At 38.8% G+C, this 112,413-nt stretch overlaps 4 protein-coding genes and 2 non-coding genes across 8 annotated transcripts; 1 reads left to right on the forward strand and 5 right to left on the reverse strand.

Moving 5' to 3' along the window:
* Positions 1 to 800: 800 nt before the first annotated feature.
* Positions 801 to 37,134, reverse strand: ERLIN1 (ER lipid raft associated 1). Of its 2 annotated transcripts, none has more exons than XM_068548367.1 (12): positions 37,031 to 37,134; positions 36,588 to 36,711; positions 34,469 to 34,550; positions 29,924 to 29,970; positions 28,482 to 28,543; positions 24,982 to 25,107; positions 22,794 to 22,867; positions 14,998 to 15,056; positions 13,002 to 13,093; positions 5,491 to 5,580; positions 4,526 to 4,605; positions 801 to 3,097 (listed from the first exon to the last, which is right to left on the reverse strand). In XM_068548367.1, the coding sequence occupies exons 2-12, from the start codon at positions 36,698 to 36,700 to the stop codon at positions 2,876 to 2,878; spliced, it is 1,047 nt and encodes a 348-aa protein (XP_068404468.1). In that variant the 5' UTR covers positions 36,701 to 36,711; positions 37,031 to 37,134; the 3' UTR covers positions 801 to 2,875. The 2 variants fall into 2 exon arrangements, with proteins under 2 accessions (XP_068404468.1, XP_068404466.1); XM_068548365.1 differs by having other exon boundaries at positions 36,973 to 37,080.
* Positions 37,135 to 39,113: 1,979 nt separating this feature from the next.
* Positions 39,114 to 73,087, reverse strand: CHUK (component of inhibitor of nuclear factor kappa B kinase complex). 2 transcript variants are annotated; one of them, XM_068548364.1, is made up of 21 exons: positions 72,927 to 73,087; positions 68,685 to 68,779; positions 66,444 to 66,558; positions 65,722 to 65,791; positions 64,784 to 64,872; positions 63,521 to 63,610; positions 63,256 to 63,380; positions 62,960 to 63,067; positions 62,216 to 62,351; positions 57,857 to 58,051; positions 56,761 to 56,863; positions 54,022 to 54,145; positions 53,478 to 53,629; positions 51,696 to 51,757; positions 50,605 to 50,714; positions 49,889 to 49,938; positions 44,339 to 44,435; positions 43,899 to 44,046; positions 43,233 to 43,346; positions 41,102 to 41,201; positions 39,114 to 40,352 (listed from the first exon to the last, which is right to left on the reverse strand). In XM_068548364.1, exons 1-20 carry the CDS (start codon positions 73,029 to 73,031, stop codon positions 41,133 to 41,135), a joined length of 2,157 nt encoding a protein of 718 aa, XP_068404465.1. In that variant the 5' UTR covers positions 73,032 to 73,087; the 3' UTR covers positions 39,114 to 40,352; positions 41,102 to 41,132. The 2 variants fall into 2 exon arrangements, with proteins under 2 accessions (XP_068404465.1, XP_068404464.1); XM_068548363.1 differs by having other exon boundaries at positions 43,216 to 43,346.
* Positions 73,088 to 75,516: 2,429 nt separating this feature from the next.
* Positions 75,517 to 100,768, reverse strand: CWF19L1 (CWF19 like cell cycle control factor 1). The gene is made up of 14 exons (XM_068548368.1): positions 100,683 to 100,768; positions 97,750 to 97,834; positions 96,450 to 96,528; positions 95,725 to 95,826; positions 94,082 to 94,296; positions 92,031 to 92,149; positions 89,654 to 89,738; positions 87,876 to 88,016; positions 86,852 to 86,966; positions 86,014 to 86,093; positions 81,058 to 81,267; positions 79,344 to 79,463; positions 78,799 to 78,896; positions 75,517 to 75,950 (listed from the first exon to the last, which is right to left on the reverse strand). The coding sequence occupies exons 1-14, from the start codon at positions 100,703 to 100,705 to the stop codon at positions 75,806 to 75,808; spliced, it is 1,617 nt and encodes a 538-aa protein (XP_068404469.1). The 5' UTR covers positions 100,706 to 100,768; the 3' UTR covers positions 75,517 to 75,805.
* Positions 76,684 to 76,818, forward strand: LOC137767926 (small nucleolar RNA SNORA70). Its single transcript, XR_011074613.1, has one exon. It is a non-coding gene; the product is annotated as a small nucleolar RNA SNORA70 (small nucleolar RNA).
* Positions 79,657 to 79,804, reverse strand: LOC137767939 (small nucleolar RNA SNORA12). Its single transcript, XR_011074625.1, has one exon. It is a non-coding gene; the product is annotated as a small nucleolar RNA SNORA12 (small nucleolar RNA).
* A 3,111-nt stretch (positions 100,769 to 103,879) lies between the features above and the next one.
* Positions 103,880 to 111,049, reverse strand: BLOC1S2 (biogenesis of lysosomal organelles complex 1 subunit 2). The gene is made up of 5 exons (XM_068549013.1): positions 110,762 to 111,049; positions 110,272 to 110,388; positions 106,837 to 106,956; positions 106,035 to 106,139; positions 103,880 to 104,700 (listed from the first exon to the last, which is right to left on the reverse strand). Exons 1-5 carry the CDS (start codon positions 110,856 to 110,858, stop codon positions 104,669 to 104,671), a joined length of 471 nt encoding a protein of 156 aa, XP_068405114.1. The 5' UTR covers positions 110,859 to 111,049; the 3' UTR covers positions 103,880 to 104,668.
* Between the last annotated feature and the right edge of the window lie 1,364 nt (positions 111,050 to 112,413).

Raw genomic sequence — 112,413 nt, forward strand, 5'->3', positions numbered from 1 at the left:
ACAGAGAGAAGGCACATTCAAGGACCTGGGCTGGAGAGGTCAGTGTGTACATACTTGGGACTTAATCCTAAAGCAATCAGAAGCCACAACATCTAATTCACAAAATTCCTTCCCCACAGCAAGAGGCAGAAATCACTTAATTCTAAATCACTTCATTTTAAGACGTACCAAAAGCCTACAGGATAATTAGTTTGAATTAAATTTCCCTGGTTTGTAGCCACAGATGTAGGATACTATGGGGTTGGATCCCACAGGAACCCGAGTAAAAGGGCTGCTTTCCCCAGAACTCCCAATTATCAAGCCCTGATGTCCCAACAGCACTGTGAAATTGTCCCCAGGAGGGAATGTTGAGAGCTGGGCAGAGCAGGTCCAACCCTGGCTCCTGGGTTAACATCTGAATTAGTGAGGTTAATTATATCATACCAATGCCAGTTATAATTTATACAGCTTGTCTTTTCTCCACCTCAGGATAATGTCCCCTCCCCTCCTCAGTGTAAGTATTTCAGCTCTCAGGCAGTCTCCGAGGGGCACGATGCTCAATCCTCCCTCTTCCCTCCTCTGCTGCTGGCTGCATCCCACAAGGAATCAAAACACCCCTTGTTAAATTCCGTGAGTCAGGAAAGCATGGAAACCCTGCTTTCAAAATTCTTACACGAGGCTTCTGGGAAGAGTGAAAGGAGAGCGTCTATAGTTAAGTTAAACTAGTGAATAAACTGGCTCCCGAGCTGAAATGGGCAGGACAGCCTGAGGAGCAGGTTAAGCAACAGAGAAAGGAGACATATGGGAAAAACACAAATCACTGATAGTAAAATAATTTTATTTAGTTTCTTTTTTAAAAAAGGTAGCATTTCACATATAAATTTAGACTTCAAGATTACCAAAAGGAACATCCCTGAAGGGGGGCGCGGTGGGGGGGGCAGACTTTGAGCCCCAGTGAGCACAGGGAAGCACATTCCATGGAGAGTTTAAGCAAAAGTCCTTTCTTGAGAACTTCACAGTGCTACTTCCCTGTTCCTCAACTCTGCCACCAGAGCCTGTGGTTTGTAAGAAAACCCATATTCATCACTTTGGGGCAACAGTTTTTAGCTCATGGGAATAGGAAACATCTCTAGGAATGAAAGCACAAAGGTCAATGATCCAGATTTCCCACAACAATCATTATTTATATGCAGCAACAATATATGACAGGTAAAGAGTTTATTATATAGTTCCAAAAATCTTTTAAAAAGGGCTAGAGAACACAAAATTCATTCATAAAGAGAATGTATATAATTAAATGAGCAAAAACAAAAAAATTATTCTTTCCATATTACAAATGCCTTTATAGGATAAGGCCCCAGGAAAAGACCTCAAATCTGGGACTCCTTTCCTGTATTAAGTGTCTGGCACAACCCAGAAGCTGTCATGAGACTGACAGTTCGCTTAAAGGTTTCTGGAAGTGGTCCCATGACTTTTCTGTCTGGCTTGAACACAGTGTACACAAATGGTGTCTTAAACTGTGTAAACTCAGGCCTAACTACAGGGCACACTGATTCAAGAAAGTTAATCTTAAGATTAAAAAAACGTCCAGATGAAACAGATCTCCCATAGCCACAGGCTAACTCTGTCATCCTCTCATGTAAGTTTAAATCCACTGGCTGCCTAGGAAGTCAGTGGAATAATCCTGATCTCCTAGTTGAGGTGAAAGCTGCGGAACAACTTAGATTTCAGCATCTCAGGGCCAGGAGGGAAGGAGACAAAGATGACCAAGGGTGCTTTCTAGGTTACTCCCTTGATCCACCCGGTGGGCTCCTGATCAGTGTTGAGAAGGAGAACCCGTGGGCCAGTAACCATGGCAGCCCCAGGATCTGACCTTTAGGCAGAGGTACCGGGGCAAATGAATGTACCCCAAATCCAGTTTTAAAAATAAAAACTTCCTGCAGTTATGATACAATACTGTGCAGTGAACAGCTAGGAACTGGATGCTGCTTCTATTTCTGGTTAAAGTCCTGTTCCACTCTTGGCCAGAGCTGAGAGGTGACATAGAAGGAGTTGTCTGAGCCTAAAAACCAGGCACCTTAGTCACACATGGCCTGGGCAGTGACATAGACAGCCATCACCCAATGGAGGGGTATGCACGACCCCCAGAGCTTTGGTTCAAAGCAAAGGTTTCATCTCACCCAAAACTTCAAACTAAGCTCTATCTCTGAGCCTACTAAAGCAATAAACTAATGATTAGGAATCTCTATGAAGAATCTCTGATTGGGTGGCAAGGTGCATGTCCCAGCAGGCCACCATCTTGACTCTATGAAAACAAAAAGGTGCAAATCGTATCAAGTAAATAGTTGCTCAAGTGGAAGATCATTTCCTGGGGAACTTCAGCGGACTAGATGCTAATCACATGGATGAATGCTGGGACTGCACCCCAAAGAGACAGCCTGGGTCCTGGCATAATCAGTCTTCTTTACACTTACCACATCCTGGCCGCCTTCTCTCTGACCTCCTATCTCTTGAATGACTGAGCACACATTTCCCCGGGGACCAATGTAAACATTATCCAATAAATCTCAGCTAAGAAAAACACAGCTTGTTAAATATTTAGTGTTTAACATTCCAGTGCAGGCAGTATGTTAGCATCAGACTTCCCCTCATTCATGAGTACCAGTTTAGAAAGGAACACACACAGGATATTTGATAAAACTGCACCTGAAAAGACCATCTGGGTGCCAGACAGCTGGCTCTATCCTGCAATCAGCTGAGAAACCAGGACTACCACAGGAAAGGCAGAACAGACGGAGCATGAGTTCTCTGTAAATCTGAAGAGTCGTATAACCATCGTTCCCACTTAACCCCTTGGGCCATATCTTGATATGGGAGAACATTTCCACCTGTTGCATCAACCTGTGCTCTCCTTGTTTTGGATGGGGCTCTCCCCAGAGGGCTCAAGAGCCTCCTTAGAGGGGAGAGAGTTTTTTCTTCCAGTCCTAACCTCTGAATATTTCAAAGCACAAGAGGAGTCCACGAACATGCTAGGGATGTTGCTGCCAAAGTAGATCTTACTGTTAGAAGCAATGGCCTGGTACCTTTTGAGCTCCAGATATTCCGGGGTCAATTTGTGCTGTGAGAGGCAAACAAGAGCAAAGGCATCAGAACACTTTGGTGCAATAGTCACTACTCTCTTTCCTTACACAGATTTTCCCTATTGTTCTCCTGAATATCATTCCTCAACTGTGAATTGCTACCAATGACCCTCTCTCACTTTGAAGTGTGGCTATCACATTGACAGCGTTTTTCAGAATGGCATAAAACTATACTTCCCCTTTCAGCATAAGGCTCACCTCAATGACAAAGTCACTTGTGCCTGGCCAGCTTTTCCCATGACAGATTTGGATCACTGGTTTGGAAACTGAAATTTCTCATCTTGCCTTCATCTTGACCAAATTCCATTCTGTTTCTATAGAGTTGTGTCCTCCAATATGTTAAGTTTATTTCTAAATTTACACTGGATTTCAAAGTACTGACAACTCTCGTTCTGACAACCTACCATATCTTCAGACTTCTTCTGAATATAGATTATGTTGTTCCTTCCTAAATGGAAAAAGTTTAAGCCCTGTCTATACCTTAAATCTTGACTTTAACCTTTCAGATTGCATCATATACCTTAGCAACCTCCTTCTCAACTTTTCCTCTGTTCCACTCTACTGTATAATTAATAACCTTATAAACCTAGGTCATATCCTTCCCTATGTCCTTCCCTTCTCAGACTACTAGGGGTTCTAGCTGACTTTTAATTAAATAATTCCTACTAACTAGGTCTGTACTCTCTAGACCTAAACTTACCCCAGTCCCTATACAAAGATTGTTCACTCACACATCACCCAACTTCCTTTCTCAAATTACCACATATGAAATTCCTCATGACTAGAGTATTTTTTAAATCCAAAAAACAAGCAGTACTCAACTGGGGGCATTCGGAAACGTGTGTGTGTGGTGGGGGGTGTGGACTGTTAAAATAATTGGTGAGCACTACTGACAGTTTAGCAGGCAAGGGCCAGAATGCATGAGATAGTCTGCAACAATGAAAAAGTATCTCACCCCAACATGCTAAGAATGTCTGATGAGAAACTCTGCTCTAAACAAGCTTAGCATCTACCCAAAAGGTCTACCTGATCTGGGAAGCAATTTTAAATGGACTTTACTCCTCTCCTGTCACTCTTGTCATTTCAGGAGAAGACCTTTAACTTTCCTGATTATTGAGCCCTTATACAGCAGTACAAATGGATGAATTTATGGCATTTGACCTGGGTTTATATATCTGCTTGCCTTTGTCCTAGCTCCCCACTTTTATAAAGAACTATACAAAGTTCTCTACCCATAGAATGTGCAACATATGTCTTTCCAAGTGACTGGCCAATTCTAGAGGGTGTGATGGTAACTACGCTTCCTTGACACTGGATAAAATCGCCTCCATCGTGTTAGAACCCCCACAGGGGAAAGCAAAAACTTAACCTGTATTACTAGGAGAGTGACACAGAGAGCCAGTCACCTTGTTTGAAGTGGCATATTTGTGTGCGGCATAATACTCAGCATCTGCTTTCGCCTTCTCTCGGGCCAGGAATGCAGCATCTAGTAAGCAAAACAGTCAGGGTGTTTAAAACAGAGCAAAGTTGCAATCCATTTCCTCAGCTGGGTAAGAGTTCAGACTCTACCTTAAGTAGAAGCCCCTTTATCCACTGCTTGATATTCCAATCATTCACTTTACTTTAAAGGCATAAAACAACATTAGCAGTTTTCAAATCCCAGTCCCCAGACAACTCCTTCTCAAAGGGGAATACTCTTGTCAATGTCAAGTTAACTCTCAGCTCGTCTCAACCCACTTCATTTTCCACCTTAAGTTGCTCCTTCTTTCCTCCACCCCTCATCACCCAAAGCCTCACACCCCACCCAGGCTCTAGGCTTTAAGTATTAATAATTAAGTCCAGACATGAGAGCTATGCTCTATTTACCGCACTGTCTCCATCCCCTTCAAATTTGATTCAGAAATCAGTTAATGTAGAATGATAGGAAGCATCATTATATAAGCAAAAGAGGTTGAATATTTGGTCTTCAAGACTGTGAGCTAAGAACATCGACATCCCACTATGTGTAATCAAGAGTTTGGGAGCCTCTACGAAAATTGGGGCTTCTTTTTTCCCCAGCTAATTGTTTGGTTATTTTTTTGGTTGACAGGTAGAAAAGAAACTGGTGGTGGGGTTTCTTATCTTGTATATTCTTTAAAACTGATTACTTTGACTGAGAACAAATAAGCCCCAACTTAAGGATGGAAAATGAAAGGCTGAGTTTCTCATAGTCACAAACCAAAGAGCTAGATACGCAATGGCAATTTAAAAAAAATTTGTCTAGAATATCAGGCCAGCTACTTCCTCCAGACCACCCACCATAACCCAGACCCAGTCCCTGAGACAGAGAAGCAGTTCAGGATGGTCAGAGCCTCTTTTCTCCTTGAGGTACCTTCAATTTCAGAAATGCGCTTTTCAGTTTCTTTCTCCATCACCTTCTGCTGAAACCGAATTTTTGCCACTTGTGCAATCTTCTCTGCTTCTATAATTATATACAAAACAAGACCTTCAAAAACACTTCTCTAGTTCCAGAGGTACTTAGAAACATGAGCACATAGTCTAACACTTAATTATATAAGGTTTTATGGGCTCATTGTTTCATTGTTTTATCTATTCAGACTATAAACAACTCAACAGAAAAAAGGGAATTTATTTCCTACTTCACTGTTCTATTTTGACAGTGCTTGTTTTGTGGGAAGGAAGAGTACAAAAGGTGACAGTTCCAGTCCTTCATGGGATTAAATGGCAATGGTCCACAAGCTAATGGGGAAAAAAAAGATACTTCATGAACATTCTCAGAACAAAAACAGAGCAACACAAATGTATGGCAACATAGGACAATTATATAATGTGGCAGGAGAAATAAAGAATAAGGAAGATAAAACAAGGAAGACCTTCTGGAAGAAATCTTAAAGAAAATAATAGACCATGACCTAAGAGGACCTGGCAGAAAGTGTAAACAAAAACTATACGAATTAGCATAGCAAGTCGCAGTTAAAGAGGTGATAAAGAGCCAGCTGACAAAAGAAGACAACAAAAAAATTACAGAGAGGGCTGGAAGACCCCTGTTTTGAGTGACAGGCTAAGGAATTTAACTTTAATATATACTCAGGATCAACTGTTATGTAACCATCAGGGAAATGATGTGATGAAGGGTTACCAGAGGAGGAGTATTCTGACTACTGTAGAAGATAAAAGAGAAAGCAGGGTAATTCACCTGAGAATGTGAAAACAAGTGTTGGGAGTGAACAAGGTAGCTGCAGCAGGCAATTACAGGCAGGGAAAACAAAACATCCTTAGCAAATCTCTGGCCTAACCAAAGGATTCAGGACCAGGGAAGAAAGACTCTAATTATATTTTCAATACAATCACTGCAATTCTTGAAGAACATTCTCAATTCTCCTTTTCAGCCAAAGAAGTTGAATATTTTAACATATCTTCTCCTTGGCCTCTGGAGGAAGTGTATAATGGAAAGAACATTTCCAGGTGGTTTCTTCTTTCCATAAGGCAGGATCCTTTACCAGCTACTCCAGGGCATACTTCCCTATCTCCCCATCAGCATAAAATCAATCTATCACCATACCATCCTAAAAACAGGCTATGTTCAGCTGGGCTAAAAATTTAGCTATAAGCAGAAACTCAAGATAAAATTTGAATAAAAAGTCAGGAATCTGGAGCCTGCAGCTAGAACCCAGAGAATGGTGCCTCAACATGGGGAACTGATGCAGTAATCCCTTTTCACACTGTTCTCTGACGTGTGGGCATAAACCAATAAAGAGCATGACCAAACCTCTAGTTCTAGAAAAATGGTGGAGTAGGCTAATGAGAAACCCTTCCAACACCTTAAAATGCTAGATAAAATATAACAAAATTGTTTTCTAATGTATAATTGAGATCATAAGAAAGAATGAGAGATCCTCAAGAGAGACAAGTAAAGAGAGAGCTGAGAGCCTGTATGATGGCAGCCCTGGGAGTGGTTATTAGACTAGTAAGAGAAAGGGCCTTGGGCTATTGCCCATGCAGGGCCAGGAGATGAGGCCTTGAGATGTTAAAACTGAAATTCCCCTATAAAACCCGAGGACCTGCTAAAGGGCTGCAACTCTACCCACCAGCCCAGTGGCATATCATAGTGAAACTAGAGAATATGCAAAGATAGAGAAAATTCTTTTTTTTTTTAACAGAGAAAATTCTTAAAAGTAAAAAGAGGAGCAGAAGCCAAACAAAAACAAAATAATATTGCCAAAGTGACAAAGAAAAGTAAGTTTAGTTGGGCTTAGAACTGTAGGCTAAATTACCATTCAAGAATGAAATAAAAGTATTTCAGACCAAGGAAGACTGAGTAAGTTTTCCAGTCCTTAGCCTTTACTGAAAAAAGCTAGCAGAAAAAATGAATGAATTGCCAGAAGCAATGGAGAGGAAAAAAATTACACAACATATTTAAATCAAAATAAAATATTTACTGTAAGAATCAGTGATGATAATAATCAATGGGGGAATAAAAACAACATGAAACTAAAATACTAGGCAACAATAATATGTAAAACTGGAGGACAGTGATAAGAGTTAAAGCATCCTAAGGTATTGTTCAAGAAGAAGAAGGAAAGAATGATTAACTTTAGATTCTGTCAAGTCAGGTATGCTTGTTAACATTTTACAGGCAACAACTAGTTACAAATTCTAGAAATAGAATGTAAAACTTCTAATCAAGTAAAAGGAAGAAAATAATAAAGAAAATACAATCAATTCAATACCAATCAGAAAAGAAGGGGAAAAGAAGCATGGTAAATGGCACAAAATTAAATGATACAAACAAGTCCAAATATAGCAGTAACCACGATAAATATAAAAAGACTAAACTCACCAGTTAAAAGACAGATTCTCACATTGGATAAGATAACAAAATCCAGCTATATGCTGTTTACAAGAGACACACCTAAAACATAATGACATAGAAAAGTTGAAAGTAAAAGGATGTGAAAAGACACATCAAGAAAATAACTAACCAAGAGAAATCTGTCATAGCTGTATTATCATCAGACAAAATAGACCTTAAGCCAAAAAGCATGTCTGGCTATAAAAGAGGGTTATTACATAACTGGACCAATTCTACACAGAGATGTAACAATCCAGTTCTGAAACTAAACATTCTTAATGATATAGCCCCAGAATACATAAAAAAAAAAGTTATAAGTCAACAAATTCATGGTCATAGTGGGAGATTTTAACACACCTCTCTCAGTAACTGATAGCTCAAGAAGGCAAAAATTAGAAGAATACAGAAGATGTGAACAATACAATTCATAATCCTGACATAATGAATATGCAGAGAAACCTGCATCCAACAAATAGAGAATATACATTCAATCTTTTCAAGCACACATAGAACATTTACCAAAAAAGGACCACGTACTGATAATCCACAAAACAAACTTCAACAAATACTTAAGAATCCATATAACAGATCATATTTTCTGACTACAATGCAATAACATTGGAAATCAACAATAAAAAGGCAGCCCCCGGAGAACCAATTAAATTAGAAACTGAAAAATATACTTTGAATAATTCATGAGTCAAAGAAGAAATAATGGACATTTAAAAAAAAAAAAATGAAAACCAAACACCAATAAACAAACTACATTCAAAACCTGTGGATGTACCTAAAAGCAGAACTTAGAAGAAAATGTATAATCTTACATGTTTCCATTAGAAAAGACTAAAAACTAAAGAATTCAGTAACTCAAAAAAGTTAGAAAAGAACCAGTGAGTAAACTCAAGGCAGAAAATAAATAAATAATAAAAAATAAGTGTAAATAATAATTGAAAAGAAAGTGACTAAAGAATCAACCAAATCAAAATTTAGTTCTCTGAAAAGATGCATAAAACAGATCTCTGATCCAGCAAAATAGAAGGCACCAATAAACAATATCAGGAATGAAAAGGGGCATACAGATTTGGTAGAGGGTTTAAAAATCATAAGAGAACTTTACAAACAAATTTATGCCCCCAAATTTGAAATAACAGATAAAATGTGGAGAATTTTCTATAAAGTATAACTACCAAAACTGACTTAAAAAAGAAACAAATACCTTACACAATACAGAAATTAAATCAGTAGGTTAAGTGTTGCCATAAAAATTAAACGAGCATACAAAAAAGCCCAAACTCCACTAGACCAAGATGGTTTTTATAATTGAGTTCCACCATACCTACAAAGAGGAGGTAAAACATATTTTATACAAAATGCTCCAGAACACAGAAAAAGAAGAAATGCTCTCCAACTCATTTTGAGGCTAGTGTAACCATGATACAAAAAACAAACAAAAAAACCCCTGAAAACCTGAGAGTAAGAATGTAAGAAAACAAAAAAGCTGACCATTTATGAAAATAAAAGTAAAAAATTAAAAGAAATTATTAGGATAAAACTCCTACTTCATGATCAAGTGAATTTATTCCAGGAAGACAAAATAATTCTGTAAGAGAAAATCTATTAATATAATTCACCATATTAATTGCTTTAAAAAGAAAAATTATATGGTCATCTCGACAGATTTAGAAAAAAATTCTAAAAGTTTTAGCAGTCATTCATGATAAAAACCCTTGGCAAGCAAGAAACAGAAGGAAATGTCATTAACCCAATAAAAGTTAAGTATAGCAAACATCACTGGGGCTGTGTATTTAAAGTTAGGAACAAGACAAGAATGCCTGTCACCATCTTTCTTTTCAACACTTCACTGGAAGTCATAGCCTAAAGCAGTAAGGTAAGAACTAAAAGGTGTGGGAGTACAGAGAAAAAACCAGAACTGTCCTGATCTGAAGACAATATGATTACTTGGGAAATCCAAGAGACTATTAGAAACAACAGCATTTTCAGCAAGATTGCTAAATGAAAAAATTAACAGCATACCTATACAAAAGTAAAAACCAGTTTGAAAATGTGCCTTGAAAAAAGAGCCTATTTATAATAGCAAAAAATTTGAGGAATATATAGGAATAAATCTCTAACGAAGAGTGTGTAAGAACTTTGAGAAGAAAATTATGATACTTTTTTGAAAGACCATTCTTTCATTTTTCATTCTCATAAATGGAGAAATATAACAGATTTATAAAACTCAGTATCATAAATATTGTAATTCTCTCCAAACTGATGTACTATATACAAGTAATGTGATTACAATCAAAACCCTAACAGTATTTTATAGAACTTGAGGAGCTGGTTCTAAAATTTATTTGGAGGAATAAAGGGCCTGGAATAGTCCAATACAATTTTAGAAATAGGAACAGTTTTGAGGAATAGTTAAGAAGGAACTTGCTCTCCCAGATAGCAAGACTTAAAATGAAAGCTACAGTAATTAAAGCAAGGTATTACTGTAAAAGGATAGACCAAGAAATTCAAAGAAAATAGAAACCCTAACAACAGAACAAATTATATATAGGATCTTATTATATGACAGATGTGGCATTAGAAATAAGTACAGGAGGACATCCCTGGTGGCGCAGTGGTTGAGAGTCTGCCTGCCAATGCAGGGGACACGGGTTCGAGCCCTGGTCTGGGAGGATCCCACATGCCGCGGAGCAACTGGGCCCGTGAGCCACAGCTACTGAGCCTGCGCGTCTGGAGCCTGTGCTCCACAACAAGAGAGGCCACGATAGTGAGAGGCCCGCGCACTGCGATGAAGAGTGGCCCCCGCTCGCCGCAACTAGAGAAAGCCCTTGCACAGAAACGAAGACCCAACACAGCCAAAAATAAATAAATTAATTAATTAAAAAAAAAAAAAGAAAAAAAAAGAAATAAGTACAGGAAATAAGGTACTATTCAATAAATAGTCTAAGACAATTGGCTTGCCATTTGGAAAAAATTAAACTGAATTTCTATGTCACACTAAACATTAAAATAAATTCCAGATGGACTCAAGACCTACATAGGAGAAGAAAAACTTTAAAACTTTTAGAATAAAATTATTACTTTGGGGTTGGGGAAGAATTCTTAAAACAAGATAGGAAAAGCACAAACTGGAAAGAAAAAGACTGATAAATTTGATTACATGAAAATGAAATATATATGTATGTCAAAGACATCATAAAGTTCAAAGACAAGCCACAAATTGAGAGATGATATTTGCAATGCATAAACCTGGGAAGGGATTAATATCCAGAAGATACAAAGAACTTCTACAAATCAGTTTAAAAAAGTAATCAAATAATGGGCTAAAGATATTAACAGGCAATTCACATATCAAAAAAAGGGAAACCCGAATGACCCATAAACAATACTCAACTTTACTAGTAACTAGGAAAACTCGTACCAAAATTATGTGATACTATGCCCATCATCAAACTGGTATAAATTTTTAAAAATCTTGTAACTCCAAGGGTAGAGGACAATGTGTGGAAATGGGAATTGAATAAGGCAGCACAGAAATTGAAACTCAAACACTGCTGAGGAGAGGGTAAAATGGAGAAAGCACTTTGGAGAGCAATTTGGCAGCGTGCTGTAATTTGAAGATGTGTGTACCCTATGACCCAGCAATTCTACTTCAAGATATGCATCCTAGAGCAGTGCTTCTCAAACTACCTGTGGGAAAGCATTTTTTTTTTGTATTTCAATAATTTTATAAATTATAATGAGTTACTAGAAAAATATTAAAAAAGAAAAACATAAGCTCCAGTTTTTTATTAGATTCAACAGACAATAAAATTACTGTGTTAAAATGCTGTAAGAACTTCTAAACACTCATTCTCAATTTCCATACTCATCTCATTGTGGATCCCAAACAAAAAGCCGGTGACAGGGCACTGACCCACATCACATGTGCAGTAGCACTTCTCTAGGAAAACTCTTGCATGTGTGCACAGAGAGACATGGATAAGGGTATTACTGCAGAACTGTCTGTAATAAGGAAAAACCAGAAACTAACTCATTAGTAATCCATCAGAATCAAATGAGGCTCACTCATAGAATGAGATACTTACAGAGCAGTTAAAAATAAACTAGATCTACATGTATCAATATGAATAAAACAATGTTAGTAAAAAAAGGAAGTTGTGAAATAAAAGGTGGAGTTTGATACCACTTTTGTAGTAAAACAATTCTATGAATTGTTTATTGTTACATATTTAGAGTAAAAGTATAAAAATATGGACAGAAAATATACATCAACTTCAGAATAGAACGTACTCTGAGAAGACAGGTCAAGAAATAAGACCAGGGATGGGTACAAAGGAGGCTTCAAATAGATATATAAACTTTTTCCTAAAAGAAAATATGATCTGAAGGAATATGGCAAAATGTTAAGCCTTCATTATGTTGTTCTCTGTATGTTCCTGTATATTTGAAATATTTAATATAAAACTCAAACTTTCAGCAAACCAAGGAACAAACAATTGAGAACCTAAGACGGCAGTCGAATACACGATATGCTGGAGTGTTAGGGAAGTCACTGGGACTCAAAATGAGCCGTGAGCAATCCTGCTGTACTTCTAAAGGCGGTAACATCTATCTATCCAGATAAAACTAGGTGCACGTCAACAGCAAGGATGCATAGTATAATCCCGAGCTTTGGCCAAAAAACCTGCCTGTTCTGAATCTGTATAAACAAAACCCCTACTCCACCAGAGGCTAGAGCTGCCCCCAAACCCTATCCACATTTCCTGTCCTCAAAAGACAACAGTGGGGGCCAACACCACGGTGAAGAGGCAAAGCACTTCATCAACTATTGGCCTCATCTACTTTTAAAGGCTTTAGGACATCTGAATACACAAAGGAATTTCCAGAATTCTCCACTATGTATGATGCAATCTTATTTGAGTCCCATCAATATCCAACATGAGATGGACAAAGAACAGGACAAACTCATAACACATGTACTTAGAGGCATCCATTTCAGAAAGAAATCCAAGTACCTATAACAGCCTTTTTCCTCTCTGTCTCAGCTTCTTTCTCCACAACCTTTTGTTTTTGTGCAGCTATAAGAAGTTTTGTCTTCTCAGCTTCCCTGTGGAGTAAAATATTACAAAAAATTAGAAATGATGTACAGTCACAGGTAGTAATTCTGACTCTACAGTGGGTCAGAGAACCATTTTCAACAAGAACTTTCTGACTCAGTAAGGTAGGCAAGAGAGGTGTTATCCTATTTTACTAATAATGAATTTGAGGTTGAAAGGTTAAATGATTTGCCCAAAGTCACCCAGAAATAGGAATCAAATTTAGTATATCTGAATTTTAGTCAGACCCTTTCCTCTAATCGTATCATGGAAAGGCCTGTGATCTGGAAGTGTCTGGAGTATATGAATGCTTCCTCTGCTGTTAGGCCTCCAGCTAATGTGCACCAATTAGTAAAAGGCACTAACCTCTGGGCAGATGTAGCCAGCCCCTCGGGTGCATGGTTTGGCAAGCAGAAGGGGGCTGGATTTCAGCCCCTCTTCAGGCAGACACCCCTGTGTAGCAGCCCTATTTGTTATACAGAAGATATAACTAAGTGGCAGTTACTAATTAGGTGGTGAACTGGGGCTCAATGCAAAGAACTTTCTAAGAATCTGAGCTTTCCAACAATGGAAATAGGTGGCCAATCACTAAGCATGTACAAGTGGCAACTGGGTGACCACATGGAAGAAAGGGTATAAAAAAAGATCACTATTAGGTGGGAAGTTAGACTGGATTATCCCAAGGTAGCATTTAATTCTAGAATTCCAAAAGTGTTTAAAATTAGGAAAGATCCAGAATTACCTGAAAAGTAACTCCAATAGTTTCCCCAAACATCACCCCCCCCCCAACCTCTCTCCTTTCCTCCTGCCAACACTGATAAAAGACATAAAATGACATTCTGGATACTATGAGTTATTTGAGGGCAGATAACACATAGTTTTCATCTTTCCATCACCAGAAGCTATTATATTTAAAGCCTAGGACATCCTGAGCCTTCAAGAAATTTATTTTTCTTCTATAAATGGATCAGACCCATGATCTACTCAGCCTAGCACTCTGTGCTTTACAGTTTTAAAAGAAGAAATCCTTTTCTACAATGAAAAAAGGGAAGATACAACTCTGCATAATAAAAGATATAGACTTGGGAACAATAGTAACTGAGAAGTGTAACACTCTACAAAGAAGTAGTATTATTACTTTTTGGACCCCCTGTATTTATACGTCTTTTGTTTTCTTGACTTTTGCAAAGTTAGTTTTCCAGTATTTCACATTTTGCCTCTTAACATATCTGTCAAGTTTCCTAAAGACTTTTGTTTCTTCTTTTCAGTACTTGTCATATGAGAATAATACTGACATTTCAACTGCAACAGGTAGTCCCCTAAAGGAATCTTCTAAAACACTTCGAAACTAATTTAATGTCAAGCAAGTAACTTCTCATTCCCAGTCAGCCCTGGACACATAAAAGAGAAGACTACCAGGAGTCAACCCAGGCAAAGCTTCCCCAAAGGCAAATTATAAAGATCACGTCTAATTTTAGATACATAATCACATACAATGGAAAAGCAAACTTGATACCAATGTGTTTATTCTTGCCATTTATAACACAGTAACAAAATATAGGCACTCTCTTCAACCTTAACAGCTAGGACTCTTTCTCTCCTCTATTAATATTTAATTCAAGGTATTATTCACATCCAAATTATAGCTCCTTAGGCTTCCAACAACAGTTCTACAGCAAACTGCATCCTTAGCCACTGAAGCTGCTCCTGAAATGTCCATATATAAAGAGAAAGCTAATAAGAGTCTAGTGGGAATTAAGACACCAGAATAGGTAATATCACTAGAATTAAAGAATGGAAGATAGACATATACCCCTTCCCAGTGTAATATCTGAAACATAAGTTTCCTCTAGACTGGTAAATTAATGTAGACAGCCCTATATAAAAATATTGGGATCCCATGCATATTACTCACATTAACTCAAAATTTCTTCTTATGGCTTCTGGGATTTTGGGTTTTGTAACACGCACAGCCTAAAAAATAAAAGTGAAAAAGCCAAAGTGTATTTGAAAAATAAATCGTCAAACTAAATCTTCTACAAAACAGCTCCTCAAATGAAACTAATAAAACAGCTATGACATAGCTGCCTACTAACACATGTAGGGATCCCACTAGAAAATCTACTGTTCCTGCCATCACCTCCAAAAATCAATAAGCTGCTTCTTGTTTCCTTTAAAAAATGCCTGGCTATAGGATAAACCACTCTACCTGCTGAGGAAATAAATTTTTACGGAAAAGGTTCTCTCTTAAAAGACCTTTCACAAAGCCCTTAAGTTGGATACTTGTGTTTCCTTTTCAAACCTGCAAACCAAAGAAACAGAAGGAAGGCAAAATTTCAAGATTTAAATTATAAAGTAGGAAACAGTCAAAACCAAAAATATAAACAAGCAAAAACCCAGGTCAGTATATGCAACTTAATACAGTGGACAAGTAAATGAATTTACCACTTCCTAAACCTGCAATCACTCAGTACTGGCTACAAACAAACAGCCCAACACTGAGGGAAAACAAACACCAATTAACAATTAACAAATACCAATTAGCAGCTTGTATTCTTTCTTCCTAGAACCTCACTTAGAACAAAGTCTACTTATCTCTGTAAACACTGTTTACTAGACCCTGTTTCCCTAACCATAGTGTACTTTGGCATAATTATCTATGAAACAGGATAATTTTGGGGTGCAAGAGCCGGGTACAAAAGCCCCTCTGTGTTCCCTGTTTCTGGTTTGTAGAAAAAGGCTTTAGTCTCCTAGGCCTTCCCTGAGTTCCAAAGAACAAACTCAAGCAGATACTAATTCGGGAGTGAGGAAACGTAGAAACAAAGGAAAAGCAGTCAAGAAACAGTAATTTATAAAACAGAGTCCTGGTTCCTCCTCAAGGGATATACGTAACAACCTAATGCGTACCTTTGAGCTGTTCTAAAGTAACTAAGGCCCTCGCCCAGGTGGAGGGTGCTGACTACATGAGCACAAGCACAGAGACCCCAGACTGGCTGGAATCAGAAGACTGATGATTAAGATTTCTGGAACATCACCATGAAGAAAGTCATGCCCCCTGCAAACCTCACCCCAAATGCTGCCTTTAAAGACTCTTTCCTGAAAGCCACTGGGGAGTTTGGGCCCTTTGAGCGTGAGCTGCCCATTCTCCTTGCTGGACCCTGCAAAAAAACCCTTACTTTGCTGCAAACACCCACTATCAGAGTTTGGCTTTCTGTGCTCTGGGCACATAATCCTTTACAGGGTTACATCTGCTTGGGAAATACAGATTCCGAAGGCTGACTTTCCTGTATCAAGGACTTGATCTCTCAGAAGTGTTTGATTTTACTAGTTAAACATCCTACACCACCCCTCCACCCTACTACACACACACACAAAGCACTTTGCTGATCTGAAGAAACTTTTAATTTCCCTCTGAAAACTGGTTGAACTTTTAAGCAACAAGGCCTTTAAGCACATAGCCTTTTTTTAGGGATTATGAAAGAAGGCTTTTAAAACTTTTAAGCAACATAGCCTCCCCTATAAAAGAGACAAGTCAGATCTGTACATAATTTTGAGGATTATAATAACTAAATACAAGAATTAGAGTGAAATGGAATAAGAAGCTGGGGACCATGATGAAAAAAGTCATTTCATGCTAATGGTAAGGCATGTGAGGCCATAAAGAACAACTCACGGACATACCCAGAAGACAAAGAAAAATTCAGAACCAGAATTTGTAAGAGATGCCAGATTTCCCAAGTGACTACCAGAAATACAGATGACTTCCAATATGATTCAGGGGCAAGCACTGTCATATTGCATTTAATTATGAGACTGGCCATGTATCTTTATAGTCTTATAAAAAGAGCATGACATAGGACTTCTTCTGAAGACTTCTATCTTGCTGTGTGAGGCTGAAGAACATACTACATGCTTGCCAATCTTGGAAAATCTCATAATTTTCAAATATGTGAAATATAAGCACCTACTGTAACAGATACCATGAGTAATTTGCTTCATAAGAGATTTAAGGAATAAAATGGCAACATATTCAAAAACAATGGTCAAAATACACACACACAAAGACACACACACAGTGAGTGAAGAAAGGGAAAAAAAAAGCTGATGAAATGAATATGTCTGTTGAAACTGGATTATAAACATATATTTTAAACCAAAAGCCAGCATTTAATATATATAGTCACTGCCTTAAATAACATAGGAAAAAATATCAAGAATGCCTATTTTCACCACTTTAATTTGCCATAGTAGTTGTTCAAGAAGAAAAAATGGGGTACAAATACAGAGAAGGGAAAAATGAAAATACTGATTGTTACAGAGAAGGTTCACTCAACAACAAATATTAATTGGGTGCCTAGTCTGTACCAAGTACTGTTTGTTCCAACCACTGTGGACACAGCAATGAATAAGGCAAGACTGCTCTCATGGACTTTAAAATTTTAAAGGCAGAAAAAAAGGCAATAAAAGAACAACAAAAAGCAAATAAATGAACAAGAGAATTTCAGATAGTTATTAGTGTTATGTGAAGAATTAAAATACTAGGTTGGGGTGGAAATCAAGATTTTTATTTTGGCGTAACTATATAACTAAAAAAAATCTAGGGAAATTCATAAAGTTTTAGTCAAGCAAGATGAATAGCTCTAGAGATCTGCTGTACAACACTGTACCTATAGTCAATAAAAATGTATTTATTGTACACTTGAAATTTTAAGAGGGTAAATCTCATGTTAAGTATTTTTTACCACACACACTCACAAATCTAGGGAAATTAACCAAAAGAATTACTAGAGACAGTTAATTCAGCAAACTTGCAGATATACAATAAAGTCACCAAGAATCATTTGCATTCCTCAATGCTTAAAAAAAAAGACTACATATTTAATAGTATTAAAGCTCATTAAATTCATGGATATTAATTTAACTTGGGATATGGGTTTCTCACCTAGGTCAGAAATTCTAAAAGAGGGGCTTCCCTGGTGGCACGGTGATTGAAAATCCACCTGCCGGTGCAGGGGACACAGGTTCAGCCCTGGTCCAGGAAGATCCCACATGCCATGGAGCAACTAAGCCTATGAGCCACAACTACTGAGCCTGCGCTCTAGAGCCCACAAGCCACAACTACTGAGCCTGAGCACCACAACTACTGAAGCCTGTGTGTCCTAGAGCCCACGCGCCACAACTACTGAGCCCGCGTGCTGCAACTACTGAAGCCCATGCGCCTAGAGTCCATGCTCTGCAACAAGAGAAGCCACCGCAATGAGAAGCCCGCGCACCATGATGAAGAGTAGCCCCGCACTTGCTACAACTAGAGAAAGCCTGCGTGCAGCAACAAAGACCCAACACAGCCAAAAAATAAATTAAAAATTTTAAAAAACAGTAAAAAAAAAAAAAAAAAAAAATTCTAAAAGAAACAAAAATGATAATACAATTATAAGTAAAGTCATAGACTATGTTCCTAATTTTTAAATGTATAAGCCAATTTAGGTACCTGATATGACTTGAAAATACTAATAATGAAAACTCACCTTGTAGAATAAACTGGCAGAAATATCAAAGGCCATTATTATTATTATTATTATTATTTTTGGCCGCACCACGCAGCATGTAGTATCTTACCAATAGTTCCCCGACCAGGGATCAAACCTGTGCCCCGTGCAGTGGAAGCGCGGAGTCTTAACCACTGTACTGCCAAAGGCCATTATTTTTTTAAAAGATAATATATCTTATCAAATTTTAAAAGTGAATGAAATGTTGAGTTATCATGACCATACGGTAATATGTTAAAAATAGGAATGCTGAAAAATAGCCTTTAAGTTCTAAAAATGCATTCCAACTATCATAAGAAACTATTTTATAACAAGAATAAAGCAACCAAAAAAATGGAGATCTTGATCTATCAGTTTAAAACCAATAAAGTGACATTTTTTCATTCAATAACGTTTATAAAAACAACAAATAAATATAGATAAGTTTAAAAGATCCTTCTTTCTGCCATGCAGAAAATTATGTGGACGAGTGAAAGTGAGAAAACAGGATAGAAGACTACTGCAGAAGTCCAGGCAAGAAATAGTACTTGGTCTAAAGAGGTGGCAGTGAAGATGTTTTCGATGGATTTGGTAGAATCAGCAGGATCCGGGGACTGATTAGATGTTAAGGGCTAGAGGGTCCTCAAAGACGCCTCCCATACCTCTAGACTGGCCTGAGGGTAAGAAGGAGCCATTTACTAACAAGAGGGAAAAAACAGAAGAGAAGTAGATTGGATGGGAAAAGACCAAGGGCTCAAGAACTAATGAAAGAATAGGAAATAGAAAAATCAATGGAACAGAACAAAGTTCAAAAAGGACTTTACTATATAACGGAATTCAGCAAATAATACGATGGCATTTCAAACAAAGAGGAGAGAGGGCATAAATTATTCAGTAATTGCTGTTGCTAATAAATTGGGGGAGGGGCAGATTGGAGCCCAACCTCACAAATGAAATCAAAATGGATTCCAGATGAATTAAAATTTTAAATCTAAAAATAAAACTGTAAAAGTAAAGAAAATGTTGTTAATTTCTGATTTTATTTAAATTTCTATATTTTAAAGTTGGTGAAAGGCTCTTAAAAGCATAGTAGCACAGCAAAATGCCATAAAGAAAAAAATACTAAAATTACTGCTAAAAGTACTAAAATTAAACTTCAGAATTGTCAAGGGGAAAAGAAAAGTTAAATGACAAAGGAAAAAACTAGGAGAAAATGTTTACTATGCATTTAAAGAAGAGTTGCAATAATTAACATATCAAAAACAGTTTATTTAAGTTAATGAGAAAAACAGATAAAAACAACCGAAAAATGAGCAAACACAATTCACAAATCAAATACAGAGGGCCAATAAACATCCTAGGGCATTCAACCTCAATAATTAATACACAATGGCAGATTCATTTTTTCCAAAAGGATTTAGAGAGCAGGTATGCATCTGTTAATTATTTGAGTATGATCACACAATCAACTGTATAGAAAACAACGGCTCATCAACACTGCTGATGAGAGAGTATAAGCTACTAAAATTTTTCTGAAAGGCAATTTGGCAATATATATCAAAAAGCCCCCAAACAAGGCATCAATCCTACGTTTAAGAACTTATCTTGGGCTTCCTTGGTGGCGCAGTGGTTGAGAATCTGCCTGCCAATGCAGGGGACATGGGTTCGAGCCCTGGTCTGGGAAGATCCCACATGCCGCGGAGCAACTGGGCCCGTAAGCCACCACTACGGAGCCTGCGCGTCTGGAGGCTGTGCTCCGCAACAAGAGAGGCCGCGATAGTGAGAGGCCCGCGCACCACGATGAAGAGTGGGCCCCGCTCGCCGCAACTAAAGAAAGCCCTCGCACAGAAACGAAGACCTAACACAGCCATAAATAAATAAATAAATAAATAAATTTGTTTAAAAAAAAAAAAAAACACAACAAATTAAAAAAAGAAAAGAACTTATCTTAAGGGAAGGATTTTAAAAGATGTATGTATAAGCTTGGTCATTATAACATGCACATAACAGTAAAAACTGGAAGCCAACAGGGATTAAATAAAAACATTAAAAGTGATGATGCAGCAAATCTTACTTTTGACTTGAAAAGATGCTTATATATATTGCTGGTGAAAAAAGCAGCTATGGTATGATTCCATTTTAGTTCAACATTATTTATAACTATAAACATATGTTCCTCTGTATTAAGAAGAGTCTGGAAAGATACAACGAACTATGTTATCTCTGCATAGTAAGATTACTGTTCAATTTCACTGTTATTCATCTTTTTCCTAATATCTGATTATTTTTACAACACATATAACATGCCTGTGTATAAAAATATTGATAATATACAAGGTACTACTACAAATCAGTAAGAAAAACATTTCAGTAGAAAAATGGGGAAAGAATATGAATAGGCAATTGACAGATGAGTACAAATGGACAAAAAAATAAACAAAAAGATGCTCAACTTCATTAACAACTAAGGAAATGCAAATCAAGGAGAGAGATAACGTCACATCTATCCATACAGCAAAAATCAGCATGTCTGATTGCTTCACATGCTGATGAGGTTGTGGAGAAACAAGTATTCACATATACTGCTGGTAAGAATGTAGATTTAGGGACTTCCCTGATGGCGCAGTGGATAAGACTCCACGCTCCCAATGCAGGGGGCCTGGGTTCGTACCTGGTCAGGGAACTAGATCCCACAAGCATGCCGCAGCCAAGAGTTCGCATGCCGCAACTAAGAAGTCCACGTGCTGCAACTAAGAACTGGTGCAACCAAATAAATAAATAAATATTTTAAAAAAAAGAATGTAGATTTATACAGCCACTTTGAAAGATAAAGTGTACATGCAAGGAGGTGTGTCAGGAATATTCAATACGCTACTGTTTATTAGTAGCAAAAAATTGGAAACAGTAGGGAAATGGTTATGTAATATAAGGCAAGGAATTCTAGGGGGCTGTTTAGAAGAATGAGCTAGATCTCCAAGTAACGACCTGAGCAGAATATAGGAATCTGTGGCATTCACATTATCTTTAAAATTGAAAAGCTACTCCAGGACAACCAAGAGAGTTTTACAGAGTTAGCTCTGGGACATTTCAAAAGAACCCTTAACTTTGGCAGTTCCCCCTCAGGCACCTGGCAGAGATAATGGCAAGATGGAGGACAGGGGAAAACCTTCAGAAGTTTTCCAGACTTGTTTATGAGATCGCACACGATCACTCACAGTAAATGCACACTTCTCAGAAGCAGTGCAATCTAGAAACTAAGAAAGGACATTAGAGAAGCCACATTACCACTTCTCAGGTAATCCAGATCCAAAGCCACTGTGTTCTAATGTTACTGACCATGACTACAGTAGAAAAGGCATCTTACAGTGACACCCAATATTAACATCTACCCCACACACTTATGTAAAACAAACAAAAGTCTCACAGACTGATACTTTAACTTACTACATGCCATGTGCTCCGGTTTCTTTTCCTATTCAATTCCATCTTATTTAAAATGCTGGTCGTGACCCACTAAAATTGATTTTAGAACCTACTAGTGGATTTCAACCCAATCTGAAAAAATACCCAAAAAAAGCAGTCATTCTCACCATTCTATCTCCCAATGCCACTGCCACCACCACAACACCACTAAATTCTTCTGCTACCTTGCTTTTACTCAGGTCTCTCCACCCACCTGAAATATCTTCCTTACTCTTTTCCACCTTATAATTCCTATTAATTCTTCCAGACCTACCTATCAATCAAATCCCAACTCAATCAGTCATTTCCAGGCAGACTCTCTTGAAATGTTCTTTAAACTCTTAGAGCAATAATCATCCAATCTATTCATCCGTCAATTAATACTTTGTCTAGAATTATTATTCAAATTTTATACGTGAAATTCTTTTTCATAATCTTACTGAGGGCAAGGATTAGTCTTAAACTGATTTATAACCGTTACTGTATCTTAATAATGCCACACACATACATAGCTGTATACGGATTTTATTTCCTTGCAAGAGCCTCAGCTTATTTGTTCCCTCTAAGAGTTCAGAAAAAAATGCCACCCATAACTGAGAAAGATATTCTGTAAATCACCCTAGCACTACAATTAAATAACTGCTGAATAAACAGTCTGATGAAAGGACAATTAAATACAAAGCTCTCAAAATTCCCAAAGAATTTCCCTAGGAGAAGGGCTTACCTGTATGGTGAGGCCTGGGGCCATGACATTTAAATCTTTCTGCAGAGCTTGCTTGAGGTTTTCGTCTATTTGATCTGTTTTTGAAGACAAGAACAACAGCTCTTATTACACTCAAAAAAATTTCCTTACATTGTATTAACATTTAAACAAAACCAATCATAATTAGACCTAAAGTTTCCATGGTACTATTCTTTTATAGAGCTTAAACCATTTCACACACATATGAAAACAAATATATACATATACACACATAGTTTTCCTTTTGTGTGAGGAAAAATTGTGAGGAATTACCGATCAAAGAAATTAAGAAAGAAAGATGGCAAGCAGCTACTTGAAGTTTATCAAATAAATGGAGAATCTAGGTTTCTAATATCTAAATTCAGTGTTGCTACTTAATATGTGTCCTGATTCTCTAAAAAAACAAATTTTCATCTTCAGTCAATCTTTATCCAAATTCCCAAATAACTAAATTTCATTTCCATGGACCTCTGCCAATTATTTTGGATTTAAAAACAGAGAGGGTGGGGGGAAGGCTCATAGGAAGGTCCTTGAAGCACACGAGAATGGACAATAAAGATGTCACTTCACTTGGCTTTGTAACTCATGAATTTTCTATCCACCTCAACAGTACTTTCCCCATTATTAAATAACCAGTGATGTGACAATTAAGGACAGACCAGTTTTCTCAAACACCACCCCAATAGTTCTCAATCATCAATGAGGAATCAATTAGTAGATTTCTAAATTGATTAACCATCCCTATGCCTGCCTCTAAGAAATTCACTAAGAATTCCAGGAGGGAGAAGTGAGCAGCCAATAGCAGCAACCCAATCCCTGGCCAGAGCTTTCCCTACCACAAATGAAAAGTAGCTTGTACAGAAGAGAGTCAACATAGCAAGCCTGAAACTACTATCCTTAGAAAGGCCTGTTTGCAATTTGGCCTCTGGCTGTCACCTGGGGTCATGGATTTGGAGAGTATTCCCTCTATCCCCAGAACTGATAACAATGACTCACTGTGCCTAAATTGTTTATTCAAACAATGTGTTTTATGCTGAACATCTACTTTCCTTCTGGGAATCTGGAATATTGGTATATGCTAGGCAGAGGGTACCTACATGACCAGCCCACAGTAAAAATCCTGCCTAGAGAGTCTCTAATGAGCTTCTCCAGCAGACAACATCTCACATGTGTTGTTACAATTCAATGCTGGAGTAATTAAGTGTATCCTGCATGACTCCACTGGGAGGAGACTCTTGAAAGCTTGTGCCTGATTTCCTTCAGACTTCACCCAAGTGCCTTTTCCTTCTGCTTTGTATCCTTTTGCTGTAGTACATCTTAGCTGTGAGTATGATTATACTGAGTCCTGTCAGTCCTCCTAGCAAATCATCAAACGTGGGGGTGGGTCTTGGGACACTCCAAGACACAGGTTCTTAATTTCTCCAAATTATCCATTAAACTAGCAACAAAGCTAATTTTCAGTATATTATCATAGTAAAAACAGAATATAGTCTGGGACTTCCCTGGTGGCACAGTGGTTAAGAATCCACCTGCCAATGCAGGGGACACGGGTTTGATCCCTGGTCCGGGAAGATCCCACATGCCGCAGAGCAACTAAGCCCGTGTGCCACAACTACTGAGCTCACATGCCACAACTACTGAAGCCCACGTGCTCCAGGGCCTGCAGGTCACAACTACCGAACCTGGGTGCTGCAACTACTGAAGCCCACATGCCTAGAGCCTGTCCATAACAAGAGAAGCCACCACAATGAGAAGTCCGTGCACCGCAACGAAGAGTAGCCCCTGCTCACTGCAACTAGAGAAAGCCCGCGTGCAGCAACGAAGACCCAGCGCAACCAAAAATAAAATTAATTAATTAAAACAAAGAATATAGTTTGTAACAAATGATCTTTTTCCAATCTCTACCAAGTTACATACTTTATATTTCAGAAAATGGTTATCATTCTTAAAATATCTTGTTTGAGTAACTATTTGCTTAATTTAAGCAATTTTAAGCAAATTTAAGCAATTTTAAACTTAAAGAATACTTTAAAGACAATTGCTCTATTATAAATTCAGAAGAAATGTTCAAATAGCATAATGTTTACTAATATTATTATAGTATTCACAGACAAGTTGAACAAGATTTCTAATTGGTTATTTATATATTTAAAACAAATGAGACACTTACCAAACAATTCAATGTAAACTTCTTGAAGCGTGTGGGCACTGCAAAACTGGTTCAGTTCATGGTGGATTTTATTGAAGATTAAGGTCTTGTCATAATCTGCAGTGTAGTTCCTCACGATATCAAACACTGAAAGAGAGGTACTATCCATGTTCACTCGTGTATCCTCTAATTCAGCCAAGGTAAAAAGTTACAGTGATAAAATATACATGAGGAAAAGTGCCAATGAAATAGTGAAAACATGAAACACAACTCCAAGCCTTGATGTGTTCCTTGTGCCTTATTCTCCAGATATTACTGCATTTGCAATTCTAATGGGCAAACTTCAAATTCCATACTAAGGAGAGTATATATTATCTTGGAGGTAATAAGGAACCGTCAAAGATTGAGCAAGGGCATGACACAATCAGATCTGTACTTTGGCAGCAGAGAGAAAATGAATTGTGAGGCATATAAATCAGAGGCAGGGGAAGTGTAAAGCAATTACTGCAAGGTAAAAGTTTAGCTAAGAGGTAAAGAGGGCCTGAACTAATTGAGGAACAGTGGGAATGAAAAAAGGAGACAGCTCCAAAAGACCATTTTCAAAAAGGCAGTTTTTAAAGGCTGTTAAAAAAAAATAAAAATAAAAAATAACAGGGTAGAAAGGAAAGAAGCTAACATTTCTGGGCCAGACTTTATACCAGGCAATTTATATACATTAACACTTAATTCTCACAAAAAAATCTCCTAATTTTGCATAATATGAAACTGAGAAACAGAGAATTTCAGAAATGTGCCTAAGGGTACATACTAGAACATGCCAGAACCTGTGCCCCACTTATTAAAACATGCTGCTTTCTCCCTTCAAATCCAAGACTTGCTCTACTCGCCTTCCCACGGAGGATACTAGATGTAACCGGATTCCAGATCACAACAGATGAACAGGCCATCAATAAATACTCGCTGACTACCTCATCCTCTTGGTCATTTCCAAATGAGTTGGTGATAAGTAGTTTCCTCTTTATCTCTGGCCAGAAAACGAGCACTATCTCCCCTTCTTCTATTTTTTCAATCATAGTCCATTCCACTGATTTGTGACCAGGGAAAGTAGATGATAAAAGGCAGGAAAATACTTAATTGCTGAAAAATATAATCCAAATCCACTTGACAGTAATACAGGTTGCTCTCTGTTCCGAAATTCTTTTGCTATTTGTGCCTGTACCAGTGATATGAAACTTAGCACGACCTTACATTCCTATATATATACGTATATATGTGTGTATATATACATATATATATACACACACATATATATATACACACATATATATATATATTTTAGGTCAGTATCATGTCTTCTCAAGTAAAATAAAAAGCCCTTAAGGCAAAGGCTCTAACTTCACCTTTTAAAATTGTTTTTGCCAACACAGTATCCTGACATAGTAAGCATGCAAATTTTAGTAGTAAGGATAAAAATAAAATGGCAGATCTTTTTTAAAAATTTATTTTATTATAGTTGATTTACAATGTTGTGTTAATTTCTACTGTATAGCAAAGCGATTCAGTTATACATATGTACACATTCTTTTTCATGTTCTTTTCCATTATGGTTTATCACAGGATATTGAATGGAGTTTCCTGTGCTATACAGTAGTACCTTGTTGTTTATCCATTCTCTATATAATAGTTTGCATCTGCTAATCCCAAACTCCCAATCCACCCCTCCCCCACAGCAACCATAAATCTGTCCTGTCTGTTTGTTTCATAGGTAAGTTCATTTGTGTCACATTTTAGATTCCACATATAAGTGGTATATGGTATTTGTCTTTCTGACTTACTTTACTTAGTATGACAATCTCTAGGTCCATCCATGTGGCTGCAAAATGGCATTATTTCATTCTTTTTTATGGCTGAGTAGTATTCCACTGCATGTATGTACCACATCTTCTTTATCCATTTATCTGTCAATGGACACTTAGGTTGTTTCCATCTCTTGGGTATTGTGAATAGTGCTGCAATGAACACTGGGGTGCATGTATCTTTTAAAATTATAGTTTTGTCTGGGTACATGCCCAGGAGTAGGATTGCTGGATCATATGACAGCTCTATTTTTAGTCTTTTGAGGAACCGCCATACTGTTTTCCATAGTGGCTGCACCAATTTACGTTCCCACCAATAGTGTAGGAGGGTTCCCTTTTCTCCACACCCTCTCCAGCATTTGTTATTTGTAGACTTTTAAATGATGGCCATTCTGACTGATGTGAGGTGGTACCTCATTGTAGTGCTGATTTGCATTTCTCTAATAATTAGTGACGCTGAGCATCTTTTCACGTGCCTGTTGGCCATCTGTATGTCTTCTTTGGAGAAATGTCCATTTAGGTCTTCTGAAAATGGCAGATCTTTTGATTGAAAGCAGGGTCTCGAAGAAACCCAAGTACACCCATGTTCATAGTAGTATTATTCACAATAGCTAAAACGTGGAAGTAATCCAAGTGTCCATCAATGGATGAATGGATAAACAAAATGTGGTATATACATACAATGGAATATTATTCAGCCTTAAAAAGGAAGGAAATTCTGACACATGCTACTACAACATGGATGAATCCTGAGGACATTATGCTTAGTGAAATAAGCCAGTCACAAAAAGACAAATATTATATGATTCCATTTATGAGGTTCCTGGAGTAGTCAAATTCATAGAGAAAGAAAGTACAGACAGAAATGTCAGAAAGACAGAAATGGTGGTTGCCAGGGCTGGGAGAGGGGGTGGATGAGGAGTTCTTGTTTAATGGGTAGGGAGTTTCAGTTTTGCAAGATGAAAAGAGTTATGGAGATGGATGCTGGTGATGGTTTCATAACAATGTGAATGTATATAATGCCCACTGAATATTTAAAAGTGGTTAAGAAGGTAAATTTTACGTTACATGTATTTTATCAGAATAAAAAAAATTACGAAAAAAAATCAAACATTAAAAAGGTCGATATTACTTCATAACTCCTAATTAAGTTTTTGATTTGAACAGTACTCCATCTCTGTGAGTTTTCATCTTTTACCAAGAAAATGTTCTCCCCACACTGAGCACTTTCAGATTGCTTTGCAAGTTATAGCAAATCTCAACTAGAAAAGATTTTTCTATGGTCACAAATCAGTGTAGCCAAGGAACTGATCAGTTATAGACTTTTAACACGTAAGGATATTATTTCTCATCCTGACTGGATAAAATGCTACTTTCTAGAAATTCTAGAAATAATCAATGACTGTCTTGTTCTTAGATACACTCAGCTCAGCTCAGAGTAACCCATACAGTTGCAGAAAGTCAACTCTGTCCAGGATTTGTGACCTATTTCTGTTGCCATTCCCTAGGAATGGAAAATATTCCAGCGATTATTTTTTTTAATATATATCAGAAATGAATGAGGTCATAAAACTTTCCTTAGGGAATCTATTCCTATTCCTTACAGAATCTCTCAGTTACAGATAACTCTGATTATAACTATAACAGAATAGATGGGTACCATACCTGCACAAGGGGCCAACATATTAACCACTTCTATTCGGTCAATATAGATCATGACCCCACCACTAAAAACAGAGAAATGGAAAAATGTGAGCCAAATACAAACCTATTATGTCCCTAGATTAATTCTACATCATCAAACAAATCCCACATGACAGAAATTTAGAAGGAAAATCTAAAGACATATACTACTGATTGATTAAACTGACCTCACTGATCACTACTCAAATGACCCTGCACACACTCACCTGGCTCCTCTCATAACCAAAAGCTCACCTCTGTAACTGCTGTGATCAAAATCAGCTCACAGGAAGACTAGATCTATAACCTAGAGCTGCTTAGCACTTTGCCCTTATTAAATGAAGCCAACAGCTAAGGCAGTGCACTTCTCAAACTTCTCCATCGAGGAATCTGGTAAAGTGGTTCCCCAGAGGTATGGAGGTCAGCCACAGGCTGAAATTCTTTTGATTCCCTGCCTTATCTTAATCTACTTTTCATCTGTATTTATCCTAATATGAAAAGAAGAATTTTCCCCCAAACCTTGAAGTAAAACTGACACTCCAGAAAGATAGGTCTTGTTAATTAATGGCTTCCTATACTTCCTGGCCTATCAGCACAGACCCTGAGGAACATGTGAACCTCAATTTAAGATACATGAAGTCAAGAGATTTTGAAACTATACAACTAAGCCTTCCTACCAACTTACAATGACATTTTTTTCCTGATAAAAAAGCATAATGCCTGCTCACTGAAAAAAATCTGACAAATACAGGAAAGCATGAAGATAAAAATAAAATTTACCCAACATCTCATCAGCTGCCAATTTTGAGTCACCTCTAAAGGGAATCCATAAAAAAGTTACAGATAGACCTAGGGAGAACTTGTATCAAATACATTAACTTAAAACAGAGAGAATTTGCTCCCTCTTTAAGAACATTTCTGTGATATTTTGGTCATTTAAAATACAGAATTTAAAACATACACTGAACTTTATACTTTTCTTCTGATACAATTCAATGTACTGATTATACTCTAAAAATAATTTGGGCCTTGCTTGCCTTTCTTGCCCCAATACTTTACAGCAGTGATTTTTCAAAGTAAGATCCTCAGACCAGCTCAGGATCACCTGGGACTTCTGCTAGAAATGCAAATTCTCGGGTCTCATTCCAGACCTACTGAATCAGAAACTCTAAATTAGATGGCATTTAATACTACAGATGACAAGGTGAGCTGATTTCATTTTAAACTATCTACTGTTAGTTTAAAATGGCTCCTAAGATGGAAAGGTCCTATTTGGAGACAGGGCTTTTCTCAAATAATGCTCAGAAGAGAAATCCCCCTGGGTTACTACGATGCCTATTTGAAAGATGTTTAAGTGATCACAGCTTATGAACAGAAAATACATCTGAACCAAAGGGAGGTTGGTAAGCAAGGGGAACGCTTACCTTGTTCCACAAGGCACATTTTTAACTTCATCAGTTTGCAGTGTTGTCTGGGGAAGAAAAAATATCTCATCAATACTCAGCACACATATCATCAAAGAACCACTGGTCCCAAAGGAAAATCTCTAGAGAACTGCTGAAAGGTAAGTACAGGAGAGCTCCATTACAATTTTAGTCCCCAAAGATTAGCTATCAGAGCAATCTCTTTTTGTATCCTGGCAAACATGAAAGACTAGAGACAGAATATTTTACAGTTAATGTTTGAGTCAAGATGCACCAGGAAAGCTTCAATGTTCAATCTGAAAGTTTCAATGTTCAATCTCTCAGTCAGTCCCTTATTTGCCTGGAGCTGGCCTGGGACTGCAAACTACATGGATTACCCACAAGGATACTACTGCTAGGATTTGTACTCTGAACCCTGATTCCACTGCTAATATTAATGGTTACAATGAAGGCAAAAGATAACTATTATATGCATACAAGCAGTCTTCAACTCAAAGGGGCCCTTGAGCTCAACACCAACCTTCTCCTCTAAAGCTATAGTCAATATTTTAGTTCAGGTCCTAGAGATTTCTCAGACAGTCTCTCAATTTCCTTTTTAACAGAAATGCCACCATCAGCACTGCTTCCTCCTTGTGAACCAACCATCTGGTACTTAATTACTCTGCTTCTGTCACAACTTGGTTTGGATCCAGAATGACTCCCTATTGCACTTGAAGGCTTCCAACAGGCGAGCACATAATGAGTGTAATCTGGACACACTGCACCATATTAAGCCCACAGCAACATAGTACTTTATGGAATACAACAGAAAAAAGAAGCATGGTCCTTGTTTCCAAAGAGCTCACAATCCAACACAGGAGATAAAATCCTTACAAAGCAATCCATAACAGGTACAAATAACAGAGTATAAACTGAATTGTTAGGTATTAAGTGATAGAGTAAAATAATCATTTGAAAAGCTCTCTGAGGTGAAATATTTATAAGCCCAGTCTAGAGAAGGAGAAATAAGAACAGATAAGGCAGAGAAGCATCCTACATTCAATACCTATCTATTCAAATACACAAAGTTGAGGACAAACTGTGTGTACAGGTGTGAGGAAGCAGTTGGCTTGCCTGGAGCAGAGGGGACAATATAGATGAGAGGTGAAACTCTGAGAAGAGAACATGATGATGTTAGGTAGAGGGCCCTGAATGTCTGCTGGGGGGCTTGTGCTCTCCCTAGTCCATCTTATACACAGCCACAAACAAACCTTTCAAAAATAGGACTTTTCTTTCATTCCTTTGCTTATGTGTGATGTGGTTCTCATTATCTATCATATCTAGAGGCAAGAAAACCAGCTGGGAAGCTAAAGTAGTAATTTATTTAGGTTAATGTAGAAAAGGCCATGGAAATTTAAAGCTTTCAACCCAGGAGATACAATAGAGAAGGTATTTGATAACTAGTTTCATATAAAATTCCAGGAGGAAAAAGAATAGAATATTAAGTCTGGGGTTAAAAGGGTGATAGTAAACATTAGTGACAGGATCTAGGTAGAGTGAGGGAAGTTGATAGAGAGGTGAGCTCAATTTATTTCCTTCAAAACATTAACCAAATTCAACTTCCAAATCAACTTTAAATATACATTCCTATTTAAACCTAAAGGATATTCTCTAGTCAATTTTCAAACCAAGTAGAACTAGGAAAGAGTTCAAATGTTAAATCTTCAATTTAACATCCTATCTTCATGTACTTTTATACTTCTTTTATATTACCTCAAAAATTATTTTCCCAGTATGAATGTTTATTTTAAAAGTCTTTGGTTTTGTTATATAAATATATATTTTAAAGGCTGAAGGTTTTTATATTTTTCTAAACATAGTTTTTTTTTCTTACATCATATATGGGATCTCACATTTCCCCAAGATGCTTCTTAAATATTCCTTTCAAATGCCAAGTCTGTTAAGCCATTTGTTTATATAAGCTATGTCTTCTAATGTGTTCCAAAAATTCCTAAAAATAAGTTTCTTTATCTCATTCTTATGAAAACAACTTCTTAAAAGGGTTTTATTAATATAATTCTTTCCTAGAACGTTACAGTTTCACATATAAAGACAGACCATTTTTATTTAGTCACACTGACTCCAGCAGTAAATCTTTTTACTAATTTCATTTTCATTTCTTCTTTTTTTTAAAAATAAGATTATTTATTTATTTATTTATTTATGGCTGAGTTGGGTCTTCGTTGCTGTGCACGGGCCTTCTCTAGTTGTGGCGAGCGGTGGCTACTCTTCATCGCGGTGCGTGGGCTTCTCATTGCAGTGGCTTCTCTTGTTGCAGAGCACGGGCTCTAGGTGCGCAGGCTTCAGTAGTTGTGGCACGTGGGCTCAGTAGTTGTGGCTCGTGGGCTCTAGAGCGCAGGCTCAGTGGTTGCGGTGCACAGCCTTAGCTGCTCCGCAGCATGTGGGATCTTCCCGGACCAGGGCTTGAACCCGTGTCCCCTGCATTGGCAGGCGGATTCTTAACCACTGCGCCACCAGGAAAGTCCCTCGTTTTCACTTCTTATGACAGTTTATCACTCTATGTGTGTGTGTGTATATGTACGAATACACACACACACACACAAATATATAAACACACACACTGTGTATTTGTTACATATGTAATTAAACTCTAAAATCTATTTGTTTATTGTATCTCTTTTATATATCTCTGCATCAGTATGACTCAACATACTAAGCTCCAAGAAGGCACAGACAAATCTGCCTGGCTTTGAACAAGATCTAAAAAAGCCCCTGATCTCTAAGGGTCTGATGATGCCACTGATAACATCAATATAGACTATTTAAGCTGTTGATGGGTTCATGCAAATAAAACCCCTTGTTTCACAGAGGAGTAACTGAAGTCTAGAATGGTTAAGTGATTTCTGCAAAGTCATGTAAACAATTAGTGGCAGAGCCAGAGCCAGAACCTAGTTTACGGGTTTCTGGCCCCACGTTCACTACACCATACCGCTTCCAGAGATATCAGCTCAATTTAACAACTTTCACCACAAGCAGAAAGGTCAGAAATATAAACGTGTTATGAGCCCTGCCTTCAAAAAGCTTGGACACTTTCTGGAAAAAAAAAATTCACACAAAAACTTAAGAGAACAATACAAGACAACATTATTAAAGGAAACAAGATCAAGGGCCAAAATTTACAATACAGACTTTAAGGGCTATGGAAGAGGAGGAGAGGGATTTGTGATGAGCCTTAAAAAGGCTGGCAAGATTTAGACAGGAAATAAGGAACAAAGAGAGAGATGGTGAGAGAAGAGGTGACAGCATCAGCCTAGGCAAGAGTGAATAAAATAAATATGGGAAAACAATATGGAAATCAGTCTGACTAGGGGAAGAACACTATACTTCACTTTAACAGACACAATTCTTGCCCCAAGCCATCTAAAAGGGAATTGGAGGGAAATCTGGAGGATTTAAGTATTCATAATGAAAATCTCACTTAGCAGGAAGCCTAGACTTTAAATTACAAGATTAAATACATTGAATTTTCCCGAGCCCTGAAAAATTAGCAGCGGATAATAGACAAACTTCTGAATCCAAAGATTTATAATCACACAGTGCCTGCAAAAGTAGTAACAATCTAATCCTGTTTTGTCATCTTGTTACCTCAAAAGATATTTACTAAGTGTCTGTTCTCAAGAACCAGCCGCTTATTTAAGATATTCCGGGATTCTGTCAAAATAGAACACTCACTAAGGTTCCACATAAAATTATGCTTAATGTTCCAGGCAAAAATGTGAAGCAGAGAAGCTGTGTATAAAAATTCAGATCCTCCATGTTAACAGTAGCCCAGGAGCTTGCCTCTATGGAAACCAAACACCATTCTAAACCAAGTTATCACTGGTTTGTATCTCTAGTTGTGTGTCAAAGTCCTGCTTTTATTTTGACAGCAGCAACAGAAAACCTGCTGCATACCACTATATAGATGGGAGAAGTGAGTCCTTCCAAGCTGCCTAGCTCATACTTCTAATATACCTCAAGAGAGTGACGTGGTTCAAAACCATAACTTACGCTGTGACAACTGTACTCTGAACTTTTAACTCCTACATTTAAGTAAATACTACCATTAGCTTAAGAAATAAGGAACTCAGGCTTCCCTGGTGGTGCAGTGGTTAAGAATCCGCCTGCCAACGCCAGAGACATGGGTTTGAGCCCTGGTCCGGGAAGATCCCACATGCCGCGGAGCAGCTAAGCCTGTGTGCCACAACTACTGAAGCCTGCACGCCTAAAGTCCGTGCTCTGCAACAAGAGAAGCCACCGCAATGAGAAACCCAGGCACCACAACGAAGAGTAGCCCCCACTTGCCGCAACTAGAGAAAGCCTGAGTGCAGCAACAAAGACCCAACGCAGCCAAAAATAAATGCATAAATAATAAATAAAAAAGAACTAAAAACATTAAAAAAAAAAAAAAAAGAAATAAGGAACTCTATCTCCACCCGTGAATGTGGTCACTGTTCCGCTCACACCTATCTATCCAGTGTGGGGGCTTCCCTAGGAATCACTCACCTGCACAGATCTGAACGTAGTAATGAAAGGCAACATGATATGATAGCCTGGTCCACTGGGGCTAGTTAGTAAAGCTCCTCCCCTGCAAAAAGATGTTTCAATTTGACAAGATTATAAAAAGAGAAATTCTCTTTCCAAATCTAAAATGCTATAATAAACATTCATTCTTACTCATGCTATTGATCTACTAAAGCCTCACTAATATGAGTTACTAATGATGAACAACTGCTGGTCCCTAAAATATCTGCCATACCTACAAAAGTGAAAAGATCAAATTAAACTGCCCATGTTACACCTTGTTTCACAAGTTCTACCAACCATACCTCTGGGTCTCCAGCACCACTCTCAGGTATAAAGATTCTCTTTGGTCTTTAACCTTTTGAGAACTACTTGTGAAAAAAATTCGAATGGCTCTCAGTTGATGTACTTTAATTGTACATAGCATGAGCCAGATCAAAACACAATACATTTAATCACCAGGCTGAAAAAAAAATAGATAACACAAACTTTCAAGGAAGGAGAAAATTTCTGATGCTCAAGATTCTTTTAATCTACCTACAAAGCAATTAAAATGTTGGGGGCGATTAACATACACACTACTATATATAAAATAGGTAAACAACAAGGACCTTCTGTATAGCACAGGGAACTATACTCAATATTTTGTAATAACCTATAATAGAAAATAATCTGAAAAATAATATAAATAAATATATATATGTATAAGTGAATCACTTTGCTATATACTTGAAACATAACACTGTAAATTAACAATTTAAACAATTCTTTTTTTAAATAAAAAAAGAAACTTATTTGGAACAAAGAAAAAAATACTGGGGGCATAAAGCCTCTATAAAATCAACAACAACAAAAAATTAGCACGGAAAGATGAAGGGTGAGGGGATAAGACTACAAATAGATATAAGTGTGGACTTGTTCACCAAATTCTGGAATGTGAGAAACATGAAAGCACATCTTGCAAGTTATAAAAAGGAGGTAATTTGGAGGCAAATATAAAAAAGAAGTCCTATTTTACATAATGAATAGTAAATTAATAGAACTTACCTTCCTATCTTGAAAATATAAATAGGTTTGCAAAGAATTCATAACAAATAGCTAATAAAAGATGAACTGTTTGAGGTCCATCCTTAATTTTTTGAAAGCCATACCTTGAAATGTTCTTTCCTTGGCTTTACTATCAGGAAGACAATGCTGAACTAGATGGAAATACAGACTAATCTGTCATTTTTAAAATGCCAGACCCCCCACCTGCTAAGACATATCACTAAAATTGTATTTGAAATCAGTGCTTCACAGGGAAGACTTTCTAAGACTCAGGATGGATCTAAAAGTAGAAATTTTGGTTTTACGAGATGACAGAAGCCAGCAAAAAGTTGAAGCTCTTTCAAATACATCGTTATCTCAGTTTCTCCAAACTGTCCTCTGTCTATATCAAAAGAACCGGTGGTAACTACGTTGAAGGAAAAGCTATCCATCTCAGCTAGAGATCAACACATTCCACACCACTGCTTTCCTCAACTTGAAAAGACAGGGAAAGGTGGGAGGAGGATGTGTCTGTCACAATCCTGTGTTTGTCTCCCAAGGTCCAGGAATTCAACAACTGTCATGGTCTTAATGGCCTTACAAGCCCAAACCAGACACCAGAACTTTTTAAAGGAAAAAAAAAAAAAATTCTAAGAAACAACCACAAACAGGACCAGTTCCTAAATAGCACCTACAGCTGCAAACTAAAAGCCAGTACAGCTGTATGGAATTTAACAATGATTTATCCATTTCTTCAGCCACAGGTGGAGTCACCACTGCCTTCCACCCTTCATTTTTTTCTGCAAATGACTGAGTTTACTGACTACTAGGAACAACTGCAGGGAGTCTTAACCTCTGCACACAATGTACATAGCACTGAAACTGTCCAACACCTGGAGGATGCTCTGCAAAAGCCTGCCACAGCTCCCATACTCTCGCTAGGGCTGCGACGAAAGTCACTTCCTAGGACTGGAAAGAGCTCCCTGACACCGCAGAGGGAACAACTTCCCAGACTCTAATGGGAGTCTTCCTTCTGCCTGCTCTAGAACCTGAGCTGACTGCACGTGCCACTCACCTGTAGTACACGGCCAAGTGTCCTTCCTCGATCTTGTGGATGGAGGCGTAGAGGAGGACAACCACCAGACCCACCACTCCAGCCACCAGAACGCGTGCTTGAGTCATATTCATCCTAGTTCCTCCTGGATGAGGAAGGAACGGAGCCCCAGCCCCGTGAGTGACAGGACCACCTTCCGTTTTCCACCTCGCCCTCCCGCGACCTGGCCCCCTCCCGCAGGCCGAGCTGAGGAGTCCTGTGCCTCTTTCCCCTTCTCGCAGAGCCCGCTTCCCCGTCGCCAACCCCTCCGCGCGAGCCGGCCCGTGGGTCGCCCCTGCTCGGTGAGCGTCTTGACACCCCTCCCACCCCCACAGTCGCTCCTCCCCGCCCAGAGGAAAGCACTAACTGTGAAGGGGGCCAGCCGCAGACTACGGACAGAGGCCGACCCCTCGGCCGCGCCTCACCGATCAGTGACGCACCGCCCCCCGCGCGCACGTGAAGTCTCCACCCGGGCCGCACCAACCGCCGCCAAGAGCCGGCCCCGCCCACCCGCGGGGCACTGCGGCTGCGCGGACACGCACACCGACGCCGCGCTCGCCCCGCGACTAGAGACGGGGAGCGGACGGGACAAAATTCTCGCCGCCGCCCGCCGAGCTATCTCGCGCGAAGGTACGTGGGCTCTCCACTGTGTACTGCTGGTTTCCTGCTCCGGAAGAGACGGGAAATCGGCAATGTGGAGTAAGGAAGGAGGCAGAGGAACGGAGAGGGCCTCTGAGACAAGGGACTGGTCAGCGTGTTCTTGTGCAGAGTCACCTATTAACGTGCCAGAATGCTGATCCAGTGAGGGCTTTATGAAAGCCATCCAAGCAATAAGAACAGAATAAACTAATAAGCACGTAAACGTGGGTGTGTGTTGGAGGGTCCTCCGGGAAGACTGAAGACAGTGAGCATTTGAGCTTCCTTGAAGCCTGTGTGATGGAAAGGAGTCGGATGCTAGGCTAGGCCCAGATTTTGAAAGGCTCGAATTCACTTTTTCTGTAGGGAGGGAAAACTGGATGGCTAGAGAATAGAGACATTCTTTTCACTACATATTTTTCTGTTCTTTTAAATTATGCATTATCTGCATGTATTACCGGAAATAGAAAGGACAAAGTGAAAGAGTAGAGATGGGAGTAAGAAAGATGGATACAAAGGAAATAAGGGCAGCATGTTAGAAGAGGTTGGGCAGTAATGGTGTAAGCCTTGAAAGGCTAGCAGTGGGACCACAACTGGACAAGGTAGACTAAGGTTGGAGGGCTCTGTAACCTCTTGGGCAGGGAAGTATGGGAAAGCAGTACCTTAGGGCCAGTGAGTCTACAAAATGGCTTAGAGTGGAGACAAGAGACAGGGAAGCCAAGTTGTTAGGAAACTGCAGGCCCAAGGTTACAATGGTAGTAACAGTGGAAATGGGAAGAGGTAAATAGAATCAATTAAAATCTTCTTTAAAGGAAGCCCTCCCAGACCACTGTATCTTCTCCCTTCAATAAATGCACTTACCTGTATCATTCATTTGACTTCTACTACCTAGGAATGTATGGGACCTTGTCTGTACCAGATAAATGTTATTTGCAGAGCTTAGCTATTTTAACTGATAAAAAGCAAAGAGAATAAAAAATAACTTGTCCAGCCTCTGTTTTCTGGATGGATTCTCTTAGTTTTTCATATTGCTTGAATTAGGGAATGAAATGGATATAATGCACAACTGACACTTAACTCTGAAAAGTTGTCAGCCAATAAACAGTGTTCAACTCATGTATCATAAGCAAATTTGAGGTGATTGCACTATAAAAGACTGCTCTGACTCACACCACTTGCCCTTAGGTATCACACAGATCAGGCTAGCCTGAGATCACATCAGCCACAAACCATAAAAATGGCCCCAGCCTCTACCAGATCTTTTATCAGTTATTACAATGATATTTAGAAAATGCATGATCATTTAAAAAATCCTTTAACAATAATTTCATTCCAAATAAACATTCTTATTGTACTGCCTGTGTTAACTTTTCTGATCTTCCCATTTTGCTCAATATCTTCCAAGCAACAGGTACCCAATAAATGTTTATTAAAACCTTCTAGAACTGGAGAAGAGAGAGACTGCCTATTTTAACAGCTGGTAGTCAGAATGTCCATATTCAGAGAAACAGTAGTACCAGATGACTAGAGTTAGGAGAAGACAACCCCAAGGTATCAAACTTAGATGACTGGGAAAATGACACCTCTAGCAAAAATGAGGATGGTGTAACTAAGACAGCAGTTTATAGGGCAAGGTATGAGCACAGTTTTTAGACATGGATAGTGTTGATAGAACATCTCAGGAGAAAAGACTATATTAAAGAAGCTACCCAATACTGTCTTTACCATAAGTCCTGTTTCATTCCTAAGGAAAGTACACTGAGAGCCCATTACGTTATTCTGTGCTCCAACTCTGCTTCATAAAACCTTCACATTTTCCCAAAGCATATTCAATTATTATAATCTGATTTTAGTGAATAGAGGTTCAAAAAGTAATTTAAAAATTATTTAATACACAAAGTGAAAAACTGTCTAGAATACAAAAGAATTTCACATTTTTTTTTCAAACAAGTAATACCTTCTAAATTATTTAACAGATGATAGATCCACAATCCTTTATCTGAAACCCTTGGGGCCAGGTGTTTCAGAATTATGAAATTTTCAGATTTTAGAAAGGTAATTCAGTGCATATACCATACTACATAAACCCCAGGTAGGGTCTGTGGCAGCACCCTTCCCCCAAACAAGCAAACACGTTAATATTTCTACAGCAAGAAAAAAAAAAAAGAATATTCACACTAAATGGGATAGATTCAATGTCAGTTCACGTTGGATGTGCAAGCAGGTGAATTTTGTCACCAAGCTTATGAAAAACCTTGTTATCAGAGCTTTTTGGGTTTTGGAATTACAGATCAGGAGTACAGACCTTTACAAATTTATATGACAAGACACGAAAGATTCCTTAAACAAGAGACCCATTTTTACAAATGAAAACACAGATAAGCTTTCAAATACATTATAAATTAACAGGCATCTTTTCTTTGATATTATTAAATGTACATCTTAAATACATATACACATAGCACACTTAGCAAGATTTGAAAGAATCAACTGGTATTAAAGGCACAGATGCACAATCCCTTCTGTAGGAAAGGGATACAGTCAAATGTGCATTTGGGATTGAAATTGAAAATGGGATTAAACTAACTCCTTATGATGCCAGGGAAAGCACTGTTGAGTGCAACACAAGGAGGTAGAGTTTATTCTTCAAGAAGTACAATTCTACTTGCAAGCAGTCTCTTCCACAGAAACACAGGCAAACAATTTTTACTTAGAATACATGTTAGTTGAGATTTTCTTCTCTGTATACATTACTTTGGCCTTATACCCAAAAGTTAAATATTGAAAGATAGTCAAGTTAAATAAGTAATGTTTTATCAAGTTTGAAGACAAATGGATTCCAGCGATGCTCCTAAGTAGCTGTAGTATTTAAACAAGTCCACTGACTCATTAAATTCTATCTGTTCAGAGGTTAAAATTACCCCAAGTCAAAATATTGCACTGTGAAATCATGTGTAGTTTCTGATCATAGTCATTTCTTCCATTGATTGGTGTCTGAAGAATGGTTTCATAAGAGAAAAACAAATTTCCAACATGTGCAGCAACAACTTCATAGGTTTGGGACAGTCAGTAAGTGGCAAGTCATTCTGTTAACCAACTCCAATCAAGATTCTAAAACCAGGCATGAAAAAGTTACAATTAGATATTGACTAAAAGTGGTAGGTATATGGGTGTTTATTTCTGCAAGTTTTCTGTATATTTGGACATTTTATAATCAAAAGTTGAAAAACCGAAAGTACAAATAAGTTACAATTAAGGAGTTTAGTTTACCTTTTCTGCTAACTAAAAAAAATATTTCAGAGTTTTTATAAGTATTTGAAGCAAATAATTAATGAAAGAGGAAATAACAAAGAATTAACATCAAAACTAAATGTAGTGAAAGTTAATTCAGTAAACATTTTATTGTAGTTTCTCCAAGTTTTAACAAATAATTCACAGTAACCAAATCTTCATATAAACACTTCTATAAATTATAACCATATTAACATTATTCATTTTGCATACAGCAGTTACTATACTTGAATCACAGTACAAATCATGTCCAATCTTATTGGAGAAAATTGATTGCTGAAGCAAAAAAGTACAAACCATTCGATTTCAGTGGTCACACTGCAAAGAAAGCTCACTACTCATTTAACTTGACCAAAAATGCTATTGTTGAAGATAACTGATGACATAATCCTAGTATATCCAAGAGTAAGAGAAGATGGGGAGTTGAGATCAAGCATTCCTCAAATGCTCTTTCCTCTGAGTTCTATTCCCCATCTGCATCCCAAATGCCAGATAAATCTAGCATGGAAAGTTAAATCCTTTGCACCCAACATACCTAAAACAGACATCCGTATCCATATAAAACTTACCATCATACTGTTGCCCTGTTTCTCATTTGCTTCATGAATAATAGTGCTTAAATGGCCAAGACATTTCAAATTTTCTTCTATTATTTGTGCTAAAGTCTCCCTGTGGAATGAAAGCAAAGAGGCATATGAATTTCCTCTATTTTCTGGTCTTCAGGGTCAGGATGATTCTGCCCTTCCGACAACACTGCAACCCTGCAACCCAATGCAGCTGATTCCTGTAGTCTTCAGTTTCCTCATCCCTCCCACCCAGAGGCAAGAGTCCTATTTGTTACTCCAAGCTGCTGCCTCTGCCCAGCTCTAACAATAAGGAGTCCACTATAACTGCAATCTGATTTTCCTCTGAAATATAAGTAGCACTTATATACAACTTTTTCCCCCTGAAAATGCTCACTGGGGGAAAAAAAGAGATCCTGTGGCACAGCTAGATGAAAGATCTCTTTGTTTCTGAAACATTTCCCTTTCCTTATAAGTAGTAAAAACATCAGCATGCTTACTTCAGAAGTACACATGTAGGGGAGGAGATACAAAAGTACAATCTTTTCTGCAAATATCAGGGAAGGTGAAAAAAACTGTTTGGAAAATACAGATGACAGCAATGAGAAAGAAAACAAGCAAGCTGATTCCTGAGGACAGCAGAAGAAACCTGTGACGGGAGCTGCCGAGAACCAAGAAGTATCCCTGAAGTTTGTATTTGAAGGAAATCCTGAATTTGGTTTCCACCTTCTACACTTCCCTCTTCCATATGGCCTCCATCCTTACCTTTTACTAACCCTCAGTCCCTACCCGACTAGAATCAGTTCTAAGCCATGGAAGATAGTCACTATTAGCTTAGAACTAAATTCTCATTCAGCTTATTCAACAGATAGAAAAATTGAGGCCAACAGTTCCCAATCTTTGGTGGTTAAGTACCGCAGGTACATTATAACTGAAGTTTTCCTTTATAATGTATTCCTACTGGAAAATGTATTTAAAAATTCCTGTTGAATATACTTTTACAAACAACCACAACCTCACGTTGAAAATCACTTGTATAGAGGTAACATTTGCAACCATTTGCATCCCCTAATAAACCTACATGCCTTTAATGAAAGCAAAAAGGTATTAAATTTTATTTGTGTCAATTCTGATTAATGGAATATTTCCTAAAGTCCATATAATTAATTATAGTCTATGCTGTAGCTGTGGATGTATTACATTGGGCCAAATGTATAATGACCCCAAGATATACCCTGGAGCTTGCTTTCTTTAAGAAGATAAAATACCTGGTATCAGCTTGCCTTCCTGCCATGTGCTTTTCTCTCATAAAAGCAGAGTACAGAATGTGCAACTGCATGACCTCCTGAGCAGTGATGTTACATGGCTGCACCTCTGCAAAACTAATTATGGGCAGAGCTTCCAGGAAATGCTGGTACTGTAGAGGTCTCCATGAGTTGTGAGAAAAGCGACAATACACAAGCTAGCAAAGAGCCACTGGCTCTGGATATGGCACATCTTATGCTGAGAAAAATAACAGAAATGGATAGTCATTCAGCTTTTAGCAGAAGAGTAGGAATTAAAAGAAAATATAGGACTTCAAACTTGAGTTATTTGCAAAAATCATTTAAGGCACTGAAAAAAATCATTTTAGAAATACTAAGTTATAAAATGAGTAGATTAAACTCAATTATAAAATGAGTAGATTAAACTCAATTCCATTAGAGGACTGATCAAGGGCCCTAAAATGATAACTGCAAAAAGATAGCATAATTTCTCAGAGATAAATAGTTTAGTGAGGAATAAAGTTTGGCTAAAAGATTTGATAAGCCAATAACAGATAAAGAACTTAGAACCTGGACTGAGCTAATAAGAAGTAACATTAGCTGAAGATTCACTTCCCAAGCATTTTACATACACCGTCTAGCTGAATTTTCACAGCACTTCCCATTTTACAGGTAAGGAAATGTGAACATTAAAAGAGTCAAGTTAACTGTATAAGGTTATTACAAAGAGACAATCAGGATTCAATCCTGGTCTATAAGGCAGTGAAGAATATGTCTTAACCACTGCACTCTACTGCCTCATTCCTACCACTGCTCTTGAAAATACAACTATCTATTGTAACAAAGTGAACCCACCCATCTTGAGGAGTTACCACGCATGACAGAGGATGTTCACGTTCTGCTGAAGTTGTGGGCAGCCATGCTGATGCCTGAGGGGTTATACCTTCTAGACTGGATCCTACAAGGGACCGAGCAGAGCTCTGTGTCTGAAGGAAAAAAAAAAAAAAAAAGATTACAGGCAAGCACCTCCACACATTCATATTCCTAAGACTTAACATTTCTATCACTACTTTTATGCATAACCAGACTATTTCTGTATAAACCTATCTCTACTTTTACACACCCCTACTAACTATCCTGTCCTTGACCCCTTTCTTCATTGACTAAAACCAAATGTATCTATCCTTCTATTCTACTTTAGTTGGAAAAAAAAAACTCCAGTTGAACAAAGGACTGGTTTTTTAAACTAGTCAGGCACATCTACCCCCAAATTGGGTTGGGATACCACAGTGGTCTAGGGTTGAGAGGAGTATAAAAACAGGAAACTGGAAAGGAGAGAGATAATGAAAGATGATCATGAAGTCCTGTATCAGAATTGCTAGTGAGACACCAAGCAAAGAACATGAGCATCAAAGCATCAACCCAACATAAAATACACACGTCTTCAAGAGGACACAGATCATGCTGATAAAAATTCCTTTTGCAGGGAGTAACAGCAAATCAATGTCATATTACATAATTCATTAAAAATTACTTACACAGGCAATTTTAAGGAGATGCCATATTTCTTTCTGCCTCTTTCCCTGCATAAACATGACAGTATTGTCAGCTTCTTTGATGTTACTGAGGGCCATTTCCACCTTGGGCAGTAGATCAATAATCTTCTGCTTGCAGCCCAACAACTTGCTGGAGAGGTAAAATCTGTGTCAGACACTTATACATCCCCCAAGACTGTACCCCATACTCCCAAACCCAGCTGTGGGAATGAATCACAATCAGCATAGATTTAATGACTGATCTACAAAGCAATGCACACAAACAGGACACATAAATGCATGCAGCTGTGGTCAGGGTTCCCAATGTACTGCCAGTACTCTTCCTGGTTCTAGTATATTTACCAGAAAAGGGTATTACACTTTGAAAGGAACATGATAAAAGTATCCTGGCTTTTCAACAGGAAGGAAAACAATATTTCTACCTCAAATGACCGAACAGCTCCTTGAGAACCCGGTCCTGACTCTGCACAGTATGCACAATGATTTTCACCATCTCCGTGCTGTCGCTGTAGGAGTGATCTATAAAAGATCTCAGTCAGTAGGTATAACCTCTCTTCTGCGTGAACATATCAGCCTCCAAACAAAAAATTCCTAAAAATCTGAAACTAGTTTTAATTAACATCTCCATTTAATTTCAAAACTAAATTAAGATAAAAGATTTTAAGATTATATATCTATAAATAATCATATAACTAAAAATGAAGTCTGTGTGTTTGTGTGTATATAATGTATATATAGATTTACAACTGTATCTTCAGTTTTAAGAAGAATCATCTTGGCTATCCTTAACCCATACTAACCCAAGCCCCAGACACATATGCAGCTTTCTGGACAAGAGATCATTTTTTCTTGGATGATTAACATCATTTGTTTAGAAGCAGTAGGACAATTCATCAAACTTTCACTGACTCAAAGGAAGGAATCCCAGCTAGGCTTGCTTGGAATTTCATGTTTATCCACCTGTTTATACCCATGAAAACGTTGAAAAAAGCTGACCAACTTAAGCCAAATCTGATGCACTAATAAAAGGACCTGTAGACACCTTGAAAATTCAGTTTGAGGGTAGTATAAAATCTTAAAGCAAACTGGCAGCTGACAAATGCCCTCAAATGGGATGGGTGTGTGGTCACAGTGAGTGGGTTCTACTGTTATAGATGCCATCTCATTTAAAAAACAAACAAACAAACAAACAAACAACTACAATTAACTGTTATATTTCAGAAAATGGCTATTTAAGTTTTAAAACATTGGAAGGTTGCTCATGGATCATGCTGGTATTTCCCCGGACAATAATTAGTCTCGAATGCAAAAATATTATTATTATTATTTGCTATTCTCCACTTAAAATTTTCTCATTTAACCCTCACAGGAGTCCTGTGAGATGGCTACTGTTGTTACCCACATTTTACTATGAAAGGAGTATCGAAAGAGGTTTAAAAAAAGTTGTGTCCTTTGTTAGCACTGCAAAGACCTCACCTAGCACTCAACTTGATTCCCCACACGTTTTTCTTTGTCTCTCCCTCAACAACAACCAGATACAGAGACTCCAAAAAGGCTCCTCTCCAAACAGCACTTCTTCATAAATCCCACGGACTAGGCCCAACAGCTTTCCCATATAACTAGCTCTTTTAGATGGTCAAAGACCTCAGAACTTTAACCTACTCCAACATAAACAATGAAGAAAGTTGGTTTTCACCATTTTCAGCTGAACAAAGGTCTCAAGGCAACTCTAAACTGGAAAAGACACCAAAAACCATACCTCAAGTGTGATTACATAAGCCCCAACAATAGACAAAACTTCTTCTCACAACTAGTTTATCACTCAAGGTGACTATCAGTTCAAAGAAGCTACCTGGATAGCAAATTTATTTCTAGGCCCTGTGATATGCTGATATGTATGGCTACTGCAAAGTTTTTATAAAAATAATCCAAACAAATGTTATCAATGACTGTGGAAAGTTAATCCACTGAGTCAATGGATGGAATTTTATATCCTTCATCTGCAATATCTGATTCATTGGCCAGAAGATGGAGAGTAATGAATATCGATTAAAGAAAAAAAAATTAGCCTTGCTCTATCTGAAATCTTAAATTTCAATATTTTACTCTAACCACAACTTTTATCACTTATATCACTTTTTTGTCAATATCTTCAACTTTTCTGTCCTCTTACTGTCAGCAAGATCCTAACCCTAGATCAGTCTAACCACCTGCTCTATCAGTTTCTGTATCCAAGCTACTAACCACTACCAACAAAAAAATTATACTATCATTCTCTCTGTTGTAACTACTAATTCACAGGTTTTCACTTCTGCTCTGGATTCTTAATAAATGTCTTGGATCAGCAACATCTGCCATTGCACACACCAGCTTTCAAAAATCTTTAGCATACTCCTTAAATCTACGACGTCACACCTCTTCAATTACAGATAACCCCACTTCTTACTTCGGGATAGGAGGACATAAAGCAGGAAGATCCTCACCTTCCAACCCCTATACCCACGTAAGTGTCTGTATCCACACACATCCCCCCCTCTAATATCAGTGGCAACAAGCCCAACCCCTCCTACTACTCTCTGGAGTCAGCCTCTCAAACTTGTTCAGAGACTTCCCTCTCCACAGGCTTTTGGCCCCAAGCACATAAATAAGCTCAAGTCTTCCTTCTGAAAACTGACCTCCCTTGATTCTTCATCTCCTCCTAGCTGCTCACCTCTCTTCTTTCCTTAACAGCCAAGCTTCTGGAAAGAATAGCCTAGATAACCAGTTCTCAAACTTACTGGTCTCAGGACACCTACACTCAAAAATTCTTAAGAACTCCAAAGTGTTCTTCAGGAATTAAACTGAGAAATATAAAAATATTTATTTATTCATTTAAAAATAACAATAAACTCATCTATTAATACATTTTTATTCAAAATAACTGTATTTCCCCCTCAAAATTTAGTGAGAGCATTGGCATTGTTTTACATTTTTGCAAATCTTTTTAACATCACCACCAATCTTATCAGAAAAGCATTTAAGTATTGGGAAGCTGACAAATTTCAGCTGATGGATAGATGTTTTCCTACATTTTACTTTTTTGCTGGAAACATGGAATTTTATCATTGACAATACTGTTGGCTTTTTTCCTTCAAGTGATAGGCATGCTCCATTAATTTTTAGAAAATATCTGCCCCACAACCAAATCTGAATAACCGTAGTTTTTCTGACAGTCATCGTTCCAAGTAAAAATGGTGTTCCATTAAAGAAGAGGCCAGTCAACAGCAATGTAAACAACCGCTGAGGTGGTTTTCCTTAAGACAACCATCATACCTCAGTATGTAGCAGAAGCACTTTATCAGTACTTTCCATTTTGTCACACAGAATATTAAAAAGACATATACTCAAGGGTTGAGATTTAAATAGAAATTTTACTGCTTTATCAAGGACACTCTTAAATAAAACTGGTATTTTTTTTAAATATGAATGCATGTTAGTGAAAATCAATGACTACTAGCATACTTTGGTGCTCGTGCCTTCATTCATGCTAAGCAAGGTGCAAGCTGTTTACCCACCAATGCTTTTGCAGCATCAGTGAAAATGTCAACACAGTAAAAAAGGCAAATAACATCCTAGTATTATGAAAACAGTTTTGACCTCACTGACTCCTCTGAAAAGGTTTCAGGAATCCTCAGGGGTTCATGAGCCACACTTTGAGAATTGCTGATCTAGACTGACTTCTCCATTCCCTCCTGTCCCGCTCCCTCCTCAGCCAACTACAATCTGGCTTCTGTTCCCAAAAGGCCGTTATTTTACCAAGATCACCAATGATATCCAAACTACTAAGTCCAGTGAATATTTTCATTATCATTTTTATTACCCACATCTCTGTAGCATTTCACCCTACTGATCATTTTCTTCTTGAAACTCTCTCTGTCCTATTCCCATAATATCATTCCTGCTACATATTTGAGCCATTTCTCAATATTTGTAGGCTCTTCTGCTTCTAGCCATTTCTTGAATGTTGGTATTCCCTAGGATTCCATCCTTGGTTTTCTTATTCAACATACTTTTTCAAGATGATCACTTTATTCCTATAGCTGATTACTCTCAAAATAGCTAAATATCTAGCCTGGACTTCTCTACTAAATCCATATATATATGTACACGTGTGTGTGTGTCTGTGTGTGTGTGTGTGTTCATATATACATGCATATATACATACATACATATATAATACTACTAGACATCTCTATTTGAATGTCCCACTGACACCTTAACATCAACATGTACAGAAATGAACTCATGTTCTTTTCCCATTAAGTCTGTCATCTTTCCTATACTTTCCATTATGGTGAGTGGTCCTACCATGCACCCAGCTGCTCTAGCCAGAAACTTGGCAGGCATCCATGATTCTCTACCCCATCTCCTGCCACCCATATTAAATCCATCACCCAATACTATCAGTTCTACCTCCTAAATCTCTCTCATGCCCTTACCCTCCTCCTCTTCACCCCACTGCCACAGTTCAGGCTCTTTGCCTTAGCTAATGACCCACCTTATCCTGAGCCATGATTACTTCAACAACCTTATAACTAATGCACGTCCCTAGCCCAGCCTCACTTTAATCCATTATCCATAATGCTACCAGAGCAGTATTTCTAAAATGCTAATCTGATCATGCCATTCCCCTGCTTAAAACTTTTTAGGGTTTCTCTTTGCCATCATGATGAAATCCAAAATCATTACTATGACATACCAAATCCTTTATTATCCAGCCACATCTCTCCTTCTGAAACTACAATCCAGTCACGCTGCATCTCCTCAAACATGCTAATTGTTACATGTATACGTCTTTACCTATCATACTTATATATGCAAGAGCCTACCTCCTTTCACCGAGCTACTGCTACTTATCCTTTAAGCCTCATCTCAGATATCATCTCCTGCAGGAAACCTCCTCTAACCAACCCTGACCTCCAGTCAGGGTTAAATGCCTATTGTATATGTACCTCATAAATGTTTGTAGAAATTAACTGAACAAATTCCACTACAATGAAAACCAACGTAGAGGAGATTTTGATATTTGCTAAATACAATTTAAGATGTATATTAATTTGCATGTGTTTGTAAATTTTAAGGTGTAAAACTTATGGGTTTTGTTTGTTTTTTTACAATTTCAGTATATAGCAAATTAGGGCACAAACTTCACCTTTTATTTCTTCTATAACCCTTCAAAACAAATCAGTTTTTAACTGAAGAATAATATCTTGCACATACATAATACTTCATAGTTTTCAAAGCACTTTCACAAACATCCTCTCAAATACATTGCCACATACAGTCACTGAGTTAGGAAAGCTAGGTTTCAACCCCATTTTGCAGAAGAGGGAAATGAGATACAGGGAGAAAAGGTTATTTGCCTGAGGTCACTTGGTCAGTAAAGTGCCCTATCTAGAATTCAAGCCTTCCTATTCTCAATCCAGTGCTCTTTCCAGCAGAACATGCTCTGTATTCAGCAGATGTTCAACAGAATTGTTTTGCCAACGAAATAAGCAATCAGTGACCACGTGCAGATGAAGGCAACACTTTCAAAGTAAATGTTTTGGCCTAGCACATGGGCATCCCTCTGCCCATTCCACACCTGAACCCACAGTATCAAATTCTTTCCAATCTCTTTAATTTTAAGCAGCACTTATTTTTTCCCATCTTTCCACACATTTTCTTGCTTCCTCTTTCCCTTCTTTGAGTTCCTTTTTTCTCTTTCATTCCTTTCTTTCACTTCCCTTTAAAGTTTTTTCTCTTCCAATTTTCTTACTTTGCCTTCCTAATTTCTTAAATTCTCACAAACTTAAAAGCTGTTGTACCATAAACATCTCAATGGCAATACCAAAACTGGAATTTATTCTGCAGCTTATTTAAAATCCAGTCTCCTAGATTTGCTAGTGATGGTTTCCTAAAATGCCTTTGTGTACTGTGAAAAAGTGTCTTACCTGAAGGTCTGTGCTTTAACTGCTTATATAGATCAATGGCACGCTGTTCCCTATGAAAGAGAAAAAAAGGTTCTATATGTGAAGATAGCTTAATGACTTTAATAATCCCCAACTTGAAATGAACAACATTATTTGAATAGAGTAATGATCCCATTTTAAAGCAAGTACATATTGCCAATGAATAGTTTACAGAGCGTTTCACTGGGTAATAAGCAAGATCTTAAGATGCAACGTTTAATAAATTAATACTTCATATCTGCTCTGATCTACTATCACATATATAATGTCCTTGCACCAGAAACACTTAAATGGGAAAAAATTATGACCTGTGATTAGAGAAAAAAAATCTCAAGTTTCTAATCAAAACACTTAGGAAGTTAACCTTATTTAGGGAATCTAATAGACAATATCTTCCTTGAACCAGAAGTATGGTAAGTAGGGAAATAGTTTGTGACTAGAATACTTGAAAATTTCTTAACACTCACATGAAAAGATGTTTCGATTTAAAAAGCAAAGGTCAACCCAAAGAGTTACTTCCAAAACTTACTGTGACTAAGAAAGAACTTCCTTTTTAAATATGATGCCAAAATATTTGGGGAAAGGAAAACTGTAGAAAAGAATCACATATAGACTTAATCTGCCAGAAGTACAAAGAACGAATAATCTGCTACCAAAAATTACAGACACCAACACCAACAACACGAGTTCACCCTTACAGAGATTCCATCAAGTCTCCCTGACGTCGTCCATAGGGGCTCTTCTGTAGCTCCATGATTTCAGTGTGCAGGGACATGATCTGATCCTCCAGGTACCCAATGACACCCACCTAAAATATGATGAAACACAAAAGAAATGACAGGCTCACCACCACACAACACAAAGAACTCAGAGAATGACTGGCTGCAGTAAGAGAACTAAGTGATTTAATGCAAAACACTGATTTTGTTGAAGCCTTTTTATCTTTCAGATTATGACATGTAATTTTCACATGAGCACCAACTTATTCCTAGGCTTCTCTCTTTTCTCTCTTTTCTCTCCTGACAACAGTAGACTACTAGCATTTTCTTTTTCCTCCTGAGAAGCAAAAAGATAAAAGTGTCACTAACAAGAAAAAGTGGCCATCAAAACCACTGCATCTCAGTTCTATGATTTTCATTGCCTCCCAACTGCCTTGAATAAGGATGCAGAAAGATAAAGGCATGGGATTTCCCAACCCAGGATACCAACTGCCCCACCCATGCCCTCAGGGAAGTGCTGGCATCAAGAAGAGCAACAACTTAGTGGGACCACAGACAGATGTACCGGGTAAGGAAGGAATCTGCCACCTAGAGAATGATCTATACCTAGTGTGACCATGTAACTTATTGTTATATAATTTATTGTCCGAACTAGCATAATTTTGAGAGTATTACTGATAATTATGGCAAGACAGGTATAAACTGAAACTGTCCCAGGTAAACCAGGATGTCCAGCCATCCTATCTAAACCAGTCATAAAAATAACAGTGATAACTACCATCTGTTATTCACTCCCATTTAATCTGTATAACCCTATTAAAAAAAGGTACAGTCCCTATAATATCATATGGAAACTGAAGCTCGGTGAGACTTCAGTTTAGTCTCTTTTGCCCAAAGCCTTGGTTTTCATCCACTATGGTACTTCCCTCTATATATACAAAGTATCTACTAGATATTTGGCTGATATTCAGGAATGACATGAAAAATACTCTACAAACCAAAACCAAAGACAATTTCTAAGGGAGACCTCAGGAATTAATAAGCACACAAAGTGAGCTCAATGATTTTACCTCAGCATAGTGGATAGCCTTTTCTTCCATTTCTTTCCATGCTTTTAACATTTTTTCTGAGGCTAAAAAAAAAGTCTTAATTGGTTATCTCAGAAATAGCCATAGCTTTAATTACTGACCTACCCATCTTCTTGCCATATCAACATCAAAAACAGAGTTATGAGTTGAATTGTCCCCCCAAAAGATATGCTGAAGTCCTAACTCAGTACCTCAGAATTTGACCTTATTTGGAAACAGAGTCACTGCAGATGCAATTAGCTAAATTAAGATGGACTCAATCCAGTATGACTAGAGTCCTTATAAGAAGAGAAGAGACACAGACACAGACACATGAAGGGAAAGCTCCATTTGACAACAGAGGCAGAGATTTAAGTGCTACAGCTGCAAGACAAGGAATGCCAAGGAATGCTGGCAAACCATCAGAAACTAGGAAGAATCAAGGAAGGATTCTTCTCCACAGGTTTCAGAGAGAGCACGGCCCTGCCAACACATTGATTCTGGACTTCAAGCCTTTGAAACTGTGATATAATAAATTTCTGTTGTTTTAAGCCACACAGTTTATAGCAATTTGTTATGGCAACCCTAGGAAGCCAACACAGATGATTTTCTCTTTCAAAAAAAAAAAAAAGAAAGAAAAATTTAAAAGTAATACATGAACATGATCTTTTTAAAAAATCAAATACTATATTGGGGTATAAAAAGAAAAGTCTCTCTCTTCCCCTCCATCCTCCACCCTCAGGGATCCCTCTGTTAGTCATTTCTTACATAGACACATACATATCCTTTTCTCTCACAAATGGGACCATCTATATATACTTTTCCTTCTTTGCTTTTTTCCCCAACTTAAAACACTGCTGCCGTTAAAGACCTAAGTGATCTTTTAACATCAGCACACATAGGGCTACATCACTCTTTTTAAACAGCAGTATAGGATATACAACTGACAAGTCAAAGATAATTTGATAAAATAATTATACTGTTTGCCATTCATCAGAATGCCTATAATATACAAATAGAAATAAAACATCAATCATAGAACCAGCTTTAGTCGGTAAATTTATTTACCCAACTAGACACTGCTGATCATTTATTCTGAAATACACATGCCTTGCTCAAGATAAGTATACAAACCAGATTTATTTCCCAAAAAAAGATCTGTTTCATGAAAGAAAATAGAAATGCTGAAGGCGACCCTTTTGGTTTATTATTTGAATTTTAACTCTGCTTTTCACATTTCCTTAGTACATCTGAAGGGAGATAAACTTGGAGTGAAATACTGAAAAATTGGAGGCTGCATACAATAAAAAACAGTGGGACTCCACGGTAGGTGGTTTGGGGGAAACAAAAACCCTGGAATTATTTGTGCTATTAGTTATAGAAAGATAAGTAGTTTAAGACTTCCCAGGCTAAGAAGTCACCCCAATACAGACTTTGTATCTATTTTCTAAATGAGGTTTGACAATTACAAATTCTTAAATCATTTTTGTATTTTTCTGAAGCTGAACAATTTTAGTCCAACTGTGGTGGTGGTGGTGGTGGTGGTGGTGGTGGTGGGGACGGGAGGTGGGCGGGGAGGGCAGGGGGGGGAATAAAGTTGCTCAACTAAAGGTTAAAAAAAAAAAAAACTAACATTCAAACCAAACACGGTTTATGATGATCTGAGATGTCCTCTCTCTTGTTCTAGTATGAATGTAAGTGAAACAACTGGCTAAGAAGAAGGCAACATAGCAAATGGCTTTAAGAGACTAGACACTTCTTTCAAATACATTACCCAACACTTACATATCCCATAAGTCATCTGCTCACTATATCTTTCCAAGTCAAGCTGAATGCTTTTGTGAAAAAACTCCAATTTAGCTTTCAGTTGCTGAGATGCTGAGATTAAAGTGTTCTTCATTTTTGTCAAGTTAGCATTATATCTAAGAAGACTTAACCTAAACCATAGCAAGAAAAAAAAAAAGATATAAGCATTTCAGAAACACTGGACAAAAGTTTAAAGACTCAAATTGCCATAAGCCTAAAGCCTATGTTTCTATAAGAAATAGGTGATCTCTAGAATCTGGTCTCTAAAGACTTCCTGCCCATGATACTCTATGATAAAACAATCTTCTTATACTAGGACTGCTCAGGAACTACCGTCAAGCTTTTGCAACTGGATGGTTTCAGACCATTAGTAAGAATTCTACAAGTCTGATCAGAATATTACATTTCAAATTGGCCCAGTATATAGTATTGCATGGGATATTGACTAGTGAAAACTGGCAAAATTAATTCTTGAGCATTAATGCACATGACATTGGGCGTGTAAACAAGAGAATCTACTTACATTGCTGCTCTCTGTCCCTGAAAGAGCCTGCTGTAGTCTTCTTTTAGCCCAGACACATAGTGCACTGCTTCAGCCCATACTTTACGCAGCTGTATAATTGGAAGCTGTATTTTGCTGTCCTGTACTATGTGTAAGAAGTTGGGGAAAAGGAGAGGGGAGTTACTTTTTAAGATTCTAGAGTTCATTTATTATTCTTTGTGATTTCCTGTCCATACAAATAGCATTCCCATAGATACTAGAAACGGATGCTAGAAAGAACCACTTGTTACCGTTTCATTCAGTCAATGTACATTTACCAACCACCTGTACACCTAACATGAGCCCTCCAGATACAAGGGGAAATAAAAATGAAGAAGACGTAATTACTACATAATCACAAAGCTTACAATTATTCCTGTCTATTTTTTCCTTGCTTCTCTCCAACCTGGAATACTTTTTTTTCTCTCCACTAATTCAAATTCTTTATTTCTTTGAAGATCTAAATCAAGTCCCACGTCCTCCACAATCTACCACAGTCTTTTCTGCTTCTGAATAACAAATTTCATCTCCTGGACTACCAACCCAGCTTCAGGAAAACTTTATTTTTTACAGTATGTGATTACAGGGTAAACAGCAGCTTAATAAGAAATGCCTTCCTCAATGTAAGACTTACGAAATTATCTATTTATGATTATCTCTTGTCTTTTCTTTGGCAAAGGGAATGCTTCTTTCTAAAACCATGGCAGGTATATATTAAGTTCAATGAAATTCCATTTTAACATTATAAAATTCTCCAAGATTTAAGAGAGATTCATCTCATACTTAAGGTGGCAATTATATTCTCTGTTATTCTTTTCCAATGAAAATCTTCAGAGAAAGGTCACTACACTAGATTTCATATTGAGAAAACACATTATCTGAAACAGACTTCAAAAAAATAAAGCTGTGTATCTGGAAAAATCTTTGCCTCTCCTAATAATGATTAATAGCCTCAAGTAACTTTTCTTCTGTTTTTATATACCCACACTTACTCCTGAGGCTTCCTCTAACAGACCAAACAAACAAAACAAAACAAAACCCACACCTTTTAAAAAAGAGTCTGGGTGAGGAGAGCCTGGAAGAAAAATCATATACTGTCAAAAATAAAGTCTGAAAGGGCCTAGAAATGATACCCCAAGTATCATATCAAGTATACAGATTTTGGTTTCTAATACTATTCTCAATTAAAATGAAAGGAACCAGGGCTCCTTGGAGAAATGGCCGATTCTAGGACTAGGGTAGGAAATTTAAAAGATGGTCCTGGAATACCATGTGGTACCAGAAACTAAGGAAGTGCCTAAGAAAACAAAAACGGAAACACCCTTATTGATGGGGCAAGTAAAAGGGGCACAGGAAGCCAACTGAAAGAGCTCCTAATGTAAGCTCCAACAATTTGAACAACAAAATAAATAAACTAGCATTGGATTATAATCCATAATATAAAATAAATATCCCTGAATTCAAATTGATATAATAATTGAATAAATTAAGAAATGGGAAAGAAGAGATAAATCTTGTGTGCAAAAGAATTCCAAATAAATTATGTAGATACTCTACCCTAAAGGAGGGGGAGCATAACTCCCACTCCTTAAGTGTGGGTTCTTGCACAGTGATTTCCTTCCACAGAGTACAGTATGGAATGGGGGGAGAAAGACTAAACTTTACAGTGGAGAAAGCTGACAAACACTACTTCAGCCAGGTGAGCAAGGTCAATACTAATAGTCATTAATCATGTTGACAATATGTACCCTTTACATAATGTGATGAAAACAGCACTTGAATTCTGTGATCTTTCTCTCAAAAATCCATTTTCCTAGTCTAATCATGAGAAAAAAAATCATATAAATTGCAACAGAGGGGCATCCTACAAAATATTTGACCAGTACTTTCAAGGTCATCAAAAACAAGGAAAATCTGAGAAACTATCACAACCAAGAAGAGCCTAAGGAGACATGACAACTAAATGTAATGTGGTATCCTGGATGGGATCCTGGAACAGAAAAGGGACATCAGATTACAAACTAAAAGAAATCTGAATAAAGTATGAACTTCAGTTAATAATAATATATTGGTTCATTAATTGTAACAAAAGTATCATACTAATGTTTAAGTTGTTAACAATAGGGGAAGCTATATGTGTGGGGGAGGGGAGTAACATAAGAACTCTATACTATCTGCTCAATTTTTCTATAAATCTAGAACTGCTTTAAAAAAAAAACTAATGAAAAGGAAAGATTATATAATTTCAGCCCTTATGCCCAATTTTGTTCTTGATTTTATAATTTTGTGCTTGTTTTTAGTTTTGGGTAGACAGAAATTGATCACTTAACTTCTTCAAAAGAAAATAATAATTCTCTCAGGATAAATGAAATCATTTGAATGTTAAGCAGTACTCATAGGATAAAATAAGTATTTGAACATGCTTAAATAATGAAGGAGAAACTAAAAAGTGGGCTTAATTAATAGTGAAGATTCATTGTTTTATATGTGAGAACCCTATCCACAGGAAAGTAAGTCTTCTCCCAAATGAGGGATCTGGTGGTGATTTCAAATCTACCTCTTCACCTTTCAAACCATACAAACCCATCTTTCACCACATATAGAAACCTGAAGTATGAGACACAGAACAGAAACACCAAAGGACCATTTCTACTAGTCATGTTGAGTCAAAATTATATTATTTCAGATTTAAAGCTCAGTCAGTAAATGAACTATACTTACCAATATAATTTACACAGTCAGATAAACTTCTGGAAGCAAATGGTCCTTCATATACAGTCTTACTTTTATCAAACAAATAAACCATATAGCTATCACAGCCCCTCTGAAAGAGAAACAAACAATTAAGAAAACAGATCCTTGAAAATCCTAGGTTCTCTGAGTACCTAAGCATCAGATTTCCTACTTTGAAATGCCAATGGTGAAGTCAATTTCATTAGCATACATCTCACAGATTTAAGGTCTAAACTTTTGTTTAGGAAAAATAAATAAATAACTGTAGTATGGACTAAAGTGAAAAACAATCACTAGACCCAAAAGGACAAAAGCAAAAAGTCATAACAACATATATCCATAGAATGGGAACACTATTCAGCAATCAAAAGGAATAAAGTAATGATATGTGCTATGACATGAATGAATCTCAAAAATATAACAGTATGAAAGAAATCAGACACAAGAGATTATAGATTATATGATTCCATTTATATGGAATGTTCAGAAAAGGCAAATCTATAGAGGTAGAAAGTAAATTAGTGATTTTTCTGGGGTGGACAGAATGGATATTAACAGTTAATGAACGTAAAGGATCTTATTGAGATGGAAATGTTTTAGAACTGATTTATGATGATGGCTGTGCAATTAGGATAGTTTGCTAAAAAAAATCACTAAATTGTACACTTGAAACGGTAAATTGCATGATATATAAAATATGCTTCAATGAAGTCAAAAAAAGAAAAATGAAAAAAGAGTCATGACCAAAATCATATTTTACCATCCATCTATCCTCTGACAAGACCTATGAGACTGCTGGTCTAATTTGAAGGTTCTAGGCTTTAGTACAAAAAGGGGAAAAAAAAGGGAGGAGGGAAGTGGCACCAAAGAGAAAGTCATGCATAGTTCAAAACAACAAATGTTTCATTTCTATCTTTTCACCTTGCAAAGCAATAAGCGTAATGAGTAGGATAAAACTAAAAGAAGAATTCTAAGATGCGGACCATCCCCCAAAGGATTCCAAGTATACATCAAAAACGCAGGGCATGCAATCCCTCTGTGCAAACAGATTTCTTATACTCTAGGTATATTAGAATTGTCTTACAACTCCATCCAAAACACACTGAGAGGCTGGTTTCCGAGGATCCAAAGAAATTCCCGTCTCTGAAAGAAGCTCTTGAGAACCAGTATTTATTCCAGTTTCACGCTCAATACGAGACTGTAGTGAATGAAGACTTTCATCAGGTGGTAACAGAAAAGAAATGATCTTTGCAGAAGTCATATTTAGGATGTGTACTATCTGTTTAAATAAGAAAAAAGAGAAATAACTATTGATCATTTGCTACATAAAAGATTCAGTGCTAGATACTAAAGAGAATTTAAGCAAAAGGCATTATCTCTGCATTAAACAAGGTTCATTCATTTTCCAAAGTGGGATCTCCTTCTATAATTATAGAATGACATTCTGAAAACTGAAGAGTAGAGTTTACTTTTCTACTGCAACAGATGTTAGTTCCAAGGAATAAAGTTTCAAAGCTCTAGGGATGTACAAAATCAAGAAATAAAACCCCCAATTTAAAAAGGTAACACGTATAGAAAAATGGTACAGATGAACTGGTTTGCAGGGCAGAAATAGAGACACAGATGTAGAGAACAAACGCATGGACACCAAGGGGGGAAAGTGGCGGGGAGGGGTAGTGGTGGTGGGATGAATTGGGAGATTGGGATTGACATATATACACTAATATGTATAAAATAGACAACTAGTAAGAACCTGCTGTATAAAAAAATACATAAAATTCAAAAATTCAAAAAATAAATAAATAAATAAAAAGGTAACACTTATTTTGAGAAATATATCACTGACCTGGAAGGAAATGTTTATGAATTGCCTAATAGATGCCAACAAGTTAAGTGCTTTCACATAACGTCCTGTTAATTAGATCTTCTAATCTCCATTTTGGCAAAGACAGAACCAGAGCTCTGAGAACTTCTTGCCTAAAGCCCCAATGAAAATAGCCTGATACAGGCCAAGTAAGTGTGAGACTGAGTTAGGTGGGGCTCTACCCCAGTAACCAAGGACAGCCACAGAGTTAGAGGTCAGTCTTTTGAACACAACATAATTTTAAATCCTTTTCCTTCTACTGTCCTTAGATAAGCCATACAAAGTTAATACCTATGTTTCCCCAACACTTCATACTGACTAGTGTATACAAATGATTAAAATTATCTCTGCTAGAAATGTTTATTACAGAAGTAAAGCACTAACTTTCTTTTAATATATAATAACCTTCTAAGTTTAAAAAAGGTGGGGGGAAGAGAAGGGAATCTTCCAAGTTGACATGGATTACAGTACAAGCATAAAAGCTGGGACCTTCCATTCCATCCTGGCCTAGGCAGATTTCACACTGTGACAGTGGCCACTAAGAACAATAGCAGAAATTTAGTATGAAAATCCTAAGGTGGACATTTACTTTTACATAGGGTATATTTCAAACTAGGGTGAGGTGATCATAGCATCCCACTACTAAAGCCGAGCTAGAAGGGAGCAAAAGAAAGGGTGAGGAAACACAACCTAAATTAATCCTTTTGTTCACTCAAATATTTGATAAGTACCTACTATGGTACATACTATTTAGTGTGTTGTGCTAGTAATGGGTATGCATATTGAGTAACTTACTGATCCTTGCCCTCCATAGGATAATAGTCAAATAAAAGATATTAAGAAACATTAAAAGAACTAAAATACAATGCAAAATGCAATAGGTACTGTAATGATGTAAAATATTGTGCCGATTCCAAAGGAGATTACTTGGTGGGAGGAGAGGGGTGCTTTATAAAGGAGGCACTATTTGAGCTATACTTTGAAAAGGAAGAATGATTAGAACAAGAAAAGATTGAAGGAAGAAAGGTTCTTCTAGGCAGAAAACAACAAGGTAGGCAGAGAGGTAGAAAGGGATGAGCATAATCAGAGAATATAAATTATTCAGTTCAAATGTACCTAAAATGATGACCCCTTAGGGCATAACAGGAGCTAAGCCTGGAAGTGCAGGATGAAATGAGACCAAGATAGATTCTGAATACCAATGTAAGAGTTTGGACTTTGAAAGGGAACTATGGAAGGCTTTCTAAATTGAGAACCTGGCAAGTTCAGAATTGTTAAAACATTCAAAAGATAAATCTCACAAAATAATTGGATATGTAAATTGAAGGAGATGGAATAGTCAGACAGCCAAAGTTTCCAACCTAGGTAACTGGAAGGGTGACAGTGCAAGTAAGAGGCACAGGAAAAGCTGCAGAAGTAACTAACGGAGCAAACGTGCTCAGTTTTTAATGAATTATGTCTTGGATAAGTGGGACCACCAAGTGTAGTTATAAATACTCCACAGAGAGTTGTATAGTCACAACTAAGGAGATAAATTTGGAAGTTATCCATATTCAGTTTATAGTTAAAGTTATACAACTGGAGAGACTGCCAAAGAAAAGGAAGAAAAGTAATATGGAAGAAGAGAAAGCTAAGGAGCGACTCTTAGCAGCAAAGAATGTTCAGTATACTTTTTTCAACTTTGCTACATAAAGTTTTTCATTATAAATAGTTGGAAAAATCTGCAGACTCGCTAAACTTTTTTTTTAAGGGAAAGAAATATTTCAGTAACTGTTTTGTTGATTTCTTCTTTAAATGAAAATAAAACAGATGCCATTCCCTCCTTGAACAATGTAATAAACACCTTAGAAAAATGCCCTGCAATAACACCAACCTGTTTTGCAGTTCATGCTTCTGTGTTCATGACATTCCCCTGCCTGTATATCTTTCCTCCTGCCCATTCCCAGGATTAACACTTCCTTATCCTTCAAAATTCAGTCCTATTATTACATCTGGGAAGCATCCCTGAACTACTATGAATAGTACCCTACACATACCTTATTCTGTACAACCTCAAAATAATACTGATCTTTTAAAGAAGACATTACTGTACCTGAGCTATAAGTAAGTATATGTGTGTGTGTGTGTGTATTTTTTTTTAAATTTTTTTTTTTTTGCCCAGATTCACAGATATGCAAACTGTGGTGTTGCAAACTGACTAAAGTCTATAAACCACAAAACACAAAAGGACTCTTTCCCCATGCTCTATGACAAGCACATGCTCACAGACCCCTTCCAAGTAAAAGTGATGCTATGATTACCATGACAAGGCAAAAAAAAATCTGAGATAAAAACCAAAATTTTTTGAAGGCAACAAAGAACTAAAGAGTGTCACCAAGTCCTGCTTGTCTAACACATTAGGGGATGATTTATTCCTTGGCACAGTAGAAGAAAACCAAATCATGACACCAGATATCTTTTCAATGTCAGCCAAGAATGACACCAACATGGCCTCAAGTTCCTATTTAAAAAAGTATATCAACATGAGAGTAAAACTCTCATGTAGTAGTTATATGACTACTTCTTTCTCATTTCAATTTTAGAAATGCTATCTGCTACAAGCAATCAACAAATATGAAAAGACCATAGATGAGAGTTGTTTTTGGGTATACAGCATAATAGAACCTCTCATTCATATCACTGGATATTTACTGAGAACCTGGTAACATGCCCTGCTTTGTACACAATGCCGGCATAGGGATGGTGTGGTGGTAGGGTAGACAACTGTTAATAAAAGTAGTAAAAACAATCCTAGCATTGAAAAGACAATCTGTACAGAGAGGCATGAGTGGGAGATGAGAAACAATTAGAGAATATATAATAGTAAAAATGATTAAATGACAAACTGTGAAGTACAGACCATTCAGAGAAAAGGAGAGTTGAATACGTGCCAGTGTAGGTGAGGAGATACACAGAGATAGATATCAGTATGGGCAGAAGCATCTGTCAAAGCACAAAAATGCATAATGGGCTTGATGGCATAAGGAGCAGTGACAAGCTGGTCCTAAGAGAAGTAAAGGGTAAGAGAAACGAAACAAGCACTTGGATGGGGTGGACCTGAATTAAGAAAGCCCCCAAAAGCCAAGCAGATCAGTTTAGACTTGACTTGGTAGGCAAGAGAGAACTGTTAAGTCTCTTGGACAGGAGAATAAAAAAGCATTTTCAGAAGATGAGACAGGCAGTTCATGTTGCATGGACTGTAGGATGGAAAGGAAATATAGAGGCATGAAAGCCAGGTAGGAACCTTCCTCACCAAACCAAATCTAGTATGATTAGACCTAAATGAATGAGGTGAAATGGTACCAATATGAGAAAGGGGAAAATCCAAAAGATGCTACAAAGGAATAATCAACAAGACCATTTCAAAGTAAAACTGAGAACGCTTACTAAAGAAATAAAAATGCATCCACTCTAAGGATATCATCTTCTTTTTCATATAAGCATCAGGAAAAGATTATTAAAATATATTTATGCCCATTTTCCAAATAAGTTTGTTAACTTCAATGCAAGTCTTATGAAGTAGACCCCATTCAAACTAACCTTCAAATTCAGAATGTGATCCATTAATACAAAACATCTTGGCTGCTTCAAAGTAAGATCAATAGGTCCTCCTCTCTGCTGAGGATCCCAGTTCAGCATCAACTGTAGCCAGTTTTCCATGGGTTCTACTATTAAACTAGAAAACATACAAAAATGGGATAAAACTCATTACGTTCCAATTTTCCTTTAGCTTTGTAAAAAAAAAAAGAAAAGGTAGTTTTACAGGTTGTCCATTTCCTTTGTCATTATTTGAATCATTTTATATCTCACTTCCAAATAATTCATGAAATGACACATGACAAGCTTTTCTTCCATAAAAAACAACCCCAAACGCACATATGCAAGTTACCGGCAACTCCAACAGGTGAATCCAGTTCCATTCCCTAAGGAACCCATTCACCATAGTATCCCAGGAGTGTTCTTAGCACCTAAGCCAACCAGTTGAATGGCAGTTCTTGTTTCCACTAGACCTGTGCTGTCCATATGGTTGCCACTAGTCACAAGTGGCTATTTGCATTTACACTTAAGTTAATTAAAATTAAATAAATTTCAAATTCAGTTCTTCAGTCATACCACCCACCTTTCAAGTGTTCAGATACTCATGTGGCCGGCACAGATATAAAACATTTCCATCATCACAGAAAGTTCCACTGGATAATGCTGCTTGAAACAGACAACAACTCTACTGTTCTTTTACAACCCTGAAGAAGCTGAGGCAAACTTCCTCAACTAAAATATACATACCTACAAAGGCTATTTGGTTGAGGTAAATGGCTACTAAACCGAACTTCTCCTGTCATCTCTTCGCATGCAAATATACACTTTGGATCCTTCTTCTTAATCTTCTCATGCCTATAAAAACAAAAGCTACCTCAGTTGACAACCTGATTCTCACAAACACTAAGAATTTCTGCCTTTTAATTTTATTCAATTATGTGTTAAAAAGCAATTATACCATTTAAAGAAAGGCTGGGGGGGAAGCGGGCAACTGAAAATTTCCATTCCCATTAATCATAACAAAGTTCTCTTCCATTGCTTACCAGGTAAATGGCTGCAGATGATGCAAAAAAGGCCTATACCCAGCAATACACTCAAACACCATGGTCCCAAAGCTCCAATAATCAACGGTGGCTGTGTAAGGCTTATTCTCAAAGAGCTCTGGGGCCTTAAAAAGAAAAAAATGCTTTAAACATCAACACTATAAGAGAAAAGCTACATGAGTTCTGAACTATTATATTCACAACCTTCAGAAATAAGAATGAGAATCCTGTACAATTAAAGTCAAAGAAACAATACATGTCTTACCAGATACTGCAATGTTCCCACAAAAGATGTACACAGACTTCCTTGATCAACATCTTTGGCATATCCTAGATCAATTATTTTATGCATAATCTGCAAAATAGTAAGTATTAAATGGTTGAGAAGTTTGAAAAGGAAAGGCAATGATGTTCTTATAAGGCTCTGGAGAGGGTGGTGGTGAAGAGCATGGGCTCTGAAATAACACAAACATGTTTCAAGCCTGAGCTCCATCATTTAAATAGCCATGTGATCTTGATCAAGTTACTTAACTTTTCTCAGTTTCCTATGTAATGGTATTATTAACAATCCCTACTTCACAGAATTGCTATTAGGAATCAATGAAATAGTGAAAATAATTTAACAGTGTCTGACATATGGTAAAAACTAAATATAGACTGGCTATTAATTTTTATTTTGGTATATTCAGAATAAGCTTGATCCATTAAAACTGGAAGGCAAAGGCAACTTCCAAACTTGTAAGAAGCATCATACCATTTTAGAGTGGATCAATGTGAGTAAACACCTATCTAACTTCAAGAATATCCTGAAGTCTCAGGATACAAAAAAACCCCCAAATAGTTGGTGCAAAGCATACACAAAGGGCTTCTAAGAGAAGATGCATCATCAAGGTTTCATCACCTCCAACTGATCATTATCTTCACTACCTAAGGCCACACAATCCAATTCAAGGTTCAGATTCTTGGCTTTATGTCTTTATTGGAATGGAATTTGGGCACCAGAAGCAAGAAAACTGCTCAAATTACTTTGATAAAAATATACGTTCCAGGAATCAATTCACAATTTCTGGTTCTTCTCAAGATGACTCTTTTAGGAATCTGAGGAATCAAGGTTTTGAATTTTAATTAAATATAGAACTTAGGACTTTTGGGGAAGAGAGAGAGTTTTGTTTTGTTTTGCTTTTCTTAAATAAGAAACATACTTTAAACACATTTTTTTCTTAAAGCAGACGGAGGATGTGTGTGTTTTTTGGATGTGCTTTGTAAGGATTAACAAATTACTTACTCACTGCCTACCTCTGCTAGATACTGTGCTGGAAAAAAGAAATGAACAAGGTGTAGTTCCTTCTCTAATGGAGCTAACTGTATTAGCAGAGGAGACAAACAACTAAACACAAAACCACACTTCAGTGTAGTGAGGGCTGGGATGAAGTATAGAATGCTATGGAGGGCACCAAACCTCAAAGACTAAACTACATCATGGAGACTCTATTCGATTGGCATGAACATTTCTTCAGGTTTTACCTACCTTTCCACCAACATCCTGAAGAACTATGTTTTCAGGTTTTAGATCACGATGTATAATTTTGTTTTCATGCAAATATCGTATCCCAGATCCTAAATAAAGTTTAAAATGTATTTTGAGGTAATAAACAACACTGAATTAAAAAAAATTCATCTCACATTTTGTACAGATCTGCTCTGATGCTCGAATTTATATGGACCATCATAACTACATGATTAATGATTTAATAGAAGCTCAGATTTTCTCCACAGAAAATCCAGTAACAAATACTGCAGAATTATAACATGTACTCATTTAACTTATGAAAATTAATATTAAAAAGAAATGGAACAAGCAATTGAGAAAATCCCTGTATTTATCATTGGAGCCTTTCCTTCCGACCTAGATCACCCTCTTCAACTAGACTTTTGCCTCCATGACCTAAGAAAAGAAGCAAAATCAAAATATACAGAGAAGCATAGTCTGGGCTTTTGAACTTCCTCCAAGGGCCTATGTTCTGGTTATTTTAGGAATTCTGCAGGAGTAATTATGATTAAAAAGCGACTTCACCCTAAAAGAACCTGGGCCCATGAGATGCAATGTCACTGGTAAATAAAGTTACTATGTTAATCAGGGAGGGAGCAGGAGTACAACTCAATAAGGTCATTTCACACCATTTTTTTTTCTGGCAATTGGAAGATCTATTAGTCAAATGGACACCTAGCCAAACACAAAAAATAAAAAACAAAATATCCTAATTTTAACTTAGCGTCAACTGTAATAGTTAAATTTTTCTAATAATTTCTTATAGATAAAAAATTTCTTATAAAGTTTCTTATAGTTAAAAACCTATGCTTTGTACAGTACATCAACAATTCTCCTAATTCCCAAGTAGTATATAGAATCTTTTATAGACCAAAGGGGCATTAAATTATGATGGCATTTTCATATTGATTACATACCTATATCACTCAGTAAAGAAAGTATCTGGCTTTCTTTAAGTCCACAGCAATTTTCTGGTTTGTTGAGTAGCTAAAGAAAAAAAAAGTCTAAAAATGTATATTGCCAATACTGCTGGGCAGTAATACCAATACATTAATCATTAATCATTATACTCTGAGAAAATACTCAAATAAGAAAATAAGTCATGATTAAGAAAATATAAGGAGGAAAATTACCAAATCCATACTGAGGACATGTAAGTTTCATGACAAGGTTTATACAAGTAAAAATAAAGGGAGAAAGTTTTTGAAATAGAAGTTGAAAAATCTCACAGATAAATATGTAAAGATAGCCATATGGTAGGTTTAAAATGAGATCGGAGAGAAAGATTTGCAACAGAGAAAACAACTTTTTAATAAACACTTTAAACATTGATACTGTGGACTAAAACCATCAATACAGTCCCATACTGAAAACTGCACCACCAATAACAAAAAATGCATGTTCTAAATCAGGGGTCAGCAAACATTCCCCGCAAAGGGCCAGAAAGCAAGTACTTTAGGCTTTGCAGGCCATATAATCTGTCACAATTACTCAACTCTGCTGCTGTAACAAGAAACCAGCCACAAAAGCAGATCACAGGCCATACACTCCAGACTCTTACTCTACTGTATTGAGTGGGATTTGAACACTGCTAAAGTTCGTGATTTACTATCTCATCATCTCAAAACATCCACACTACCTTCCGGAGATCTCCTCCAGAACAATATTCCATTGCTAGAAGAGGCACATCATTAATCAAAAAATTCAATTCCTCAGGAACATCACAGGCCTTTACAACATTGGCGTGGTTCAACCTAACAAGGGGAAAACATTATAATAAAAAATTTGTTTCCAATGAAAAGGGACTGAGTTTGAAATGGTAGTTAATTGGGGGGCAGTGAGGCGAAGAAAGGCTGACATTATTTATAATATTCTAATCTCTCATTTGTATAATTAAAAATTAATACTTGTTAAAAAGAAAATCTAGATAAAAATACTATCACAATTACTACTACTACATTTTTATATGCCAAGTAGTAAGCACTTTACATACGTTAACTCATTTACTTATCACAATAATCCTACTATAGGTAGATTTATTAAGAGTTTCATCACACAGGAGAAAACTGAAGCACAAATTGGTTAAGTAACATAAGATCACACAACGAGTAAGTGGTCAAGTAAGGATTCAAATCTGGCAGTCTGGCTCCAAAGCCTATATCATACTACCGCTCCCATAATCACTTACAGTGTCACCCAGCTGTAATCACTATTAAAATTTTGGCATATTTCCTCCCAGTTTTTAATTTGTGCACAAATACATTTTTTTCAATAAATATCGAATCACATTATATACTATTTCCTAACATCTTTTTTTAAACTTAGCAATATATCATCCCATCATCATCATCATCATCATCATCATCATTATCATGCAGTGGATCTCAAAACTGGAATAGATTCCCAGGGCCTAGGGACCCTAAGAAACAGAATTTCCATGTGTAGGGCCTGAGGATTTATATTGTTGACAAGCTTTCCTAGTGATTCTGCCACACAGCCAAGTTTGAGAACCATTATAGTGCATCAAGAACACTGAAGTCAGAAAGCACTTATTTCAAATCCAGACTCTTATTACCTACCAGTTGTATGACTCTATAAGCTTCAACTTCCTGCTCTATAACATAGAGATAATGCCTAAACTCAGGGTTGTTGTTACAACTAGAAGAATTATTTGCAAGCACATATTAGCACACTACCTGTGGAGGTTTTAAAATATGTCTACTTCTCCCTTCAAAAGTTTAATTCTCTTTCCCTTGAGTACAGGCTGTATTTAATGACTAATTTCTAACAAATAGAAATTATTTGTAGGACTTCCCTGGTGGCGCAGTGGTTAAGAATCCGCCTGCCAATGCAGGGGACACAGGTTTGATCCCTGGTCCGGGAAGATCCTACATTCTGCAGAGCAACTAAGCCCGTGCGCCACAACTACTGAGCCTGCACTCTAGAGCTCACATGCCACAACTACTGAAGCCCGCGCGCCTAGAGCCCGCGCTCCGCAACAAGAGAAGCCACTTCAATGAGAAGCCTGCGCACCGCAACGAAGGGTAGCCCCTGCTCGCTGCAACTAGAGAGAGCCCGCGTGCAGCAAGAAAGACCCAATGCGGCCAAAAATAAATAATAAAATAAAATAAATACATTTATTAAAAAAAATTATTTGTAAAGGATGGAGTGTTACCTCTGAGGAAAGATCATAAAGATATGTCAGCTTTCAACTTGCTCTCTCTCAGATCACTGACTTTGGGGAAAGCTAGTTGACATGTCAGGAAGACATTCAAACTTCCCTATGGACAGGCCCATATGGTGAGGAACCGATGCCTCTAACGAACAGACACTAAATAAGCGTGGAAGTGGATACTCCAGCCCCACTCAAGCCTCTGGATGACTGTAGCTCCAGTCAACATTTTGAGATGTTTCAGGAGGGATCTCCTGAGTCAAAACCACCCACCTAAGTCATTCCCAAATTCCTAAACCACAGAAGCTGTGAGATACCAAGTTTGTTGTTTTAAGCCACTAACTTTGAAGATAATTTTTTACAAAGCAATAGATACACTGTTTAACAAAGTAGGTGAGAGTAAAGAAATGAGAGTAGTGATTGTTATTTAACTATAAAGTGTAATAGATGAGCACTGCCCAAGATCTAGAAGAAACAGATTCTGCTCTCAGAAAGCTGAGTCTGATAATACCTAGCTGACTTTTTAAACTAAACCTACTTAAGCATGATGTGATATTATTACTTGAAATAGAACACATATATTTAATGAGAAAGAAAAATATGTTCGCCAAAAGATCCTAAGAAGAATAGATTCCTAGCCTCCTTCCCTATGATGACATCTGGATGGGCTGCAAAACTGGGGAAACTTAAGTCATCAAGTACACTTACTTCTTCATGATCTGGATTTCATGGCACCACCGTTCTCTGTTTTTGGTGCTTAGCTCCAGGCGACAAGACTTAATTGCTATTTTGAGATCAAGTTCCTGCCAAAATAGAAAATCAACAGAAAATTATAAATTAGGTTCTTGTGCAGATTTACTTGCTAAGAAAGAAATGCCAACCCGGGGAAACAAAACTCTTTAGCTTTACTAATTAAACATATTTACCCACAGTTCTCTTGAGCCAATGCTTTTGCCAGGTAAACCATGAGACTATTAAACTAATGCTTTAAAACTGACCTTCAAACACACCAAAGCACACAAGCAAAAAGTCACTGAAGCTGATCCTATAACAGATCTCTTCAGAACACTGTCTCACATATACTGCTAGAATAATACAAAGGCCCTGTCTCCCTAGTAAACTCCTTTCTGAATTTAGTCAAGACAGCTAACAAGGGCCCCAGGCTCCAGCATAACTAGAATGAGGAGAATAATTCAGGGTTCCCAGGCTCAACAGCAAGAAATAGTTCTAAGATGACCAAAACTAATACAAAAAAACTCCAAAATTAGTTCCTAACCTTTGCATTTCAAATGACATTAAAAAAATCTTAACAATGGGGCTTCCCTGGTGGCGCAGTGGTTGAGAATCTGCCTGCCAATGCAGGGGACACGGGTTTGAGCCCTGGTCTGGGAAGATCCCACATGCCGCGGAGCAACTGGGCCCGTGAGCCACAACTACTGAGCCTGCGCGTCTGGAGCCTGTGCTCTGCAACAAGAGAGGCCGCGATAGTGAGAGGCCCGCGCACCGTGATGAAGAGTGGCCCCCGCTTGCCACAACTAGAGAAAGCCCTCGCACAGAAACGAAGACCCAACACAGCCAAAAGTAAAAAAAATTTAAAAAAAAAATCTTAACAATGATTGTATATTTACAGATCTATAAAATGAACCTAACAGCTCTTGCCTCTATGACTAGTAATTTAGCCAATTCTAACTGAAATTAAACCCAACCTGATGCACATTACAGGAAGTAGCCAGACCTCATCACATTCTGGCAACAGTAATAATGCAGCCCAGGAACAGGAAGCAAGACAGCTTGTATGGGGTGGTCTGAAATGGGGGATAGCTAAAGATAAGACAGCTGATGTATAGAGAGTAAGAACCTAGCACAGACTACAATCCAACCTAACCACTGTCCTCCCTCCCTTCAACCTTTCTTTTGTTTTGCGTAGGTACCCAGTTGCTGCTAGGTCCCATGTAAGCTTTTACTACCAGGGAGTCAATCTAACCATGAACAACATTAAGTCCTAAATTATCATATGAATAAGGCAGGAAGCTATCTATTTCGAAAAGATCCCATCCTATAGGATCCTTCAACTTCTCAGTTTATATTTCACCTACTCTGTGAAGGCCTTCTTCACTCTACCTTTTCACAAAGAATGTTCTGTGGAAAGTTTATGGATGTCCAGCAAAACAAAAAAAGAAGAGTTCTGTGTTAAAAAAAAAAAAGAAGGTAATATTCGGGAGATGGATGGTGATGATGGCTGCACAAAATGTGAATGTACTTAATGCCACAGAACTGTACACTTAAAAATGGTTAAAATGGCAAATGTTATGCCATTTTAACAATTAAAAAAATTGGAAAATACTAAGTTAAATTAGTTTCTTTACTATAGGACTTCACAGAGCTTTTAATATGCTAATGTGGGTTATGACTCTCCAAATGAAGAAATATTATATGCAGCATTTATACAATGTATTGATCACTGTGTCCTTTTTTCAAAGCATTTCACAAGGTTAGTTTTTCCAAACACGTTTTGAGATGTGCCACCCTATTATTCCCTCGGAAGAGTTCTTTGGTTATTTTGCCATGCTTCCACATCACTTTACAAGTACCTTCATTATATAGGGTACCAAATTGTACTTAAAGTGTCTACTTCTCCCACTAGGCTTGAAATTTCCTTGAGGGCAGAAAATACTGTTTTTGTTGATTCTGGTACCATCAGCACCCAGCACAGTAATCAGCTAAATAAACCATCTCACATCCTTTTCCCTTTCTCATGATTTAAGAAGCACAGGTGAAATATTGAGATGTGGCTTCCACCAAAACACAAGGATCTTGAAAGCTGTAAACTCAAAGCTGTAAGTGAAAAAGTAATTATGCTGTTTTCAAGTCTTATGACAGAGTATTTCTTCTTTTCTCACTACAGGCTCAGTTGTCAAACATCCCAGTTCTGGGGAAGGGCCACTGTGGACATCTGGAAAGTTCCTGAGAGATTTCTAAGATTCTAGAGGGACCCAAATCTCTTCCATTTAAAAAGTGATGAATTCCATGGAGACAGAAAGTAGAACGGTGGTTGCCAGAGGTTGGGGGGAGGAGGAAATGGGGGCGGGGGGTGGTGTTATTATTGTTTAAAGGGTACAAAGTTTCAATTTGGGAAGATGAAAAAGTTCTGGAAATGGATGGTGATGACTGTTGCACAACAATGTAAACGTACAATGCTACGGAACTGTACACTTAAAAATGGTTAAAATGGTAAATTTTATGTTATACATACTTTACCACAATTTTTTTAAAAAATTGATGTATTCATCCATCCCCAGCCAGGGACCAAGCAAAGCAGTCACATAAGCATGCTAGCATGCCTACTTCTTTTTCTTATGACCAGACTGATGGGGAGCTTTAGATAACAAGACCACAGTCAATATTCTGCTGGAATTATTTGGCTCCCTCTCTTTACTCTTTGAGTGCCTTATGTCTGATGGTGAAAATTATTAAATTTACTACTTGTCTGGCTGTCAAAGTACTTAATGCCTTAGTCCTTCACCTTCCTTTCTCCCTGTCTCCAAGATTCCCTCCTATGTTCTATCTAGAAACCTGCTTCACAAAATGTCCTCAGTTATATCAGTGACATTTGTCATTGCAACTGCCACACAAACAAGCCTATTCCTCCCAGGTAGATTCCCATCTACCCTATATGGTGGGCTCTCTACTCACACCCATATTTCTTAGGACAGCAAATCAGGCTTTCTCCTCTTCAATCCACTTCTTAATTCATAGGGCAATGCAAGCATTTTAGTAATACCTTAACTGTTCATCTTGTCCCATCTGTTTCTCCACACAGATTTATCTTTTACAAAAAATCTTTGAGAACACCACTTTCACCTTGACATTTCCGTTTTTAATGTCAGTTAATGATGATGAAGATGATGACAATAGCAACAACACAGCAGCAGCAGGAGCTAACATCTGAGGGCTTACCATGGGCCAGGTACTCTATTTAGCTTTAGACACATCATTACCTTATTTAACTCTCAAACAGACCCGTGATGTATATACATTATTATAACCATTTCATACATGACAAAACAAAAGCTATACTGCAGGGATTATTATTCCAGGGTCTATAAACCTAACAGGTCTCTGAATGTCCTTCAAGAGAGCATGGACCCCCTCAAACGGCCATGAATAAAGTTGTGTGGGTATGCATCTGTGCATAGGGAAAGGGTTCATAACTTTTATTGGTGTATCAAAAGACTGGCTCAAACATTATTGTTAGCTGCTGCTACAATGGTTAAGCATTTTCAGTTAAATCAAAGCACAATTCCCAAGTCTGATGTTGGCTGTCTTCCACCTGCTAGAGCACCTCACCCTCAATCTATCTCCTTCCCTTGTGAAGCCATGATCATTTTCACCAGCTGATCCTCACACTGTTCCTTACCTAGAACGCGTCCCCAATTCCGAAGCCTACCCAATGCGTCCAAAAGCTTAACTGTGGACCCACCATGACACCGTCCTTATCTACTCCAGGCACTACAGACATCACATGGCCTCCAAGCACACACATGAACACACATTCCAACAGGCAGGCCCATCTTCTCCCCCACTTATGCTCATAACACACACTCTGATGTGCGTCTGCCTTACACACCCTGACTCTACATTCAGAGGGACACATACGAACCGTCACGCTCAGTAAACACTTTGTCACGTCTTGACAGTCATAACAAAAGTTCCCCATAACAGCTCTACCTCACACACAATGACCAGGACCTCAACTACAACCTCGGACTCAGACACCAGGCTCACAAACACAACTTGTGCGCTCTCTCTCTTACACACACACACACACACACGCTCACTGGCCCACAATACTGCCCAAGGTCTCACCACCAATCTCTCACATACAGTCACTGTGTTCCACAGGCGCCCTGACAAACACCCACCGCCGCTCCCTCGCGCGCCCCGCCTCACCCGATGTTGGTACAGGCAAACATTCCCGAAGCCGCCGGTGCCCAGCCGCTCCCGCATCTCCCAGGGCCCGCCCGCGCCCGGCCGCAGCCCCGGGGGCCGCTCCATGGGGCGGGAGGGCAAGCGGCCTCACGTTCCGCCACTGTTCTGAGGCCGGTTCCGGGCTGCCGAGGCTCGCGGGTCTCTCTTCTCGCGAGAGGATGCGTCACTTCCGTTAACTGCGGCAGGAAAAACCCCGCCCCAACTTCTCCCGGGGACCGCAGGAGCCCAGCCGGGGAAATGGTGGGGAGAGGAGGCGAGCATTTTCAATGCATTCGAAGTGCCCTGGGAATTTTCGTGGCTGAGAGAACCCATATGTATTTTTCCAGTCTTCAAAAATATAAGATCCCTCCAAACCCTTCATTCCCTTTAAATAAGTTTCCAAACCAGTCTTTCCCGTATTCGTCTTTTCTAAACGTCACGTCGTCTCCACCCCTGTCCACACTTCACCTTTCTTCAGACCTCTGCCATCTATCCTCCAGCTTCACCACCCTCTGAGCTGGCACTGGCAAAGGCCACCAAGGATTTGAATATTGCGAAATCCGTAGAACTAGAAAGAATTCTGCGCTAACAGGCCCACTGATGCATTAGGCTTCATAGTTTTTTTTCTTCTCTTAAATGATTAATCATCTTCCATTGACAGTCAGGTCAGCTCTTCTTTTGCTTGACTTCCTATACACCTGTTCCAGGATCTCCCCTATAACCCCAAACAACTCAAGGATGTGACGCTGTTCTGGAGTAAAGAATGCTCCTCCTGACTTCGGGAGCTTCTCCCTAAACGCCCTCACTGAGCTTGCTGTCAGGCATACCCCCAGTTGTGGGTTTGCCAGCGTGGTAGTTCCTCATTGTGGGGATTGTTTCCCATGAGCAATGCAGGGCTGCAGGGGCAAGCTTCCGAATGCTATTGGTGCAACAAGAAGTGCTTCTGAGTGGCAGATTGCCTTAGAATAGGGGAACCAGCTCCCCGTTTTCACTTGGAGTTGCTTGTATGCTTCACGGAACTTGGGGATCTCATCAATCACTCCAAGGTATAACATCAGCATGGAATTAAATTCTCTAAAGAAATGTGTCAGCTCTGTTAAGTGTGGTCATTTGAACCTCGTTTGAGATTATGTGCACTTGAACCATGATTTGTGCAGCCCTGCCTACGAACTACATAGAATTCCAGCTAACACTTTGTGACACATGATTGTGCCACAACAGATGTAGCATGTTGAGACTTCTCAAGGTGGATACAGCATGTGCACCACAGCAGTGCTGCTGGCTGCTGTGGAAGCATTGAATGGGCTTTGGCAGAGCAAGTGTCTGTTGTCACCAGAATCCCTGAATATTGCAACGAGAATGTTGATCACTGTATGATACAAAACAAGTTGTGTTGTAGTTCTTCATCAGTAACCTGTGTGCGGTATCAGAGATTCTGGTTTCCTATATGTGCTTGCTAGCCATGGAGCTGGAGCATCAGACTTGGAGGTGGCAAATGGTACCTCCAAAAACATGTCCCTTAGAGCTGGGCAGACTGCACAGATGATTGTGGCAGCCTTTTCTAATAGTATGAAGCCCTCACTTGCTAGGTGTACAGCATCTAGCTCTGAAGTGTATCTGATTTCCACAGGTGGGGCCAAAATCCCATAATTCTCACTTGGAAGAGCTGCGAAGGGATGCTGAGGACCTGAAGACCCTGAAGCGGCCATCTTCGCAGGAACTGGGTTGTTTCCCATAGTTCACTTTTTGAGGTTTTTCTGAATTAAAAAAAAATCCTGGCTGGTTAACTTCAGGCTCCATAATCTTCAAGTTTGCTAGTTTGTTTTCTGTTTTGTAAAAAATGGAGGTAATAATACCTACCTCATAGATATTTTTTGAGGATTAAGTAAAACAGTGTCTGGGCCATAAGTGCCCAGTATATAGGAGCAATTATTTTTCTTTTGGCTTCCAAGATCTGGCATTCTCCTGTGATCACTCTCTCTCTCTCTCTCTGCTCTTTCTCCGTGTACTTACTGGATCACTCTATTTCCGAGCACTCCTTAAATATTGGTATTTCTCAGGTAGTCATCTTCAGCTTAGGACTGTATTCACCCTATTTCCATCCATTCTCATAATTTCACCTATGGCCTATACCCTGATGAGCCCCAAAACCCTATCACCAATCCAGATCTCCATGAATTTGTAACTATCAAACAGCAACTAAAACTCAGTATCTAAAGGAGAACTCGTCTTCTTTTTAAAAATCTGCCCCTCCTCTTCCCAATTAGACTGCAAATTCTGGACAACAGGGATCATGTTGGGACATGGCTATACTCCTGGAGCCTGAAAAATGCCTGGCACATAGGAGTTAAGTATTTGCTGAAGGACCGAATGAGCTCTTCTATATCAGTAAGATGACTGCTATAAGAGAAAAATGGCAAAGGCCTTCTCCATCCTGGGTTGCTCAGTGAGAAAGCCACCTGTGAGATCCTGGGATAACAGCTGGGCCTAAAGCCCTGGCCCCTCCTACTATACACACACACTACTTCATTTCAATGGTTATAGGTAACATGAACACAAGATACTTCCCAACCATGAAAAAGCATTTGGATTTTATATGATAGTTTAAATATTTTTGAAAATGTTGATAAACACAAGCTGTACTTGGAGTTTGATGACAGACATGCTTTTAACATAAGATCTTCATCCTAGAATGCGACTTTTTCTAAAAAATATTCAATCTTGGGCCTCTTGCTGCAGGCAGGTTCCATGGGAATACACAAAAAAGAGGCAGGGAAACAGTCCCCATGGGAGACTGTTGTTTCTCAAAAAACAGGCTGCCATTACATCCTGTGAAGTTCATAAAGTGCTTTTCCCTTTGCTCAGTCACCCAGAGTGAAGTCAAAGGGCTCAAAGTCTTTCCGGAAGCGACGAGCCAGGGTCTCCTCCTCTTCCTTGCTGATCTGACACTGCCTCCAGTCAGACTTGTCAGGAATATTAAGGATAGCTTCACTAGCCAGGACCTCCCTGCACAAAAAGCACAAAGAAGTCAAAACGGACAGTATCAGTCCAAAACCCACTCTTCCTTCCATTCCTCTCCAGCCAGAGAGCTCCACTCAGCATCACCCAAAGAAGGCATGCAAATTTCTCTGACTTTGTTCATACCATTTTCTCTGCCCTGAGAGCCATCTCTGCCATTCTATCTATCAAAGTCACGCCTGTTATAAGTGACCAGCTCAGGTCTTAGCTCTTCTAGCCCCTCAAATTCCATTTACTTCTCTGAACAACTTGGAACTACATTACTGGTACCTAGAGAAGCAACATGGCACAGTAGAAAGAGGGCAGCCCCTGATATCAGAAATATCAGGGACTGGATTCCATTCCTAGCTCTGCCACTTGCTGTCTGTGACTTGAACAGATTACTTCATCACTGTGCCTTGATTTCCTTGCCTATGAAATGCAAAATAAGGGTTTTCTGATGTATGGCGACAACATAATCAAAGCACCAAACTAGCTGTAATTACATCCTACCTTAGACTCTAGTTTTGTCATCTCGGGCCATTAGTGTGCTGAGGTGAAAAGTCAGGCACCTAGTCTCATACCCCACTCTGACTTTCTGCCTTTCTTTCTAGTGCACTCAGGCCTACATAGGCACAACAGCACAGGCTCAATGTCAACAAAACCACCACATACACAACCTATCTTCTAAATGCCACTGCTTTATACTTTTACTTATTCTGATATATTAGAAATAACTCCTTTGCAGCCAATTAAGCTGACTGTGCTCTTTTCCCCATGGGGCCCCGGTGTGCAATGACTGAAAACAGCAGCCTTCTTAGTAGTGTATGCAGCCTGTTGCCTCTATGGGTTGCCCTAAGGGACCCTGGAGACAGCCCTTTCCAGTGGACATTCATGACTGGCATGCTGTCCCCGATCTAGGCTCCACACAGGTACGCACAGTGCCTTGGGAAAGCCCCAGGGCACAGTGGCCAGGGTCCACATTGGCCAGGTCATAATGTCCATCTGCAACTGCTCCTGCAGAACAAGGAACATGTGATTGAGGCCCTCCGCAGGGCGAAGTTCAAGTTCCCTGGTTGCCAGAAGATCCACGTCTCCAAGAAGTGGGGCTTTAACTAAGTTTAAATGAATCTGAAAACATGGTGGCAGAAAAGCGGCTCATCCCGGATGGCTGTGGCGTCAAATACATCCCTAATCGTGGCCCCTGGACACATGGCGGGCCCTGCACTCGAGAGAGCCTTGGCGCCGTCCCCTCCTTACTCGTGCCCACCAATAAATCCTACTTTCTTGTCAAAAAAAAGAAAAGAACTCTATTTGTATATTTGTATGGTTCATTTTCCACTTTGAAGCTACAGTAAATAAAAAGGCTGAAAACAAATCACATGAGTCTTCTAAAAGTCAAAGGACCTAAGCTCAAGTTCTAGTTCTCTGGGCAGACCATCAGTCTACCTCTTCATCTGTAAAATGAAGACAGAACCACCCTTCTTGTGCAGCAGGAAAAAAAATATGTCTTTTCAAGTATTTCGTTAACTGTAAAATGCTATGTAACTGTAAGTTACTACTGTGAAAAATACTCAATGTTGAAAATACAACCAACTACCAAGAGCACAAAATCATTCAGAGACTCTCTCCTTTGTGAGCTTATGTGCCTGTGTCATCAGTGTCCACACCTGTGTCTGTTGCTGAATCAATAACACAAAGATAATGTCAGATGTTTGAAGCTCCTAACACATTTCTTCTCATTTATTATCTTTTTGAAAATGTAGACAACTACGTTTACTGGACTTATCCAATGGTGGCAATCTCTTGGAGGCTTTCCAAATTGGTCCAAAAAGGGTTCAAGGTTGACTCAAAGCTCAGTTCTAACTAGGGAAAAAAACCACTGCAAATCACAGACACCAGCATCAGATAATCTGTTCCACACATTTTCAACTCCCCTCCATACTCTCTCTTCTTGCCGGCAAATTCCTGCCTTCATTCTCTGCCTAATTTGTACCACTCCCTGTACAGTTCTGCAGTCATGTTCTCCATGATATGAGGAGCAAAAATGAAGCCTCATCCAGACCTTTAGGACACTACAGAGTAATGAGTTAAGACCTCACATTTTGGGGTCCAGCAGGCCAGGTCACTGTGTGACCATGGACAAGCTACCTAACCACTCTAGAGCCATGCTGTCCACTATAGAAGCCACTAGCCTGACATATTTAAATTTAATCCTAATTAAATTAAATTAAAAATTGAGTTCCTCAGTCACATTAGCCACATTTCAAGTGCTCAGTAGTCACTAGTAATGTGGCTGGTGATAACTGTATAGGACAGTGTACTTTTATAAAACATGTCCATCATCATGGAAAGTTCTATTGGCACTCCTCCAGAGCCTCATTCTTCATACTGGTAAATTGGGATGACAGTACTTACCTTACAGAGTTCGGAAGATTAAATGAGGCAATGCATGGAAAGTTCTTGGCACAGTGTCTGGCACAGAGCATATGTTCAATTAATAGCAGCGTTTTCCTCCCTTGGGCTAGAATGCCCACATGCCAAAGTTTACCCTCTAAATCTATCTCTCAGGCTCAACTTCAGCCCTTTCATGACGCCTTCCACCAAGTAGAAATGGGCTCTCCCTTCTCTGAATTTCTAAAGTACACTGTTCCTCAAAACTTTGTTACGGTACTTTTCACATTCTGCATTGCATTACTGTCATATATGTAAACATCTGACTTGCCCTAAGACTATTGGTTCCTTGGGGCAAGGACTGTTCCTTGTTTGGCTTTTTACTCAACTGGCCATGCAGCCCACTACTTCGTTCATAGTAGGTCTAGTGAAAATACATTTAAAATAAGAAAAATGTACAAACCTTCCAAACTGCAAAGGAAAATTCTTTTTAATTCTGTGGAAAAGTTTCTCTCCTGTGTCAAATTCAACATAAAAATATGCTGCTCCTGGCTGTGCAATCTAAAGTAAACAGAGTCATATGAGGACATGCAATAGTGCTTTAAAAGTTAAAATCCCAGCCCATCTCTTAAAAGCTTTAATTTGGCAAATAATTCAGCTTAGAAGCACAAGAAAAAGGATGTGAGCAGATATAAATCCCAAGCCACTTAGTGGAACTAGAGTTTAAAAAGCCAAACTGGCAGATATTACAAAGATCTTCCCAGTAGCACCTACCTTCCTAAGTTCCTGCCTTAGGAAATTTCTAATTTCTTGCTCTTCCCAGGAAAGCATTAAGGCCTTGATGTAATACCATCTTCGTCTCTAGTCTCATCAATACCCCACGCTCTAGTACCAAATTGTCACCTGCCTATTTAACATTTTTTAAACACCTTTGAGTACCTCAGGCTCAACATGTCAGAAGCCAGGTCTTTACTTCTCCTGGAATATGACCTTCCCCTCCTGTTTTACCTGCTTGATGTCGGAGTGCTCTGGGATTTCCAACAGCTCTATCTGTTGCTCCTGTGCCTGAGTAATGAAGGCATCTTTAATGTCATCAGTAGCGCAGCGGCTGAGTGGCACAGGAATGACCTGGGGCAGGGGGGAGGAGCAGGAGAAATTCTTCATGCAGGTCTCAGAGAGGTCATGCCTCCTGCACAGTCCCTGAGACGTAGCAAATCCATCACAGGGGTGGAGAAACACCCCTCAGCAGAGATTCTCCTCAGGCCAGACAGGTCTATGTCAGCCTGTCTGTTAAGGACTTAAACTTATGAGCTTGCCTGCCACATGTGGGAGCCCATCTCTGATGTGGGAAAGGCTAGAAAGAGATCTCTTTGTCGTTAAGCCTTTGCCAGCTCCTATATAATATATGTGGCAGAGTCAGGCCCATTTGAAAACTTAACAAATGTGCCAGAAAGAAAACCACCACAACGACAATCAAATTATCCATAACAGTCTCTGAATTTCTGAGCTGCTAGCCCCAGGCAGGATCTGAGACTATTTCCTACCTCTGAGCTGCCACTCATGCTGAGCTTCACACAAAATACCCACTCTCTTCCAAACTCTATCAAGGCCCACACCTTTCTTGGAACCTTCCTCGACTACGCATGCCTTTTCTAACAAGGCACTTACTATCTGTGCTATTCACTTGTACTGCCATGCACTTCCCTGTGAATCCCTGTAAAATCTCTGGAGTTATCACCAGAAACTCTTTAACCTTTTAAATGAATATTATTTAAATATTAATATGAAAATTCATATTAAATATTTTAAATAGTAAATCAACTATTTAAATACTTAACCTTATATTAGAATCAAATACTTAAATATTAATTAAAATTAAGTATTAAAATTAACATTATTTGTTGATGGGCACTTGGGTTGTATCCATGTCTTGGCTATTGTAAATAGTGCTGCTGTGAACACTGGCGTGCATGTATCTTTTCGAATTAGAGTTTTCATCTTTTCTGGTCATATGTCCAGCAGAGGGAGTGCTGGATCATAGATAGCTCTAGTTTTAGTTTTTTGAGGAATCTCCATACTGTTTTCCGTAGCAGCTGCACCAATTTACACTACAACCCAAGTGCCCATCAACAGACGATTGGCTTAAGAAGATATGGTACAAATATACAATGGAATATTACTCAGCTATAAAAAAAATAATGAACTATTGCCATTTACAACAACACAGATAGATGAACCTAGAGAATATCATACTTAGTGAAGTAAATCAGACAAAGAAAGACAAATATTATATGACATCACTGATATGTGGAATCTGAAAAAAAAAATACAAATGACTCTATATACTAAACAGAAACAGACTCACAGACATAGAAAACAAACTTATGGTTACCAAAGGGGAAAGGGAGGGGAGGAAGGATAAATTAGGAGTATGAAATTAACAGATACAAACTACTATACATAAAATAGATAACCAACAAGGATTTACTGTATAGCACAGGGAATTATATTCAATATCTTGTAGTAACCTATAATGGAAAATAATCTTAAAAAATATATATATACATATATATATGTAAAACTGAATCACTTTGCCATATGCCTGAAACTAATACAATATTGTAAATCAACTATACTTCAAAAAAATTAACATTATTTAAATATTTATCAATATCCAGGTCCCCATACAGCCCTTCCAAGTTCTTGGGCAGAGACCACCTACCTGTAGCTGGAGGTGATGGCTCTTATAATTTCTCTCAAATAGAACACAGCGTTTGCCTTGACTCTTAAAGAAGCGCCTCAATGTAGCCTTATACTGCTCCACCTCTTCCACCACCTCTGCTGAAAGCTCCACCACTGACTGGTAGTGTCCAATGGGCAGGATGAGGACATGGTCATCAGATAAGCCTCCTTTGGCCAGGGCAAGGTAGCACTGAAGAGGAAGCACACAGAAGTGAGATGTCAATACCCCATGTGTGATTCTTCAGGGAGAAAAGCCTCTACAGAGCGTGAGCCCAAGGGTGTGGGAAAAGTGCTCAAGAGGCTCTCAGTAGAAATTCTCCTCTTAAAAAAAATCTAATTTTAGAGGTTATAACAACAATGTTGTCAAGCACCTGCTGAAGAATGAGATTAGATGCAACAAAATTTCTTTTTTTCTGGCTGCACGGCTTGTGGGATCTTACTTCCCTGACGAGGGATTGAACCCGCACCCTCGCCAGTGAAAGTGTGGAGTCCTAACCACTGGACCGCCAGGGAGTTCCCAGATGCAACAAATTTCTATGCAACTATCAAATGAACTGGGAGCCAATGAGCAGCACGCAGACCGTCTTTTGGCTACAAACACACCAGAGCTGAAGGAGACTGGAACAAACGGTTGGTTTTTCCTCCCAGGCTCCGAACTTGAAAACAATTTTTCAGTTATTATCACCCCCAGCCACAGAAAGATACCACTTCTGACTTCAAATGAACCACTTTCCCTACAGTGACACCCAATCTCATCCCTAAATACACCTCTTAGGCTCACGAAAAAGGCTAAAATGACATGATTAGCGTCCAGTGTCCCTACAGCCTTAAGCTGCTGACTAACCTCTACAAAATGAAAGCAAACATAACCTAATAGGGAAGGAAGAAGAAGAAACCTCAAACTCAGGTACATCCAAAAAAACTGTAGTTCCCAACAATGGCTGCCGGCAGCTAAACAGCAACTAAAAATATTTCTGTCAAAACCCAAACACGCAAGACTGCTCTACCACTCAGACATTCTTTGAAGGGAAGACACTGAGTGAGTAGAGAAAGGGCCAGTGAATATCAACGCAGGCAAATGAAGGTACTGGAGCTTTAGAAAAACAATCCAAAGTATACTTTTAGTGTGGTGGGTTCAAAGTTAAGGCTGAAGGAAGGAGTCATTTATTTTTCATCTACACTGAGAAAGCCCAACAGAATGACAGGATAAGTATCAGAAACAAACTAAAGCATGATCACCCTTGATCTCCTTGGCACAGAGGACTGAACACATCTATAGAGTTAATATCCCAGATGACTAAAGTTCATCAAAACCTCATATGTGCTAAAACATTAAAAAAAAATTTTAGATAACCAGTAAATCAGTTCCCAAAAATTTTTAAATTTAAAAATTTTAAATTTTTTAATTGTGTTTGTTTTAAAAGGTTACTCTAGAAGCCTGAGTTTTCTAGCCTTTCCTTTATGTCAGTGGGTCACCGCCATAAACAGCAGTTTTTATACTGTGATGTGCACTGAAGCTACTGAAGTTTCTAGTCTAGACTAAATAACACCCCCCAAGACAGTACCTTCTAGTTCTTGTGAATAGTTTCACACTTGGCCGATCTCTTCCCTTCTTTTCAAACTCTCAACTTGTAATCTGTTCTATACTTGAATTATCTCTAATTTTATCTCAAATGTATAAGTAGGACCTGAATGAATATTTCTCCCATAGAAAAATGCATGGGGGCTTCCCTGGTGGCGCAGTGGTTAAGAATCCGCCTGCCAATGCAGGGGACACGGGTTCGAGCCCTGGTCCCGGAAGATCCCACATGCCGCGGAGCAGCTGGGCCCGTGAGCCACAATTACTGAGCCTGCGCATCTGGAGCCTGTGCTCCGCAACAAGAGAGCCCGCGATAGTGAGAGGCCTGCGCACTGCGATGAAGAGTGGCCCTCACTTGCCACAACTGGAGAAAGCCCTCGCACAGAAATGAAGACCCAACACAGCCATAAATAAATAAATAAATAAATAAAATTTAAAAAAAAAAAAAATGCATGGATTTTGCAATAGTTACTCTGGACTCTTAGCAGCCCGCACCTGCTTTTACCAATTTATAGCCATGGGCCATTAGCATACTTCTATGTATATCCCTTGAGGAAGGCAAGGCAAAGACAGAGAAAAAGCCAGGGGAAAAAAGTAATGAAAGGAGATCAAGAGGAGTGGCTACAGAGGGGACTCCAAGCCCTGTGCCAGACACCCATGGTCACCAGAGGTTCCCAAGAGGTTTCTAACAACAAAGGACAGCGCAGGTAAGTGTAAACTTGATTACTAGGTAGGCTCTAGGCTAAAATCATCATGTGACCTCCTACTTGGGGTGCTGGGTTGGGCCACAATCAAAATCTGAGATACTTTTTGCCCCTCTAGCTTTAGGTCTAGATGAGAAGCAAACAGGTTTCCTGATTATCCCCTAGGCTCATACCCTAAGCCAGATACCCTAGGCAATAGAAAGGTACAATAAATGGAAAGGAAAGGCCATCTCTCCTGGAGGCCCAGAGCAGCACGGAGCTAAGTCACCCATTCCAAATCTCTTGTGCCCTGCATGGCATTCTGAACCTACTGAAGTTTCCTAAACAGAAGGCAGTCTGAAGCCTTCTCCCATACCATACCATATGGGAGAGAAGGATAGCATACACTAATCCAAGGAGGAAACCAAGATCCAAGAGTTAATCCAAAAAGGGTATTCCTATAAAAAGAAGAGTTTTTCAAGTTTGCTTCTCTTCCCACTGAAGAGTTCATCCACAGGCTCTATGGCCCAGCTGTGTCACAGGCCTTGACCCCATTCATGCTCCCCCTAGAGACAGGAGTGTGCCAATAAGCAAGACATAAAAATTAAATGTAAATGACTGGGACTCTTCAGTCAAACAATAATGGCAGGAGAGGGATGTGACTAGAGTGTAAGATGACACAGATTCTAGTCAGTCTACAGGAGGCCACAGAAAAGGGCCCTCACTGTCAGGATAAGCTGAGGAAAAGGTCATCCCCAGGAAACAAAATTAGAATAAATCAATGAAAAATGGATGAAAGTATCTGTCCGCAGAAGCATCACACACTAAGAAATGATTTGTAAATATTTTCCTCCGGAGCCTTGGGAAATAGCCAATTCTAGTCATGGGTGACTAGGGTGCAAATGTAACCCTGAAAATTAAGCTTCTTTCATTCTAAACAAATGAAAAAGAAGGATAATGGTCTATATGAATCCCAAAGGAATGAGGGTCAAAAACTAATATTACTTAATACCTAATCAAGCCCTGCCCAAGGAAAAGTATCTGGGGAAATCTGAAATAGGATGACTTTACTGTGAGACACACATAGTTCATCAGAACTTTCCATAGCCTGAATAAAATCCTTCTCAAAATCATCCAGTTCTCATAGTCTGATTCAGTGCTTACCAAGCAATCTTGTAATTATTATCTTGGGTTCCCAGATACCCATACCAGGAATGTGGATGTGGGTATTCCCGTCATTAGGAAGCTATATCCTCTACTACTAGGCAAAACTGAGAATTTATCTCTTTAGTCTTTTATATAATCAGTGTAAATCAGTTCCCAACATTGCATAATTATCACAAAAATTAATAAACTCAAGTTTTTAAATCTGAAGATATAAAAAAGAATATCAACATTTTTAGCCAAATATGAGTGTATAAGCAACAGAAGACTCTCTTTTTGGGACAAAGAAAATCCTTGTGTTTGTACTTCCCTGATGGCACAGTGGTTAAGAATCCGCCTGCCAATGCAAGGGACACGGGTTCAAGCCCTGGTCCGGGAAGATCCCACGTGCCATGGAACAATTAAGCCCATGTACCACAACTACTGAGCCCGCGCGCCTACAGTCTGTGCTCTGCAACAAAAGAAGCCACCGCAATGAGAAGCCCGCGTACCGCAACAAAGAGTAGCCCCCGCTTGCCTCAACTAGAGAAAGCCCACGTGCAGCAACGAAGACCCAACACAGCCAAAAATAAATTAATTAATTAACTAAAAAAAAAGAAAAGAAAATCCTTGTTTTAAATAGTAATTCAAAAAAGCAACTCATCACCCCCAAGTAGTATGAAATAAAAACATATCAAGTTCAAGAATTACATAAAAACATCACCCTTGGAGAGCCATACCTATTTGTCAGAGAGGAGGGAGAGAAGGAGCAATCTTGTGAAACTGGCTCTACTAAACCACAGGAGAATTGCTATAGTTACTCTAGTCAAAAAGACAGAAAATAACAAATGTTGGCAAGGAAGTGGAAAAACAGGAACCCTCATACATTGCTGGTGGGAAAACAAGATGGTGTAGCCATTTTGAAAAATAGTTTGGCAGTATCTTAAAAAGTTAAACATAAAATTACAAGCAATTCCACTCCTTAGGTGTCTATCCAAGAAAAATGAAAACATATGTTCACACAAAGACATGTATGCAAATGTTCATTAATAGCCATAAAGTAGAAACAACTCAAATGTCCACCAACTGACGAATAAATAGACAAAATGTAGTCTATCCGTACAATGGAATACTATTTGACCAGAAGGAACAGAAAACCGACACATGCTACAACATGAATGAGCATCAAGAACATTATGCTAAGTAAAAGAAGCCAGACACAAAGACACTGTACGATTCCATTTATATGAAATGCCCAGACAGAAATGAAGACAAAAAGGACTAGTGGTTGCCTGGGGCTGTGGGTGGGTATGGAGACTAACTGTAAATGGGCAGGAGGAATCTTATTGGAGTGATGAACATGTTCTAAAACTGTATTATGTCATGGCTGTACAATCAGTGAGTTAACTAAAAATCACTGAATTGCACACTTAAAGTAGGTAAATTTTATGATATGTGAATTATGACTCAATAAAGTTAACAGAAAACAAACAGGTGTCTCCTCTGTAAAAGGTTCATGGAAGTAACTCACATGTGTGCCAATGTTGACCACCAAATGCTTTTCCACTTCAGGGCTGGCAAGGCAAAACCAGCAGGGTCCTGGAGGCTGAGCTTCATGTGGAAGAAAGACAAATGTTACCATGGTCCAAGCACTCCAGCACATAACCACCCTACAGAATTCAGCCTTGTCTGATCTTTGTATCCTGCAAACACTGATATGTACACAGTACTGCCACAACGGACTGGGTCTGCTGTGCTCCCACTATGACTCCTGCCCCCATCAACATTATCAATGAAACTAAACCTCTATTAAAAGTTCTGAATTTGTAACCAATCCACAGGTAGGTGATCCATGTGATAACCATATATTGACTAAAGTAGCATGTAACTGGCAACTAACTGCAATGAGAGAACACTCAACTGGGTGTCTGGAGCCCCAATTCTAGTTCTAGTCATGCCACCAGCTATCCACATGACCCTGGGAGTACGTGTACCCTCCCGAAGTCAGCTTCTTCATCTTTGAAACAAGGGGGTGGAGAAAGAGGATCTCAATGTAATAGCTGTAAGTCTTTTCTACCAGTTTGATTATTCCATTATTTTATAAACCCATACTGGTTTTGTAGGCTCTTAACCTTACGTTTACAGACATGACGGAAAGGAGCTTCTTCCATAGTTCTGACAGGAATAGCCTCAGACAGCCTCAAAGTCAGGCCACCTTTGCATTCTTTTATTTTTCTTATTGGTCCTAATGACTCAATAAACAATCTTCTTCTGCCAGAAGAGGCTCTCTTAGCAATGCTGCTTCCCAAACAAGACCCAAAATAACAGTTATTGCTCACATAAGAGACCTCTGGAACCAAGGTACTTACGAAGTTTGCGAGGCTGCTTTGGGTGAGGAGAAGACTTGTTATCTCTGCCTGTAGATGAACGCTTCCTTCCCTGCTTTTCATTTAAATCAAAGAAAAACTGACAGGCTGAATCTTCCTGGAACAGCCAAAGGTAGAAGAGTAAATGTTATTAAACTAACCTTTAGACAAGTAGCCAACCATCCACATACAAGGGAACGTTCCTGCCATGTCATGTCTTTCCTCCTTGCCCTTTCTGCCTATCCTAGAGAAGAAAAATATTTTCCCAATCCTGATGCCTGGACTCTCAGTCATACCTCTCAACACTTATCCAAGCTACCACCAAATTTATTCCTTTGGAAAAGTGAATTAAAATGCAAGTTATACAGCAATTCTTGCCTAAAACAGAATAGCATGAACCCACCCACATTCCCTTCCCTTTCTCAGTAGGGACATGGTGCAGTCTTACAATTTCACAGATAAAACAATTCTGAGTTTTAATTAAAAAGATAAGAAAAAAAAGTCTGAGAAAGCAGACCATGTATACTAGTAAGGAAACTTGACATTCCTTGCTTTAGTGAAGGGAAAACGAATTTCAGAAAAGTCTGCTATTAAGAAATTTCTTCAGAGTAAATCTTATTCACCTATACCACTCATTATAAAATCACAAATTACATTGCTACCAAGCAGTTGGATCCTTGCCTGAAAAGTTAAGAACAGAGAATTAACTTTAGACAAGGAAAGACTTTACATGTGTAACCCCAACATATGAACCAAGTTTAGACAATGAAAGACTAAAAATATGAAACTGTTAACCCCAAACTATAATTAAAAAAACAAACAAAAACAAAACAAAACAAAAAAACACATTGAGCTTACTGGAAATCTACTAAGGCTTTCTAATCACCAGCATGATTTCCCAAAGGAAAAAAAAAAGATTTAGATTCGAGGGATTAAACTTGCCTTGTGAATTAAACTATAACCAAGAAAAGGACACCTGTAATGGGCAATCCTGCCCAGAAAATGCCACCTCTCAGTCAGAACATACCTCAGGGGCAGGAATTTGCTTTCCTATGGATGCTTCCTTCACAGACTTTCTGTACGGGTTTTCAGTGACATCTGGAGGCTGTTTTACCAGTTCTGCTACATCCATTAGTTTCATAGGAACAATACTGAATGCATAAAGATACTTTGGGAGAAGAACAACATAATATTAAGGGAAATACTATTTATGCAAATGTAATCAACCTATTTTACCACAAAATTTCACATAAAGCTTCAGACACTGAGTAAGATCAAAGAGCAGCAACCAGCCCATCTGCAGTTCAGAGCATCCATAGCAATGCCATTTCAGTGATCTCTGCAGGGGCAAACCACGGGCTGATGAAGTAACAAGCAACTCATCAAAGCCCAGCCCTTACACAAAACAACTATCACTGCAAGGCCCAGAGGGACTTGCTCCATAACCCTTGAAGACAAACTGCTTCTGTCTCTGAGTCCTTTATCTTTGTGCACTTTGTCAATAGTCACTGCACTGCCCTTCTTTTTTTCTAATGAAAACTAAATTGGACAACTTAGTGTTTCCCTCTGATTTTACACAATTTCTGCTGTATATGCTGATAGATTTTCTTAGGGATTAGTAGCAAAGAAATAAATATTCACATAAATATCTAAAACCATGGACTAATGGCACAGATATTGAAAACTTTACGTGAGATATGAATAGATGCTTAACCTCACTACTGATCAGGGAAATACAACTAATTAACAATGATACACAACTTTCTTCTATCAGAATGGCAAAAAATGTTAGTAAAAATTTGACACTACCCATTGAGAAAACAGACTCATACACTGCTGGTAGGGGTGTAAACTGGAACAAAATTTTGAAATGAATTTACTAATACTTGCCAAATTTTAAAATGTGCATATTCTTTGAGTGAAGTATGCATTGCTTAGGGTTAAGGCTAACATGTCCCTGAAAGTAAAGCAATAGACTAAAAATACTGTGAGTGATGCTCAGTCTTGAAAGGGCAGTTTAAAAAAAGGAAGAAAGGAAGGAAGGGAGGGAGGGAAGGAAGTTAAAAAAATTACAAATCTAAACTTGCTAAGAATGCATTGGGCCTAAAAGTTTAAGATATTATGGAAAAAACAAAATAGGTATTTGCTTATCTTTTGCATGTACATTGTTTATGGCATATTATATATAGTAGGATGATCTTCAGATAATTTATATATTTTCCCACGTGACTGACTGTTCTGATCTTTAGCTATTGAAATCCACAGTATCCTGCTTTTGGCCCTACAGAATCAGAAATGCTCTCAGGGAAGTGAGAAGAACAATACACTTTTCTGGTATACCCTCTTTCATTCACCTGCACTGTTTTCCAGTATAAAGACACATTCCAAGTATCATTAAGATTCCCAAAGCCAAGGAGGGCTTAGGTAAATCCTTGGGAAGATTTTATTATTTCTGCTAAATGAAGTTGCTAAAAGAAGCAAAGCAAGAGTACCATCTGAGGTCAAACTCATGAAAAATACCCATAGAGACGACCACATGGATGTGGGAAGAAAGACATCATTCATTTGAAATTTTGCCTTTGTTCCACTGGGCCTATTTTCCCAAACCCTTCTCTAAAATCTCCTACAAAGGACCCAAGGAAACCTAACCTTTCATTACCATATTATTATAAAGCGTAAAGTAACTGAAGTACTGGGACATCGCAGTTGGGGAGAAGAGAAGATATGAATGCTAAACTGGGCAAGAGGAACATTTATCAGACAGACAAATGAATATCAACCAAACACCAAATACTCAAAATTTACCTTTTTCTTTTCTGGATTTCCAACATTTGCCAGAGCTATGAACCTGGTGGCATGCCGTGCATTTTCCTGCAGAATGATGTGGTTTCTATAATATATTGGAAAGATAATAGGTTACCAACAAACTTTACCTTTTTTTTTTTTTTTTTTGGCTGCACCTCGAGGCTTGCAGGATCTTAGTTCCCTGACCATGGATTGAACCCAGCAGTGAAAGCGCCGACTCCTAACCACTGGACTGCCAGGGAATTCCCACCAACAAACTTTACTTTTGATCTGCAATTATGAAATATGTAGACTCCATGGGGCCATGAAACAAGCACAGGTCCTAAGTCTATCACTACATCACCACCAGTAACATCTCAGATGTTACCTGTCCATCTAGTAGAATAATCACCCCTACTTCCCAGAGCTGCTGTTAGGAAGAAAATGAGATCACGTATTTGAAAAGCACAAAAAACTCTAAATTTGGCTTTAAAAGAGTCGGAAAATTGGCAAAATGTTGATAATTGCTGAAGTAGGTTATGGGTTCAGGAGGGATCATTATACTATTCTCTCTTCTTTTGTGTAATAAAAAACTATAATAATGAAAAACAAAGAGAAATGAGTTCTAAGTGGAAAACAATGCTTCAAATGGTAATACATAGCATGATTTCATTCTCTTAGGAAAAATATAAAAATACATGAGTGTCTATGTTTCCTAGAAAAAAAATGCCAGTATTTTTATTATGATAGTTACGGGTTTTTGTTACAGCTCTGGTTAAAAAGTTGTACAGGGTTTTTTGTTGTTGTTTTTTTTAAACAGCTTTATTAAGATCTAATTCAAATACCATACAATTCACCAGTTTTTAGCATATTCACATCTACTAAGCCACTACCACTATCTAATTTTAGAACATTTTCATCATCTAAAAAAGGAAACCCTGTATCTATTAACAGTCACTCCCCATTTCCCTCCAACTAGCCCCTGGCAACCGCTAATCTACTTTTTATCTCTATGGATTTGCCTATTCTGGACACTACAGATAAATGGAATCATGTAATATGTGGTATTTTGTGTCTGGCTCCTTTTATTTAGAATAATCTTTTCAAGGTTCACACATGTAGCTTATATCAGTACTCCATTCCTTTTTCTTACTGAATAACATTCCATCATATGGATATACCACTGTTTATTTACCCATTCATCAGGTGATGGATATTTAGGTCATTTCCTCATTTTGGCGATTATGAATAATGCTGTTATGATCATTTGTGTACAAGTTTTTTGTGAACCTATGTTTACATTTCACTTGGAATAGGAGTGGAATTGCTGGGTCATATGGTAGGGAAATGCCAAATATTTTTGCAAAGCAGCTGTACCATTTTACATTCCCACCAGCAATGTATGAGGGCTTCAATTGCTCCACATCCTCATCAGCACTTATTATTTGCCTTTTTGATTATAGCCATCCTAGTGGGGTGAGAAGTGGTATCTCATTGGTTTTGATTTGGATTACCCTAATGGCTAATGATGCGTGAGCATCTTTTCATGTGCCTATTGGCCACTGGTTTACGTTCTTCAGAGAAATGTGTATTTGGATCCTTAAAAGTTTTGAGTGGCTTATTCCTATAACCCTTCTGTTTTTAGTGCATGGTTTCAGAGAACAAGAGGTTTTTCTGGAATGCATATATGGAGATATAAAAGAAAAATCCGTAGTACCTATGGTTATACCTTAGGCTGTGGGATTATAGGGAAAGGGCAGGTTATATTCTTCTTTTTGCTCACCTATATTTTTTTAACTTTCAACAACACATATATTGCTTTTGTATATTAAAAAAAAAGGTTTTTATAAATCATTTTAGGGATTACCCATGCCTTTAAAGTGAAGATCTTTCAGAGTTAACTTTACTTAGCTCTATTACTTATAAAACACTGGTTTTATTTTCTCTGTAATACATCCTTTAAAAACTCCATCTCCAAGCTATACTGAAAAAAGAGAGAGAGAGAAAAAATTGATACAAGTTCTTGATTCCTAAATTGAAATACTTCTTAGGTGATTATCCTGAGTTTAAGACTATACAAGGAGTAACCGTTTAACCTGATCAAAACAGGACTTACTGTACATCAAGCTATGATGATTAAACAGCATTGTTATGTCAGACCCTCAAACCTTTAAGGGGCTTTAAATGATACATTGGATGATACAGTATCATCCAATCCCTTGTATTTCAAATTAGGAAACCAAACTCAGAAAAGTGGAATGATTTGAGAGTCACTCATTTCATGCCTGAGTAACTAAAAGAAACCAAGATATTATATGGCTGAAATGAACATGAGAAGTTTACACAGAAAATCCAGGCAAATTCTTCAAAAAACCAAAAAGAATGAAATGCTACTCACCGATATGGAAGCCTCTCGTAATAAGTCTTTTCCAATGCAGCAAAATGATATCTTGGTTTCAAGCCTGTGGCAAGACTGGAGATCAAAGCAGAGCCACATTTTTTAGTATCCACTTCTCCCTAGTAAATAGAAACTTAGTCATCATAACAGGCCTAAGAGTTATCATGAAATGCAGAGATATAACAAGACTCTTTGAAATGTCTTTGGAATATTTATGTGGCTACAATGTGGGCAGTAGAATTTGCATCATGAATTCCATACTTATGGCAATCAGAGAAATCTCAACACATAAGGGGAACCGGGCTATTACAAATGCAGAAATAGGAACAGTTATTGGAAGCCAGAGGTTAAGGGAGAAGGTAACTCCTCCATACTAAAACCCAAAACAAGGTTTATTACAATCCTTTTTTGGAAAGTAAGCACTCTCTCTCTGGAGCCCACAGACTGTACGTCTATAATTTGCTTCATTGTGCTCCTGTAGTTCTGACAATGCAGACAGTCATAGTCATTGCAGAAGATCAAAATTAAAAGCTAGCTTTCAGGGCCCTTAGGATCCATAGAATATTTGCCATAGAACATTCATGGACTTCATCACATAAGCATACAATTCTTTATTTTGCTTCAGTCAAGGAAGGTGTGGCTTGTGGAAGGGCACAACCATGCCCTTGTCACAGTTTGTAATACAAAGTCTGTCAAAAGTTAGGCTTGTTCCCAGAGCTTCCATTAACAATAAATTATGTGCTCTCTCATCCATAACATTATTTATGAACTTCATTCTAAGAGAAGGTATTAACTGGAAAAAAAGAAATTACCAGAGTTAATTTTCCACTAAGTAAAGCAAAACCTTCCTTTTGTCTTATGCTTGCCTCCTTCAGGTGTCTGCTGAAGGGCAGGGAACTGACCTTGAGGTTAGTTGCAGTACCTTAGGGACTAGTGAGATATACTGTTTTCTCCCCTATAAATACCTTGTATGATTACTTATAAACTTTCATCAAAATCTACTTTAATCAAAAATTGTAAACTTTTTTAGCACCGCTCTTCATTCTTCCTTATAGAGTATCAGGTGTCTTTCTCCCATCATCACTTTAGTAGTCTTTCTCTGGATCTTCCCTAGTTCTGCTGTATCTTCTCTATGCTGCAACCAGCACTGCCTCTTGTATACTAGTGGAAGAATAACCATAGGTTTGTGGAAGGGGAAGAAAGTGTTGTCCCTTCTCCCTTCAAAATCCTGACAATGCCTGGTATTTTGTTGGCCTTTTTAGTCATGGACATATTATGTTAAAGTTGGCAGAGTGGCCTACAAGGCCCTTTTCTGGATCATCTCTGATAACTCTACATCTAGGAATTGATATCTGTCCCTAAATGCATTCTTACATTTTCCTTCACTGAAGCTCAGCTGATGCTTTCTGCTCTCACATACAACCTTTCAAGGTCTTCCTTAGGCTGATTTCCACCAAGGTAGCTCCCCATGATAGCTGTCACTCACCAACCTGGTGTACATCCTCTTCCTACAAAAATATTTAGATCGAACGCCATGGCACGCTCCAATACATTCCAACATTAAAGCTTTCCCATTAGAAAAGTACTAAGTTTTCAATATATTGTTTCCCAACTTTGGATCACTATCCTCAATCCCATGATGATTCCACCTTTTAAAATATGTTGATAGCCAAAAAGATATAATCTGAATGGAAAGGGGGAAATAAAACTGCAGAGCTGCCACTAGCTATAAATCTTTTCACTGAAAATTAGTGACCCCTCAAAACTTAAGAAGAAGCTTGAGAAAGGGTACTTGAAGCAGAGAATATAATTTTTTAAAAAAATTCATTTATAAGTAAGACTTCAGCATTCTCTCTTCAGTGGATCGTGCTTTCATTAAGATCAACTTTTGATTTGGTCAGCCAATAAGGCTTTAAGTATCCCGAAAAATTCACAAAAGATTTCTACTGAAAGGAACTAAGAGCTGAAACAGTCACATAAAGAACAAAAAAGATCAAATTAAGCCACTGCAATTTGCTTTTAGAAATTCCAACTGAACAAACACTACTCACAGAAGAATTCCCAAAGTTCCCCACATACTTGGGCCACGGGGATGTGAGCAAGATATCAACACCCTTAAACTGGGATGTTGACCACAGCATTGTTCTCAGGGAAAACACATCCTTGGGACTAAAACTGTAACCTGGGACAGGTTCATTTAAGGACTCTGTCCCACTGAGGTACACAATCTGCAGCCCCGAGCTTCCAGTGAAGACACCTTTACGACCTGGGTTCAAAGAAAAATGGACAAGTTTTAGTCAAACTGCTGAATGAAATGTCACTCTGGTGATGAATCTCTTTCCCCATGCCCCACTTCCAGCTCCTAGGTCTCAATGTTGGATGGCTACAACAGTATTCCTGTTCAGTAAGTAAGAGCAGTCCTTATGTGAAGGCTGCTGGAGCCCACAGTCTGATTGCCCCAGGTGCCTTGCAAATGAAAATCTTGGGAAGCACTGATTAAGAAAAAGGCTTTCTGCCTTCCAGAGACTCCAAAGGGACTAAAAGAAATCTAGACACCTGGATACAGGGAGAGGCACTGAGAAGAAAAAAAAATAATTGCAGCTGTGAGTAAGCTATAGTCTAGAATAAATGTACTCTTCATGAAGGCAGAAGCTTCCAAATGAAGGAAAACATTTGGAAAAAGCAATTACTTGTGAAAAAGTAAGAGACTCTGCCATCTTCTAAATTTATTCATAGCTTGTGCCCTTGATTCCGTTTCCTTCTTGCTGCCTCCAGAACCTTGTTCCATCAATTTTCACTTCCCTTTCATCTACTGAGTCTCTTCTTCTCAAATGGCTCTTTCCACATACTAACTCATAAAGGAACACACATACTAACTAATAAAGGAACACACATACTGACGAACAACGAATAATAAAGTAAAAAAGGAACACACATACTAATAAAAAAACTATAAAAAGAGCATTTACAGCAAAGGAAATGTAGAAGCTTTCTAAAGAAATGAGAGACCAAGAGAGAGGAAATGTGAAGACCATTTGAGCCATTTTAGAAAAAAATGAGTTGAATGATCCAAGAAGCAGTAGTGGTGGGGGGAGGGGAGCAGGTGGAGAAGAAAAGCAAAATTTGACAGTGCTTTTTACAACAGCCAGACACTGAAAGAACCACTAAGAGTTTCAGGGGGCTGTGGAGGAACAATTTTAACCTGGAATTGAAGAGTGGACCTGGAATCAGAAAAAGGACAAAAGCAGTGAAAAACCCAAGAATCAACACTAAAAACTTGAGTTTTTCAAAACCTCAGTGAAACCTAGAGCTATAGCAAATTAGAAGTCCAATTAACAAATAAGCTGTATACATCTAGCAATGTTATATGGTGAGACCACATACATAGAATTTTTTTTTTTTAACACAATTTATACCTGAAGTACTCCAAACACTGTAGTCAAATAGTTTACTCCTCTAGTTGGCTGAAAGAGTATATATTGGGTTGTGAAAGTACAAGGAGATTGGGGAGAGGTGGGAGACAACAGAGGAAAAATGACATAGTCTTAAAGGTATAGACACTGACTTTAGGGAAAAAACCCTGATCCCCATTCTCTCAGGCAGTAATGGCAGATGAATCCAGCCACAAATTTCCTGGGAGGCTCATTCCTGGGACACATTATGTTCATTACAAACACAAAAGATATCAACTTACCCAGATAAGTAATGTTTTCAGCTAATTCACACCCATCAACATCTTGGAAATATTTTACTGTTTCTTGGTTATTGGCACCCAGCACGTATGTCTGAATAGGAGCTAGTGAGGGAAACAGACACGACACCAGCTAGTTACCAGTTCTGCTTTGGAACCTGAGAACTGTTTCCCCATAGGAAAAACACTTGTAGCAAAAGTAAAGAGTCAGCAATCCTAGGGAATTCCCTGGCACGGGTTTGATCCCTGGTCCGGGAACTAAGATCCCACAAGCCACATGGCACGGCCAAAAAGATTCTGCAGTCCTATATATGGAACATGGTCACCACATAGGTTATCCTACAACCAACCTTGTGGCTTGACTATTAAATGGTATCACTAGGCTGATGAAGTAACATCCTAGAGAGGATGGTCAATGTATAGTTAGGAAAACACAGACCCCAAAGAGCTTAATAAAAAACACTGAAACTGGGAAAAAGAAAAAAAAAAAAAAGAACACATATGGTTGCATTATTCAATTCCTTCCTACTGAGAAGAGAATTCTTTTTCTGGAACTAAGTCCAACCAAATTCAAAATGTGAACATTTAGATACATAGGCATTCTTCCCAGGTCAATGCAGAACTCAAAGGCAAACTCTTAAATCACTAACTTTTGAAAAACAACTAGGCAAGAACCATGTAGCCTTGAAACTTTATTAGAAATCATATGTTAAAGATAAGTTCTGTACCTTTCTTGATGCCAGTTTTATATTCCTCCCATTCAGCATCTGGAGTGGAGCCAAAGAAATTTCCTACACACAACAGCAGCTAAAATGAGTTTTTTAAACAGATATATGAGATTTTAAAAAAATATCAAATAGTACATAATTAATTGATCATAACGTTATTGAGCTAATTATCCTATTTAATGATCTCAGTTTTTTCCTTAATCGATTTACAGAATTTCCTTAATCAATTTACAGAATTTCTAAACATAATTCTTTTACAACAATTGTAGTAGTTACTGATTCTATAAATTACTAAATTTTGGCTCCCTGGATGTCAAATACAAGCTGGGAAGGAGACAAGAGGGTCAGGGAAAAATGGAGAAATCAACCTTGAAAAATCTCTCTGCAAAATACAAAACTATATTAGATACCCTGAGAGATACAGGGCATAAAGGACACATTTCCTGCTTGTTGTCTTTACTCAACCTTTATCCCAATGAACAAATTATCCCCATATCTAGAATACTCTTCTGTACTCTAAAAATTTACAGTCTAGCTGGCAACAACACATAACAATTACATAGGGCTCTTTAGTTTGTGAAGCATTTGCACATATGCCATCTGACTTCACTCATACCATATACCTATGAAATAGATCTGTGCTTCCCAAACCCAGGGTCAGAATCACTTAGGGAGGTTCTGCTAGTCTGTTTTCAGTTCTGCGTACAGTAATAAAGTAACAAAATTCAAATTCAAAAAGTATAGAAAGGTCTACAGTAAACACATCTCCTTTCCCACACCACTTTTCAGCTACTAAACTCCCATGCTCAGAAAAGGAATTCGGACTTCCCCGGTGGCGCAGTGGTTAAGAATCTGCCTGCCAATGCAGGGGACATGGGTTCGAGCCCTGGTCCAGGAAGATCCCACATACCGCGGAGCAACTAAGCCCATGCGCCACAACTACTGAGCCTGCGCTCTAGAGCCCGCAAGCCACAACTACTGAGCCCACATGCCACAACTACTAAAGCCCGCGCACCTAGAGCCCATGCTCTGCAACAACAGAGGCCATGGCAATGAGAAGCCCGCGCACCGCAAAAAAGAGTAGCCCCCGCTCACCGCAACTAGAGAAAGCCTGTGTGCAGCAACGAAGACCCAGTGTAGCCAAAAATAAATAAATAAATTTGTATACATAAAAAAAAAAGGAACTCAATCTAACAAAAAAGGAGAGTATGTGTTCGACTGAGAAATGTATAAAGGAGCCCAAACTGTAAATGTTTGATTACAACAGTCAAATTAAATGCAGTAAAAAGAAACATCTTACATCAAAGTTTCCACTTTTCTTCTGAATTGCTCGAACTCTATTGAATAAAACATCAAACTTTCCTTCAACATCTCCACACGCCAAGCTGCAAACAAGACATAAATGTTAAGGCAATGCAGGACACACAAATAGGCCTGCCAGGTTTGGTATGTACTAGTCTTCCTGGATTAGGGAGATATGTGATCCAGTCTCTCTGAGGTTACCTGAGAGGTTCACTGCATGTGAACTATTAATGACCACTGGGCAGCTCCACCTAAAGGTCTCACCAATAACTTCACCATATCTAAAATTTAGCTTATCATTTCCTCCAAAATTGAACCAGCTTATTCTCACTTGCCAAGTTTTGTGGCTGAGTCTACTGCCAACTTGGTTACCAAGACGCAAAAATCCCCCATCCGGTCATCGTCTCCTCAATTCCTTTTTACAAATACCTTTCACAGTCATCCTGTCCTTTTTGTTTCCACTACCACTATCTTAGCACAGGGCTTCATTCATCCATTCAACAAACACACTCAGGACATCTACAACATGCTTGCTAAGTGCAGTATGCCAAGTACTATGCTAAGGACACGTTAGGAGTATAAAGAAGAAGGAGACTCAGTTCAAGCCTCAAAGAGTACACAATCAGGGAAGGGGCGATATGCTGATAGTTATAAATTTATATGAAAAAGGGCAATAATAGGAGGTATGTGTAAAGTGTTATGGGGTAGGGAGATAGAAACTGGCAAGACCTGAGGTTTGTAAGCCAGACTAACCCTAAGTTGTGAGGTAACTTGTTCTATAATCTCGTTTCTGAGTTTTTATACTTTTGATTTACATGGTTTTTCCACTTCTCATATCATTTTCTTAATGTCTTTTAACTCATCTTGAAATATTATAGTTCTTGTTGTTTTGTCAGTATTTCTTTCTGGTGTGCTTTACTGTCCATACCACTGAACATTTTCAAGGTAGTGAAAATGTGGGTAGTGACACGATCATGTATGTTTTAGAAAGATCATTTTAGTAACAGAGTGAAAGATGGTCTGGAGGAACAAGTGACTATATAAGCAAAAATACCAGCAAAGAGGGCAATGTCAAATGAAGATGGGGAGGAGAGAAACAGACGAGAAATTTAGAATTCTGAAGACTTGAACACAAACTGGAGTGGAGAAGTAGGAATGGAGGATAATTACAGGGTCGAGCAACTGAGAGTCCTGTAGTTTATGCAAAGGCAGAATCGGAGAGAAATACAGTGAATCTGGTATTGGATACAACGCAGAGAATATACTTACATTTCCTCTAATACCCTCCCTTCTTCCTGTCCACCCTACATAAAGCCAGCAGTTTAATGTTCTTTCCTCAAAAACATTAAGACAACTCCACTGCCTGAGGAACCACAGCTTTCCACAAGTCCCTGATCTCTCTTCCCAATGCTTTCTCCAAGTTTCCATAACAGAAACCTTCCCTATTGTCGATCTGATCACTCTCTGTCTCTGCCATTCCCTTGGGGTAGTTATTTCTCCTAGCAGTCCCACACTACCCATCTTGAGTCTAAAATTTTCCCATCCTTCAAGGCCTATCACATCTCTAAAGCCTTCCTGACCAGCTCAGAAAGTCCTCTTCTCAAAACTTCAGAAACCCATATAGCTTTTCAGAGCAATCTCTGTAATAAATTATTACCACTTTCACTTATCTTCTGAGCACCACCTCTTCTAGGAAGCCCTCCAGCCCCTATCAGTCACCAATTCCTGGTGCTCCCACAGGATCCTGCACTTCCTCTCTCATAGCAGTTGTCACATGGAATTATCTCTGTTTTGGGGCGAGCCATTGTCCAGTTTGTACATCATAAGACACCTCAAAGTTCATCATCTCCTCATCTGGGCGCTCTACCAGTGTTTCCTATCCCACTGAAGAAAGAAATCTAGGACCGGGACAATGCTGACACCTCCTCACTCATAACCAAACCACCTCCAAACCCTGTTGCTGTCCTCTCCTTAATAAACCTTGAATCCCCGCACTTCTCCTCTGCCTTTACGCTATCTAATCCTAGCTGTTTTCTACTTTGGCAATAATTTTTTCTTCACATTGCAACCAGAATCGCTTTCCAAAATGAAAATTTGATCATGCCAAGGCGTTCTTAAACATTCCAGTGATCCAGTGACTTTTTTAGGATAAAGACAAAACTATTAATCAAGGCTCAATCCTCACTACCTTGATTCCTCACGTTAATCCAAGTACCCTATACACCCTCCCAGAACCGTGAACCTTTTCCTCCTGACATTTATCAGGACCGTAATTCAACATTTATCTGGATTCTTTGATTAATATACGTTTCCCTAAACTGTAAGATCCATTAGGGCAGGAACTCCATCTGTGCAACGCCTAGCACAGTGCCCGGCGCACTGCAACTGTTCAATCAATATTGTTGAATGAGTGCATAAATGGAAGTCCTCTCTTCATCATCCCCTCAAAAAGCGCGCCAGGGCAAAGGCCCTATCTCTCTCTCCTGTCGACCACTGCCCAGAGCCCATCAATGGGCCCCATGCCTACAATTTTTGCCTAGTAAATATACTGCGGGGAGAAACGAAGGGGAAATGATGTCAGAGACCAAGACGGCCTAATATGGAGGAGGCCTGACGCTAGGAGCTTCCTCCTCTCTCAGCGAGTGTCGCCAAGAGTTCCCCTCTTCAGAAGCAAAAACGGACAGGAAAAGAGGCCGGCAGTGCCCAGGCAAAGACGCGATCGAAGCTCACCAGCAGCCGCCGGGCTTCCGCCCCTGCTTTTCTGTCTTTAGAAAACCCCCTGCAGCGCGCGCGCACACACACACACACACACACACACACACACACACACACGCTTCAGGCTCAGGGTCACACACACACACGCTTCAGACTCAGGGTCACTCTCTGTCACACACACACGCGCGCGCGCGCTTCAGACTCAGGGTCACTCACAGGCGCAGCGGTTTCTGAGCCATCTGCCTTTATCGCCTGGATTGGGACGACCACCGAAAATAAGGACAGCGAACCCACGCTCTTCCGGAAAAGGCGGCCGCACTACGATAAGACGTAAGCGCTCCCAGCCAATGAAAGCTCAGTTACCTACGGAGAGCGCCGAGGGACAGATACCTCTCTCAGGTGGTTTTGCCTCGAGCAGGAATCAAGAAACCGGGAGCGTGGAGAAGAAGGGACAAAGAACGACAAACATTCCGATTGTAATTTTTTATTTGGGGGCAGTTGAAATTATTGAATTGCTAGAAAGCTCCCTGCACGATGTTGGCCCCAACCTAATGAGGTAACTCTCGTGGGCAAGACAGACCAAATAAGTACATGAAAAAAATAAAAAAATAAAAAGAGAGTACTTGGGAAATTTGTAATACACGATTTTATTTTATTTCATTTTTTTGGCCACACCAAGGGCACCTGGGATCTTAGTTCCCCTACCAGGTATGGAACCCGCGCCCCCTGCAAGTGGAAGCACGGAATCTTAATCACTGTACAACCAGGGAAGTCCCTCTAGTCTCTTTTAATCTACAATAGCCCACCTACCTTTTAGTTTTGTTTTTCATGACATTGAGTTTTTTGGAGAATTAAGGCCTTATTGGTTGGAGACAACAGTGTTTAAGGAAATGGAAGTGTTCCTGACAACTGAGGGGCATGGGAGACTCACCAAAGGCAGCCAAGCAATTCAAAATTAACTAAAACTTAAAATAAGTTTAAGGAAGAACAACAAAGTTCTGATTTTCCTCACAACTTCTACAATGCTTTTTTGGGAAAAATCAAGTTAACTGCCTCAAAATATTGATGCCTCTGTACTGCTCTCACATTGATATTTTTTCTGCTCTGGGGGTAATACAGCACAGCCCAGCAGTGGAGGTCAAGACGGAATCTTGAAGAAGAGTAGAAGTTTATCAAGCATGGGCAGGTGATAATTTCAGGAAGAGGAAACCTCAGTTAAGATATGAAAACTCATCCATAGAATTCTGTGTTATCTTTTTTCTAAATTGAGGTATGTGGAATTCAGTGTTATCTTTGCAACTTTCCAGCAAATCTAAGTCTGTTGTAAAGTAGAAAGTTTATGGGAAAAATCTCATCCATTCGAATTTAAGGTAGCTCAAGATAGCTCAATACAGTGTTAAGTGTCAGAGTAACAGGGAATAAAATTGAAAAGGGGAATAAAATAGGGGCCTTGTATGCATGCTAGGAAACCTGGCTTTAGAAAACACATTCTTCCCAAGTGCACATGGAACATTCTCCAAGATAGATCATGTATTAGGCTACAAGTCTAAATAAATTCAAGAAGATAGAAATTATATCAAGTATCTTTTCTAAGCACAATGGCATGAAACTAGAATCCAGTAATAGGAGAAAAATTGGAAATTCACAAAAACATGGAAATTAAATAACACACTCTTGAACAACAGATGGACAAAAAGAGATCAAAAGGAAAATCAAATGAAACAAATGAAAATGGAAACACAACGTACCAAAACTTATGGATATAGCAAAAGCAGTTCTAAGAGGGAAGTTTACAGCTGTAAATGCCTATATGAAGAAAAAAGATCTCAAATAAATCTCAAGGAACTAACATTACACCTCAAGGAACTAGAAAAAGAACAAACAAAAATGCCTATATGAAGAAAAAAGATCTCAAATAAACCTCAAGGAACTAACATTACACCTCAAGGAACTAGAAAAAGAACAAACTAAGCCCAAGGTTAGCAGAAGCCAGGAAATAATAAAAATTAGAGCAGAAATAAATGGAATAGAGAAATGGAGAATAATGAAACTAAGAGTTGGTTTGGAAAAGATAAACAAAGTTGACAAAACTTTAGCTGGACTAACCAAGACAAAAACAAATTAGGACTCAAATAAATAAAGTTATGAATGAAAGAGAAGACTACAGAAATACAAAGACTATGTAAGCAATTATCTGCCAACAAATTGGACAACCTAGAAGAAATGGATACATTCCTAGAAACATATAACCTACCAAGATTGAGTCATGAAGAAAAAATCTGAACAAGTCAATAATATGTAACGATTTTGAATCAGTAATCAAAACCTCCCAACAAAGAAAAGCCCAGGATCAAATGGTTTCACTAGTGAATTCTAACAAACACATAAAGAATTAGTGCCAAAAAAAAAAAAAAAAAGAATTAATGCTCATCTTTCTCAAACTCTTCCAAAAAAATTGAAGAGGGAACACTCCCAAACTCATCTGATGAGGTGAGCATTACCCTGATACCAAAGCCAGATAAGGATACTACATGAAAAGAAAACTACAGGCCAATATCCCTGATGAATATAGATGTAAAAATTCTCAACAAGATACTAGCAAACCAAATTCAACAGCACATTAAAAGACTTAAATGCCATGATCAATTGGGATTTATCCCTGGGATGCAAAGATGATTCAACACACACAAATCAATAAATGTAATACACTACATTAATAGAATGAAAGAGTAAAACTATGGTATTTTCAGCTCTATCTTGGGAGAACCCTATATCCTAAATATAATTGGGGATGTTGTCCACTCTATTTATGTATATCAATTTCAAAATTTCAAAATTTGTGTCAGGATGTGTATCTGGCTAAATGCTTCAAATCTTGTATGAAAAAGTTATAGAAAGTATAATAAAGAGCCAAAGAGAATTACATTAGACTAGTTCACCCTCAGAAACACAAAAGTAATACGAAATATTTATTAAAAGTTTGGTTTCTAAGTTAAAAAAAAGTCTGGCTTTTTCAAAGAGGCCAGGAGAAGTCATGAAAGAAATCTAAGCAGGAGTAATGTGGCCAGTTTACATTTTAGAAAGATTGGTCTGCCAGCAGCGTGGACTGCAGGTTGGAGGGATATTTAAGATAAGAAGAGACCACAGCCGTAGTCCAGAGAAGAAGGGGATAAATGATGGTGGACTAGAACTTAAATGGTGGGAAATGACAAAAATAGAGTTAAGAACTCTTTTGGAGATGGAATTGGGGACCTCAGACACCTTTCTAACCACTAACACCCAACTCTGGATATGGTTGACTGTCTTCCAAACTAGACTGGTCAGTCAGTATCCTCCATCCACTGATGTCTTTAGTCTGAAAGGAAAACAGGTCCCTGGGAGCCCCCCTGACCCTGCAGACACAAGTAGGAAGATATTTTATAAAAATGCTTTATTTAATGAGTAGCAGCCCGAGTGGCAGCCCCACCTCCCCACCTAACACGTACACACACGTACACATCCTGTCCTTATATTTCCAAAAGGGAGCACATGCCAAGATGATATCCATCCCCAGCCATCTGACTCATACAGAGAAGAGACAGGAGGGGCCCATCACATACACCAAACTATCGCAACAACACTCCTTTCACTGTTTCTGTTCAGTCTAGAAGACTTGGCCTGAAATTGTTTTAAGATTTTCTGTTATTTGCAATGTTATGGAAAATTACTGACATTCACAAGGTGACAAACTGTCAAGAACAAGACTGTTTTGTTTTCCTTTTTAAATTTAGAATCTTGTTAGCAATACATTACATCCTTAATAGAAAAAAACAACCATTTACACAGTAACTCAAAAACCAACCATTTAAGAAAATAACGTAGTAATCAACTGCTACCAGGGAAAACAGGCCCACTCGTTTGATTCTACTGGCAAGTCCAGGTTTATGCAAACTTTGAGAGAGTCTCTGTCCTGAATGGATGATGAAGCATTCAAGTAAAAGGTAAGGAGTTATAAGCGTGAGTTTTTGAGGGATTCTGCCTCAGAAGAAGTTCTTCCAGGAGTAGCCAGAGTCCTCCAGTTTACTCCAATGTTGCAAAGTTTCTGGGATGACCAGCATAGTTGCCTTTTGAGGAGTTTTGACAATTCATCAGCCTCAAGATTCAGGTCTTATAAAACATTCTTCCCACATTAAAAAAGACTTTGTCCCATAGGAATAAGTTTTTCATCGCTTCTCCAGCTTCTTGTATTTGGCTTCTGCAGGGGGGAGAGGGAGAAGAAGTTATATCTTTTAAAATTGGCTCTTAAAAAGATACTTTTCAGTTAGCATTTCTAGGCAAATTCAAAAACGTCTATTACATTAAAAAATATCTATTAACCTCAGTCTTCTTAGCTGTCCAAACTGTATCCAAATTATAGGCATACCATAAATGGCAACTATCATATTAGCTAAGGACAGATATTTGGATATCTGTCCAAATATAATCAATGTGCACAACTTAAGGAGTCAAATATACACACACAGAACTGAGAACCTAACATGAGTTCCCTAAATTCTAACCCTATCAACAGTACCTGCTCAGATGCTCCACCAGGGTTAAGCAGAACTACTGGCACTTGAGCCACCAGGAGTCTTACAAAGCACAGGAAATTGCCTCTCCAGGCTCTGTCCCAGGCACCCTCTGAGAGCCAGACTGGGACTTTCAAGAAGTATGTTTCACCTTTTATTTTCTTATCCCTACCCCTCACTCTAGGAAAACAATTTTGAAAGATACAGAAATTTAAAAGACCATCAAATAAACCTCAATGTTATGGATTCCCTTTTTCTTTAAAACCTTGAAAGCATCTGGCACAATGCCTTCTAAAGTTCACAGTCACCGTTTAGTAAATTTAGTTGTGGACAATGAAACTGCTAACTACCACGCATGTCAAATCTCAGTCTGCTACAAACCAATCTCTTGAAGTAGTCAACAACTGTCAATGATAAAAATAAAATAATCTGTAAATTATATCTAGGCTAAAAACAACTGCATTATTTTTAATCATGGTTGTAAGAGCCAGAGTCAATTAGCAAGGCATCAATACTAGTACCAGTTTCCTCCTTAAAGGAAAAGTAACCCTTCAAGAAAGCCTTGATTGACTACTCTGTTTTTTAAGACACGTATCTACATTATTAAAGATGCTTCAGCCTGCTGAACCACAATGAAGAGCTTGAGCTTTGTAATCAATCAGACCTAGTTTGAAATACAGCTCTTCTATATACCAGCTTTGTGTCCTTAAGCAAGTTATAACCCCTTCAACCACAGTTTCCTCTTCAATAGAATGGGGATAAAAATCATGTACTTACCTCAGAGACTGAAGGATAAAAAACATAATAGACGCAAAATATTAAGAACAGTGCCTGATATATCATTAAGTACTCAGGAAATGTTATTTTATTATTGTCACTAATAAAAAGTTACTTTCAAGAGGTTTTGTGAAGATTAAAATAGATCACTGTAGGCACATCATAAATGTTAACCATCTTATTATATAAGGTCATACTGGCAGGAGGGTACTCATCAAATCAAAACAGAAATAAAAATGGTTACCCAGTTTTTTTGAATACGCATCCAACTTGTAGGCTGCCTGCTCAAGAGCTGCTACCTGCTCCTCAATTACATTGATCTGATCCAGATAAGGCTGTAGTCCAGCATCTTTAAAAACAAAGACAGACCACAGGTTTATACAGCATCAACAAGGAGTGCAGAAAAAAGTGGAAAGTAAGCATGCTAGTGTCTCTCCATCTCTGCCTAAGACAGAGTGGGTGGAGTGACATGATTCTGATCACTAGCAGGCAGATGCCTTAGAAGACAGTAGCTAGCTGATCAGGTATGACGGTGACCTAAACAAAGTTAAGTCTCTCTCATCTACTGGTTTTCCTCTCTTAAATTCCTTGCTCCTCAAGCAATCTTTCCGTTACTGATTCAGTTTCTTGGGTACTCCCAGACCAAGAAGGGAACACAAATATAAGACAGGGAACACAAGTATAAACAGGGAACACAAATATAAGTCAATGGGAAAATACATTCTACCAGTCTAAAGTAGCATTCTCCAATTATAGATGTTCTGGTTTTCTGTTTATAAAGTAGCCCTTTATAGATTTCACTGTTAAATTAATTCACTGTTTTTCCAGGAATAAACGGATCAAATCAAGATTCAGAAGCAGAAATAACCATACCACCAAAGCATGCTAATCCTCACAATGGAAGAAATTCACCTTAACTTTCTAATTCACTTTTAGAAAATGAGCTCCCTGAGGACAGGGGCCATGTTCCCTTCCCTTCTCCACTGCCCCAAGCACAAAAGAACATTAAATACAAACACGTTTAATTGTAAAAAATTATTACTTACACTTCTGGTTTAAGTCCTTTAAGTTTCTACTGATGTTTACAGCAATATCTTTCATTTCAAGATACTTCAGGCTGGTTAGTTTATTCATATTTTCCAGAAGCTTATAGTCTTCACTGGTGGCTTTAAAACAAACAGAAGATGTGATGCCTTTAAGATTTGTTTAGATAACCGGAATGTGGAATTAACTACCAAATGGTAGTTCAAGGCAGGACCTAGGGAATGTCAAAGAAGCAGGCCACTTTTGATCTATGACATTTATACTCATCCTATGTACTCTAAATGTCTAAGCAGAAATTCAGGCAACAATCAGCAAACTATTTAAACCAAATAAAATCCAGAAGCTTCAGGATCTTAGTTAGAAAGGAAAATGATAAACTCATGTACCAAGAAAAGGGAGGTGAAACAGTCTTGGTACCTCTACAACATGAAAACATATAATTTGGCAGACTGCAGCATAAATACATATGTATATCAAAATATATATAAAGTCAACTAGGACCTCAACACTTCTTAGTAACTCATTTATTACTTGTGATTCTGTACTCCATTTTATACACTGACTTCCAAACCATTTGCCTGCTTCTCACATCCTCAATTCCCTTCCCCATCCCTACTCAAAGCAAATGGGCTTTACTCCAACTTTCCCAAAAGCCAAGCCCACTGACATAAACTGCCTCAATCTTTCTGCCTCACTTCCACACTTCTCTGTACCTTAGTATCTTCTCAAGAGGCAGAAGCGTTCCTGTTCTTGCCACGACAGATCCCAATCCCTCTACCTCTTCAGGGCCTCTCTTCAGTCATCTCCTTTCCCTTGCCCTTCCAAACTCTCTCTCCATCCTGGCACCTTCCTCTCTATCTAGAAATATATTCCGGTTTCCTCCAGCCCAAAAGCACTCCCTCTATTGTACACCTACATCATTTGCTCAGTAAAGCAAAGGAGCTTCACTGCTAACCCTTCTGAAAGAGTAGCTTACACTCACTGCTTCCTCCTCCTCACCATTCACTCATGTAAACCCTTCCAGTCTGGTCTCTGTCCCCACCACCCAGAAAAATTACAAGCGCCAAGGTCATCAGTGCTCTCCTAACCACCGAATCCATGGCCTTTTCTCAGTCATTATCCTCCTGGGCCTCTCCATAATATCTGACACTACTGATCTCTCTCTCTTCATGAAACACTCATGTCCCTCGGCTGCTATAGCATTTTCTAACTGCTCTTTTTGAGTTTCTATACCAGATCTCTTCTCATCTAACCCCCTTAACTATCAGTTCTCAACTTTCCCTCAGCTGTGACACATGGCTGAGGTTTACATGGGTGGCACATTTCCATGGGCATTCCCAGGGTTATGCTAGCTTCCTTTCAAACTCAGAAAAGTATCTGTATAGGTAAGAAGGACAATCATAGGGAAATTACAATCCACTTAAAATTCATTTTGTAATAAATCATTTGGAAACCTAGGTACTTTAAGTACTGTTAATAAAAACAAATTAATTGCCCAATACAGGCATTCCCTGAGATTTTAGTCCAGGTCCTCTTATCGACCTCTATGGTCTTCCCTGGCAGTCTCACCCTGCACAGCCTCAACTCACTCTGCTATGCAGGTGACTTCCAAATCTGTTTCTCCTGCTCTGATCACTCTCTGAGCTCTGGACTCACATGTTGAAGTCACCTGGATGTCTTGATAAAAGTCACCTGAGTGTCCCAGTAATAACTAAAATCAGCCAAGTCAAAACTGAAAATATTATTTTCACACTAAACATGGTTCCTCTTTCCAACCTGCCTATTTTGGCTGATGACACCACCCAGGCTTAAAACTGCAGACACATCTTAAGCTGCTCCCATCCCTTAACACCCATTTCAGCACGTCCTATAAATTCCACTTCTATAATGTTCTTGCATCCATGCTCCCCTCCCCATTCCTTTTACCATCACTCTGTCACAAACCGTTACTTTTCATCTGAAATATTGCTCTTCTGTGTCTCCTCCATATCCATACTCTCACTGCTATCAAATTAGTCTCTCTCAAACAAGGGTCACACACTCAAATACCCAGGAGCCAACAATATTATGTAAATGAGTGAAGCAAGCCAGCTGTTTGCATATTAAATGCAAGATTACTCACTTCTACAAAGAAATATACTCTCCCACTTCTTGGAACCTATGATCCTCTTAGTCTTAGTCTATCATTTACTTTACCTATTTTGATAGGCATTGATTGGTACAGAAAACCATTTCTGTACCACTACTAAAAAAACAACAATATAAGAACAGTAATAAATGGCAACTGACACCAGGTCTCTCTCAGTAAAAGGAAGAAAACAGGGAGTAGTGGGGACAAACTGCACAGCGCTGGTCCATTTAAAGGAGACAATGCCCAACTCTAGCCAATTAGAGCCTTGCAAGAATGGGGGACTACTACTGCCAAATCTTTGGAATTTTTAAAGAAAAGCCAAAAAACAAAAATCTAGATTTTGTTGGTTTCTTTTGCTCAGAAATAAACAAACAAATAAATAAATAGGCTGTTGGAGACTCACAACCCCTCCTATTCTGCACCAAGCATTTTCCCATACATTCTGGTTCATAAATTTATCTCACAGCAACTTCCTGGGGAAGTGAAACAACATAACAGCCTTTATGAAAAGCCACACTGGACCAGAATTCATTTTTTAGATCCTCCTCCACACATGGGTCATGTGTTCACCTGGAAATACACACTGGACCAAAAAATTAATCATGTCCCAAAGGGTGGGAGAGACGAACCTAATAGATCCCTAAATCTGCAGGTCACTCCCCATTTCCCTTTAACCTAGTAAATACATCTGCTTAGCCAAACAAACTGCTTGCTTATACCACTTCACTCACCAGTCATTTCCCACTTTTTGGCCAATCGCTTTACAACCCTGTTCAAAATACACCTCCCCCAAAGAAGCACTTCTTGATGAATTCTTTTTTGTTTTCTCAGCCTCAGTCTACACTACGGAGGCCTGCAGGGCTGTATTAAGTATTCTTATGTGTTTCTGTACCGAATTTTTTTTTTTATTCAAGTACAGTTGATTTACAATGTTGTGTTAATTACTGCTGTACAGCAAAGTGATTCAGCTATACGTATATATACATTCTTTTTTCTTTACATTCTTTTCCATTATGGTTTATCATAGGCTATTGAATATAGTTCTCTGTGCTATGCAGTAGGACCTCGTTGTTTATCCTGTGTTGCTGAAAGTAGTTCGTGAATTTCTCTAGGGAACGGATGGACTTCTTTCCTACACATTCTTGACCTCCCCAAACTTCCACCAGGCATGTTTCGAGGTGTGTGGGGTTAGGGAGGGAGCCGCAGACTGACGCTGCTAAAGCACCTCACAGGCCTACCAGGGCCAAACCCCACCTCCAGCGAGTGGTGCCCATAACTACCGGAATCAACCCGGGCCCCGCCTCACCCGTCAGTTCCCCAGTCAGGTAAGTTGCCATCTTGGAGAACATGTCCCGGCAGAGCTCAGAGATGTCAGCCTCAGCGGGCTCCTTTGCTTCCTCAGCGGTCTCCACGGCGGCATCATCTGTATCAAAGGAGAATGAGTAAGTGCCCCACCCTGCCCTGGTCCTAATCCTGCCACAGAAGCCACTCCCTACATCCCTCCACCTGTCCTCATTGCATCAAATCGGCTCCATTCTCCATGTGCCGTAATTTCGAGTCCCTCACTTCGTCCCTGCCCCACCTGACACGCCAGCTCTGCTCCCTTGCACCGGCCTCAGCTCACACTCGACCCCGCGGCCAAACCTCTCAGTCGCCCTAACAGAACAAACACGCGTACACACAGGCGCGCCCCTCCGACCTGCCCGCTCCCGCCAGGTGAGCCCTGGCACCTCGGACCCGTAACCCAGAGCCCCAGGCCTCCCACTGGACACTTCATCCCCATCCACTCCACATACCCCGAACGGGCTCCTCGCGGTGGCTCTCTGGGACACCCTCGGCCGCCGCCGCCATGCCCGGCCCCGCGCTGCTTCTGGGGCTGGGATGCGTGCGCATGCGCGCCGGGCGTGTCCCGCCCTCCCCGCGCAGGGTTCATTGCCCTGTGATTCTGCGCTTCTGGGCTAAGGCATACCGCAAGGAATGAGTGATAGCCTAGCGCAGGCACCAAGACGAATTTGAAGCTAAAATAGGCTTCGTGAGTCGATCACCTGCCAAGAGTCCGACGTCTGGCACAAAGGATGCGCTCCATTCTGCGGCCACTCCCTGGCGGGATCACTAGCCTAGTAAGACCTCTCTGGGATGAGTCAAGCCCAGTGCGGCCTGCTGACTAAAATGACCGGAGACAAGTTAGCCCCTCCCCAGAGAATCCTCAGCCCGGCTGCTATTAGTCACTGAAAGACTGCTCAAGGAATCCTTGCTTTTGAAGATAGTCTCATCTAGGCTCTGGGAAACCTTCGGGCATTATCCCTGAGCCGAAATACTCTCCGTTCCTATGTCCTAGATTAATGTCAGCTCATTGGACCTTCTTTCCCAAACTTCAGGCTGGCACCTACATCTCTTGGGTTGATACAGCCTTTCTTTGTTTATTTATTTTTGGCTGTGTTGGGTTCTTGTTGCTGCGCATGGGCCTTCTCTAGTTGCAGCGAGCGGGGGCTACTCATCATTATGGTGCACCGGCTTCTCATTGCTGTGGCTTCTCTTCTTGCGGAGCATGAGCTCTAGGCTTGCGGGCCTCAGTAGTTGTGGCACGCGGGCTCAGTAGTTGTGGCTCGCAGGCTCTAGAGCACAGGCTCGGTAGTTGTGGCGCACGGGCTTAGTTACTCCGTGGCATGTGGGACCTTCCGGACCAGGGCTCGAACCCGTGTTCCCTGCATTGGCAGGCGGATTCTTAACCACTGCACCACCAGGGAAGTCCCGAAACAGACTTTCTTGAAGAAAACTTAGATCATAATTTTTTAGGACTGAGGATACACTCTGGTTATCTCAATTGCATTCAGCTGTTTCACAAGACTTCTGGGTGTATAGAATGTATTTGATGGGATGGGAGAATGCGGGTGGGTGAAGGGAATGGATGAAAAAAGAAACTGGGGAACAATGGAAGGTGCAGAATGAGGGAGGGATAAAGGTCACAGGGGCAGAGAGAGGGGATAAATGTCAGGTCTCAGGATGCAGGCCTATACATCCAGAATCTTGGTGTAGGAGTTCTTTGTCTTATCCCTGCTTATCCTCCATCTGCACTTTCACCGCCCACACCCAACAGCGCACACATGCCCACACAAACACACACACCATAATCTCTTCACTCTAAGGACCAGGCCTCCCTAGGTCACTGTCTCCACTCCCTCCAATGGTAGTGTCCACTATTTCAAACCATTCCTATGACTCAGAAGTTTTTCTTTCAGGACTCCTGGGACAGCCAGCTTCTTCACATTGTCACTGCCTCAACTCTACACCTCCCAGCAGGGATGAGCTTTCTCCAGCCCAGGTACAAGGATGGTTCACAGTTCCAGACTTTCTTCTTTCCCCTGCAGTCCCCGAAGCAAGTGCAAAGTCCTGGTTTTCCTAAGGATTTTTATTGATAATCACCAGGCAAACCCACATTGTCCTATGG

The sequence above is a fragment of the Eschrichtius robustus genome, chromosome 7, assembly GCF_028021215.1.
Source record: "Eschrichtius robustus isolate mEscRob2 chromosome 7, mEscRob2.pri, whole genome shotgun sequence".
Lineage (NCBI taxonomy): Eukaryota > Metazoa > Chordata > Mammalia > Artiodactyla > Eschrichtiidae > Eschrichtius > Eschrichtius robustus.

Bases quoted from the DNA above. Each gene is read 5' to 3' on its own strand.
- ERLIN1 (XM_068548367.1), bottom strand. From the start codon at position 36,700: ATGAATATGACTCAAGCACGCGTTCTGGTGGCTGGAGTGGTGGGTCTG. The intron at 15,057-22,793 runs GTAAGCCCTTCT...TTTATTTTTTAG, and splicing joins CCCCAGGCCTCACCATACAG to GCTGTGCGTGTTACAAAACC. The intron at 5,581-13,001 runs GTACTTGGATTT...ATATAATTATAG, and splicing joins GAGGAAAAAGGCTGTTATAG to AAGCAGAGAAGATTGCACAA.
- CHUK (XM_068548363.1), bottom strand. From the start codon at position 73,031: ATGGAGCGGCCCCCGGGGCTGCGGCCGGGCGCGGGCGGGCCCTGGGAG. The intron at 63,381-63,520 runs GTAAGACATGTA...TTTCTTTTTAAG, and splicing joins TGGGAACATTGCAGTATCTG to GCCCCAGAGCTCTTTGAGAA. The intron at 53,630-54,021 runs GTAAGTAGATTC...GCTATGGTTTAG, and splicing joins CAGGGACAGAGAGCAGCAAT to GTTAAGTCTTCTTAGATATA.
- CWF19L1 (XM_068548368.1), bottom strand. From the start codon at position 100,705: ATGGCTCAGAAACCGCTGCGCCT. The intron at 86,967-87,875 runs GTATGTTCTGAC...TGGCTGTTCCAG, and splicing joins AGCAAATTCCTGCCCCTGAG to GAAGATTCAGCCTGTCAGTT. The intron at 75,951-78,798 runs GTTTGTACATTT...CTTTTTGTGCAG, and splicing joins TTTCCTTTGCAGTTTGGAAG to GGAGGTCCTGGCTAGTGAAG.
- BLOC1S2 (XM_068549013.1), bottom strand. From the start codon at position 110,858: ATGCGCACGCATCCCAGCCCCAGAAGCAGCGCGGGGCCGGGCATGGCG. The intron at 110,389-110,761 runs GTATGTGGAGTG...CCTTTGATACAG, and splicing joins CCGCGAGGAGCCCGTTCGGG to ATGATGCCGCCGTGGAGACC. The intron at 106,140-106,836 runs GTAAGTAATAAT...TTGTTTTTAAAG, and splicing joins AAAGGACTTAAACCAGAAGT to ATGCTGGACTACAGCCTTAT.